General features: G+C 36.3%; 9 protein-coding genes across 16 annotated transcripts; 6 read left to right on the plus strand and 3 right to left on the minus strand.

Moving 5' to 3' along the window:
- Nucleotides 1-2,832: 2,832 nt before the first annotated feature.
- Nucleotides 2,833-3,671, minus strand: nupr1b (nuclear protein 1b). Its single transcript, XM_073833362.1, has 3 exons — nt 3,537-3,671; nt 3,247-3,384; nt 2,833-3,164 (listed from the first exon to the last, which is right to left on the minus strand). Exons 1-2 carry the CDS (start codon nt 3,631-3,633, stop codon nt 3,257-3,259), a joined length of 225 nt encoding a protein of 74 aa, XP_073689463.1. The 5' UTR covers nt 3,634-3,671; the 3' UTR covers nt 2,833-3,164; nt 3,247-3,256.
- A 39-nt stretch (nt 3,672-3,710) lies between these two features.
- Nucleotides 3,711-14,462, plus strand: sgf29 (SAGA complex associated factor 29). Of its 2 annotated transcripts, none has more exons than XM_073833361.1 (10): nt 3,711-3,861; nt 8,988-9,067; nt 9,182-9,257; nt 9,434-9,506; nt 11,422-11,486; nt 11,575-11,704; nt 12,040-12,186; nt 12,276-12,311; nt 13,698-13,860; nt 14,096-14,462. In XM_073833361.1, exons 2-10 carry the CDS (start codon nt 8,993-8,995, stop codon nt 14,210-14,212), a joined length of 882 nt encoding a protein of 293 aa, XP_073689462.1. In that variant the 5' UTR covers nt 3,711-3,861; nt 8,988-8,992; the 3' UTR covers nt 14,213-14,462. The 2 variants fall into 2 exon arrangements, with proteins under 2 accessions (XP_073689462.1, XP_073689461.1); XM_073833360.1 differs by lacking the exon at nt 3,711-3,861 and adding an exon at nt 8,524-8,702.
- Nucleotides 14,463-15,436: 974 nt separating this feature from the next.
- nfatc2ip (nuclear factor of activated T cells 2 interacting protein) lies at nt 15,437-22,383 on the plus strand. Its single transcript, XM_073833364.1, has 9 exons — nt 15,437-15,485; nt 16,153-16,266; nt 17,278-17,332; nt 18,363-18,474; nt 19,456-19,539; nt 19,753-20,020; nt 21,310-21,454; nt 21,674-21,783; nt 21,874-22,383. The coding sequence occupies exons 1-9, from the start codon at nt 15,453-15,455 to the stop codon at nt 22,033-22,035; spliced, it is 1,083 nt and encodes a 360-aa protein (XP_073689465.1). The 5' UTR covers nt 15,437-15,452; the 3' UTR covers nt 22,036-22,383.
- A 1,650-nt stretch (nt 22,384-24,033) lies between these two features.
- spns1 (SPNS lysolipid transporter 1, lysophospholipid) lies at nt 24,034-37,291 on the plus strand. Of its 2 annotated transcripts, none has more exons than XM_073841826.1 (13): nt 24,034-24,250; nt 25,639-25,851; nt 27,556-27,621; nt 27,709-27,845; nt 29,589-29,740; nt 30,608-30,674; nt 30,878-31,020; nt 32,488-32,640; nt 32,793-32,982; nt 33,138-33,203; nt 34,257-34,355; nt 34,451-34,619; nt 36,322-37,291. In XM_073841826.1, exons 2-13 carry the CDS (start codon nt 25,644-25,646, stop codon nt 36,390-36,392), a joined length of 1,521 nt encoding a protein of 506 aa, XP_073697927.1. In that variant the 5' UTR covers nt 24,034-24,250; nt 25,639-25,643; the 3' UTR covers nt 36,393-37,291. The 2 variants fall into 2 exon arrangements, with proteins under 2 accessions (XP_073697927.1, XP_073697933.1); XM_073841832.1 differs by having other exon boundaries at nt 25,642-25,851.
- A 144-nt stretch (nt 37,292-37,435) lies between these two features.
- On the plus strand, nt 37,436-52,179 carry lat (linker for activation of T cells). 2 transcript variants are annotated; one of them, XM_073841843.1, is made up of 13 exons: nt 37,436-38,631; nt 42,189-42,293; nt 44,786-44,828; nt 44,928-44,962; nt 45,068-45,116; nt 45,199-45,251; nt 46,781-46,849; nt 46,986-47,028; nt 47,149-47,222; nt 47,331-47,375; nt 47,447-47,503; nt 51,620-51,701; nt 51,827-52,179. In XM_073841843.1, the coding sequence occupies exons 2-12, from the start codon at nt 42,191-42,193 to the stop codon at nt 51,694-51,696; spliced, it is 648 nt and encodes a 215-aa protein (XP_073697944.1). In that variant the 5' UTR covers nt 37,436-38,631; nt 42,189-42,190; the 3' UTR covers nt 51,697-51,701; nt 51,827-52,179. The 2 variants fall into 2 exon arrangements, with proteins under 2 accessions (XP_073697944.1, XP_073697952.1); XM_073841851.1 differs by having other exon boundaries at nt 46,781-46,813.
- Nucleotides 52,180-54,558: 2,379 nt separating this feature from the next.
- Nucleotides 54,559-72,253, minus strand: atxn2l (ataxin 2-like). Of its 4 annotated transcripts, none has more exons than XM_073833366.1 (24): nt 71,975-72,253; nt 71,640-71,737; nt 70,156-70,195; nt 69,967-70,023; nt 68,602-68,673; nt 67,810-67,987; nt 67,598-67,716; nt 67,396-67,487; nt 62,660-62,887; nt 62,213-62,571; nt 62,042-62,128; nt 61,657-61,809; nt 61,502-61,570; nt 61,344-61,405; nt 59,735-60,096; nt 59,568-59,637; nt 59,066-59,215; nt 58,870-58,933; nt 57,869-58,029; nt 57,631-57,760; nt 57,417-57,526; nt 56,779-56,961; nt 55,148-55,307; nt 54,559-55,013 (listed from the first exon to the last, which is right to left on the minus strand). In XM_073833366.1, exons 1-24 carry the CDS (start codon nt 71,993-71,995, stop codon nt 54,964-54,966), a joined length of 3,075 nt encoding a protein of 1,024 aa, XP_073689467.1. In that variant the 5' UTR covers nt 71,996-72,253; the 3' UTR covers nt 54,559-54,963. The 4 variants fall into 4 exon arrangements, with proteins under 4 accessions (XP_073689467.1, XP_073689468.1, XP_073689469.1 ...); XM_073833367.1 differs by having other exon boundaries at nt 54,559-55,018; XM_073833368.1 differs by lacking the exons at nt 71,640-71,737; nt 71,975-72,253 and adding an exon at nt 71,185-71,262.
- Nucleotides 72,254-73,279: 1,026 nt separating this feature from the next.
- On the minus strand, nt 73,280-92,470 carry sh2b1 (SH2B adaptor protein 1). 2 transcript variants are annotated; one of them, XM_073841872.1, is made up of 11 exons: nt 92,133-92,470; nt 91,825-91,865; nt 88,348-90,394; nt 86,477-86,578; nt 86,022-86,113; nt 85,795-85,880; nt 84,563-84,715; nt 81,442-81,653; nt 80,805-80,979; nt 77,542-77,632; nt 75,074-75,229 (listed from the first exon to the last, which is right to left on the minus strand). In XM_073841872.1, exons 3-11 carry the CDS (start codon nt 90,016-90,018, stop codon nt 75,208-75,210), a joined length of 2,604 nt encoding a protein of 867 aa, XP_073697973.1. In that variant the 5' UTR covers nt 90,019-90,394; nt 91,825-91,865; nt 92,133-92,470; the 3' UTR covers nt 75,074-75,207. The 2 variants fall into 2 exon arrangements, with proteins under 2 accessions (XP_073697965.1, XP_073697973.1); XM_073841864.1 differs by lacking the exon at nt 77,542-77,632 and having other exon boundaries at nt 73,280-75,229.
- Nucleotides 92,471-97,752: 5,282 nt separating this feature from the next.
- On the plus strand, nt 97,753-100,700 carry LOC141321412 (heat shock 70 kDa protein-like). The gene is made up of 2 exons (XM_073833372.1): nt 97,753-98,029; nt 98,329-100,700. The coding sequence occupies exon 2, from the start codon at nt 98,355-98,357 to the stop codon at nt 100,284-100,286; it is 1,932 nt and encodes a 643-aa protein (XP_073689473.1). The 5' UTR covers nt 97,753-98,029; nt 98,329-98,354; the 3' UTR covers nt 100,287-100,700.
- Nucleotides 100,701-103,512: 2,812 nt separating this feature from the next.
- pitpnbl (phosphatidylinositol transfer protein, beta, like) lies at nt 103,513-114,008 on the plus strand. Its single transcript, XM_073833373.1, has 11 exons — nt 103,513-103,614; nt 104,036-104,066; nt 104,275-104,420; nt 107,178-107,269; nt 107,468-107,475; nt 107,641-107,715; nt 107,912-107,995; nt 108,246-108,323; nt 109,153-109,260; nt 112,153-112,275; nt 113,107-114,008. The coding sequence occupies exons 1-11, from the start codon at nt 103,526-103,528 to the stop codon at nt 113,152-113,154; spliced, it is 882 nt and encodes a 293-aa protein (XP_073689474.1). The 5' UTR covers nt 103,513-103,525; the 3' UTR covers nt 113,155-114,008.
- Nucleotides 114,009-120,553: the final 6,545 nt, after the last annotated feature.

Raw genomic sequence — 120,553 nt, forward strand, 5'->3', positions numbered from 1 at the left:
GTATTGTCCTGCAAAAAAAAAAAAATTATGACAGTCCACCACATGAATAGCTGATCCAGTGGTATTCCTTTGAAATATGATTGCGCCCACTTCGTCCTGCACCCCAGTCAGAGAGGATGCCGACAGTGACATAATTCTAGGTCATTATTATGAAAAACTTTCTCAATATTATGAGATGAAGTCATTATTACCAGAAAGTTTCTCATTATTGCGAGAAAGTTTCTCGTTAATGCAAGATTTATTTTTTATGAATATTATTACTTTTTAACTCATTATTACAAGAAAGTTTCTCAATATAATGAGATACTAAGTCATAATTGTGAGAAAGTTTGTCATTATTATGACTCACGGAATCTTTTTTATTTTTCTCGACTGGGGCGGAACGGGCTTCCATAACTTTCTACTCAGCTGTTTGCAACATAATCAGTGCTGGGCTAGTTACTCAAAGAACGTAATATATTACTCATTACTAGTTACTCCTTTAAAAAGTAATATTGTTAATTACGCATACTTTCTGGCAACAGTTACATTACTTTTACTAAGTTGTTACTATTTATCTTTGATGTAAATTTCTACTATGTTACGACATATTTCTGCCTCATCATTTGACCAAAATCCACATTTGATCGCAATCAGAAGTCATTACAAACACTGAATAGTGACTAATAGTGGCATTTAAGTAGAAGTGTTGTATTATTCTCATTAATTGTCATGTGTAGCTTGATTGTAATTTATCCAAATCACATAAGTTTTTTTAATTATAGTAATGTAATGTACCACATGCTGATCAGAAGAATGTAAGTGGGATGTGATGCCAGAGTAAAGTACAGCTACAACTTACACAACAGTGTTCAGATCATCTGTTTTTCCTGACAAAAACAATATAATGCAATATTTCTATCTACTGAATGTAAGTTTTTCCACATTCCAAGCTTGCCTGTGCACTGGGACATTGAATGCATGTGCCAGTAATGACAATTATGAAAATAAATCTTGGAATTATTTAATTGTTGGATTTTTATCAGCTGGGTTGAGGCATCATTAACTAAGCTATTTCATGGATGGTAACTGTAATATTATTACTGAAATCTTGTTAGTAATTAGTTACACTCCTAGTTACTGCAAAAAGTAATATTATTACAGTAACTAAATTACTAACTAGTTACTGCTCAACACTGAACATACAGGTATGTGCCAAAAAAATTGAATATCGAGGGAAAGTCCATTCATTTCAATAATTTGTTTCAAATAGTGAAACTTGTATGTTATATTAGTTCACTACACACAAAGTGAAATATTTCAAGCCTTTATTTGTTTCAATTTTGATGATTATGGCTTAAAGACAAAAACAACCAAATCCAGTATTTCACAAAATGAGAATATTTCATGTGACCAATTAAAAAGGATCTTAAACAAAAAAAGTGTGTTAATGTACTTTATAAATGTACTCCTCAGTACTTTGTTGGGCCTCCTTTTGCACTAATTCCAGCATCAAGGCAGCGTGGCATGGAGGCGATCAGCCTTTGACACAGTTGAGGTGTTATGGTAGCCCAAGTTGCTTTGATATTGGCCTTCAGCTCGTCTGCATTTCGGGGTCTCTGTTCCCTCATCTTCCTTTTGACAATACCCCACAGATTTTCAATGGGGTTTATGTCAGGCAAGTTTGCCAGCCAATCAAGTACAGTTATTCCTTGGCTATTCAACCAGGTAGTGCTAGTTTTGGCTTTGTGGGCAGGTTTGCCTTCTGAGGCTTCTCCTCCTCATGGAGGGTGTCAATGATAGTCCTCTGCACATCCTTCAAGTCAGCAGTCTTCCCCGTGATTCTGAAGCCTACTAAGCCAGACTGAGACAATTTAAAGGCTGAATAAACCTTTGCAAGTGTTTTGTGTTAATTAGCTGACTAGATAGGGACTAGAGTGCGGATCGGGCCGCATTTTTCTGTCCGAGCCCGGCCCGAGTCCGACAGAGCAGTAACCGAACCCGACCCGAGCCCGACAAGCATTAAGATATTTATGTCCGAGCCCGATCCCAGCCCGACACAGTTAAAATCTCTTTTTTACTCATACTAATGACACATGCACTTTTTTGTGTGGAAAGCCCGCTTTTATTAAGCCACTGTAAAAAAAGCGTTCGGAAATGTCAACAGATGAGAGCATCAGTGCACACTGGGCAAAAAGCGCCGTTATAACACAGGCGCACTATCGCGCTGATGTGACCGAGCCCGACCCGAACCCGAGCATCCTTTCTAAATATCTGTCCGAACCCGGCCCGACCCGTCGGGTTCTGTCGGGTACCGTCGGGCTCGGCTCGGGTATCCATCCTCTAATAGGGACACAAGGAGTTGAACTTAGTCATAATATTCTACTGGATTTGTTTTTTTTATCTTTAATCCATAATCATTAAAATTTAAACAAATAAAGGCTTGAAATATTTCTCTTTGTGTGAAGTGAACTAATATAAACATACAAGTTTCACTTTTTGAAACAAATTACTGAAATAAATGGACTTTCCCTTGATATTCTAATTTTTTGGCACAAACCTGTAATGTTTTTTTTGAGCAACAAATTATTTATGAAGGATCATGTGACTGGAGTAATGATGCTAGAAATCATAGAAATAATTAACATTTTAAAATATTCAAATAGAAAACAGTTAATTTCAATAGTAAAAATATTTCAGTATTTTGCCATTTTTTCTGTACTTTGGACCAAATAAATACAGGTTTGGTGAGCAGAAGAGACTTATTTAAAAACTTTTGACTGATAGTGTAGTCTGAAAAAGCTTTATGATGTAATTGTGATTTATTAGTGTATACAGAGTGCATCAAACAAATTTTGATGGAAAAAGTGGTCTTTATTAAAAGAACTTTAGCTAAAAGAACTTTTCATACCAAAACACCAAACATGGTCACAGCTACCATTTAACACGTACATTCAACATCACAAGCATATCGGTTCCTCTGAAGAGGTGCTCGTTCTGCAGGCTCCACCACATTCACGAGAGCGGTGTGCGCCTCACAAAACTCTCCACTTCACGAGTCACTGGAGCCCGCGCATCTCATCCTGAGGCGGAGGTTCACGAGAAGCCTCTCCTGCCGCAGCTCAGCGCCCGTTTCCCGCAGAGACACCTGTGGTCGGTTGCCAGTAATAGCCGTCCGATTGAATCTAGAAGACAAACATGATTGTTCAATTCACATTTTTTTCCCCCGCTCAGTGTTAATCTTTAAAGAGTAGATGTTTCACACACCTGTTCTGCGTCACTCTTTGGCTTTCTTCTCAGCATTCTGGAGTTTCTCCACTATTTTCCGCTCGTGTCCCGCAGGGTTTGGTCTGTTCGTGTTTCCACTCGCCTCCTTCTTCGTCCTGCCCTTGCGACTAGCGCACTCTGTAGTCAACAAAGAAAACAAGTCAGTTAAAAGTACGAGTTTAAACTAAGGATTAATAACAGACATTATGAAGAACGTCGATAATGAACGAAAGCTCTTTAAAAAGTTACTCGTGGAAAGAGTAGCATAATAAAGCGTTTTAAAAACTTACCGGTATAACGGTCTGTTAAGTTATAATATTCATATTCATCGTAGTAGCGGTCTTCAAAAGTGGTCGGTTCGATGTTTTTCACGTCAACGTGGCTCATTTTGTCAGCTGCTAGCGAAACTTCTGGAGCGACTGTGGAAAACGCAAGCTGGAAAATATGCTTTGTTCAGTACAGATGTGTGTCTAAATGTCTTCTTCCTTGTGGTCGGTTCAGGGTTGTTTACAAGCCTCTAGGTTGCCGTCTTTTAAAGGAGTCGCTCCGCCTTAAGTTCCTTCAGCTCCCCGCCTAGGCTGGGTCAACATGACCAGAAGAAAAGTTGCATCAGATGTGAGTTAATGTTTTATCAGCACGCCTCACTGCCAGACAGGATGTCCTTCAGAGCAGATGACATTGTTTTTGTTTTGACTTATACTTTTGTTTTATGTTTTTACTTTTCTAAGCCGAAAAAACTTGTTCAATGTCTGTTCACGGTGTTCTTTTTCATTTCAGGAAGACAAAATAACAAATTCTAAACATTTCAGTTACTCTAATATTAACTCAATTTCTCTTTCAGTCTTTTCACTCTTTGAGTGTGTTTGTTTATCTCTGATAAAGATCAGATTAATTTAGTTAATGTTTGTCTCTCTGTGCTTACACCTGACTTTATGCTTAGACTTCTCACGTCCCTCTGTGGACTGTGACCCACTAACCTTCTCTATAATATATTATAAAGAAACTATTGTACACATTTGTCTTTAGAGAGTACGAGACTCAAGCCATTTGTGAGAATGTCTTGAGACTAAAAGGTTTACCTATTCACTGTTGAAGATCTACTCCAGATGATTAGTTTGTCAAAACAGGGTACTGTGTTATATAATTTGACTGACTATTATAGGAGATTGTCTTCGAATTGCGCCTGCTGGGAAACAAAAAAGTGACTTTTGCAACATTCACAATGTCTTATCCTCTCTATTTCAGTTTACTCTGTGTCAGAATGTGTGTGTAACCAAGTATGCAAAATGCATGACAGTGGATTCTGTCATCAGCATAGGGAATCGTACAATGCAATCTGCCACAACTGGCAAAGTGAAGCCCAATCCATCATTGAAATTTCACTGCAGTCCGGCCACAAGCTGTTTTGTTCCTTGCCGTCGGGCAGTCGTTATTGCACCATCAAAGCAAAGACCAGCAGACTAAAGCTTCCACCCTATTGCAGCTTGTAGACTAAATAACATTTTTATAGGACATGTTCAAGATTTTTTGCTAGTGAGCATGGACCAGTTAGTCCCTGCAGATGGCATATACATGATTCTGAGGGCAAAAAGCATCTTTTGGATAATTATTCAAAAGGAATTAATATTTTGAAATGTTATATTCATCAAAGAATCCTGAATAATAGCTGATGAAAATTCAGCTTAACCATCACAGGAATAGATTCAATTTTGAAAAGCGTTAATGCGTAAATAGTTATTTTAGATAATCCCCCAAAAATCCCAAATTCACCTATATATATTACAAGATTGACTGTTTTAGTCATTTTACTTCAGAAAGTTTAATTCAGTGTGTTTTGCTGTTTCTTTGTACCTAAATTACTAGCAATTTTGTGGGATTGTTTTAAATCCTACACCATTTTTTATACTTCTATACATCGTGTTTAGAAGTTGTATACTTCTATACAACTGTTCAAACGTGTTTGAACAGTTTTTTTTAAATGTTTTGTGCTCACCAAGCCTGCATTTATTTGATCCAAGGTACAGCAAACACTGTAAAAAAAAATTAATATTTTTACTATTTAAATTAACTGTTTTCTATTTGAACATATTTTAAAATTTAATTTATTCCTGTGATTTCAAAGCTGAATTTTTAGCCATCACTCCAGTCACATGATCCTTCAGAAATCATTCTAATATTCTGATTTGCTGCTCAAAAAACATTTATTATTATTATTATTATTATTATTATTATTATATAGAACTTCTTCAGGTTTCTTTGATGAATAGAAAGTTCAGAAGAACAGCATTTATCTGAAAAAGACATTATTTGTAACATTAGAACTGTCTTTATTATCCATTTAAAGCATCCTGGCTAAAATAAAAAATGTATTAGTTTCTATCATTTCTTTCTCCAAAAAAATAAATAAATAAAATTATACTGACTCCAAATGGTTACTTTTAAATGGTATAGTATATAATGTTACAAAAGTTTTTTTTTTTTATTTCAGATGAATGCCGATCTTTGGATCTTTATATTCAAAGAATCCTGAAAAAATACTCAACTGTTTTAAATATAGATAATAATAACAAATAAAAATAAAAAAAAATGTTTTTTTAGCAGCAAATCAGCATATTAGAATAATTTCTAAGGATCATGTGACACTAAATTTAGCTTTATCACAGAAATAAATAACATTTTTAAATATATTCAAATAGAAAATAGTTATTTTAAATAGTAAAAATATTTCAAAATGTTACTGTTTTTGCTGAATTTTGGATCAAATTGTCAAAAACTGGTAGTGTATGTTTTTAGAATCTCTATTATTACGCAGTTTTGTTTTAGTTTTTTCCAGCATGTTCCCATTTTGCACTCCATTGTGTAAGCACATATGGCATAAAAGTTCTCTACTCATTACAATGGAATTTGGCAGAGGTCTTTATGATGACTGGTGTGGATATTTTGGGTGATGCAGTTTACAGTAAGACTCTTGTGGTTCTGCGCTGTTGTAATGACAGAGTAAAAGCGCAAAAGATTCAGTTTTTCTACTGCACTCAAATATTCCACGACGCAGTCTTGTGTATGTGAGCGCATGAGCTACGTGAGAAATGAGGGAGGCTAGAGATTACATAATTTATTTCTTCTTCCAGAGCCATAAACAATACTACAGTAGCGCATTTGTAGAACACACTGTGCTACAGTGTGTTTTTCTAACAATAACACTCTGTGGGTTCTTTATCTGAGTTGATTCTATGTTGTCTCTCATAAAATAAAACCTTTCTTCTCTCTAATCGCTTTAATTTTATGCTTTTTTTTTTGTACAAATTCTTCTCTTTTCCCTTCCCTCGTTTGCCTTGACTGTTTGCTTTGGCTCTCAAACTGATATCATGTGAGAGTGAGGTGTTCTGTACTGTAAATATTTGCAAAGTTATTGGCTGAGCCAATATGCATTCAGCTATGAAAACATAACAAATCTCTCTGCTTTTCGCCATCCTTCTTGCCCAGATCAGGAGTTCTCTGCTAGATAAACCGCAGCTTATCGCCGTCTGTCTGTTTTGTTTTTCATCATGCCCTCACCAGTGTCTCTGTTGAAAATTAACTCCATATTTTATCTCATCATTCACAGCCTTTGGACACAGTAAAGTTCAGGTCAAAGATATGAGGGCTTATCACTATCTGAATGATTTACAGTCTCTTTCATTTCATCTTCGATAGTTTCTTTTTTTCCCCTCATATGTTCTTTTTATGTGTCCTGCATTTAAACTTTGATGGTAAGAACCAAAAACTTTAATCCTGTACCAAACCATTTTACAAATAAATGATTCTTGAAATAAACACTGGAAAAAAGCATCTAAATGCACAATCACATGACAATAATAGATAGTTGATAGTTCAATTTATGAAAAGAAATGACCCCGTTCAAAAGTTTACATACGCTTGATTCCTAATAACTTTTTGTTAAGTGATAGTTGTCCCTTGTTTGCCCTGAACAGATAAACTATCTTATGTTCTTCAGAAAAATCATTCAGGTCCCACAAATTCTTTGGTTTTCATCATTTTGTGTATTTGAACCCTTTCCAACAATGACTGTATGATTTTGAGATCCATCTTTTCACACTGAGGACAACTGACAACTCATATGCAACTATTACAGAAGGTTCAAACACTCACTGATACTTCAGAAGGAAACACAATGCATTAAGAGACAGGGGTGAAAACTTTTGAACATATTAAATTTGTGTACATTTGTCTGATTTTACCTAAATGTCGTATTTTTTTTCATTTAGTGCTGCCCCTCAGAAGCCCATGTTTCCCAGAAGACAAAATAAGATAAATTTACCCTGATCTAAAAGTTTTCAATCTCTTAATGCATTGTTTTTCTTTCAGGAGCATCAGTGAGCGTTTGAACCTTCTGTAATAGTTGCATATGAGTCCCTCAGTTGTCCTCTGTGTGAAAAGATGGATCTCAAAATCATACAGTCATTGTCGGAAAGGGATCAAATGCACAAAAAATTCTGAAAAAACAAAGAATTTGTGGGTCCTGAAGGACTTTTCTGAAGAACAGAAGGCAGTTTAACAGTTCAGGACAAACAAGGGACTCATGAACAACTATCACTAAACAAAAACACACAGCTGTGAATCATTCAGGTAACAACACAGTATTAAGAATCAAGTATATGTGAAGTTTTGAACAGGGCCATTTTTATAAATTGAGCTATTATATCTATGTAAACGTCTTTTATGTAAAATATCTTATTCAGTACTAAATAAAAAATATGCATTTTGTATGATCCCTCTTATTCGGGTAAAATAATTAACATTTTGCAGATTCTGCGAGGTGTATGTAAACTTTTGACTTCAACTTAATGTGGGTGTGTATATATATATATATATATATATATATATATATATATATATATATATATATGAACATTTTATTAGCCTATAAAAATAAAGCAACATTTAAAAATCAAAAACAATTCTAAAAACGAAACTTACGTATCTAAACCTAACCCTGTGTAAACCTAACTAGCCAAATATGTAGGTTAACTGTGGTGATAATGACAGTTATGCTGTAGATAACTCATGATGATCCTATCTTTTGTGGCACACATATCATTATCTTTTGATTATATAATGTGCCCTAAATATCATACGTTGCAGTTGTATTAGATTTAGAAATAAATGCATCGTTTAAACCATGTGTCTTGGTGATTTATCTCTCTAAAACACAATTAAGGAAGTCCACCACAGTTCCTCAATCAGGCGTTTTGAAAACATGCCGTGTGAAGTTTGTCCCTTCGCTGCGTCCGTACAAGGCCTAGCTAGAAAGATAGCCAATCAATGCAAAGGCAAAACAAATCCTAACATTCGTTAAGGAAAGGCGAAACTGTAATAAATACATATTTTTCGTTCATAGCTCGTGTATTGATGCACGAGGTGAATCTGGAGAGCATCGCGGAATTGTGTGTTTAAAGGTGAGATTCACGCTTTTCTTGCTTATCTGTGCACGCGCCGAGGGTGTGATCTGAGCTCTATCCAGTCAATGTCGCTTTATTGTGTATGTGCATTTGAGCTAGGAAAAAAACTAAATGCATTACTGTTAGAATAATTTAATTATGGACATATTACTTTAGTTTTGTGTAATGTTGGTGGTGTCTTTAGGTTTTATTATTTCAATATTTATGTATTTTTGAAGGTTGTTTTACATTTTATTTTGAGTCTTTTTGGTTAAAACTAACCGAAATCATTTTTTCTTGCAGATACAATGGCTTTAGTGTCAGCAGACACCAAAATCGCAGAGTTGCTGAATGAGCTGCATCAGCTCATAAAGCAAACTCAGGTGAGCACTAGGCTGCTGTCCCATGCTCGATCACTATAGTTTGAGTTTACCTAATTTTTTGTACACTTAATCCCTACCCAGTGGTCATACCTTAATATTTCTTAAAATACACAGGAGGAGAGATCAAGAAGTGAACACAACCTTCTCAACATCCAGAAAACACATGAAAGGATGCAGACAGAAAATAAGAGTAAGACATGAATTCCTATTGTATTGTTTACAATGACAATGAGTCACGTTAACAGTTAATAATTGTAACAATAAATCACATTAGGAAAATAATTAATGTTCAGTATTTGCATTTATGAATTGAATTTCTTATCTTATATCTCTGTTCCACATTTAATCTGCTTATATCTTCCTCAGCTTCGCCATATTATCGAACAAAACTGAGGGGTCTTTACACCACAGCTAAAGCTGATGCTGAGGCTGAATGTGGGTAAGTTGATGTACAAGTTACTGCATTTGGCTTCTCTTTGCACCACTTTACAGTGTACATCAATGCAAAATATGCAGCTTCACTTTAAGAAATACTTATTACATAAGATGATTTACAAAACGATCTGTTCTTAACATTATACTTTTCAGTGTTAATTATTTGGGTTTCATGTTAACTAGAAGCATCTGGAAGATCTTGGTTGCATAGCCCCATCTTGTGGAGCTTTTGCCTGAGGCTCTCAGATGTGTGCTGACTGGAAAGACAGACTTGTTGTCCTATAAAGCCTATTTGACCCTGGACCACAAAACCTAGTCATAAGGGTCTTTTTTTGAGATTTATACATTATATGAATAAGCTTTTCGTTGAAGTATGGTTTGTTAGGATAGGACAATATTTGGCTGAGATACAACTTGAAAATCTGTAATCTGAGGGTGCAAAAAAATCTAAATATTGAGAAAATTGCTTTTAAAGTTGTCAAAATGAAGCTCTTAGCAATGCATATTACTAATCAAAATTGAGTTCTGATATATTTACGGTAGGAGATTTACAAAATGGAACACAATCTTTTCTTAATATCCTTATGATTTTTGGCATAAAAGAAAAATCAGTAATTTTAAAATGTATTTTTATCTATTGCTACAGTTATACCTGTGCTACTTAAGACTGGTTTTGTGGTCCAGGGTTACATATTTGATACAAATTTCTAAACATCGAAAGGATCAAAACTTTTAGCAAGTAAAGTCTTTTATTATAAATCCATAAATGTCCACCTTCATGTCATGGTACACATGTCTTTTTGCTGTGAAATCTTTACTGATTTTTATGAAACAAACTCAAGAATAACTGTTATATTGTTAGTAATATTTCAAGATGAACAAATACTGGACTAAAGCAACTTAGGTTACTTGATTTTCCATACAGTGCATAATTTTTAAGAAAAATCAGGTTAAAATGTGGGTATCAAATATGATCCATCAGGTTTTGAGGAAGGATTATTTGTACATATCCCAATCATTATTGTATTGCATTGCAATACATTGTTGTCCTCCACAATAAAAACTAAGCATTTAAATGTCATCCTACAAAGACGTATTAGTGGTAGATGTAGAGTGACCGCTAATAATTATATGCATTTTATGAAAGCAGTCTGCTATACTGTCATAAAAATGTGACCCTGAACCACAAAACCAGTCATAAGGGTCAATTTTTTGAAATTGACATTTATACATCATCTCAAAGCTGAATAAATAATCGTTTCATTGATTTATGGTTTGTTAGGATAGAACAATATTTGGCTGAGACACAACTGTTTGAAAATCTGGAATCTGAGAGTGCAAAAATTTTTTTGAGAAAATTGCCTTTAAAGTTGTCCAAATGAAGTTCTTAGCAATGTATATTACTAATCAAAATTTAAGTTTTGATATATTTACAGTAGGAAATTTACAAAATATCTTCATGGAACATGATCTTTTCTTAATATGCTAATGATTTTTGGCATAAAAGAAAAATCAATCATTTTGACCCATACAATGTATTTTGGTCTATTTCTGCAAATATACCTGTGCTACATAAGACTGATTTGTGGTTCAGGGTCACAAATCTCATTGATTTATATTACAAGCTATCAGAATTTCATCTTACGTTTTGGGTATAGAAATATCAACAGCATAAAATTGCATGTATTTGCTCTTGTTGTTGTTGTTGTTTTTTTACTCTTCGAGTATGAGCTTCTATAATATTCTCCTATTTTATACTTAATGAGCCATAAAAGCTTGATATATCAAACGTGATACTCAAAATGTGTTTTCCCCCAACAGTTCCATTTAAAAACTAATAATAATAATTTTTGACCATTATTTTATAAGTCAGGCTTTACAGCTGTAACTGAACAGATTTCTATGCCTCCCTCCCACAGTATACTTCGCCGGGCACTGGACAAGATTGCAGAAATTAAATCCCTTTTGGAAGAGAGACGGATTGGTAAATCTTGGATATTAGTTTGTAAACATGTGCGTCTGCATGTATTTGAACAAATGGCGAGGCTAATCAAACCCTTACCTTTCTCCAGCCGCCAGGATGGCAGGAGTGTACAGTGACACCGACCCACCCAGAAAGACCATGCGCAGAGGTGTCCTGATGACCCTTCTACAGCAGTCGGCCATGACACTTCCTCTCTGGATCGGCAAACCTGGCGAGAGGTAACAATTCAGAGTCTCAATCGTTATGCTTTCTACATTTTTGAAATGCTTACCCACCTTATTTTTATGCATAGTTGTGATCAATTGGTGAATGTTATAGGTCTGCCTTCTGCTCTCACATGCATCCAGCTATTCTTAGCTGTACAAAACAGCTTGTTTTGCTGCTTGATATTGCAAATTGGTCTTACAATACCGTTTACTGCACGTTGTCATTCTCCGTTTTTTTCTTCTTATACCAAACAGCTGGAAGTTTCCCCCAGAAGGTGGAATTAGTCAGTGAATAATGAGTCAAAATTGTTACATTTCACTAATCTAAATCTGTCTTACTCCTTCAGTCCACCACCACTGTGTGGCGCTATACCAGCAAGCAGTGACTATGTGGCTAAACAGGGTGACAAAGTGGCGGCACGAGTGAAGGCCGTGGATGGTGATGAACAGTGGATCCTTGCAGAAGTTGTCAGCTACAATCACTCCACCAACAAGTAATCATCTACCAGTTATTCATTTCCTTTTAGCTTTTAAACCTGATTGTGTGACATGATAATGTAACCATGATATTCTGTTTTATCAGGTATGAAGTGGATGACATTGATGAAGAGGGTAAAGAGTAAGTACAATTTCATTATTCATGATTTTCACCCACATATGAATTAATACACTACTGTTCAAAAACGTTTGGGGTCAGTAATGTTAAAGAAATGAAATATTTAGCATGGCAGCACTAAATAATGGAAGCCTGCTTCTGCCACTGAATCAAAAATTTAAAAGGTTATTGCAACTTTTCATCTCACAATTCTGACTTTCTTTCTAATAATTGCACAATATATACTCACAATTGCGAGTTATAACGTCAGAATTGCAAGATGTAAACTCACAATTCTGACTTTATTTGCAATTGCGAGTTTATATCTCAATAATGACTGACTTTTTTTGCACAATTCTTTGCTCTTTAAGTTATAAAGTTATACTTTTTTTTTCTTGAGTTTATATCTTGCAATTCTGATTTATAGAAACTTACAAGGTATAAAGTTTATATTTCAATTCTGGCTGACTTTTTCGCACAATTCTGACTTTTACTTTTAAAAAAATTAAGTCAGTTATATCTTACAATTCTGACATTAACTAGTAATTGAGTTTATATCACACAATTCTGACTATACCTCGCAGTTGCGAGTATATAATTGTGTAAAAAGTCACAATTGTGTAAAAGAAAATTCTGAATTGCTAGATATAAACTCTTAATTGCAAGAAAGTTAGAACTGCGAGTTTATATCTCGCAATTCTGCGAGAGTTTATGTCTCGCAATTCTGACTTTTTTCTTAGAATTGCATGATATAAACTTGCTATTGCGAGTTATAAAGTCCAATTTTGAATTTGAAAAAAGACTGATATGTTCTCAGAATTGCGAGTATATCACGCAATTTTATAACTCACAATTCTGAGAAAAAAGTCAGAATTGCAAGACATACTCACAACTCTTAACTTTTTCTTGCGATTGCAAGTTTACATCTCACAGTTCAGAATTTTCTTTTACGCAATTATAAACTCGCTACTGCGAGTTATAAAGTCAGAATTGTGTGATATAAACTCAATTATGAGTTATAAACCGTTTTTTTGCAATTTCAAGTTTATATCTTGAAGTTCTGAATTTTTCATGCAGTTCTGACTTTTTCTTGCAGTTGTGAGTTTATAATGCAATTCTGACTTTTTTTCTTTTCTTTTTTTTTACTGTTTGCAACATTGCTAATAAAGAAGGTTTTTGAGCATCAAATCAGCATATTAGAATAATTTCTGAAAGATCACGTGACACTGAAGTCTGGAGTAATGATGCTACTAAATTTTTCATCCAAGGAAATAAATAACATTTTAAAATAGAAAACATTTTAAATTGTAACAATATTTCACAATGTTACTTTTTTACTTAGTGACTCTGACCAGTAGTGTAATTCCAGAACTGCTGTTCTCAAATGATCTAATATTCTCTTTTATTCAGGAGACACACATTGAGTCGGAGAAGAATAATTCCTCTTCCACAGTGGAAAGCAAACCCAGAAACAGACCCAGAGGCTCTGTTCAGTAAAGATCAGCTGGTGCTGGCCCTCTATCCACAGACCACGTGCTTTTACAGAGCTCTGATCCACACGCCGCCACATAGGGTGAGCCAAACAAGAATGAGTTAAAAGACTGATTAAAGTGTAGGATCGGAGGCTGCAGAGATACTTGAAGTGTTGATGATTTATTATCACTCTTAATGATGTTAGAGAGTTTTTTTTTAATTCTTGTTAGTCTGTTAAAATATTTCTTTATGAGTTTTGTGAATTCACTAGATGAGGTATTTAAAAACAGAAGAATAATTTCCCTATAATTTGACACATCTTACTGCTTTTCCAGCCCCAGGATGACTACTCTGTTCTGTTTGAGGATACATCTTATGCCGACGGCTATTCTCCACCTCTCAACGTCGCTCAGCGATATGTAGTGGCCTGCAAAGAGAACAAAAAGAAGTGACAGAAATGTACTATATGGGACATTGTTTGCAAAAAGACCTTGCATGATAATTGTTGTGATTGAAAACAGGATATTGAGCATTGATTCTCTTTTTATGTGCTTTTTTTTTTTTCATTTCTGTTACCGTGTATATAGTATTGGTATATTTTATACTGCATCTTTTGTATGAGGTTTTGTGGATCTGGATGCAACAAGACCAACTGCAAGTGAATTGGGCTTAAGTAATAAACCCTTTACATGTGAATGAAAGATCTCAACACAAATCTATTGTCTGTACTTTATAAAGCCAAACGTGCATATTTTAAATGTTAAATGGATCTTGTAAAGGGCTTGTGACCACCACAGATATTCAGGACAACATGTTCAACTAATATACTTTTTTTAATGCCAGATTATTTCAAGGTTTTATTTGTATGTGAACCTGGACCGTAAAACCAGTCATAAGGGTCAATTTTATGAAATTGAGATTTATACAACAGAAAGCTCATGTATGTTTTTTTTTGGGATGGGACGATATTTGGCCGAGATACAACTATTTGAAAATCTGTAATATTGAGAAAATCGCCTTTAAAGTTGTCCAAATTAAGTTCTTAGCCATGCATATTACTAATCAAAAGGTTTTGATATATTTACGGTAGGACATTTACAAAATATCTTCATGGAACATAATCTCCAATTAACATCCTAATGATTTTTGGCATAAAAAAATAGATAATTTTGATCCATTCAATCTATTTTTGGTTATTTCTGCAAATATACCCGTGCTACTTAAGACTAGTTTTGTGTTCCAGGGTCACATATTCGTCTTGAATATTTACATCCTTCATATTGAGATTACATTTTTGAAGATGAACAATACTCCATTCCTTCAAGACCTTTTTTTTAGCATTGTACTCTAGAATGAAGCTGCTATTAGTAATTTATCTTCTGTTTTCTGTATAAAATAGTTATATTAATCATCCATACTAAATGTTCACTGTCCCCTAAAAACATTAGCCTCATGAAAATAACAATCAGTAGAATAGAGTTTTTTGAAAGAACATACAAAAAACAATGGCAGTTTTAAGGGCTTCAGATCTGCTGCATGTAAAAAAAAAGGTTGGATTTAAGCTACAGAAAACAGAACTATAGGGCTTAGCATCTTGAAACTTACATTTGTGTAAAAAATTGGAATAAAGTATTCAGTGAGCGAGCCTTTGTTACGTGACGTCACGACGACTTACCGGGAGCGCGCACGGGAATGAGCGCGCTGAAACGAACCATGGCTGAAACGGTGAGATCTCGTTTATAACAGTTATTCAGTGTTAGCTTTAAACAGTTGTTGCTACTCTAATTCTGTGTGTTATACATGGACACAATGTTTGACTAGTTATCGCCAGAAAACAACCCTGAATATCTAATATCTATAACTGTCCTGTTGTGTAATAGCACGCTGGCTAATCAGTTGTCATATTGATTAATGAACGACAACAACACAGAAAAAGTAAAGTACTTCAAGTGGTAGTAACTATTAGTTAAAGTGACTACGGTTACGTAAGTGTGCAGTGTCACCCTCAAGTTTGCTGTGCGTTAACTGTTAACGTTACTCAAAGATCAGCAGTTTAAAATTGGACATGCTTGAGCATGTGTTTACATCGGTTAATGCGCTTTTGAAAACCTAACGTTAAATTCATTTTCTCCGTATCATTTTTAGTTATTAATAACTGTTATCATTTAAATATCGCATTAGCCGTTTACCGAACAATTTCGATTTCTCTTGTGATCTAACGTTATCCCCGTGCGGCCAGATACAGTCTGTAAACAAATGTGTAAATCTGACAGTTTGTCACGATTGACAGGCTATTAGCTGAATTAGCTAACTGTATTTTACAAATATAACTTATGTTTTCCCGCAAAATCGAAGTAATATAATAAATATGTGGGCTTTTTCTTTTTTCCAGGTATCAGACAGTGATGTGGGTGTTCCTGTATCAGACCCTCCAAAACAACCTCCCAAACGCCGACGCATCCTCGACGCCTCCTCCATCACCACAGTACCTTTTTACTCCAACAAGGTGACTAGGTCTTGCATACTTAACTTCAAAGTCCTTCCTGACTGGAAAGAATACACTTGATGACCTTTGACATGTTTGAAAATACAGTACTGTGCAAAAGTCTTAGTCCACTAGTATTTTCACTAACAAAAAATGGTTTTAAATCAGTTATTTCTATCTTTCGCTGTAGTGTGTCAGTTTGCATTTCCAAACATTCATTTTGCCATTAATTGTAATAACCCAGAGAGATTTTTGTTTGCACAAGGAGTCTGACAACAGCCAGTGCTCCACACAGAGATCAGATCTCATCATTATCCAGTCTGTCTGATATCACATGAAGAAACTGAGACAGACTTAATCCAGAAGAACTGTGGCAACGTCTCTAAGATGCTTCAAGAAACCTATCTACAAGGCTACAGTACTGTTAAAAGTTTTAGCCTTTTGTGTAAAAATGCTATAAAATGCGGATGCTGTCAAAAATAATGTCATAAATAGAGTTTCTTTATCAGTTAACTTCTATTAACTAAATTAAATCAACATTTGCTGTGTCCATCCTTTGAGTTTAAAGCAGCTTTCACCCTAGGTAAACTCGCACATAGTTTTTCAGGTAGCTTTGTAGATAGGTCTCTTGAAGCATCTCGGAGACATTGCCACAGTTCTTCTGGATTTAGTCTGTCTCAGTTTGTTGTGTTTCTTCATGTGATTCCAGACAGACTGGGTGATGATGAGATCTGATCTCTGTGTGGAGCACTGGCTGTTGTCAAACTCCTTGTGCAAACAAAAATCTCACTGGATTTTTACAATTAATGGCAAAATTAATATTTGGAAATGCAAACTGATATTTCCTACTGACACACTACAGCAAAAGATAGAAATTACTGACTTAACCATTTTTAGCTGCTGAAAATTCTTGTGGCCTAAGACTTTTGCACAGTACTGTATGTCTGTAATCCAAATGCATTGGGATTGATGTGTTGCAAGGAGCAAACAAATGCTAAAAGGTGATTCAGATGTACAATTTTTGTGTTTCAGGTTAACAGCTCCTTAAATCTAAAGCCAATAACCTTCAAACACACCAGTCTCACAGGTATCAAACGTTTTTTTTAATTATATACATACTAATGTTTTATTCTTATACATCTATTTATTAAATGAGGTTACCATGAAGACATTTCTAGTGTAAAAAGGTCTTTGAGCAAGGTTCAGAAGTATTGTCACTACCAAAACATTTGTTAAAGTTTTTTCTTAGGGTGTTATCCCATAAAATTGTCTCTACTGCAACAGAAGTTCCTACCAAACATGTCATTATTGTTACAGTAGTGACAAATGGGAACACATAATCCTTTATTTGAAGGAAATAAACACATTTTTAGTACAGTTATGCATTTTTTTTTTGTATTTTAGTATGTTTTAGTAGTGTTTTATTATGCAAGTTAAAATTCTGTCATGTGATGTGTTTGCTACCAAAGCTTTATTGCCACTACCGAAAATGTGCAGGCATGACCAAAACATGGGATGTTTTGTCCAAAATAAAGTATACTGAATTATTAACTAAGATGTTATAAAAGTGTATAATATCCTTAACTTTGAAATCAGTATGATCAACTTTTTGTATTGGATTCAAAATACATCAAATCTCATAAATCACACTTGAAATATTGTTAAAATTGTAATTGTTATTGATGTGCCTCTTAAAATGTTTTAATAAAATAGAAAAAAAAAACATTTACAAGAAAGATGCAAGCAGAATCTTAATAGGTCAATATAACCCTTCTCATTAAATTATATACTACTGTGATTTACACAAATTTGGGGAGAGGACAAATGCTCCAAAACTGTCTGAAAATACAATATGAGAATTAACTGCACAATTATTAGAAATGTGTACCTTGGATATTTACAATTCGCATTCCCATTTGAGGAATTTTTTTTTTTTTTTTTTTTCTCAAGACATTTCCAACTCTGACTTGAAACCAATTCTGTATAATGGCCCAAATCTGTCCTTTATGTAATACTTGCTTCCTGTGAGCGAGGGTTTCTCATCACTCCTCAGTATTTACCATTTTGTAAGTGAGATCAATCTACGCCATCCTCACTGTTTTCATTTACTTTATCAGATGAGGAAAAGGTTGCTCCTCTGTGGTCTCCTTCCCCACCTCGTCCAGAGAAACGGCCAATCAGCATTGATCTGAGTGGCTCTGAGGAGGAGCCAGAACAGACTGAAGCTCAGTAAGTACACAGACTGACTTTGCTTCATTTGCCCTATAGAATATATAGTAGAAAACCTATGAAAGATTTAAATATTTTTTTAAAATCCACATAATTTTATACATATTTTGCTAAAGGAGGGGGCGCCATTATTTCGATGATGTCAAATGGCTGCTCGTGCTACCTGTATGTATTTTTAATAGCAACACAACTCAGAATAAGCAACTCGGAAAATAAAATATTGATACAATGCCACAACGTGAGGCATTTTGGTTGTAATTTTCAGTCAACAACAAGAGAAGTTATGCAAGTGTTCACTGCTTTCTTAGCAATAAGAAGAGGAGAAAGGAATGGGAAGATTTCCTAAACTTCCTAAAGACCCGCGTCTTTGTTCTCTCCACTTTAGCCCTGATGCCTTTGAGGCTTTTAGTGGAGCATAGCTACTAAAAGAGCTTGCAAATGATGTAAACATGCCAACGCTTGTCATGATGCTACAGCCACTGAAGGAGTTTCTCAGCATAGATTTCACTCGATACCCAGGGTTTCTGAGCTGCGGTAAAAATAGCACCCTTTTGCATAATCAAAATCATGGCGCCCACATAGTCCAAAGTATGTAGAAAACGATGTGGATATTTTTTAAATAACATATATATTTAAGGTTTTCTACTACATATTTCAGTAAGAGCCATCATTCATGTTATATTAAGTCATACAAGTCTTAACACCTAGGATTCCATTTAAAATGAATCATAGCTTGGCCAATTAATCATCTGATGGTTGATTAGTCTACCCTAAGCTTCTTTCATTTAAACCAGGGATGCCCAACCCTGATTCTGGAGATCTACCATCCTACAAAGTTCAGCTCCAGCCCTAAACAAACATACCTGAACCAGCTAATTAATCTCTTAGGCAGCATTTGATAATTACAGCTGTGTTGAAGCAGGGCTAGAACTAAAGTCTGCAGGCAGGTATCTAAACTATCATTTTTCCTCACCTTCCTAGGGAAGTCCTTCGTTCACCCTCTCCACCCCCTCCACCGTGTAGCCCACCAGTGAAACGAAGCAGACAGGCAACCCAAAAAATACGGTGAGTGGCATCTTCAGTAAAGAAATAAGGCATTTTGTGATCACTCTTTTAGATTGAACTTATTTTCCCAGGCAGTTTTTAGTGTTTTTAGTGCTCTTGTGACAAAATTAGCTTTCTTCAAAGAGGATTCAGTAAGTAATGAAGTAATGAAATGAGCAGCTATTAAAGCAGAAATAAATCTGACATTTTATTATTCTCTCATCTCTATCCTAGAGAAATCAACAGGAAATTGAATGAGATTGGCTCTCTGGTGTGTTTCTCGCCTGAGCCTAAGGAGCCTGCGGTTGATTACAGAAACTCTCCATCTCCTGTGAATGATGGTGATGATGATGATGATGATGACGACGACGACATCATCATAATTTCCTCTGACAGCAAAAAGAAATCACGTTCCCGAAATACTGAGGACAGAGGCTCTGGGCGAGAAATTTCACTGAAGTTTCGCTGTCGAACAGAGTTGTACAGAATCCCAATACTGTCTGTAAGTGGAATAAACATATGCTTTATATGTGGCATATTTGAGACCTTGGACCACAAAACCAATCATAAGGGTTAGGGCTGTGCAATTAATCAAAATTTAGATTTCTGCTTCAAACGATCATAAAAATGCAGTAATCTAGATGACCTCCTTTCCAGTGGTGCGTTCTCGCTTCTCCATAAAAGCCTAATTTCACATGCAAATCAGCAAAATCATGTAATGTGACTTTCATAAAACAGGACATGCTTGATTTATTATATTTCTTTGATGTTGTGTATATTTTAGCTCAAGGTGTGCCTAAACGGTCAAATACATGCAAAAATATTTCAAAATGAGGCACTTGGTGATTTTGTAAACTCTTGTCAGTTATGTCATAAATGACCTTGAACAGTTGATCCGTGTGGTTAAAGCGGCAACACATAATATTCCTTCTGCAGTCTCTGTGCCTAATATGAATAAATCATAAAAGTCACTCACTGCTCTTGGACGAAGGACATCTGAAGTCTTAATAAGAAACAAAGCATGTTTAATTATTACAGTCAGGACACTGTTTTATTTCACACTCAAATAATTACATTTAATTTTTGCAGTATTGTTAGACTACTTTAGACTTGCTTAAAAGTATTCAGTATTTTTTTTAAGCACTGTTTTGTTTTGTTTTTCTGTTGTATTGCTATCTTTAAATTAATCACTATATAAAGTTTTGGACCCTGTCATAATCATGTTAAATAATCATGATTACAATATTGACCAAAATAATCGTGATTATGATTTTTGCCAAAATCGAGCAGCCCTAATAAGGGTACATTTTTTTGAAAATGGATACATACAAGCTGAATAAACAAGCTTTCCACTGATATATGGTTTGTTATGATATGACTATATTTGGCGAGATGGAACTATTTGAAAATCTGAGGGTGCAAAAAAATCTAAATGTTGAGAAAGTTGCCTTTAAAATTGTCCAAATAATGTTCCTAGCAATGCACATTACTAATCAAATATTAGGTTTTGATATATTTACGGCAGAAGTTTTCAAAATATCTTCATGGAACATGATCTTTACTTAATATCCTAATGATTTTAGCATTAAAATGAAAAATCAATCATTTTGACTCATACAATGTATTGTTAGCTATTGCTACAAATATACCTGTGCTACTTACAACTGGTTTTGTGGTTCAGGGTCACATTTGTTTTGTAGAAAAAAGTATATGAAGTATATGAGACTTTTTTACTTAAACAGGAAAATGAATGTTTGACTTTCATTATATGTTTGTGCCTTTTGATTGCAGACGGCTCCTTTGAGTAAAGCTGTGGAACAGCTGGCCATCAAGCTTAATGTTCGACCCAGCCACATTCTGTTATTAAACAAAGACGTTGATCTCCCTATTCACTCGTCCATCAGTGAGCTGGGTCTCGGCATAGCTGACATTATAGGTAATAGAAAGCATTAGCAATTTTGAGCTGAATTCATTAGCATGCATCACAGTGCACTTACAGAGTGCACCAGTTGGCTTGTGAAGATGTAAAACTCCACTCATTTCCTCCAATAGGGAAATTGGGTTTTGATGCTAAAAGTCAGACGTTCTATAAATAACACATACAAAATTCTACAGCCTTCATGCAAGTCTTTTCCCTCTCTGCTTTCTTTTCCAGATTGTGTAGTAACAGAGAATAAACAAGAAGAGAGCGACAAAAGTAATGCCGTTACTGTGCGACTGCAAGGCAAAGAGAAAGAATCTGTGCAGGAGTATTCCATACAAAAGGTCTGTACTGTATGTCTTTTTGGATGTTGTTCTTGTGTTTATGTAAAATTAGTACTAAATTGTCATTGTTTTTGTTTTTTGTTTTTAAAGAATGCTCCTCTAGGGTCCATCCTGTCTCAGTATGTGTCTGGTTTGAGTGCCACTGCTAAAAGGAGAGCCAAATTTCTTTTTGATGGGTCAAGGATCTCATATAATCAGACTCCAGCTGAACTAGACATGGAGGACGGTGACATCATTGAAGTCTATGACTAATCGCCTACAACTATTTATGTTGAAAGTTCTGTACTTTTTCGGAACCATATTCTCTATGCAGTGTAACGTGTGAAATGGTATGGTTTCAGTGGTTGGCAAAGATGGAGGAAAAAGATTTGTATAGGAGGTCAGAGGTCTATTTAGACCTTCTTATCACTTAAAACAGATTTTTTTTAAGGTTTATTGAACAATACACATTTAACTTGTGTTTGAGGACATACAAAAACAATATAAAATCAGTTTTACATTGTGTATATACACCTGATTTATTTAAGAATTGTAATTTTTTTTAAATGTAAAGAATTTACTTGATTCAAAGAAATATAATAAAATGACAAATTTGTAAGATATTTTTTGTTGCCTGTAGTACTTTGTCAGTATTTGCTTCCCAGAGTTGGTTTTCCTTCTGAGAGCATACTATTTTCTTATGTTAGAAAGCACAACATTACACCCATTTACACTACCAGTTAAGTTTTTGAACAGTAAGAATTGTAATGTTTTTTTTAAAGAAGTCTCTAATGCTCACAAAGCCTGCATTTATTTGATCCAAAATACAGCAAAAGCAGTAATATTGTGAAATATTTTAAATAATTGCTTTCTATTTTAATATATTTTAAAATGTAATTCATTCCTGTGGTCAAAGTTGAATTTTCAGCATTACTCCAGTCTTGAGTGTCAAATGATCCTCCAAAAATCATTCTAATATGCTAATTTGCTGCTCAAGAAACATTTTTTTATTATTATTATTATTATCAATATTTATTTATATTTATAGATTCTTTGATGAATAGAAAGATTGGCATTTAACTGGATTTTGTTTTTTTAACATTATACACTATACCATTCAAAAGCTTGGAGTCAGTATATTTTTTGGAGGAAAGAAATTATAGAAATGAATACTTTTATTTAGCAAGGATGCTTTAAATTGGTCAAAAGTGATGTTAAAGATATTTTATAATGTTAGGGAAGATTTCTATTTCAGATAAATGCTGTTCTTCTGAACTTTCTATTCATCAAAGAAACCTGAACAAAATCTACTCAGCTGTTTTCAACATAATAATAGATGTTTTAGAGCAGCAAATCAGAATAGTAGAATGATTTCTGAAGGATCATGTGACTGGAGTAATGATGCTAAAAAATCTGCTTAAAAATCACAGGAATAAAATAAAAAATAGTTATTTTAAAAGCAGTTATTTTAACTAGTAAAATATTATTGTACTTTGGATCAAATAAAAGCAGGATTGGTGAGCAGAAGAGACTTATTTAAAAAAAAAAACATTAAAAATGTACAGTTCAAAAACTTTTGACTGGTAGTGTATATCAAGGCAATCAACTAAAATAAATTACCAACTGGGACAATTCTAATTGTAAAGTACCTGTAAATCAACATTTGCCCCTCAGGGTGTAAATACTGTGATGTAAACCTGAGATAGGCCTAATATTTGATAAGGAAAATGAGGATAAGTGTGGTATTTTGTCACTTAGAGAGGCCCAGGGTGATTTCTGACCCAGCTGCAAGCTAAATTAAATGCCGCAAATGTTAACTTCACACTCACGTGAACTTATGTTATCACAGGTTATTGATCGGATCAGTTCAGACTATTAATCACTGCTTTACAATTAGTTTGTGCTGATAAAGCACCAGCATTCCTCAAACGTAGAAACGAATAAAAGGAGATTCACTTGTAATCCTGTTTGTATCTTTTGTCTTATTAAATTTGCATAATTCCCTGGAGAGTTAGCTAAGACCATCTAAATCTAAATAAATATAGAATTGCAATTCCATTCACAGTCACTGAATTACAAGTATATGCAAAAATAAGTAAAAAATATTAATATAATGCTAGTTAGGTGCACAAATCAAAATATAATTTTCTCTCATGGTTTCTAATTATGTGTATCCTTCAAAACAACGCAGTGAGGTGAAAATCACATGTTGACCGCTATCTGAGGAGTGGGGAGCGTTCACATGACTGAGGAACGGAAGTACTGCGTCAGTCCAATATGGCGTTGTGCTGAGCTTGTAGATCTGCAACAAAACTAAGTCGGTCGGCTGCACAGTTCGCTTCGAGACCCTCCACCACAATTAAAAATGTCCACACATGAGGTAAGGTAAAGATAGCACCCTGACACTTCTTGACAACCCAGAGGGAGCCCAGCAGCGTCCAGAAGAAGAGCTTTGAGGACGGGTCTGACTTCGCTTTGCATTTTCCAGGTAAACAACAGTAAAAGGTACGAGGAGTGTAATGGAACAGTAAACAAAGTCGGGAGATCATATCTCTCTTTTCTATAGGTTCCGTGATGTGCATGTCTCCGTAAACAATGTTAAATGAAAGGCTCTATTGTAACGTTAGTTGTGATTGAATGTTTTGCTTTTCCACTGGGCGTGTTTTAAACAAATACACCATCTTTAGAGTTTTCCATGCCTTTTCCATAGTAACCGCATCTAAAAAAAGAGAAATACAGCTTTTTCTTGTGTTTTTTTTTTTTTTTTTTTTTTGTTGACACCAGTGTCAGTGGAATATGTTGTTTAACCAGCTCCATGTCTGAACATAGACTAGTATTGGTCAACATCAAGCATCACATGTCATCATAAGTCAGCAAAAACCGGTTCTTTAGTTGGATCTGAGCAAAAGTTAAAGGAAATAGATTTGGCTGTTTAAATTAATTTACTGAATAATTCTTAATGACAGTTTGAATCAAATAAATCTGAACGTTACATTTATATTGTATTTATAAAATTGTGCATGCATGCACAGCTTTCTGAGCCCGTAGTGTAATTTCTCTTTCAATATTTTTTTCATCACTGTATTCACATGACATTGTGGCGAGATTATTTCATATCACAAGCACATGCCTACTTCCCTCTCTGTGTCTTTCTTAGGCGTCTAAACTCCAGAGAAACTAGATTATAAATGTAATTCATTCAATTTGTCTTGGAGTCTAATTCTAGAAAAAATGGTCTCAATGCTTTAGAACAAAAAACTCTTTGACAGTATTCCTCATCTTTAAATGAATTATCTCACAAAAATAAATCCAAAGTTTGATTTCACATTTAATGTCCAGGTGACAAATTAAAAATAAATAAACAACAAAAGAAAAAGAAAAAATGTTATGACAAAATTTAGATTCTGCATTATTTTGTGGTCAAATTAGCACTTTTAAAATAAGCAACTTCTCTTTAAAATCAATATAAAATACTAATAACAATTATAATAGTTTATGGAAAAGCTTTTTCATTTTAAAAATGCAAATAAGCAGCATTTTACTAGGTTTCTAAAGACTTTTAAACCCCACTGTACATCCTCATGTGAGGATGAGATTAGCATGTGATCAATAGTCTGTGTAATCAGTGATAGACTTTGGTCCTTTTTTTTCATTTAATGTTGTACTGGCCGAAACTCTGCGTCAGTCTTTGGTTTTGCTTCCCATTAGGAGTCTTTGATTGTGGTAGAGCAAACCAAACACGTTTCATATCTGTATACATGCAATTTTCTTTTCCTGTAGTGTAAAGAAAAAAAGGTCATTTTTTGCTACTGTCAATATGAATTCTACACTGGGATTTTTTTGTCCTTTATCAACTTTATTCTTTTTTTTCTGCAGCAGTGATGTCACGGCCGGATGTTTCTGCAGACACCACACCCTTCTTCTCAGATGATAATGAGGGGGAGGGGCATATTGACAATGGGGTGGGATCACCTCAGTCTGAGGAGGAGGAGCCTGTCAGTGGAGTGTCTGATACGAGAGCTAAAGTGACTGTGGCTGTGCTTTGCTTCATCAACCTACTCAACTATATGGACCGATTCACTGTGGCAGGTAAAGGGTGCTATTAGATTTCAGTGCATCAGTGTTACTAAACAATGCTGGGTCCCTTTTGATCCAGATCAAATGCACAAGACAAAGACACACAGCAGTAACACCCATATACAGTATGATAATGTGGTTTATGTTCACGATATCAGATTATGCTTGCCTGGATTGTTCTTTTTGAATTTGAATCCCATCATGAATTTTCAAAAATACCTGTTGATTTAGTTTCTTCATGCATTGTTGTTTGTGTTATTTTAGTATTATTTACACTACCAGTCAAAAGTTTTTGAACAGTAAGTCTCTTCTGCTCACCAAGCCTGCATTCATTTGATCCAAAGTACAGCAAAAGCAGTAATATTGTGAAATATTTTTACTATTTAAAATAACTGCTTTCTATTTGAATGTATTTAAAAAATAATTTAGTCCTGTGATTTAAAAGCTGATTTTTTAGCATCATTACTCCAGTCACATGATCCTTCAGAAATCACTCTAATATTCTGATTTGATGCTCAAAAAACATTTATCATTATTATTATCATTATTATTTTGAAAACAGCCAAGTAGATTTTTTTTTGATGAATAGAAAGTTCAGAAGGACAGCATTTATCTGAAATAGAAATCTTTTGTAACATTATAAATGTCTATACCATCACATTTGATCAAGTTAAAGAATCCTAATTTCTAATTATAAATTTCTAATTTATAATATAAGTTATACTGACTCCATTTGAATGGTGTAGTGTATGATTTTACAAAAGCTTTTTAGTTTAGACAAAGGCTGATCTTTGGATCTTTTTATTTATATCCTGAAAAAAATACTCACCTGTTTTAAATATTGTTAATAATAACAAAAAAATGTTTCTTTAGCAGCAAATCAGCATATTAGAATGATTTCTAAAGGATCATGACAGTAAATTTAGATTTTATCACGGGAATAAATTGCATTTTAAAATATATTCAAATAGAAACAGTTATTTTAAATAGTGAAAATATTTCCAAAAGGTACTGTTTTTGCTGTACTTTGGATCAAATAAATACAGGCTTGGTGAGCAAAAGAGAATTCTTTAATAAACATTGAAAATCTAGTATATATACTGGTATATATTATGGTAATGCTTTTTTTTTAAATTGTTAACATTAATTAATCATATTAGTTAACATGAACAATAATTATATAGTATTTATAATGTTAGTTAATATCAAGTTCAAAACTCCCTAATACATTATTAAAATGTAAAGTAGTATCTGTTTACATTAATATACTGTGAATTAACACGAACGCAAACATTTGAATTAACTAACATTAAAAAAAGATGAAAAAATGCTATAAAAATATAATGTTCATTGCTAGTGCCTGTTAGTTAATGCATTAACTAATGTTAACAAATGAGACCTTATTGTAAAGTGTAACCACTATTATAGTATTTAGAAAAATATTTTGTATTATGTATTAGTTTTTGTTTTGTTGTAATATTTCTAGTTACCTTAAATTTGAATTTATCTAACATTTGCATTTTATTTTTATAAATTTTTCATTTGGCTAATTTTAAATTATTTTTAATAGTTTTAATTAACATGAGCAACACCAGTCTGATGAGGTTAATATGCATACTTTTGCTATTAGTAGTAGAAACTGTTGTCTTTTTTTCTGTTGTTGTTTTAATTGGTCAGTAATAAAGTTGCGATAACAGTAAACGTCCTGTCTTGCAGGTGTACTTCCAGACATTGAACGTTACTTCAGCATTAGTGATGGAAAATCAGGGCTGCTTCAGACAGGTGAGCAGATTCATACCATATGAAGTCCATTTGATTATGATTAATATTTAAATTTTTCATTCACTTTGCCTCTTTGTTCCTCTTCAGTTTTCATCTGCAGCTACATGATCTTGGCTCCTCTGTTTGGATACCTGGGTGACAGGTATAACAGGAAGTTGATCATGTGTGTGGGAATTTTTTTCTGGTCTCTAGTGACATTAGCCAGCTCCTTCGTTGGTAAAGACGTAAGTCCTACATTAAACCTTTTAGACTTTGCAAATGCACACAGGTTTAAAGAATTAGTTCACTTCCAGAATGAAAATTTCCTGATAATTTTCTTTACCCCCATGTCATCCAAGATGTTAATGTCTTTCGTTCTTCAGTTGAAAAGAAATTAAGGTTTTTGAGGAAAACATTCCAGGATTTTTCTCCATATACTTCAGTGGTGTGGGCTGAAGGATCAAATTGCAGTATCAATGCAGCTTTAAAGGGCTTTACATGATCCCAGCTGAGGAATAAGTGTCTTATCTAGTAAAACAATAAGTCATTTTCTAAAAAAATAAAAACGTATATAATTTTTTAACCACAAATGCTCATCTTGCACTAGCACTGCAATAGGCATTGCGTGTCTTCACTAGGGTTGGGTATTAAGATTTCCAGTCACCAGTTATTCATTAAGACATGTGCATTTTAATTCCACCTAACGGATCCCGCGTTCGCTGTTTAATGTGAAATTTTTCAACTATTGAAGTGCAGGAAGGAAAACAGATCCGTGCATTTCCACTTAGAAAAAGTTGTTCCGGGCCAGAACTGACTTCTCTTTCACATTTATTGACCAGTATGCACGAAATACTTCAATATAATCATAAACGCAGCATTTTTTGTCTTAAGTGAACGTAAACAGATAAGAAAGAAAACGCACGTGTAACAGTATTTTTAGATCTGTGTTCGGTGTTAAAGAGACAGCAGTCTAATAAACGTGCCGCCTGCCATTAATGTTAATCCAAGAACAAAAGAAAATCATTAACTGACTGAATATCTTTCATAATTGTAATGAGGATTAATCAGTATTTTATTTATGAAAAGAAAACTATGCAGTGTTTTTACATTTCTGTACCTGACATTTGTTCAGTTTTATTTATTCATGCTATTGCTAATTGATCAGTTTGCTCCAATTACTTGTCTTTAACAATTTAATGTTTGAAATTTATATTTGTCTAGTTGTTTTTTTCTGTGGTATTTTTTGGTAAAAGCATAAATAAATATGTTCGACTTAACTTTTCAATGGATTTTTTCGGAATCGGAAACGATAAAATTCACGATACCCAACCCTAGTCTTCACACATTACATAATCGCGTTGGAAAGGTCTTGCTGGGTTAGTTCTTCATCTGTGTACTTCTGTTCAAAACGGCAGAGTAGGACAAAAAATTGCATCTCATTTTCTCCTCCAACTTCGAAATCATCCAACATTGTTGTAAAGCGTGTTTGACTTCCTTTGGGCGTTCGCTCACGTCACACGTGTGGTTACGTAAATGTTCGAGGTCGAGCTAGTGTACGATGAGCATTTGTGGTTAAAAAGTATATACTTTTTTTTTTTTTTTTTAATCGTTTTGCTAGATAAGACCCTTATTTCTTGGCTGGGATTGTGTAGAGCCCTTTGAAGCTGCATTGAAACTGCAATTCGGACCTTCAACCTGTTGGTTCCTATTAAAGTCCGCTATACTGAGAGAAAAAAACCTTTTCTTTTTGACTGAAGAAAAAAAGGCATTAACTTCTTGGATGACATAGGGGTGAGTAAATTATAAGAAATCTGTATTCTGGAAGTGAACAAATCCTTTTTAACCTTCCTTTTAAAATTTAGTACAATTTTACTCAAATACTTCCTTTATATTTCAAAGTAACAGCTTTCAGTCTCTGTGTTTTCTATAATGAAGTGTGTTTTTAAGGTTAGATTTGGAAAGTAAACTAGGATCAAATCTTTTCTCAGCATTTCTGGGCGCTGTTGTTGACACGAGGGCTGGTGGGTGTTGGGGAGGCCAGTTACTCCACAATTGCTCCCACTATCATCGCTGACCTGTTCATCAAAGAGACGAGGACCAACATGCTGTCTATTTTCTACTTTGCAATCCCAGTGGGCAGGTGGGACAATGCACGCACACACACACTCAAACACTGAGTGGAAATACTAGTGTTCAGGTTATTCACACTTTAGCTCTTTGCACATTCACACCATGGTGACATTCTCACACTCCGCCACACGCAGTTACATTATCAGTTTGTTTTTTCTTCACACTGAACAAAGTTGCATTTACATGTTTCCAGGCTGTTACAGTTTAGCTCTTCCGAGAAAGAACTAGTCACTGGATATTTAACATTTTATGAGAATAATTAAATAGATTGATAAATTGATATATGTTTTCAAAATCTACAGACAGCCTTGTTAAACAGACCACATTTTCATTTTTTATTTTTCTCATGTAAATGCATAAATGTATATTCATTTAAATTCAGCAATTATTCAACATTTTCCTATTTGTCAAATTATAGTTACACTACTGTCCAAATGTTTAGGGTCAGTAAGATTTTTGAACGTTTTGAGTCAGTAAAACAAAGTAATATTGTGAAATATTATTACAATTTAAAACAACTATTTTCTGTTTTCATCTATTTGAATTTATTCCTGTGATGGTAAAGTTTAATTTTCAGTAGTCATTTGTGCAACAAAACAGTTGTGCTGATTAATGTTTTTGTATAAACCATGATATATATATTTTTTTCATTTAAACAGCATTTTGTAATTAAAATATAAATCGTTTGTAACATTTAAAATGCTTTACTGTCAATTAAATGCATTATTTAGTTTTGAACATTAGTTTGTGCCCCTGAAACATCATTTTAAAAAGCTAACTGTATTTGATCACTTTATATGTCAATCAGACGTTCACTTTCTGTTTAAATGGACAGCATAAGCATCTCATTCAAATCTCCTGGCCTTTCTTTCCTCAGTGGTCTGGGTTATATCGTGGGGTCAGAGGTGAATGACGTGGCTAAAGATTGGCACTGGGCTCTCCGGGTATGTCTGAAGCACCAAACCTCTCACTGTTTATCTGTTTGTGGGTGGATTACACAATACATGTTTATTGCTTTCCCCACAAAATCACACAGGGAGATGAAATATGCTGATAACAGTTCTCTGTAATTTTCCCACACTTATTCTCACTTTCATTCTCTCTCTGCCTTTTTGTTTGCTCTTTTTGTTTGTTTCTCTTTTTATAGGTGACCCCTAGTCTGGGGCTGCTGGCCGTGATCCTTTTGTTTTTTGTAGTTCAGGAGCCGAAGCGCGGTGCGATCGAAGCTCGTCCAGAGCACACGCTGCACAGAACCAGCTGGCTGGCGGACATCAAAGCGCTCTGCAGGAAGTGAGTCACTGAGAGCACTGAGAGCCTTAAAAGCATCATTTAGATGTCAAGGCCTTTGTTTTAGATATCACGCAGGGAATTTTTTAATATCTGATAATGCTGCTTGATTTACCTGAGGGTTTTTCCCCAGTTATTAGGTAATTAATTTTGACATCACTGCAGCCTTTAACTCAGATATTCAAGGAAATTATCAAATATCTAAGCTCGCAATCAAGGGATTTTTTTTTAAGATATAAGGCTAACAACCATTGCCCTTGATGGCTGCTGTTGTATTATATTTTTTGAAAAATGTTTAAGCAAGTTTTACTCGTGTATTGGTAGTCAATAGGGTTAAAAACAACATTGGATCCTATTGATGCATTTTCCAAAACCAGTTCTTCAGAAAAAAAGACATTATAAAAGTCATATGTGACCCTGGATCCCAAAACCAGTCAAGAGATTTCAAAAAATGTACCTTTATGACTGGTTTTGTGGTCCAGGGTCACTATAAATTATATATAGTACCAGTCAGAAGTTTGTAATAATTAAAATGGTTTTAATATTTTTTGAAATGGGTCATTTATGCTCACCCTTTAAATCGATAAAAAATACAGTAAAAAAACGGTAATACTGTGAATTATCACTAAAACTTTAACTGCCATTCTTCTACATTATTATATATTTAAAATGTAATTTATTCGTGTGATGCAAAGCTGAATTTAGAGCATCATTACTCCAGTTGTTAGTGTCACATGATCCTTCAGAAATCACTCTAATATGCTGATTTGCTGCTCGAGTATTAATGATTCTCATTATGAATTTTGGATGCACTTGGCCGAAACCAAAACTGACATGGAAAGTGCTGTTATAATTAGCTGTTATAATTATTTATTATTTTTCTTTAAATAATATAAAGTAATTTTGTAAGACTTTTTAACTTAATTTAATCATTTTAATCTAAATTTTAATAACACAAGGGAATAAAATAACTACAGTTTTATTAAAAATAATACAATAAAACTTGACAGAAAACATACTAATATTAATTATCCATTTAATTTTTTATTCAGTTCTATGGAACAGAATCAGATATAACTTGCCATATATTTTCGGTCTCATGTTTTCTGATCATTTTCGTTGGCTAAAAATTTGCTGCGCCCTAAAAAAATGAAATTGACTGGTTTCAGCTGTTTTCAAAAAACTAATAAGAAATATTTTTTGAGCAGCAAGTCAGCCATGTTAGAATGATTTCTGAAGGATCATGTTACACTGAAGACTGGAGTAACGATGCTGAAAATTCAGGAATAAAACATTTTACAATATTAAATCATAATTATTTCACACTTTTGACCAGAAGTGAACAGTAAATGTAATAAAACAAGAAGTAATATATATGCTTCTTAAACTTGTGTGATTATTTGCAATGGCTGAATGTTTCTTTTCTGAACTAAATGTCTCTCTCCGTCTGCCTCTTCATTTCTGTTTCAGTCCAAGTTTTGTTCTGTCCACGTTTGGCTTCACGACTGTGGCCTTTGTGACAGGATCACTGGCCCTCTGGGCCCCTGCCTTCTTATTCAGAGCAGGCGTCTTCACTGGAGAGAAGCAGCCATGTTTGAAATCCCCCTGTGACAACACTGACAGGTATCGGCCCCTCATACACACCAGCTTACTCTCTCAATATACACACCATGACTTTGGCCCACACTTTGGGTACATAATGGTACTATTATGATGTTACAATGATGTTAAGAACATGCACTAATAATGTTCTTCTAATCTGCTCTTCCCTGCAGTTTGATTTTTGGCGTCGTCACAGTTGTGTCGGGCATCCTGGGCGTAGCGAGTGGAGTGCAGGTCAGCAAGAAGCTGAGGACCAGAACCGCTCGAGCTGATCCGTTAGTCTGTGCTGCAGGACTCCTCCTCGCTGCTCCCTTTCTCTATCTGTCCGTCATGTTTGCTGAGGATAGCACTGTGGCCACATATGTAAGTCACTCACTTGACTTCTCCTTTGACCCGGTTTTATCTAAAAGCTGATTTCTTTTCCAGTAATTGTTTTCAGTTTTATATTGACCACAGTGTTAAATGTAGGGTAGTTTTATGCTGACCGCAGTGATGGTTGAATATTTTGTTCCCATCAGTTCTTTATCTTCCTGGGTGAGACATTCCTGTCTATGAATTGGGCCATTGTTGCTGATATCCTACTGGTGAGTTTGCCTTGATTTTCATGTTTTTGCCAACTTGTATGCTGTTTTTTTTCCGTAAAACACAAAAAGAGACTGGTTTGAAGAATTGTTATAGTTATAGCCATTAAACCACATAGTGTTCAGTGTCCACAGATTGTCAAACTCTAAAAAGGATAAGAAAGCACCATAAAAGTAATTAATATGAATGGCACACTATTATCAAAGTCTTCCAAGGGGGTCACAGAATGACTTAAAATGATCTTAATAATATGTATTTTTAATTAATTAAAACAATTAAGCAGCTACAAACACAAAAAAATCTAAGTGTAAAAGGAATTATCTATTTTTCTTCCTCAATAACTTTTTTTTTTAAAACATACAATTCAAAATCTTACAGAATCCCTAAATAAATCATGTTTAATTAATTTAATTTCAACTTTCTCAATTTCTGTTAATAAAAAAGTATTCTGTAATTACAACAGAAATACCTGAGGAAATGTCCTGGCTAATATGTGACCCTGGACCACAAAACCAGTGATAAGGGTCAAGAGATGAGATCTGAATAAATAAGCTTTCCATTAATGTAATGGCTCGTTGGGATAGGAAAATCGGGAATGCAAAAAAAATCTAAATATTAAGAAAATCGTCAAATTAAGTTCTTAGCAGTGGATATTACTAATCAAAAATGGAGTTTTGATATATTTATGGTAGGAAATTTACGAAATATCTTCATGGAACATGGTCTTGATATCCTTATGTTTTTTGGCATAAAAGAAAAACCAATATCAATTACATTGTATCACCCATACAGTGTATTTTTGGCTATTGCAACAAATATACCTATGCTACTTAAGACTAGTTTTGTGGTCCAGGGTCACATATTGTCTTTGAATATTATGTTTGACACTGGGGTCAAAAAGGTCGAGAAACGCTGTTCTAAAGCCATTTGATATCTTTACAATGCTTTAAAAATGTCTTCTTTTGTGTTCCAGTGAAATAACAACAGCATATTTGTTTGGAGCAACATGAGGTCTCTTTCTTAATGTTCTCATTTGTCTCTCTCTCTTCTCCCAGTATGTTGTCATCCCCACGCGGCGCTCCACAGCGGAAGCCTTTCAGATTGTACTCTCGCACTTGCTGGGCGACGCCATTAGCCCTTACCTCATAGGAGTGGTACGTCAATCTCACAATTGCACACAAAATGTCTTTCACAGTTCTTTTTAAAAGATGCTTTAGGTTGCATATTGTGTTCTTCTTCCCCTGTTAAGGTGTCAGACTCAATAAAGAAGTCAGACTCGTACATGTGGGAGTTTCGTTCACTTCAGATGTCACTCCTGCTGTGCTCCTTTGTGGCCGTGGTGGGCGGAGCTTTTTTCCTGGCCACAGCCACCTTCATCGAGAAAGACCGACAGCTGGCAGAGAACTATGTGCCCTCTGGTGAGTGAAATCACTGATGACTAGGGATGTAATGATATTAGCAGTATCTTGATATTACTGTAGAAACGATACAGGTATTCCGGGCGTGTAGATTTTTAAAACATTCTAACATAAAAGGTCTTTAAAATCATGTTTTGGGCCATTATGCTTGGGCACAGTGTCTGTCAAACAAAATTGGCTTAATCCCTTCAATGTGTTGCAAAGTGAAGCACACACATCGTTCAGGCGATCAGCTCATGATCCAAATGTTTTCTGCTCCTCAGAACGGCTCTGTTCACAGTGAATGCAGTACATTTGTTTATTTAGCATGTGTTTGGAAAAGCAACGGCCACCAGTTATGCTTTGTTTTCATGGCAGATTATAACAGAATTTCACTAGATTTGTAGTGGGATGCATTTTTGTAAGCCTGTTTTCACTGAAGCTGGAGTTTTCCTTCTAAATAAAAGCTCTACTGCCATTTCCGTCCAAATAAAAGCTTAAAAGTGCAGTATGAATTGCTGACAGCTAGCGATTTAAATGGGTAACGTTACTGCAGTCCCAATTCAAAATCTCTCTTTCAAGTGTAGAAATTAGAAAATAAATATTGCAATTTCCTTACTGTAGTGTAAAGCAAAAATAATATACCTATAAAACACCAGTGTGAATGTAATTTAGACTGAGACAGTATATCACAAAAAGAGGGTTGAGTCCCCTCTAAAGTTCAGGTACAAGTCAATTTACTGTCTTTTTCTGACTTAAGTTTTCTTATTTAAGAACATGGGTTGGAGCTCTTCATTTTGAACTCTCAAAGTGCATTAGATGGAATAATTTCAATTTTTTTTATATCACAATAAATATCATAGTTTTTGATATTGTTACATCCCTAGTTTTTAGAAGTGTCTCTAATAAGGGTTTTATTAGTTTGTGTTTTTTTAATTTTATTAAAATATTAATTTCTATTTAGCTTTAATTTTATTTTTTTGTTTTAGCAATTTTTGTACTTCAGCTTATTTTTTATTTAGTTGTCAGTGCAACTTTTCTAAAACTTGAGTTTTTTGTTTTGTTTTTTTTTTTAAGTTTATTATGTAATATTTTAAAGGACAAGTTCACTTCCAGAATTAAAATTTCCTGAAAATGTACTCACCCCCATTTCGTCCAAGATGTACATGTCTTTTTTTTTTTTTCTTCAGTTGAAAAGAAATGTAGGTTTTTGAGAAAAAAAAATTCCAGAGTTTTTCTACAAATAGTGGACTTCAATGGTGATCCGCTGGTTCAAATTGCAGTTTCAATGCAGCATCGAAGGGCTCTTATCTAGTGAAAAGATCTGTCATTTTCTTAAAGTGTTTGTCTTGCACTAGCTTGGCTTCACACATTTTGTAATCGTGTTGGAAAGGTCAAGTGTGATGTAGGTGGAAGTACCGACCCAGTGTTTACAAAGCGAACGTGCAAAGAATAAACTTCCTTTAAAAAAGAGGTAAAATAACAGTGTCCAACGATTTTAAAGTTGGAGGAAGAAAATGTTTTTGCCCTACCCTACCTTTTTGAAGCGGCTGATTACGCAATGCATTTTCTTTTTAAATGACAGATCGTTTCGCTACATAAGACTCTTATTCCTCGGAAACTGCAATTTCTACCTTTATATGTAGTTCTCAGTCAATTAATTGTTTAGGGTGATTACAGGTATTTCAGAAATCTAATTTACTGACATGTCTTTATTTTTCAGACGATGCGCCAATTGTTGTTCCAAAGAGAGGGAGGTCCACTAAAGTTCCCGTGTCGAGTGTTTTAATTTGAGATGACGCGAGGATTTGGATGGTTCTCAACACGGGGAACAACACTCTGATTGGCCCTAGGCAGATAGAGCCAGTGTCATCAGCAGCCAATCCTGGAGCAGGACTATCCCCACAATAGGGAGTTTTAAAGTAATTTATTATGCTTATGTTTTCGTTTATATCCTTAACACCAATACTGATTTGGGAACATTCTGAACTAACTAAACTATCAGGAACATCTTACCTGGAAATCCTGTGTGCCGTTGACAAGTCTGCCATCCCCCCGGAAGAGTCCTGTGGGAGCGAACAGAGGCACACTGAGAATGAACGTTTCATGAACATTTCTTTACCTTTAGTTGAGACTCATTGAACTGTTTTAGAAGTCTTGTAAATTATATTTTAGATGTTTTTATTGAAGGGGATCTCAACTGATTTTTTTTAGATTGCTGCAACCAAGTTCAGTAGCTAAAACCAAGGTACTCTCAAACAGCGATTGCATTTGTTTTCATCAAACAAGGACTATGACTGAAAACTAGCAGAATCAGATTGAGCTTGAGTAGCACAACTTCAGTCTTTCCTTCTGTTTTTAACGTTTTTCTTCCATACTAACATGTAAGCTTTTACGGTTTTTTAGAAAGTACACCGAAAAAACAAACACTAATGCTACCATAACATGATTTCAGATATTAATTTTTAAATAACATTGTTACATATACTTGTTGCAAGGGCCTGGTTTGTGGCATTTCTTAATATGCCCTTTTAACTGTATTTGTTTTTCTTTTTGTCTTAAATTAAGGCAGTTTCTTGTCCATTCCCTCTGCTGCGGTTGTTTTCCAGGCAATTCATTTGGGATAATTCGCTTGCTAATCTTGTTTTGTAAATGTTTTTTAAATATTAAATAAGAAATTTTTATTCACCTCATTCATCCCTACTGCGTATTGAAATATTTTGGCAAGTATTTTACATCTTGCTCTCTGTCTCTTGTGTTTGCGTTCTCTCTCTGCAAGTGGCAAGAACGATGATCATAAGGTTTTTCAGTTGCTGTGGTTTCCTGTTTGTAGGTGGGATATAGAGATGCAAGCTTGTTTGGTAAATTCGCTGTGAAAAATTAGTCTCGTGAATGAATTATGAAAACTGAAGCGTCTGAACCGAAACATGCATTGTCTTTGCAGTGGAACATTCGGTGGACGATGTTGTTCTTGTGAGAATACAATGAACCAATATGCCATTCCTGTAATTAGTGTTTGTGTAGGTTACAAGAACACCGCAAAATGCCACAAGAGTGGGAGGCAAGACTGAGAAATTATGACTCATTGTCCGCCAAAACGAAGCGACGAGTTAACGCTTACACTTTGAATCATGCAATGTTTTTAACATACATTTTTCAACCCCTTCCCATTAATTTCTTATGAAACCGCAGGGAAACACCTGTGTTCTGTGACACTTCAGTGAGGAACATTATAAAGAATAAATTATAACTAATTGTTAATCTTTGTTTAAAAAAAAATAACATTTGACATTTAATCTTGCAATGTGACACCTCAAAAGTATGATCTACTAACGTGGCCTAACTCTCACCCTTATGTCAATTTAACACCGGTTTTACAGAAAATCATGCCTTAATGACTTTATCTTCTAAGTCTAACATCCGAGGAATGATAAAACTAGGAAAATTAACAAATCTGCATGGCGACAGAAAACCAAGCAAGAAACCAAACCTTCAGATATAAGAGATGAGACGAGGAGGGAGGTGAAAAGAGCAAGAGAGCAGCCAGTTACATAGATGAGGAGAGGAAAAAAAGATGCTGACTGGTGCAAGTGACTGAACGACGTTTTCTATGAGCCTATGAGGAGGCAGAGAGCAAGTGCAGCGAGGACAGAAACCTACAAGTAAAGTTCTTTGCGGCAAAGGCCCTGTAGATCAGGACACACCTCAGCGGCTCGTATGAAATAATATAACTTAAGGACTTCACTTTAGCAGACATGAGCGTATTAGGCAACTGACTATTGGGATTGCTTAAGCTAGGGTAAGGAGGTGAAATAAAGGGAAGAATTTGAGGAACAAGGAGTGAGCCTTGAGGGACGAAGAATAAAAATGGTGGCACCTTCAGTGTGAGCTGTGAGTTAGGTGTGATTTGTACAGTCTGAAGCGTGTGTGTGTGTGTGTGTGTGTGTGTCAACTGGTCGACAGTTTGGTTGCAGGTTTCTGCTGAGCAGAACGTGTGCTGTCTTGATTGACTTGATTGCTGCTACTGATACTGGTAAGCTTTTTACTTTACTTTCATTTTTTCTTCAAGTAGAACTTGACAACTTTTTGTGCTTTTCTGTGTTTTTTTCCAAATCACCCTTTTAAATTCTACAAACTATAAAGAAATCCCACAGTAAATGATCTGTCGCTTTCAATAAGTGGAGATGACCTTGCAAATATCATGTCAACTTGGTTGACAAAAGGTTTCAAATTGCCGAAATGTAATGACATTAGCAAATGTTTCGAAACACATGATATGGCTGTAGTTTGATAAAGATCAGAGGGTCAAGAGGTCTTTAACCACAAATGAAACCTGATTATCACATGTACTGTCCGGCGTCCGGCCATTTACATTAACATTAACACTCACACTGATTTTTTTTTCGTCTCATGCCTTGAATTCTGACTAAAGTATCTTGTGGTATTACGTGAGATCATTGCATGTAAATGAGTTTTGTTTTCTTGAATGTATAATAAAAGTGCAAGATAAAGTGTACTGTAATACTGAAAAGATTTGATTTTTCAGTTAGCTGCGCAAGGAAACTTTACTTGTACTTAAGATTAAGAAAATGTAGGTGAGGCTGCCATTTGCCCTGTTTTTTGGGGGTGGTTCTGGGTTGTAGTTCTCTATAACCTGACAGATCTGGGATTAGGAGAGGCCCAAACCTCTCATAATGTGTCGTTTTTTTTCTCATCTAACTGCAAAATACAGGAAATCCGTTTCCTGGCACTGAATGCAACCACAGACAGCCACACGCTAGCATATATAGTGGTGTGTAAAAACTTGCAAGGCAGGTGATGCTGAGTGAAATTTCGCAGATTGAGAATTTGCCTAGTTAAACCTGGCAAATGTTTCATTTGAGAAGCGCTGACCACTAAGAGATTATTGTATCTGTTAAAATGCACACAGTGATCCATGCTGAGGTAATCATGAGTTTTGTTTTATCTTTGAGTTTTATACATAATAGTGTTAATATAGCAGGCAGTGTTTATCTAAAGCAAGTGAATAATGCATTGCGAAAATGACTATTAGGAAAGAAATTGATAATAAATATACTGTGATGTTTATACTTGAATAAAACAAAAACTTGCTACAAATCTGATGAAATACCCTTAAGGGTGTTTCTCCAACTTCTGTGCGTTGATGCCCCAAATTTCTGATAAAACACAACTTTTTTTTTTGCTTTTTGTTGCATTAAATTTGTTATTTGTGACCCTGGACCACAAAACCAGTCATAAGGTTAAATTTATATGAATAAATTTAAATAAATACTGAGAAAATCACCTTTAAAGTTGTCCAAATTAAGTTCTTAACAATGCATATAACTAATCAAAAATTACTTTGATATATTAACAGTAGGCATTTTACAAAAAATCTTCATGGAACATGATTTTTACATAATTTCCTAATGATTTTTGGCATAAAAGAAAAATCAATCATTTTGACCCATGCAATGTATTTTTGGCTATTGCTACAAATATACCCCAGCGACTTAAGACTGGTTTTGTGGTCCAGGGTCACATTTATGTTTTATTTTGTCACATTAAAACGCTCTTGAAAAGTTTTTAGTAATCATACTCTCATATTTGCTGCTTTTCAAATACTTTTGTGTATAGATTACATTTTTTTTTTTACCCTTGTCTAAACCCAAACTTTAGGCATTAAAATTTGAAAATACATCATTAAATTTGAGGATTACATATGTAAAACTATAATACTATAAAAAAGAATGTTTTTATATAATTTGACATGTGATGTGTGAATAAAGAGAAATCAAAGTAACTAATGTTATTCAAATATTTTAATTATGTGTTATTTCCAGTTGAGCTTAAAATTTTGCTTAATTTTGCAAAGTGTGACTATATTTTATTGTGCGCATTTAGGATGCACAAAATGCACGCTAAGAACTTATCCTTAGCACTGGAGTCCATTATTTTATTGTAAAATGTTTAAAATGTAATTTCCACCACAAAGCACTATCAAAAACTGAGAATTTAGTATAAAGTATTTGATATTATTATGAGACCAATTAAACTAGTCAGAGAGTTCATTTTCTGAAACAGAGGCTGTGTATAGATTTTGAGTTATAGCTGAAGAAACACCTTTAATATTCAATATATGTGACCCTGGACCACAAAACAAGGGTATATTTGTTGCAATTGCCAAAAATACATTGTATGTTTTTTTTTTTATGCCAAAAATCATTAGGATATTAAGTAAAGATCATGTTCCATTAAGATATTTAGTAAATTTCTTACTGTAAACTTAATTTTTGATTAGTAATATGCATTGCTAAGAACTTAATGTGGACAACTTTAAAGGCGATTTTCTGAATATTTAGATTTTTTTGCACCCTCAGATTGCAGATTTTCAAATAGTTGTATCCTGGCCAAATATTTTTCTGTCCTAACAAACCATACATAATGGCCCGGTTTCACAGACAGGGCTTAGACTAAGCCAGGATTAGGCCATAGTTCAATTAGGACATTTAAGTCAGTTTTATAAACATGCTTGGAAAAAAACATTACTGGTGTGCATCTTGAGACAAAACAAAGGCACTGATATATTTTAAGATCAATCAGTGCAATTTTGTTTCAGTTAAAACAGCTCAGACTTACGTTTTAGTCTAGGACTAGGCTTAAGCCTTGTCTGTGAAACCGGGGGCAAGTGTTTTTCAGCTTTCAGATATAATAAATCTCATTTTCAAAAAATCGACCCTTATAACGGGTTTGCTGGTCCAGGGTTACATATGTATTCTCTAAAAACAAGTCCTTATGCGTCACTTCTCTGGCTTCTCGGTTTAATGTGTCCTGTTTTATAAATGTTAGATGTTTTTACTGGAAAACAAGATGGTACTGATTAAGAATAGGATTTTAAATGATGATTACACATTCTAGTCATCAACACCAAGTTCTGCAAGACAACGATACAAAGTAACCGGAAAGCTGCAAGCTAGTTAAGCGATCTAAATGTCTGTGGGGGAGATCAGAGCAGCTCTTCGGTTTTAAGAACAGTGCATAGTTACAAGGAATAAATAATCATGATTAATGTAAAGAGCTTATGCACTCTTAAAAATAAAGCCTCTAAAGGGGTGTTTTTGCAGTGATGCCATAGAAGAACCATTTTTGGTTCCTGAAAGAACCTTTCAGTGAACAGTTCTTAAAAGAACCATTTTGAAACTATAAAGAACCTTTTCTGTATTTGAAAGGTGTTCAAGGTTCTTCGTGGAACCATCAATGCTAGTAAAGAACCTTTATTTTTAAGAGTGTGGATGAAAGATCTGTGCTTCTTAAAGACTGTGAGAGACCGGTACTTATTTTTACCTTTAAAATCAAGAGCAGCTCAGTACTGTTGTTTCCTTTGTATGGCTAAAACAGGTCAGCTTCATAAAAAAAACAAACGAAATGAGTTCACCTGACTTTTCTTATGCAGTTTCATCATTTATACAAAATGAGCAATCCCTGGTTTAGTCACACTAACCTAAAACCACAGATTCAGAAGAATGATGTTGCTCTCTCCGCTGTGGCCTAATACTGTCATAAATCGATGTTCTGGCCTTGTCTTCTCAGTTATGGACTCCACTGCACTGCTGTCTGTGGTAGGCGGGGCTTTCCTCCTGTCAATCATCATTGTAGCCAGCCTTTGTACATACTGCTGGGGGTATAAACAACCAAGTAAGACCTATTAACTCTTATCCGTGATAAAAATTGTTTTTGTCTCATCAAAGTTTTATGTCAAAAACTCTTTGTGGTATATTTTAATTCAAATAAACGTAAAAACTCACTGTACATAAAGCACAACTATAACAATAATTCTGAGAAAGAGTTGCATGATAGTGATGAGTATTAGTATCCACCTAATTTTTTTTTAACGTGGAAGTAACACGGGTTTTTTTGTGAATGTGCGAGACTTCGCTTCATTATACGCTATAGGGAAATTACGAGAAGAATAACAAATTGCAGTAAACGGTAAAACTTTGCGACTCTGTAAGACACACCAGTTTGCAACAACAAGCAACAAACAAGCTGTTTTGCTAAAAAATAGCTGCACGCTATAACACCAGAAGCCAGACACATTAAATTTACAAATGGCCGCGCCCACTCTAAGGGAAAATGAGGCGGGTAGTAGAGTGTAATTAGTACATTTACACGCACATTTATAATCGAGCTACAATCACCATCTTTCTGTCCACGCAAACATGACGCACTGCATAATATTTCAAGGAATGAATGAGCGTCTTGATTCGCCCGCGTCTTTTACGGAGCATGCGCAGTACTCCGAGGCCAGTTAAGTAAAGATGGCATTTTTTCTGCGCACCTCAGGAAAGACGCATTCTCGAAATATTGATACGTTATCTAGATCTGTTAGCCCGACTTCGTAAAAGCCAATCAAACTTATAAAGTGCATGTAAACGTACTTAATAATTACAATCCATTGTAAAGGATCCTGACAAACCCCACGGCAAAAAAATCTATTATAGAAATATACTGCTCAAAAAAAATCAAGGGAACACTTAAACAACACAACTTAACTCCAAGTGTTCCCTTTATTTTTTTGAGCAGTATATATTTTGAAATATAAAAATAATGGCCAAAAATCTATTTGTTAAAATACGTTTCAAAATATGTGACCATGGAGCTTGGACCACAAAACCTTAAGTAGCACAGGTAGCTATAATTGTAGCAGTAGCCAAAAATACATTGTATGGGTCAAAGTGATAAAAAAAATGCCAAAAATTATTAGGATATTAAGTAAAAATCATGTTCCATTCAGTTATTTTGTACATTTCCTACCATAAATATATGAAAACGTAATTTTTGATTAGCAAAATGCTTTGCTAACAAACCATACATCAGTTTATTCAGCTTTCAGGTGATGTATAAGTTGTGACTGGTTTCGTGGTCCAGGGTCACTATGTAAATAGTATATATAATCTAATATATAAATGCTATATTCACCTTTTTCTCAAGTACCTCTCCTTTTTCTTACCATTAGAGTGGGCGCGTATGGCAAGCCATTTTATCCTAAAATATACTATGCATTACTAGTCATAATTGCATTTTTACTAGTAAGAATTCAATTAGGGAGCTCTATAATTCAGTTCTTACTAGTAACAATTATAATTAGAGAGCTCTACAAATGATTTTTTACTAGTCATATGTCTCCATTGACTTCCATTCATTTTTAATTAGAGAGCTCTACAATTAAATTATTACTAGTAAAAATTACAATTAGAGAGCTCTCTAATCCAGTTGTTACTAGTAAGAACTGAATTAGAAATCTCTTTAATTCAATTACGGAGCTCTGCAATTAAAGATATCTTTAATGTGAGTTTTTACTAGTAAAAATTAAATTGTAGAGCTCTGTAATTAAAAATGAATGGAAGTCAATCGAGACACATGACTAGTGAAAATTCATTTGTAGAGCTCTGTATTTGGAATTGTTACTAGTACAAATTGATTTAGAGAGCTTTCTAATTGGCATTGGTACTAGTAGGAATTGAATTATAGAGCTCTCTAATTGAATTGTTACTAGTAAAAAATGCAATTACGACGAGTAAAACATAGTATATTTTAGGATAAAACGGCTTGCCATAGGCACGGACATTTGTAAATGTTATGGGTTTGGCTTCCAGTCTCATCTGCATCCAGCTATTTTTAGCTGTACAAAATAGCTCTTTTTGATGCTTGCTATTGCAAACTGGTGTCTTACCATATTATTTTAATGTATTATATTGATTATGAGCACACTGGTTTGTAATGCAAACAGTTTACTGCATGGTGTTAAGTCTCACTCACAGGCTTACTTCTGTGTTAAATGAAAAGGTGGATAGGCTATATTTTTGGATATTTTTGAAAATATATTTTAAAATAAATAAAAAGGCACATTTTAAAAGTATTTAATTGATAATTTATTCAAGTATAAATCAATATATTTTGTCTAGTTGATCTAGTTTTGATTGATGGGCTATACTGTAATAATTTAAATGTATTTTCTTGCTTCGGAAATACATTTCGAAATATATTTTGGTGTATAAAAGTTGAAACCAAATAAACTTGAAACTGTAATGTTTACAGCATATATTTAGCATATGTTTTGGCCAGAAAAATAATTTGTTTTATGGGATTTAGTTTGTTTATTGGCAATATTTTAAATTATTTTACAGCATCCATCCCCCAGAGACCCAGCGACTCAGAATACCACTCAGCGTAAGAAATCAGCCTTCATAATTTTAATGCGCATTTACACTCTATAATTGGTGTTTGTTTTATACGCGTGACGGCTCAACATTGTCTCTCTTCATACAGATCAGGTTTTGGGCTTCGGCATCCCGTGTCGACATGTAAATAAATGTTCCTCTCTGCTAACACACAATAAAACTCACAAATTGTTTAACCTGCATAGTTCATAGACATAAATATTGCTTGTCTCATCTCTTATTATTCAGATGCGCCCCATACGGACCATATCAGAATTGGACCTTACTCACAACCCAAGTGAGTTTACACACAAACACAGATATACAGTACACATGGACTGTGTTGTGCTTTAGTGTGTTAATTATCACTCTTTTCCCAGTTTACCCAATTCACCATCCATCCATAAGGTGCCCTCCTGTCCTCCCTCAGAAAGTGAGTAACATACAGTCATTGTGGAAATGTAATAATATCAATTCTCAATTGCAATGGAAAAAAAAATTCTGTCAGTGGTTATTTCTCCATTATTACAATTCAAACCTGTACAACACAAGCTTTTGAATACAGTGCCTTGCAAAAGTATTCATACCCTTACTTTTTTTCACGTTTTGTTGCAGCATTATGTGAAATTGCTTTAAATTACTTTTTTTTCCCACATCAATCTACATCTCATACACCATAATGACAAAGCACAAAACAGGTTTGTAACAACTTTGCAAATTTATTAGAAATAAAAAACTGATCCCGTTGCATAAGTATTCATACCCTTTTCTGGGACACTCGAAATTTAGCTCAGGAGCATTTATATTGCTTCTAGATGTTACTACACTTCGAGTGGAGTTAAACTGTGGCAAACTCATTTGAATGAGTATGATTGAGAAAGGCACACACCTCTCAGAAAAGGTCTAACAGCTGAAAATGCATATCAGAGCAAAAACCAAGTCCTGAGGTCAAGATAACTGCCTGTAGAGCTCAGTGACAGATTTGCGTTAAGGCAATGATCTAGAGAAGAGTTCAGAAACAAATCTGCTGCATAGAAGGTTCACAGAAGCATTATCCATAACGGAAGACGATTGGAACAACTAGGACTCTAGAAAATGTCTGCCAGCCCCCATCCAAGCTGACAGAGCTTGAGAGGTGAAAAGGTGAGGCAAAGAATGGCAGATAATCGCCAAATGCAGATGTGCAAAGCTTGTCACATCATACCCAAAAAGACTTGAGGCTGTAAAGGTGCTTCAACTATGTACTGAGATAAGGGTATGAATACTTATGCAATGTAGTGTACTTATTTCAGTGTTTTATTTTTAATATATTTGTAAAATTAGCAAATCTGTGTAAATTGATATGGGGAAAAACTCATTTAAAGCAGTTCAAAATAATGCTGCAACAAAACAAAATGTGAATAAAATGAAGAGGTATGAATACTTTTGCAAGGCACTTTATATATTTTAAAGGTAACTGATTTGCTTATTTCTTTTTATTTTATTTTAATGTATTTCATTGTTTTTATTTTTATTTTGTAACTATTTTTTTTTATTGTGACCTGTGAATCACTTTGAGCTACACTTTAGGTATAAAAGGTGCTATGTAAGTCACGAGCCACAGGGTGTAATTTGGATTTGTCTGTGTGTGTTTTTCTTTCCTCTAAAGACTTGGTAACCATTGACTGCCATTATTTGACTGACAGACTGCACCAGTTTTCGTTAAAAATCTTCTGTAGAGCAGTTTGTCCGTTTAGGGCTACTGTAGAAACAACAGCGTCTTCCATTTGAGGGGACCCGCGGTGTGTGTAGATATAAACTGATAATTCTAAGTTAATAAAAACATAATGGTTCATTAAGTAAGGTCTTTATACACCCCTGAAAACATAGTTATTTATATTATATTGCACCTTTGTCTAGAGATCACCTTAAATATTACACAGTGCACCTTTAAAGCACACATTTCTGGTTTTGTCTCTCTAGCTGGAAGTCAAGCCAGCTATGTGAACCAAAAGGGTGAGGAGGAAATCAACATTCATGTCAATGATCATGGTCAGAAATTAAATGATTTACTTTTGTACCTTAATTATAAATCACTTGCAAATTCTTAACTAAACATGGGTTAAATGTAAGCTCTTTGTGAGTAAACGTGTGTGCATGACAGACTGATTATGTGACTCTTCTCTAGAGAGTGACAACGGGCAAGATGTTCAACATCCAAGTGAATACATGTAAGAGCGCGCCTGCCTGATCCTGAATCTCCACAAATTGTTCTAAACTAGACTATTTGTCAGCTTAAAGCTGAATCATTACCCATTTAAAAAAAGATAACAAATCTTTCTTTTCTCTAGAACCGTTCTTCCAGATTCTCCGATACCACAGCCTCACAGTCAGGCACCCAGCAGAGCTTCATCACTGAGCTCAGGTAGTAGATGAAAGATAAACAATGTTTTTTTTATTTATTCATAAATATATTGGTCATAAAATGCCCAAGTCATAAAATCCTCTGACAATGTTGATGCTAACTTTGTAGGAGAACAATACATAAATGTACAAGAGATGGATGAATCAGACCCAGGTACTTCATGCTGAAAATAAATAATGACCACATAGCAATGCATATCCCAACTTAATCCTGTGTTTTTACAGACATTCCTGATTATGAAAATTTAGAAAATTCTCCAAGCCACAAAAAAGAAAACTATAGTAAGTGTTTTTTTTATTAATAGCATATATTTCTTTCATTAACTATCATTAATTTCATTAAACTTTTTCCCTTCCTTTGCCTTTCTCTCCTCTCTAAACAAACTAAAAATGATAAAATGATGTTTTGAAAAATATTGAGTCAAAAATATCTCTGTTTATGTGAATTTAATTTAGTTGGTATTACAAAAATATTAAAATCATTAAATGTACTACACTGTAAAAAAAATAAAAAAAATTTAAAAAAAAAGAAACGTAAAAAAACGGTAATTTTCTGGCAGCAGGGACGCCAGAAAATGTCTGTTAAAAAACTGAAAAATACTGTCAGGGAAAAAAACAGTAAAAAGCAGTAAAAAAAATGGTAATTTCTTATCCTATAATTATGGTTTATTACTGATATTCTACATGGTTTTCACTTAAATGTACAGGTAAATACCGTAGTTTCTGAATTTTCTAACTGATATGTACCAACATTTTGAAGTACTGAAATCTGTTTTGTACCTTTGTAATACACTGATATCCTCCAAAAGCAGGTGGTGATGACAACATCACATGATGAACCAAAGCCCATCACAAGAAGGTTTTAAATAATAATATATTTATATAGAAGGTGCACCGTGTCATTCACACCAACAGTAAACACCATCATGGTAACACACATAAAACTGAAATAATGCAAAAAAACATTAATTTAACAACATTAGATGTAACATACAACCCTAATGTACAGAACTGCCAAGAAAAATCTAAGAAGAAAAAGTAATTTCAACAAAAAAACATTCAATTAAAAAAATTAAACACAGGGAATTCTGGGAATTCAATTTACGGTTATTCACTGTACATTTTACGTTCTTTTTCACTTCAAAAAAATGGTATACTACCGTAAAATTACATGCAATGTCCAACACAGTTTAGAAGGGGAACTTACCGTTAACCATTTCACAGGTTTTTACCGTATCATTTTTACAGTTTTTTACCATTAAATTCACAGTCATTTTTTACAGTGTATGATTTATAATTTATCAATCAATAATTGCATAAAAAGTATTACATTTTTTACATTTTAATTTAATTTTCATTAAAAAAAAAGGTGAAGTCAGATTAAAAAATGGGCCTCCTGCTTTAATGTAAGATGTAGTTATAGAGAAAAATTATTTGATCCCCTACTGATTTTGTACATTTGAACACTGACAAAGAAATGATCAGTCTATAATTTCAAAGTTATTTGAAGGTTTATTTGAACAGTGAGAGAGAGAATAAGAAAAAATATGCTGAAAAATCCATTCAAAAAAGTTATAAATTGATTTGCATTTTAATGAGTGAAATATTAAGTGAAATATTTAACCCCTTCACAAAACATGACATAGAAAAATCCTTGTTGGCAATCACAGAGGTCAGACGTTTCTTGTAGTTAGCCAACAGGTTTGCACACAACTCAGGAGGGATTTTATCCCACTCCTCTTTGCAGATCCTCTCCAAGTCATTAAGGTTTCAAAACTGATGAACCGTCAGCTCTCTCCACAGATTTTCTATGGGTTTAAGGTCTGGAGACTGGCTAGGCCACTCCAGGAACTTCATGTGCTTCTTCTTGAGCCACTCCTTTGTTGCATTGGCTGTGTGTTTTGGGTCACTGTCATACTGGAAGACCCAGCCACGACCAATCTTCAATGCCCTGGCTGAGAGAAGGAGGTTCTCACCCAAGATTTGATGGTACAAGACCCCGTCCATTGTCCATTTGATGCGGTACTATATAGAACGCGAAAAACAGTATGTGAGGCGAGTAGTATGTCCGAATTCACTTCAGGCTCCAGGAGAGGAGTCGTTATTCGAAAAATGGCGGAAAGTGGAGACGCGGCGGTTGTAGTACGTCCGAATTCCATTCATACTACCCATATTCATACTATATAGAACGTACTGTTTTAACGGTCATGAAGTACGTTTGAATTTAAATGTAGTACCTACTGAAGCAGTATGCGATTTCGGACGCAGCAACTGAGTTGCGACACGCTTTGATCTCGCCGCCGCGCGGTCACGTGGTTCATGGAGCTCTCAATAAAACAACTCCGCGCTGTCAATGTGTTTGAATGGGTTTAAGTAGGATAGACAGCAGTTTTACTATATTTGCAGCAATTTCGACTAATTATTAACACATAATGTGCATTGATAACTACTCTGAATACGCTTTACAATCGCATTTTATTCTGGGCAGTGATAAAGAGACATAATTACTATGTTCTCATACTCTTTGGCAGTCAAATGTGACTTAAGTACCGTAGTGTAACTTTTATTCAATTAAATAATTGTAATATATAGTTCAGTTCTATTTAGTAAATATTTTGAGGAGTTTTTTGTACTAAATAATATGTGCAATAATGATCCTGACCATTAAAAAGATAACTTTTTCTAATACAGTATTTATATTACAGTTAGTGTGATATTTAAGGTTAAATACATCTGCATGTGTATTTGGACATGATCAAACGCTCTTTTTTTCGATTTAATGTTAAATTAAAAAAAGTAATTTACTCGTGTTATTTTATGATATTCAAATATACAACATAAGTGAATATTATAAAAGGCAAGCAAAATGGCATTTAACACAATAGAAAAGATGAAAATAGTGTTTAAAAAACACAAGGTAACGAATTGCATTCAGCATACATTTTTATCGTGTTTCTTGAATGCAGTCTTTACTGAAACTCATTCAACCTCCTACAGGGAGAGAAAGATTGCAGAAAGACTAAAATCGTAAAAATATGACAACTAGTATCTGGTTATGGTCGCTATTACGGTGTTTCTCACGTTATCTAACTGTATTTACAGTTTATCTGTTTATTTTTTAACGATAACACGCTTCATAAAATACCACTATTGGCCAGTTTTTCGAGAGGTCAACTGATGCGTTAAAATGTAAAGAAATGCAGTAATTTCTTCAATTTACCGGCGACTGTGCTTGAGAAGCGCTGAAATGAATGGGCTTCTATCGAGGAGCTATTGGTTGTTTGGAACTATTGGCCGCTCCATGACACGCTTTATTTCCGCATTCCTCAGTTCCTATGGAAGCCTATGGAAGTGTCGTAAACCTCTTTCTATATGGCTCTGGACGCGCTGACTTTACTGTTCAACGATTGGCTCTTTCACTAAGAAGGCGGGGCTTCGCGGCCATAATGAGCGTTGCATTTTTCCCCATTCAAAACTATAGAGTGACAAGTCTTGGGTATTCTATAGTCTTTGGGTCATAGGCAGCATTCCTCCAAACACTGTGATTTGACTTGATGCCGAAGAGCTGGATTTTTGATCTCATCTGACCACAACACTTTCACCCAGTTCTCCTCTGAATCATTCAGATGTTCGTTGGCAAACTTCAGATGGGCCAGTACATGTGCTTTCTTGAGCAAGGGGACCTTGCAGGCACTGCAGGATTCCTTCATGGTGTAGTGTGTTACCAATTCCCAGCTATCTTGAGTTCATTGACAAGATCCTCCCGTGAAGTTCTGGGCTGATTCCTCACCGTTCTCATGATCATTGAAACTCCACGAGGTCAGATTTTGCATGGAGCCCCAGACCGAGGGAAATTGACAGTTATTTTGTTTCTTCCATTTGCGAATAATCGCACCAACTGCTGTCCCCTTCTCACCAAGCTGCTTGGCGATGGTCTTGTAGCCCATTCCAGCCTGGTGTAGGTCTACAATCTTGTCCCTGATATCATTGGACGGCTCTTTGGTCTTGGCCATGGTGGAGAGTTTGCAATCTGATTGATTGATTGCTTCTGTGGACAGGTGTCTTTTATACTAGTAACAAAATGAGATTAGGAGCACTCCCTTTAAGAGAGTGCTCCTAATCTCAGCCCCGTTACCTGTATAAAAGACACCTCAGAGCCAGAAATCTTGCTGAACGATAGAGGATCAAACACTTATTTCACTCAATGTCAAATCAATGTATAACTTTTGTTTTGTTACTTTTTGTTGTTATTCTGTTTCTCACTGTTCATATAAACCTACCATTGAAATGATAGACTAATCATTTCTTGATGATGAGCAGGGGATCAAACAGTTTTTCCCTCACTGTATCAATGAAAGAGAATGGTGTTTATTTTTTTATGTTCCTCCCCCTCAACAGGTCTGTCCCGTGGAAGTCAAAGCAGTGATGAACGGGACAGCTGTGATTACGTCAACACAGACCCTAATTTACAATAATCAAGGTATTATGTAGTTCTCTAATTTTACTATATGTCAGTACCTTGATACATTTCGGATTGTTCATTGAATGGAAGAGAAGACGAAATATTTCTAAACTTTTTTTTCTGTATAATTTGGCATTTATCAGACTTTCTGAATCATCCTGACTGCCAGAGGAGTTTCCAGATTTACCCATGCTTTGAATGAAGTGCTGCATCATCAAGAAAGCATCGAACCAGCGTCACCTCGGAGAACTTCCTCTTTCAGTTCTTATGACAGATTTGCTGACAATACCTGAGAATGTTTTTATTAGTTGTTTTTTTATTATTAACATTTGCTGCTTACAGTGTAATGCATCCAGGCTTTTACTTCTGACTATATGAGCACAACCTCTTTTGACTTTGCCATGTAATATATAGCTTTTTGTCATACAAATTCATAAACATGATAGCTAGGCCTATTGCTTTGTAAATGGGCAAATAAAAGTTTTACTAATTCAAATGGTGTATGGTGCTATATACGAATAGAAATTAAGGGTGGGGGAAAAATCGATTCACTTCATCTTTTAGAGATTCGCATCGATTAGCAAAAGAAAAAAAATAATTAAAACTTTTCTAGTAATATAATAATAACAATAATAAAACCAACAGGAGGAAAAACAAACATATCATGACATATTCAGCAAAGGCAAGTGTTTAGAAAAATATTGTATTAGTCATTAATTAGGGCTGTCAAACGATTAATCACGATTCATCGCATCCAAAATAAAAGTTTATGTTTACATACTAAATGTGTGTTTACTGTGTGTATATATTATGTATATATAAATACACACACATACATGTATAGATTAAAAAATATATTTATATGTATGAATAGTTATACTTGTATTTAATTTAGATTATATATCGAATTATAAATATTTCATATATAAACATCCCAAAGGTGATGTTCATACAGTATAATAAATTCTAAATAGAAGAACAATGGGCATTTTACAGCACCAAAATGGCAATTTGAGGATGCCCAAGAGATTCGCGCTGTGATCGGCTAAGTGTTAGTTCACTCAAATCTAAGTAACAAATCAGAGAACATGGGCGGTAATATTGGCGCTAGGTCAAAAAAGTGCAGGGGACAGAATCACCTTTTTCTAAAAGTGCCCGGTTGCTACGCCCCTGGCAGTAGCCTGTTACATTACAGAACATAAAAGTTCACTTACCACATAAAGTAAGGAGAGCTGACTAATAGGATGATGGTGATTGATTTGCAGATCCTGGACACCACTGACAAACATCTAATCTTGTAAAATGTGTGGTAAAAACTGCCGCTATGTAGTATAAACAGTCTCTGTCAAAAATGAAAGCAAAAAGCAAGCACGCATTCAAAACAAACTTTAAAAATATGGACGTAGTGTCCGTGACGTCACCCGTAGGTTTCTGAAGAGTGTTTTTGAAGCTCATAGTGGGCGGGAGTTGGTTGTCGTCATCTTGGAATCGCGCGTCACTCCCTGATAATCGAAAATGGGCAAAGAGGCGGGACGTGGGTGGAGCTGGTTGCTGAAACCACGCCCACCCCAAGCCACTTAGCACAACAGTGATGACAGCAGCGGCAATCCACCTGTCACTCAAATGGCCACGCCCTTAATTAAGCAGACCTTTAAGGCTAAATATAAATTAAACGGATGAGTTATAAAAAGATTCACCTCCTCACAGTTGACATGAAGGGCAAAACTACCTATATAAACCAAAAATATAAACACTTTTTTTTTTTGCTGTAAAAAAAAAGCCGGGGCAGCCGTGGCCTAATGGTTAGAGAGTCGGACTTGTAACCTAAAGGCTGCAGGTTCGAATCTCAGGTCCAGCAGGGATTGTAGGTGGGGAGAGTGAATTATCAGTGCTCTCTCCACCCACAATACCACAACTGAGGTGAGTCCCTTGAGCAAGGCACCGAACCCCCAACTGGTTCGGGCGCTGCAGCAATGGCTGCCCACTGCTCCGGGTGTGTGTGCACTTGGATGGGTTAAATGCAGAGCACAAATTCCAAGTATGGGTCACCTCACGTCACCTCCCCTAAAGTTAAAAAAAAGTTTCTGCTGGCAGTCTCTAGCGACCAGTCGATTAATTGCAGTTTAAGTCATTTTCTTATTGGTTTCAATAGAGAGAGCTGGAGGTTGCCGCTTGATTCAAAAGCAACGTCAATGACCCGCTTATTAATAGCGCCTCCCAATATAATTGCAAGAGAAAACATTTAAATATATTTTTCCTCCCATCTCGTATTTATTTATTATAATACTTTAGGGGTTCCGTAGTATAAGTCATTTCCTTTCGGAACAAGGTATTCGGATTCAGGCACCTTCCTAACGGTAATTTTGGATTTATAAGTTAGTTAAGAGGAAACACAGATTTTTTGAGTTAGGACTACCCATACTATAGACTTTTTTTTAAAAATCAAAATACTGGTGCGTTTGGTGTCCAGTGTGCCAAAATAGTCAATTTTTTAAATTGAATTGTGACCCCAAGAATTGAATCATGAGATGAAAAGATTCCCACCTCTAACAGAAATTCTAAATACGGTCAAGAAATTTAGTGAATGTCAGCAATAACCCAGCTAACAATTTTTGGTTCCCAGAACATTCTGGGAAGGTTCTTTTTAGGTTATAAAATTAAACCAAAAAAATAACCTGCAGAGAACGTTCTTTATAGGTAATTAAATAGATAACCTACAGGGAATGTTCTCAAAACATTCTCATTTGGTTCCCCCCCAAAAAAATAACCAAATAGGAACCATATGGGAACGTTAGGGAAACATTCTGTTTGCTGGGAAGGATCAACTCGGCATGTAACAATAAGACTCTGAACAAATCAAGACAAAACACATAAGGAGAGTTTAAAAATTTATTTTTATACACTTTTTTTGAATTTTTTTGTTCTTTTTTTAACCATTTATTATTTGCTTATTTAATAAGGGGGTTGAGGACAAAGGGAGAGGTCATTGTATTTTTATAAAAATGTCCCTCATTCTTTCCATTTTTGTTTCGTCTTACACGCTCACTCGTTCCCTCTTTCTGCTTTAGACACTATGTGTCCCTGTCCGCTCAAATTAAAAATAACAAAAAGGAAAAACAAAACCCAAAAAAATAAAACAAGCACATTCAGTCTTGCCAGAGGTATCTAAAACAAAATCTGTTCAGGTGGATATTATGTACAAACGAATATGCGATCACACAGGAGATCCAGGTGGGGGCGCTCTGTCACGCTGTGGTGATCCACACAGGTTCAGTCTCAGTCACTCTGTCAGTTTCCAGGAGTGTGGAATGAAATCTGCTGGGAATGAGCCTGCACTGATGGGAGCAGAGAAAATCTAATCAATTATTTTGGTCAATTTGTACATAGCCGTTTATTAAATGTCTGTTAGATCTAAATGAACAACAAAATGGTTTGGTTTTTTGGTTTGCTTGCAAGGAACTCACCCTGAGGTGGTCCAATGTAGGTGTAGTGCTGGGGGGGTCCCTGCTGGGGTGGAGGAGGTCCGTGCTGGGGGCCAGAACCCTGCTGAGGGGTGGCATGAAGCAACATCATAGGCGGTGGGCCGTGACCTCCTGAGTGGTGAGGACCCGAGAGAGCATGGGTCTGAAAGAACAAGCAATAGGTTAGTCAGCAAAACAAACAAACGGAAGACAAATGTTCAGGAAAATGGTTGCCTTTTAAGCCTGACTCTATTGGGTTCTCTGGGACACCAAACAGTAATGTACATGTAAAAATATTGTATACATTGTTTTTAAACCCAGACACATTTCTGAAGTGCACTGAACTGCTGCTTTTTTCATTTGAACTGCACTGTTCAGAAATGTTTGGAAGCCTCTTTCCATTACTGAATAAATATAGTTAGTTAATGAAGTTATTGCGATATTTTCTCTCACTCTCAATTCTAACTTTTCTAAGAATTGCATGATACAAACTCAATTTTGTGACTTTTGTCTAGAAACCTGCGAAACTGTGAATTATAAATTCATAATTGCGAGATAACTTGCACATCTGACTTCTCGCAAATGCAAGTTGTTTTTTTTTTACTCGCAATCCAACTTTTTTTCTCCAAATTTTAACTTTCTCCCTCAGAATTAAGATTACAAACCTGCAATTCTGACTTTCCACCTCAGAATTGAGATTACCCACAATTCTGACTTCACTCGTAATTGACTTTCCCCCTCAGAATTGAGAGAAAACCCCACAATTCGATTTTTTTTAACTTGCATTTCTGACGTTTTGCTCAGAATTGTGGGGTTTTATCTTTCAAAGCTGAGGGGTTAAGTCAGTTGCGAGTGAAGTCAAAATAGTGGCTTATCTCAGTTCTGAGGGTAAAGTCAATTGCGAGTAATGTCAGAATTGAGAGATAAAACCCCACCATTCTGACTTTTTTTACTCGTGCAAATGTTTACATCTCACAATTCTGACTTTTTTTTTTTACTTGCAATTCTGTCTTTTTCACACAGACTGTAAAAATTTTTGGACATAGTATCCGTGGAGTCAGCCGTAAGTTTCTGAAGAGCATTTTTGAAGCTCACAGTGGGCGAGACTTGGTCGTCACCATCTTGGAATTGCGTCACTCCCAGATAATCGAAAATGGGCAATAAGGTGGGACGTGGGTGAAGCTGGTTGCTGAAACCAATGGGATTGACTCCCTTTTGGAGCCAGTTGAGGAACTGCAGTTTAAGTAATTTCCGTGTTGGTTTCAATAAAGAGAGCAGGAGGTTGCCGCTTGCTTTTTCCACAAAATTGTGGGATTAAAACTTGCAATTCCGATTTTTTTTTACTGCCAATTCTGACTTCATCAGAACTGAGAGATTAAAACCCGCAATTCTGACTTTTTTTTAGTGGCAATTTTGACTTCATCAGAACTGAGATAAAAACACAGAAAAACAGAGTGATATGTTCTCAGAATTGTGAGTTTGTATCAAGTAACCAAAAAAAAATAAATAAATATTGTGTGAGAAAGTCACAATTACCTTTTTTTTTATTTATTATTTATTAAGTGGCAAAACAGGCTTCCATAGAAATGTGACTGCCAATGTGGAGGTGTTTTGTGTGTAGTTATGGTTATCACCTGTGTCAGCTGTCCTAGAGAGGAGTAGTGATGAGGCAGGGGCTGGTGTCCCGGCAAGCCGTAACCCTGAAGGGAGTAGGAGGCTTGTGGAGAGCTGTGTCCTGGGGGCAGATTAGGGGGCGTGGGGGCTGACAGTGGCCCAGAGTGATACAAAGACTGAGGCTGAGGACCAGACTGACCAGACTATAAAAAAGAAGTCAATAAAGCACATATTTACTATAATTACTTGTACAAGAGATCCCATCAATTTCTCAGTTAGGGCTGCACGATTAATCGCACGATGTTGTGAGGCGCGTTTAGTCAATGAAGCCGGTACTTTGATTAGTAGTAAATCTCCATCACGTGCGTTCAGCTGGAGCGGCAATTAACACACAGAGACGCATTCGATTTTGAGCGTGATTTGGCGTAGCTTGTCAGTGATTTACGCCTCTGAACGCTCCAGCTAAACGCATGTGATGGAGATTTACTACTAATCAAAGTACCGGCTTCATTGACTAAACGCGCCTCACAACATTGCGCGATTAATCGTGCAGCCCTATTCTCAGTATTTAAAGAAAGTTCTTCGAGTAGGAGCTAATAAAATAGATGTGAAACAAATATAGTTTTGGGTGGATTGGTTGACTGGCAGGCAGATGTACCTGTCCTGGACTAGGGGCGGGGTGCTGAGGGGGCGGCTGGCTGCCTGTGGGGGTGCTGGAGGGCTGAGGAGGATGGATGGAACCAGAGTGATGAGAGAATGACTGCGGAGCTAAGGAAAGAATAAAAGAAAGCGTAGTTCATTACACTGTAAAAGCATTTATATACACACACAATGAACTAAATCCAATCTACGAAAACAAAAACAAACCTTACCATACATCCCCTGCTGAGGGGCTGGCGGTCCTTCATTCTGACCAGGGTACTGGGGGCCTGGGGGACCCAGGGTCTGTGGGTGCCCTCCCGATCCAAGCATTCGTGGTCCACCCTGAAGCATAGAGTACACCTGAAACAAATAAGAGGATGAGACAATGAACTTAATTAAAAAAAAAAAAAAAAAAGGTTTGATAACAAACTAGAAGAATTTGTTCTGCTGAAAATGTTTGGCTGGTACCTGTCCAGGGTAGTGGGGCATTGCTGATATGACCTGGTTGTACTGCAGATACGAGGGAGGGTAAGGAGACGCCACCAGAGGAGGTCCTGCTGCTGATGCCGCAGCCTGGATCATAGGGGGCGCTGAAGAGCTGTGGTCTGGACGAGGAGTCACCACAGAACCTGAGACAGGTAAAGAAAGCAATAAAAGTATAGTAGTGTCTCCAAGAGTTGTGAATTTAACCACTGCATATAATAACTTTCATACATTACTTGTGCCTCAGAGCGAGCAGATGAAATAAACGCGAAATAAATTGCTTTTGGAAAAGGATGCCTGCTTTTTGGTAACGCAATTGTGTGAAACTTTGATACCATCTCTCATTTTTCACTAAAACTTAAATTAAGGGATTTTCTTTTGAAATTGGCCATTTCCATCGGTTGTTTCTTATGTGGTACTTCAAAATGCACATAAAAACAGGGTGATGGAAACATGAGACTATAAGTAGGATACAAAACAGGGCCTGGCACTCTTATTTTTAACATTTTATTTTATATACATTATTTTTATATTAGGAACAACAACAACAGTATATGATTAAAATTAAATTTTATTAAATTAAAATTAAAGTATTTAAAAGTTTTGAGCCTTATTGCTGTTAAAATAAAATTAATAATAATAATAAACAACAACATTAAAAATAGTTTAAAAAAATAAAAAAACATCAAGCTTTAATTTTACTACTACTAATAATTAGTATTTAAAAGAGTATTGTGCCCCATTGTTATTAAAATATTACTACTAATAAAAATGAATGCTTTTAGTAGAATTAAATGCTTTTAAGTTATAGAACATGTTGTTGCTAGCAATAATAATGAATTCACAATAAGAGTTTCAGCCCCTATTATTAATATTTATACAACAACATAACATAGAAAAGGAAAAAGTTAAGTTTATGTAAATATCAATTAACAGCAAATCAACTTTTGCACAACTAGTAATGAAGCATAAAATGTAAGCATCACCTTTTGTTCTTGGGTACTTTCCTTGGTTTACAGTTGTCATGGGATATGGGTACATCTGGGGTGCCTACAAAAAAAAAAGTGACAGAATTAAAAAAACAAAAACACAACAGTAAATACATAACATCCATGTTGCAGATCACTCTATAAAAGTCAGGATTTTTGTCCAAAATTGTTCATGAGCAGCAGAGATAGAGACCTGTACAGAGTGGCCCTGTATCTGGATGGGTGAGACGTAGCTCAGGTACTGAGTGTTGTAAATGGCTCCCTGGCCTGGCGGGGGCTGCAACACCACTGTGGGGCTGGGTGGAGTTGGCCGTGGTGGGGTGGGAGTGGCTGAGGGCTTCACCTGCAAAGACCATATGACATTTAACTTTTTAACAGCCATGTGCACCTTTTTCCCCCCATAAGAGCGGACACACCCACAAAATTTACAAATGGCTGTGGCTTTCAGTCTCATCTACATCCAGCTATTTTTAGCTGTCCAAAACAGCTTGTTTTGCTGCTTGATATTGCAAATTGGTGCGTCTTACCATGTTGATGTATTATCTTAATTATTTGTAGTGCAAACAGATTTACCATTTATTCTTTTCGTTTTCTTCCCTATAGCGACTACTAAACCCGAAGTCTTGCCCATAGGCTAACTTACGCATTGAAGAAAAAGGTGGATAGAGGAAACATAATATAGAAAATTAACTCACCATGCTGAGAGGAGCCTTGGTGGGGTTGAACTCTTTGGCGTTGGGATTGAGTGTAGATTTCTTCACTTGACTGCATCGGAAAACATTATGAAATGTGTTAATTGCCAACAGACTTAACACCTGTAGCTGTCAGATGTGACTGATTTACTAACTAATGTTGTACTCACTCAGCCATGCCCTCTGATCTCTCAGAGGCCTCTGGTTTGCCCTCCTCACTGCCTGGGGTCCTTGCAGGTTGGGGTGTCCCTGATGTTTGCCCTTCTGCAGCTGGATTTTGCATGGCAGGGCCAGACAGGGCAGAGGGTGCAGAGATGTTTGTGGATGGCGGAGGGGTGGTGGTCGCCACCCCCTCTGCATTTGTCTCTCTACTTCTGTCCTCTGCTGGAGGCTCTGTAGTCAGGGTTGTGGGCTGGGCTGCTTTAGCTTCTGATAGAGGGGCCGGGTCTGTTTGTGTGTTATGGGCAGGGTTTGCTTGAACAGAGTCAGCGGTTGAAGTTTTGGAGCTGGAATGGGTGGAGCTAGAGGGAAGCTAAAATCAGAAAAGAAAAAAAAAAAAACATTTCTAATTGTTTAAGACACCAAATGCTTAAATCGCAAACGTTTTACACTCATTCGAGGTGGGTTTTGACAAAAAAAAAAAGGAAAAAAAAGAGGAAAGAAAAGGAAAAAAAAAAAAGAAAGAACAAAACAAGGAAGGGCAGAAAAAGAAAGCAAGCAAGAAAAGAAAATGAAAGAAAAAAAAAGAACAAGGAAGAAAAGAGGGAAAGAGAAAGGAGGAAACAAATCAAGGGAAAAAAAGAAAGAAAGAAAGAAAGAAAGAAAGAAAGAAAGAAAGAAAAAGGAAGACAGACAATAAAAAGGAAAAAAATAAGGAAACGAAAGAAAAGGATACAAAGAAGGAAAGAAAGATGAAAAAGAAACCAAGAAAGAAAGAAAAAAGAAAAAGGAAGAAATAGATGAAAAGAAAGAAAAAGATAGAAAGGCGAAAGAAAACAAGGAAGAAAGAGAGAAAGGAAAGTGAAAGAAAAAGAAAAAAAGAAGAAAACAAGGAAGAAAAAGACAGACAGACAAAAAAGAAAAAAAAGGAAAGAAAACAAGAAAAGGGAGAGAAAGGAGGAAGGAAAACAAGAAAGAAAGGAAGAAAAAGAGAGAAAGAAAATGAGAAAAAGAACAGAAAAAAGAGAGGGAAAAAACACTTTGCCCTGACTTTAAAATGTTAAAACAAGAAAACGCAACTTCAATATTTATTAGGTGAAAATCAAGATTGTATCTTACTAGCAGCAAGATACATTGATGCCTGTCACAAAAAGAGGGAGGAGTCAACAAATCAGTGATGCACGCACACACACACACCACATTGAATTTCGAATTGTTCATAGAATTCTAAAATGTTGATTTGTTCTACTTTTTAAATGTATACACATGCATGTTTTGTTGCATATATCTGTTCTACATTCAATGTAAACGATATGCTTTGGCAATACATTGCATCAACTGTCATGCCAATAAAAGCACATATTAAAGAAAGAAAGAAAGAAAGAAAGAAAGAAAAAAAGAACAAAGAAAGAAAGCAAGATGATGAATATTTAAATATCCAGACTGTTGCGCTGCATGATGTTCTGGGTTGTTCCCAGCGCGTTGCTAGGTGCTTGGCAGGCCGTTGTTAGGGTGTTCTGAGTGATTAAGGCATTACTAGTGGTTGCTTACAGGCTAAAGTCAAATGCGATCACCCATTTCCAAACATCTATTATTTAAACGTAGGATTACGACACTCACCCTAAAATCATTACAAAACTTGCGAAGCTCCTCAAGGTGTTGTCTCTGCTGGACTGAAGAGACTATGGGGAAAAAAAGAGAGAATAATATATTTTAGGTTAATGATGTGTGCATGTAGTGAAAATACTGAGAGACTAATACAACTTTAACAGGATTACCTTTGCCGCTCTTGCCCTCCTGAGGACTAGCTGGACTCTCTGTCCTTTCCTTCGCCAGGATTTCATTCACTGAAGTGACAGGAAGAGAGTCAGATTGTTGGACGCATGTACAACTAAAGCGCGCGTAACCGCTCAAATTTGTAATGTCATCTCACCATCTACAGGGAACAGAGGGGTGGGGCCAGTGGGGTTCACCATAGTACCCGAAGCTTTGGGGTTCACCATAGTAACCGAAGAGGTATCCAAGTAGGTAGGATTAGCCAGAGGAGGGTCCTGGGAAGGAGCATCTGGTTTAGGGGAACGAGAGACTGGAGAGAAAAAGAGAGAAAGGTAATCATGTTACTTTAAGAAAAAAAAAAGGGGAACAGAGGTTGGAAATGCACACTTCTTTCAATCTTTTAAACTTTTTTTTATTCAGTAAGGATGCATTTACAATTACAATGTTACAAAAGATTTCATATTTAAAGGTTTTCACAAAAATATTAAGACCACAAAGCTTGGTTGAACACGTGTATATTGTGTGCATATGTGTATTTATACCTGTAGGGGAGGAGTGAGAGTTTGGGGTACGCAGGTTTCTGTTGGTCTGTCCAGGCCTTTGAGATTTAGGTGACATTCTGGATGACACTATAAGAGATTGATACAATGTTCATAAACACACAGGGTGGCAACCATCAAAAGCAACAGGTCTCTCACACAAACAAAACTCACCTCCATTGACAGGCCGGGCCGAGTCTGAGAGAGACTGTGGGTGTGAGAGCGAATGTGGGAGAGTGTGTGGGGAAGGAGGGCTAGAGTGACCTGGCTCTGAGGGGCGGGGCTGTGTAGGCGGGCTGCTCTGTGATTGGTGTGTGGAGTATCCTCCTCTGATGGACAGAGGGCTGCTCCTATCAGTGGGAAGAATGGACTGGCCACTTCCAGAGGGGAGGGGTCTAGGTGAAGAGCTCGAGGGGCCAGGTCTATTTGTTCGATTAGGCAGGGTGGATACTGCTCCTCCTCTTTCGCCCCTTCCAGAAACTCCCATCTCTCGCTCCCTTGCCCTCTGGGGTAGAGGAATGTACTTGGCCTCCCTAAAACAAACAAACAAACAGCAACGATCATCAGGGTACTAAGGACTGGATGAGATGGTGATGAAAAGACAGAAAGACTGTTTCGAACCTGCTGCCAGCACTGGAGAACCCAGGACTGTCTCTTCCTCTTTCTCCTCCATCACGGTCTCTGTCCCTAGCCACAGCACTGAATTTGTCTTCCTCGGTTCGACCCTCATCATTCTCCAGTGCCACCCTGCTGCGATACTGCGAACTGGCCTCGATCTCATTGGCCAATCGGGCGGCTCGAGCTTCTCGCTGTCTGAAGCCCTCAGTGCTGCCCCGCTCCAGAGGAACCCTAAAAGAGAAAGGCAACAGAGCTTGATGTTTACTTGATTTCTTTGAACACAATTTCAGCTATTTTTTTATAATTTAAGATTTTTTTTTATTTATTTAAAAGGTTGTATCAGCGATTTCTAGCCTGAAACATAAAGTGTAAAATTCAGCTGATCTTTCATCACGATCCGCTCGCTGCCTGCCCCATAAATTGTCTGTGAAAAAACCGCGTCTCTCTGGTCAGCCTAGAGTCCGAGATATGCCAAAAAAAACAATCGGCACTACCAACCATTCCACAGCAAAAACAAACATTGTTCCAACCAATCAGCGTCAGGGGTTTGGTGTTGTGGACTTTCGCTCCGCCTCCCTCACATCCCTGCACCAGTAGGAAAGTCCACAACACGAACCCCCTGACGCTGATTGGTTGGAACACTGTTTGTTTATCTGTGGAATAGTTGGTAGTGCCGATTGTTTTTTTGGCATATCTCGGACCCTAGGCTGACCAGAGAGACGCGGTTTTTTCACAGACAATTTATGGGGCAGGCAGCGAGCGGATCGTGAATAAAGGTCAGCTGAATTTGACACTTTATGTTTTAGGCTAGAAATCGCTGATACAACCTTTAAATTTAAGACTAAAGCATACTGCAACTTCAGTAAATGAGGCTTTGTTAGATCATAACAATTTTAAAATGTCAATGGTTCACCACTAAGGGGCGATCTGTGACTCAAACCAGTGTCTAAATTAAAGATATCAAAAAAAAGAAGCCCTTTAAAGCTGCAATTTGGACCCTCAACCTGTTGATCCCCATCGAAGTCCACTATACATAGCAAAATCCTGGAATGTTTTCCTCAAAAACCTTAATTTTAATTTCAACTGAAGAATGAAAGACATGAACATCTTGGATGACACGGGGGTGAGTGAATACGGAAATTCAAATTCTGGAAGTGAACTAATTCTTTTAGGGAGAAGTTCCACTTCCAGAATAAAAATTTACAGATAATTTACTCACCCCCTTGTCCTCCAAGAAGCACATGTCTTTCTTTCTCCAGTCATAAAAAAAATTATGTTTTTTGAGGAAAATGTTTCAGGAAATGTCTACATATAGTGGACTTCAATGGTGCCCCTAAATCTGAACTTCCAAAATGCAGTTGAAATGCAGCTTCAAGGGGCCCTAAACGATCCCAGCCGAGGAAGTGGGGTCATTTTCTAATGCTTTAACCTCAAAATGCTCATCTATTCTCTGCAAAGCGTATGTGAACTGTGTAATCCAGGTCAATACAGTTAGGGTGGGTTAAAAACTCCCATCTTTGATCTTCTGCATGTTCAATTTGTAAACACTGGGGGCTAGTTGCATAAAAGATTTAGGCTAGTCATCATTTTTTTTTTCTAGACAAACTAGTCATACATTTTAAAATTCGGTTACATGGAAACATTGATAAGTCCAAGTTGATTCCAGAAAGTAAGAGTGAGTACACCTTGCCTAATTATTAGTTGGTCAAACTAGTTCTTAAGACACTGCCCTAACATAGAGGCTAGGTTTATGCAACTGGCCCTGGGTCGGTACTTCTGCAGCAATGTAGGATGATTTTGACGTTGACAAATGAGATGAGAGTTTTTCAACACACCCTAACTGTATTGACCCGAATTACACACAGTTTGCATGCACATCGCAGAGAATAGACGAGCGTTTGAAGTTAAAAAGTATATACATTGACAATTTGTTTAGAAAATGACCGATCGTTTCGCTACACAAGACCCCACTTCCTCGGCCATTTAGAGTCCTTTGAAGCTACATTTAAACAGCATTTTGGAATTTCAAACTCACAAGGACCATTAAAGTCCATTTTATGGAGATAATACCGCAAATATTTTCCTCAAAAAAATATTTCTTTACGACTGAAGAAAGAAAGTCATGAGCATCTTGGATGACAAGGGCGTGAGTAAATTATCTGTAAATTTTTGTTCTGAAGTGAACGTCTCCTTTAAAGGATTCACTTCCAAAATTTCAATTTCCAGATTCACTCACCCCCATGTCATCCAAGATGTTCACGTCTGTCTTTCTTCAGTTGAAATGAAATTAAGGTTTTTGAGGAAAACAATCCAGGATTTTTCTACATATAGTATACTTCGATGGGGATCAACAGGTTGAAGATCCAAACTGCAGTTTTAATGCCGCTTTAAAGGGCTCTACATGACCTCAGCTGAGGAATAAGTGTCTTATATAGTAAAATGATCAGCCATTTTCTTAAATAAATAATGTATATACTTTAACCACAAATGCTCCTCTTGCACTAGCTCTGCATTATGCATCTATGACTTCATGCATTACGCAATCATGTTGGAAAAAAATAAAAATAAATCACACACGGTTAGTTCTGTGTACTCTGGTTCAAAACGGTAGGGTAGGATGAAAAACTCAATCTCACTCTCTCCTACTTCAAAACCATCCAACATCATTTTACCTTTTTTGTAAAGGGCGTTTGACTTTCTTTGCATGTTCGCTTTGTTAACACTAGGTCAGTACTTCCACTTGTCACACGTGACCTTTCCAATGTGACTACATAATGCGTGAAGATGAGCATTTGTGTTAAAAAGTATATAATTTTAGAAATCGACAGAACGTTTCACTAGATAAGACCCTTATTCCTTGGCTGGGATTGAGTAGAGCCCTTTGAAGCTGCACTGAAACTGCAATTTGGTCCTTCAACCCGTTGATCCCAATTGAAGTCAACTATGTGGAGAAAAAAACCTGGATTTGTTTTGCTCAAAAACCTTAATTTTTTTTTTGGGATTGAAAAAACAAAGACATGAACATCTTCGGTAACATGGGGTGAGTAAATTAACAGGAAATTTTAATTCTAGAGATAAACTAATCCTTTAAGGAACCAGTGGGAATTAGGGCTGCACGATAGATCGTTTCAGCATCATCATCGCGATGTACGCATGCGCGATAGTCACATCGTGGCAGTCACGATGCAGGGCAAAAAAAAAAAAAAAAGTATGTGTGTCTGATTTAAAAATGTACTTTCTATATTTCTAAACTTTCTAGTCACGGATCTATATTTGTCTAAAATAAAGTAATTAACTCATGTATAAGGGTTCTTTAAAAACTACAATGCACACGTTGCTTCACCTACTTCATGCATGCAGTCTCTGCGTGCGCATGGCGAAATGAGCGCGGGACGGGAGAAAAGCGCCGAAATGGAAGATTTGGTCGCAAAAAGAAACACAACGTCGGTCATATGGAAGTATTTTGGATACAAAAGGATGCTGCTGACCAAAAACAGGTGCTTTGTCGGGAGTGCCTGGCAGTTGTTGCCACAACTCGCGGAAACACTACGAATTTAAGGGACCGTTCACATGTCGCGCCTAAAAACGCGTGGAAAACGCTAGGCGCGCCGCTTTCTCCTTTCCAAAGCGCTCTGTAACTTGAGTGGCAGAGTGGCGTCTGCCGTTGCAAAGCAACCATGACCCGCGCTCTCCTACAGACGCGGAAGTTTCAGCAAAGATAAATAAACAAAGATAAATGGATTTCCAAAACTAAAAATTGCTTGCAGTAGCTCTGCTGCTAAAAAATGTTATCCCTGTAACAGCTATGATCAGCTGTTCCTCCATCTTGGCTAAGCTTTTAATGTTTTTCGTGAAAGGAAGAAGCTGATTTCCCTTTCATTAGGGTAAAAGACAACATTCATTATTAATTTCATATTAGAACCTTGATTTGCCTGAATTGACAGTGAATAAGGCGAGTCAAACTGTTTATGAAACTACCCAAAATGTGACCCTGGACCACAAAACCAGTCTTAAGAAGCTGGGGTATATTTGTAGCAATAGCCAAAAATACATTGCATGGGTCAAAATTTTGGATTTTTATTTTATGCCAAAAATCATTAAGAAATTAAGTAAAGTTCATGTTCCATGAAGATTTTTTGTAAAATTCCTACTATAAACATATCAAAATGTAGTTTTTGATTTGTAATATGCATTAAGAACCTAATTTGGACAACTTTCAAGGTGATTTTCTCAGTATTTTTGATTTTTTTTTTTGCATCCTCAGATTTCCGATTTCAAATAGATGTATCTCAGTCAAATATTGTCCTATCCTAACAAACCATACATCAATAGAAAGCTTATTTATTGAGCTTATGATGTATAAATCTCAGTTTTGACAAATTTAACCTTATGACTGGTTTTGTGGTCCAGGGTCACAAATAAGCTTTAAAAAGTATTTTATTTCAGGTTATACTGTACTTTTACCCTTTTTTATTCTTTGAAAATGCTTACAAAATTACCCCAATTATTCTTGAATTATTATTTGATTTTTAAGCAGTTCAAAACAATCTGATGAACATAAATGAATTTGTACACATCGCAATATATATCGCAAGAAAAAAAATATATATATCGCAATGTAATTTTTTCCCAATATCGTGCAGCCCTAGTGGGAACCAAACGACTTTTCCACATCTAACATTCAAAGGTCAGTCTCTGAGAGAAAAAGAAAGTCTTAAAGTGACAGAACATCAACGTACGTGTACATGGAGAGACTGGAGTCATAGGTGGACTTCACCCCATAGGTCTCCTCATTAAAGCGGAACATCTCGCTGGCATCCCAACCATTAGACTGCACAACAGAAAAGGTTAAAGCATGTTCAACCTTTATTATTTACTCCAAGAATAAACTAAATTGTGATCGCATGTGGTTGGATACACAAGCATGTTAGTGGAACTCACTGCGTCTGCATCAAGGTCAAAATTTTCTCCATTGCTATCGCCTCCATCCCACCTTTGAAGGACCTTCTCTCTGTGGTCACCATTTATTCTTGACCCGATCGCAGAGTCTGTGAAAGTGTCTGCAAACAGGAGCACACAAAGCCTTATAATTCCATATTTTACAATGCCAAACATTTATACTACTTCCGTCAGAGACGGAGTCATGTACACACCTCGGGTAGCGTAATTGAGGTCCACATCTTTGCAGATCATAGTGACGAGATCATTAGGGCCAAAGATCATGGTGTCTGTGATCTCTTCTCTCCTGGGATGGACTGGTGTGCCTCCGCCACCGCCTCCATCACCTTCTTCATTTTTCACTTTGTGCACTGCGTCCACTGCCAGCTCACACTAAATATACAAAGATACTGAGTTAGACTTAATCATACATTAAACTTCATGAGGCTTTGTTTAGAGCCTTCATGTCATTCCAAACCCCTTTCCATAGAAAGCAAGGGTCATTTTATTTATTTTTTTGCGCACAAAGAATCTCGTAGCTACATAAATTTACGGTTGAAGCACTAATGTCACATGGACTATTTTAACAATGTCCTTACTACCTTTCTGGGCCTTGAACATGTCAGTTGTGTTGCTGTCAATGCAGGGTCATAAAGCTCTCAGATTTCTTCCAAAGATAACTTAACTTAATTTGTGTTCCAAAGATAAACGAAGGACTTACAGGTTTGGAACAACATGGAGTGCAATTAATCACAGGATTTTCATTTTTGAGTGAACTATTCCTTTACGTAATTAATAAAAAATATTAAACAAAATAAATGAATAAAAATTAGTCAGCATCAAAGACCAACTATGAATAAATCTGAACTTGGTTCAGTGTGAACGAAGCTCATGATTCTAGATTAAGTATTTAAATATTGTTAAGATCATCAATTTCAAGTGTAAGATTCAGAAAGCAAATCCAATGCAGATGTATCTTGTCAGTAAATTTGGAAAGAAAGACTTACACGTGAGCTTAACGTCTTGAAGATTCCCTCATATACACTGCCATTCTTCACCATAACATCGCATCTGGAGCCCTGAGGGAAAGATTGCATGTGTGTCAAGTATCTTAATGCTCAAAACAAATTAGAGAAGCGATGGCGTAAATCACATAAAATGTAAAGTAATCCAAAACAAGCATCACAATAAGCCAAAACCACTAGAAATCAAGATTAGTGCCATCAAGCAATTAAATTAATTGCAATTTTTCTCTGAAATTAACCACGATTAATCCCACCTAATATTAAAGTTTTTTAATATACTGTTATACTGCATTTTAAATGAATGATTATTTCTTTTGTTCTTAGATTAAAAGACATCACAGCCGCTGGGTTTTTAGGTTATTTGGTTGCCATTTGTTTAAGAGCTGCCACAGCTGAACGTGTCGCAGATCTGACATGCATGCGCAATGTTTCATTCATGCTTTAATATGAAATGATAAAGGCTGAGAGCACAACATATTGGCTGACAGGACAGGTAAATTCATTTTTACTGACATATGACCTGACAACATCTCATCTGACTGCAGTTCATTGATGTTATACTGAAGCTTCCTTGTCACTTGTACCTTTCCCACACTCGTTTGAAGTGAAGTTGTAGTGCACGTCTGAAAAGTCCTGTTTGATGTGGTCATAAAGACATTCTGAGACTAAATAAATGCACTTCTTGTCAAGAAAGAAGAAGAAAAAAAAAAAAAAAAAAAGAGAGACAGAAGCAGCATTTGTGAGCAGAGTGGCCAACCTTAGCTCCACCCCCACGTTGCATTAATCATGCTCATTTTGACAGCACTAATCAAGATTTTTCTTACTTAAATTAATTTCTATTGTTTACAGTCAAACCAAAAACACTTTGACCTGACAATGTTTTGTTACATACCTTTCTATCAAAGTTATCTGACATTATCAAGAAGTGTTTGTTCTGACAGTTTATCTTCGAGTCCTTGTCATATTTTATTACCATTTTCTAAACTGTGAAAATGTGAGAAATTATGAAGGTGTCTGAATAAATTTAGGTTTGACTGTATATGGTAGCCTATGTTAAAAGCATAGTTTCCAGACATGTGTCATGTAAATTAATAAAATATGAAAAAAAAAAAAAAAAAAAGTTTTGGAAAGCCCTAAAATATCAGGTAAAAACTGGAAAAACTTCTTATCCAGTAAGTCACTAACAAACGTAGAAGTCATGGACCCTTCAACCTTCAAATACTCCTGTGTGCCTTGGAGTCAAAAAGGCTGAAAATCACTAAATTAAAGTTATGAAAGAAGGGTGTCTTTAACCGCCATCAAAAAATAAACAGAAAGGTGAACAATTTATTTAATGCCAAAACTCACCACCACGGCTGTGAGAAAATGGAGCATCCGGGAGTTGTTGTACACACCCTCAAACACCTAAGAAAACACATACAAATATCTTTAAGCATTTGGAGGTCCGAAAATGCAGTCAAATATTTAGAGGATACTGTCTAAGACATTTAATAGTTATAAAATGCAAAGTGTAAAAATGTATAAGCTTTTACGTACAGGTGGTGACTGTGAGGGAGTCTTCACAGAGTTTCTGTTTCTTCATGGAAAAAAAGGAAAAGAAAATCATTAGTAAAAAAAAAAAAAAAAGAAATCACACAAAACCAGTCTTAAGTAGCACAGGTATATTTGTAGCAATAGCCAAAAATACACTACAAGGGTCAAAATGATATTTTATTCTTTTATGCCAAAAATCATTAGGATATTAAGTAAAAATCATGTTCCATGAAGATATTTTGTAAATTTCCTACCGTAAACATATCAAAAGTTAATTTTGATTAGTAATATGCATTGCTAAGAACTTCATTTGGGCAACTTCAAAGGCGATTTTCTCAATATTTAGATTTTTTCGCAAACTCAGATCAGATTTTCAAATAGTTGTATCTCAGCCAAATATTGTCCTAACAAACCATACATAAATAGAAACCTTATTTATTCAGCTTTCATTTAAAAAACCCTTATGACTGGTTTTGTGGTCCAGGGTCACATTTACGTATGTGTGTGTGTTTATTGCATCATGCAAATAATCAGGAACGCAAAAACCGCACAAACATAACAATAACAGATTTTTGTATATTAAGCATTTTCATATTCATGACCTAAATCAAATATTCGGAAACGCGGACAATTTGTGTCTATGCGTGCAACTAACTAGAAAGTGAAACACAGCCCCGGTGTTGCATGCATTGCTCTACTGTTCCATGTGCGGACAACAATTACAGCACCGCGAAGCTCGTGGTAAAACAAAAGGACAATCTCATACGAATAACAAAATAGCGATCGGATTGAATCCGATTGCGCATCGTGACAAAATATAATTATGCAATGTCAATGTGTAAACAAAGACAACCAGGCGCGTGTTTTAATTACGTCAGAGCGCAAAGCGGGTTATCGGAGCTGGCGAACAACACAAGCAAATGCCGTGCCGAAGACAAGACAAACAGCTTGACATGAACGTGCGCAAACGTACACATTCCGTGCCCCTCGCTTCAATCGATCAAATCGATTAGAAAATACGAATGTTTGTACTTTTTTGTCACATGCATCCCGGCTCTTCTTTGACGGCGTCTGTCTAAAATGTCTCAAGTTGAAAGTCGAGCACAATACTGAATCATATGGGATCGGAAAACAACAACAAAACACTGCTGATCCCTTCCCCACGACCCGCCCCCGAGAGCAGTCATAAGCTAAAAAACATGCCAATCAATTAATCTATAAATTCCATTGGTTGACAATATTACTTCTGGGCGGATGTGTAACGCGTATGCGAATGTTTTCAATCATTGGCCTAAAATTGTGTCACTCAAACATTCTTCCCAACGATTGGCTAGTGCTCCTGCCAATTCAACAAGGCTCGAAACTATTGGTGCTCTACGAAGCAGATTAAGAATGCGCTATGGACACGCCCACTTTGACCGGTAGGCCTCGTGTTAAAATGACAATCCGCGGACTTTCTGAGCGGCGCAGCCCAACTTGTGCTTTACCTTCCCGCGGCGGGTCTGTTAGAGTTACTCCCCGGAACTGATGAAGCCATTGACCCTGAAGTTCCATTGGATGTTTTGCGGCCACCGGGTCCAGGTTGCTGTCAGAAAGCATAACGATTAATAAAAGCCGACAAAAATTAAGTATTGAATAAATTTACGTATATTTAACACTCTAGCCGAAGGTTGATGGCTAGCAGGTTTACTAGCACGTTACGTTAAATAATAAAAGTAGAAGCTTAATAGAGAACGACAATATTCACACCACAAAATCTATTATGAGTTTCAATATTCTCGATTGTAAAAACCAAGTGCATTTTTTTAGATGTGGTACTTACATTCTGTCGGCGAAAAGACATAACTAGCCGCTAACTGAGTTGCCCGCTAAATTCCCCTTGTTGTCTATGACAAGCTAGGAGTCGGACTAGCCTGCCTGCGGTGTTATTTTTCTCGATTTTCCGCAGCGTTCTATGATCCGCACGACCGCGATCTCCGTTACAGGCCGAAGTCCAGTTCAGTCCGATATTCTGTCACGACCAGAACACGAAGAGATAATGAGCCTTATTTTTCTATTAAATATTACCGGCACCACGTCTCGCGATTTAGCCAGCGATAAACGCGAAGGCTGTTTTTTTCAATAACCCTCGATTGCCATTGGACGACGGCGTAAAACGTAGAGTGATGACGCAATGGCGTACAGGACCCGTATCACGTCCACAGCCACACGTTAACCATGTCTTGCAAAAAATCGTCTATACTAATAAGAAAAGTGCAATTAAGTCAACTATCTCAGTTCATTATCTATCTATCTATCTATCTATCTATCTATCTATCTATCTATCTATCTATCTATCTATCTATCTATCGTGTTATGGAAAGCTGCTTTTAAAAGTAATGCATTACAATATTACGTTACTCATGAAAAAGTAACAAATAGCGTTACTTTTTGTTATCTGGTATTTTTTAACAACAACAAAAAAAAACCTGTAAAGGCTCTTTAAAGGAATAGTTCACTTTCAGAACAAAAATTTACAGATAATGTTCTCACCCCCTTGTCATCCAAGATGTTCATGTCTGTCTTTCTTCAGTTGTAAGGAAATTATGTTTTTTAAGTAAAATGTGTCAGGATTTCTCGCTATATAATGGACTTCTATGGTGCCCCAGAATTTGAACTTCCAAAATGCAGCTTCAAAGGGCTTTAAACAATCACAGCCGAAGAAACAAGGGTCTTATCTAGCGAAACAATGGGTTACTTTCTAAAAAAAAAAAAACTTTTATAAAAGACAATTTATATAATTTTTAACCTCAAATGCTTGTCTTGTCTAGCTCAGCAAAAGTACATAAGTTGTAACCAATCGTTTCGCTAGATAAGACTCTTCTTCATCGGGTGGGATCATTTAGAGCCCTTGCATAGAAAACTGCATTTTGGAAGTTCAAACTCTGGGGCACCATAGAAGTCCACTATATGGAGAGAAATCCTGAACTGTTTTCCTCAAAAAACACCATTTCTTTATGACTGAAGAAAGAATCTATCTATACATCTATCATGCATCCACTATATATCTATCCATCTATCAATTTCCGTGCATCCACTATATGTCTGTCTATCCATCTATACATATTACACAAACACAACTCAGACATATTGTTTCAGTATAATTATATTATATCATATCATCATCATCATCATCATCATCATCATTTAATTCAATGTAGTACCTGAAACTCTAATTACACAGAGTGGGCAACAATGTCCACCTTAACACACGGTCCCAGCACAGACAGACAGAGAGAGAAGAGAAATGAGAGAGAAGGCACAATAAGAGGTTTAAATAAAGGGTAAAAGGGAGGAGCACAGGGCAAATGGAGAGAGAAATCATACCAAATGATCTGTAGGATCGAGAACAACTGAAAAGCCGAGACAGAAGGAGAGAAACGAAACGGGAAAATACAGATGCAGGCACTGAACTGGATGGCAGACTGACTGAGGCACAAAATCAAGAATAACTGGCACAAAACAGGAGGGAATGACAATTAACAACACGAAAAGGCACAAGAAGAAAGGGGCTCTTTATCTCTTTTTTTTCCTTTTCAAAATTTTTCCTGAAATCTGTGGAACCGAAGCATAGACAGCAGTGGGACAGAGTGAGATTAGAAGAGATATAAAAAGGCACAAAAAATTAGAGACAGAAAACAGATTTTGGAGAACAAATATTATGTGTTCATATAGTAAAGAACAAAAATAAAGGCATTTTGAAACAAACAAAAAAATAATACTATTATTTGGACAGTTATTAAATTCATAAGTATTATTATCATCATCAGTTATTACTTTCATATTTAATAACAATTTCTTTTTCTTTTTTTAAATGAAGGACATTCTCTCTCCCTCCTCTGGACTCTAGCTTAGAAATGAACGCACCGATAAAAACCAAAGACTGTAAAGCTAAAAGGAAGGGTAGGATATAAAGACAGAGAGGGAGAAAGAGAGGGAGAGCAGAGGAGCTGGGCGACAGATCAGGACTCTGAGGTAATAATGGAGTCTATGGAGATGTTTAATATGGTAATTAACCTTAAGATGTAATACTACCGGACTTCAGAGGACTGGGCTTGCTTGATTTTGGCAAAACTGGACGTCGTTAAGCCCGCTACCGAACGAGAAAAATCAGCACAATCGAAATGAACAGGATAAAAAGTTATTACTTTGTGACATTCGTAGTTTGTCAGTGGCTGAACAAAAAGACAACAACTTAAAAAGCTCCAGTAATAATAATAATAATAATAATAATAATAACAAGAGTGCTGGTGGGTAACAATCTCCGCTCACCTGAGGGGAAAAAGAAACTCCTTTTATATAAGTGCGAAGGGTTAAAGAATACTAGACATCTGAATCAATAATTGAGTCCGACACTGTAACGACTTGACATTGCGATGACGTGAAGGACTCTTCAAGAAATAAGTTGCTAAAAACACGACACCAGCTCAGTGGCGGCGCTGACACTGTCGTACCTTCCTATGCAGCAGCAGCAGCAGCACCAGAGGAGGAACGAATTAGTTAAAGCCGACCAACATTTTCACAATGCACCTCCAATTTAGTGTAGTACCGTTATTTAGTGTTTAAAAAAAAAAAGTACCGTCAGTATCATATATGCTTATGTGTTTGGGTGTCTCTCTCTCTTTCTCTCCATCTCTCTCTCGCACCACAAAAGCTCATGTTTAATAGTGTTAATAACTCGGTCGTGTGACCCACGGGTCAGTTCTTCCGCTGGAGAATACTGAAAATACTGATTGTGAAGGGCTCTTCCTCCTCTATCCCACCTCGTCGCTTTCCCCGTTTCAGAAGAAGGAGTACTGGTTGTCGATGGCTCTCGCTCTCCCTCCTTCCCGCTCCTCGCCCTCCACCCCTTCCAGCTGGAGGAGAGGCGGCTCCCGCTCCCGTTCCTCGCACTCTTCCGCCCCGCTGCTTGCTCCGCCTCCTCCGGCGGCCTCCGTTTCGCTCCCTCGTTCCTGCGGCGGGGTTGGGGGCGGAGGGCGTCCGGGAGGCAGCGGGGGGGGAGGTGGCTGAGGAGGACTACGGGGTCTGCTGGTCAAGTCTGAGAACAGCGACAGAGAGGAGAACCAGTACAGGGATGGTTCACAACAAAAACAATCAGGTGCACAAAAGAAAGTTACACAAACTTTGAGAAAATCTCAGCTATGACACATGCTAGTAATGGAATTGGTCAACACATTGCACACAGACTGTTTACACCCTGCCTCCACTAAACAGCTGTAAGGAGTCATCGACTGATTGCTGATTGCATTCGTTAAGTATGGACACATCCTGAATCACGTTTATATGGAGACAGAGCTCGCTGTCTACAAATGTGTGACATTTAATCAAGATTACGAATAACGCAAGCTATAGTGAGCACATGTTCGATGAATGCATTACCCTGCGACACACATTTCAGGATGGATGTGTGCAACTGAAACCCAGCTGTGAATGAGGAAGTTAAGCAGACAAATGTGCACTGAAGTGAACGGATGACCTGGCGCTACTCTTTTTCTGGCTTATTCGAACAAGCTTCCTCTTCCTCCTGTATTCCTTAAGATTGGACTCTTTCATCTAGTACAGTTGCCATGAAATTACAATGGATGCTATTTACATTCTTAAAACTGTATCCTCACCTTATTATGCAAATGTGTAAAAACTGAATGTTATATTTGCATAATTTGGGGAAATGTAGTTGCTCTGTACATTGGAAATGACTGATTTGCATGATGATACCCAATTTGATGACACCAACCCCACATTTTCCTCATTAAATATTATTTCACTAGGGGACAGTAAGTTTTTCAAATGATGTTTCTATTCACAAAAGAAATTTAAAAAAAAGTTTCCAGAAAATACGAAGTAGCACAGATGTATAACAAAATGTGACCCTGGACCACAAAACCAGTCTTAATTAGGATGGGTATATTTGGAGCAATAGCTAACAATACGCTGTATGGGTCAAATTTATAGATTTTTCTTTTATGACAAAAATCAAAAGTAAAGATCATGTTCCATGAAGATATTTTGCAAATTTCCTACCGTAAATATATCAAAAGTTATTTTTTGATTTGTAATAGGCATTGCTATGAAGTTCATTTGGATAACATTTGGAATCAATGAAGGCTTATTTATTCAGCTTTCGGATGACATATTAATCTTCAAATTGACCCTTATGACTGGTTTTGTGGTCCAGGGTCACAAATGTTTATTGAGTAGCAAATCAGTACACTAGAATGATTTCTGAAGGATCATGTGACACTGAAGACTGGAGTAATAGCAGCTGAAAATTCCGTTTTGCTATCAGAAGAATAAAATACATTTTTAAACATTAAAATAGAAAACAGTTATTTGAATAATAACAATATTAATTAATAATAATTCACAATATTACTGTTTTATTGACGAAAACATTTCGGGATTTCTCTCCATATAATGGACTTCTATGGTGCCCCCGGAGTTTGAACTTCCAAAATGCAGTTTAAATGCAGCTTTAAAGAGCTCTAAATGATCCCAGCCGAGAAAGAATTATTTAGCAAAACGATCAGTTATTTTCTAAACATAAAATAAAATAAATAAATACTAATTATATTTTTTAACCCTTAAATGCTTGTATGTCAAAAAACTCCCATCTCATTTTTGTCCTCCAACTTCAAAATCCCCCTACATGGCTGTTTTACCTTTTTTTGTAAAGGGCGTTCGACCTACTTTGCAGGTTGGTGCTTCTGCAGCGATGTAGGATGATTCTGAAGTTGAAGGAGAAAATGAGATGGTAGTTTTTCTACCTACCCTAACTGTCATGAACCGGAATATACAGAGATCACGCAGAGCTAGACAAAACAAGCGTTTGAAGTTAAAAAGTGTATAAATTATGAATTCTTTAGAAAATAACCAATCCTTTCGCTAGATAAGACAATTCTTCCAAGGCTGGGATCGTTTAGAGCCTTCTAAAGCTGCATTTTGGAAGTTCAAACTTGCGGGCGCCATTGAAGTCCACTATATGGAGAAAAATCCTGAAATGTTTTCCTCAAAAAACATAAGTTCTTCACGACTGAAGAAAGAAAGAAAGACATGAATATCTTGGATGACAAGGGGGTGATGAGTACATTATGTGTACATTTTTGCTCTGGAAGTGAACTACTTCTTTAATGCAGTTTTGGTAAGTATAGGACTTGCTGATCCCACAATTTTTAACAGTAGTGCTATTCACATGACCATTTGCTTCCCTTATTCCTTTATCTGTTTTCGGCGCTGTACCTTTAATATTTTCTATGTGTTTAATTTGCTAACTGCCATGTACCATCATGATTTTATTTCATTCTTTCGGACCTTCTCTGTCTATCTCTCTCTGTTGAATCTGGTCTCACTTACACACAGTCAGAGATGGGGGTTGATGGAGAGTCGGGGTGGCGCGTGGTGATGACATCACAGACTGTGGGGCGGCTGCCTGCCCTTTCCCGGCCTGCGAAGATGACCCAACGACAAACAACAACAGAAACAGCCAATCAGAGCTCTGATATGCACTATGGAGAAAGCCAGAGGCTGAAGCGGGACGAGACGAGGGAGAAGAGCTGAGGTGCGCTATGAATTAGTGTGTGATCAAAAATTCATGTTAGAATGAAAGATAGTAGAAGAAGAAACAGAAGAAAAGATGCAGTGAAAGTATAGATGTATAGCGTTTAGCGTATAAAGTGATGAAAAGGAGATGATGAGAAGTAGTAGGTAAGTTGATGTAGTGGGGTAATATGTCAGGTCAAGCACACAAAAATCTAATTATGAAACGATCATTGTCAAAAAGCAAAAGCAAAGCCATGCACAGCCAGCCAACGCCAGACTCTGGCAGCAGCGATGGATCCGTGTGTGTGTGTGTGTGAACGAGTAGTCGTAGCAGATGCTTGCACAAAGTGTCCTTTCAAAAGCATGCCGTGTCAGGAAGTGATCTCACACACGGGGTGATCCCACAATTAGTCATATCTCTGTGACAGGTGCGAACAACTCATGCAGTGGCCATGTTGTTTAAGAATACACACACATACACAAATACACATATGATCACTCTCCAGATTCATCCCACTCACATGACACACACAAGCTCGGTGCCAAAGACCGTGTGCGTCGCTAAAATCTTCCCAGGCTTCAAGACAATCAAACTGACGGATGATGAACGCCTCTTTTATTTTTTCCTTTCATGGGCCCTCTAGGATCTCCCCCAAAACAGCTGTTTAATTTAACATTTAGGTCTTTATTAGGGCTGCCAAATGATTACAATTATGTGATTATTACATCACTTTGTCATAGTTAATGCAGTCACACTACTTTCACTCATAGGCAGGGCTGGACAATAATTCAATGTCAAAATATATTGCAACATAATTTTTTTTCAATAACGATATTTAGATTTTTAAAGACATTTCCGATCATTTGATATACATTACCAGTGTTTCCCATACAATGATTTATTTGTGGCAGTTGACTTTGTTGAATAAACATGAGCACTGCATGTTTCAAAATCAAAACATGGCATTGGTGTTTCATATGAACCTATCTTTAAAGGGAACCAACTGTCTTCAGAAAAGTTATGGCATTTTCATTTTATCTAATAAAGTGGCATGCATGAGCTGAGCTGTACTATGTGTTTAGCCATTACCAGGGAAACCACTGTTTCTGACGTTCCAAAAGCGCCTCCTGCTGGTAAAGAATGCATTTGCATTTTTAATAAGCCCATCCAGCAACGTGTTTTTGTTGTTGCACTTTTTTCTGTAGCAACTCTGAGCACTTTTCATATTCTTTATCCTGGCTGAAGCACGTTTGTGAAGAATCAGCCTATGTTATAGTTTAAAGTTAAAGATATTAATATTATTAAGGTGAGTCTGAGATCTTATGTTTATTTGACAGTGATTTCACATTTCTTGTATAAATGCCAAATACAAATAAAAGGTGAACATGTATTTATTTGTACTGTTTTTATTTCTAAAATATTATATAGTTATATAGAAGAAGGTTTCATAGACTTGGCAAATTCATTTTCAGACGTTTGTAGGTACAGTCGTTCGTGGCAGTTTTCCTAAGGTTTTTTTTAAAAATATCGTTTATATCAATATCGGAATTATATCATATCGACAGAAATTAAGAAATGTATTGTGATATAAATTTTGGCCATATTATCCAGCCCTACTCACAGGAACAAGTCAATATTTCTAAAATCATATCAAAATGCACATAACATGATATAATAATTCAATAGTAAAAACTTGAGTCGTAGTTTACAGATATTATGTCACATGTGGTGTGAAGGTGCTGACTTGTGTACGCATTAACATTACAATGAATGGTAGTCATTCACTAGTGTGTGATATTTCACTCAATGAGTATCAATAATAACTGAACTTCACCATACTAAGAATGCAAATGACTTTACCTTTGCATAATATATAATCTGGGTTTCATTTATAAGTAAATAATCTAAAAAAAGGTCTTTCTGGGTCATTTTAAAATGGCTGCTCTGCTAAAAACTCACATCAGTATCTCAAATCAGTTTCATCTAGCTTTAAGAATTTCTGAGCAGTTTTTAAAATCACTTAGAACAGAATTATTAAACTGTCAGATTATTTAAATGCTAACTACAATTGCTTAAACTTAGTTAAATTAAAAAAAAAAACTTGTTATAATTCAGTGTATAAAATACCAATTCATCAAATAAACCAACGAACAATGTGTTACTATTTCCTGTATTTGTTTAAAAGGAGACAAGTTTACCAGCAGTGTGGATACTCTAGTCAATAAAACATGTTAACATTAGGATGACAACCTTTCCACTGTGGTTTTATTCCACAAACACAACGCTTTAAAAATATGAAGGAAAATGAAAATTAGATTGGCTCCCATTTTTGCATTACAGCTGTTGTAATATAACTATGATTAAGTATTTTTAACATTTTAGTTAGGGTTAGTTCACCCAAAAATGAAAAGTCAGTCTTTAATAACCAACCCTTATGTTGCTCTGAACCCATAAGGCCTCCGTTCATCTTCGGAACACAAATTTACAGCAACACAACTTAAACATTTAAGGCCTAGAAAGGTAGTAAGGACATAGATAAATTAGTCCATGTGACACCAGTGGTTCAACCCTAATGTTATGAAGCTACAAGAATACTTTTTATGCACAAAGAAAACAAAATTACAGCTAACTCAACGTATTCTCATAGCTTCATAAAATTACAGTTGAACCACTGATGGACAATTTTATCAATGTCCTTACTACGTTTATGGGTCTTGAACGTGTCAGTTGCGTTGCTGTCTATGCAGGGTCAGAAAGCTCTTGGATTTCACTAAAAATATCTTAATTTGTGTTCTGAAGATAAATAGAGGTCTCACGTGTTTGGAACGACACAAGGGTGAGTAATTTTCATTTTTGTGTGGACTATACTTTTAACAACTCCTGGATATTTAGTCAGTGTATTTATATCCATTTTTTACCCATTCAGCTGTTCTGAGGGAGATGCAAGTGGCACCTGTGATCACTTACCTGCCTGTGCACTCACAAATGATCTGTCAACTAAAAATGCAGCAGTTCCCTGTTATCTATGCTCTGTTGTAAACCCTCACACCTCAAAGTTGAGCCCAGCCTTCCATACCTGGTTGCCGGACATTCGTAGCCCCCACAAAGCTGATGAGGGTGACATCAGAGGCGCCCCCAGACTCCAGGGGAATGGGGTGCACACGGAAATGCTCCAGCATGTCAAAAATGGACTGGAACCAGAGATGCTGCACACGACACTGTCCATCCTCATTCAGGGAGAGACGCAAGTGCTGAAAGGAAGATACCAGAGCAGAAGGAAAAGGTATTTACATATACTGATAATCACCATCATATGTATGCTACCGCTCAAAAGTTTGAACTTAACAATCTTGTTCAGAAAGAATGCATTAAATTGTAGATATGGACTGGCGGATTTTACTGACAATGAAAACTGACAGAAAACATCAATTGATAAAAGTGTCAGTCAGTAAATTTGAATTTTCTATTCAAATCCTGAAAAAAGGTAAAAATATTAAGCAGTTTAATTGATCAAGCAAGCTTTTTTAACTCTTAAGATTTTTTTCCAAACAAGGATATTAGAATGATTTCTGAAGGATCATGTATCTGGAGAATTTGCTGCTGAAAATTCAGCTTAGCCATCACATAAGTTAATTAAATTCTTACATTTTAAAACTTACTGACTTTAAACGTTTAAACTGTAGTGTAAATAAACAACGCCCATTCACATTTACCTTTGCTTTGCCCTGGAAGTTGAAGGTGAGGACATACTCCCCACGCCGTGTCTCACTCTGCCGCACAAGGAACACTCCATGGCTGGCCATACCGCCCGCCAGCACAAGCTGAGCCGCCTTAAGACGGGAGAGTGTGCCGTGGAACCACTGACACTCACTCAGAGGATGTTCCACTGTCTCTGAAACAGAGACTTCAGAGAACAGGAATGACCCTGTGGAAAACAAGAAACAAACTGAATACCTCCAATCTTGTTCTATGATAAGGTAAGAGCTACTGTTAATAGCTGGGATTCAATATGTGTACACTATATGGACAAAAGTATTGGGGGATCTGACCATTACACCAACAGGGACTTAAATGCATAGACATTTATATAGAGTTGTTCCTCCCTTTGCAGCTATAACAGCTTTTTGTCCATTCATCCAGTAGAGCATTTGTGAGGTCAGGTGCTGATGTTGGATGAGAAGGCCTGGCTCGAAACTCTGTTCTAGTTCATCTCAAAGGTGTTTGATGGGGTTGAGGTCATGGGCCTGTGTAGGGGCCTAGCCTAATTCCTCAAAAACTGCTTATATTGCTTGACCAAACTTTACAGTGGGCACAATGCAGTCAGGCATGTAGCGTTTTCCTGATATCTGGCAAACCCAGACTTGCCCATTAGACAGCCAAACAGAGTGGCATGAATTGTCATGTCCCCATCCTGTCCATGGAACATGTTTCCACTGCCCAGAGTCCAGTGACAGCATGTTTAACCCCACTCCATCTAACTCTTGGAATTGTACTGGGTGTACTGGCTTTCATGCAGCTGCTCGGCCATGGAAACTCATTCCATGAAGCTCCCGCTGCACAGTTTTTGTGCTGATATTAATGCCAGTGGAAGTTTGGAACTCTTCAGTTATGGAATCAACAGAATGTTGGCGACTTTTACGCATCATGTGCCTCAGCACTCAGTGACCAGTCTGTGACTGTATGTGGTCTGCAGCTTCGTGGCTGCTGCTGTTCCTAAATGTGTAAACTTTCCAATAATAACACATACAGCTGACCAAGGAATATATAGCAGGGATGACATTGTACAAACTAATATATTGCAAAGGTGGCATTTAACGACACCACACTTGAATTCACTATTGAGTTCTTCAGAATGACTCAAATGGTTGTGCAAACTGCAGACTGCATGGCTATGTACTTGATTTTACACATCTGTGGTAATGGGTCTAAATGAAACTTAACTTTTTGTCTGTAAAGTAACTAAATAATTTGCTCAGAGAAGACGGTGTTGGACCAATATCATTGCATAACACCTGTACTTACTTAAAAGGATAGTTTACCTAAAAATGAAAATTCGGTCATTAATTACTCAGCCTCATGTTGTTCTAAACCAGGAGTTCTCAACTCTGGCCCTCGAGGTCCATTTTCCTGCTGAGTTTAGCTCCAACCCTAATCAAACACACCTGAAAAAGCTAATCAAGCTCTTCATCATTACTAGAAAGTTGAGAACCTCTGTTCTAAACCCATACAACGCAACTACTATGTTCAAGGCCCAGAAAGGTAGTGAGGACATTGTTAAAATTGTTCATGTGACATTATTTGTTAAACCTTAATCTTACAAAGCTACGTGAATACTTTCTGTGCGCAAAGAAAACAAAAATAATGACTTTATTTAACAATTTCTTCTCTTATGCATCAGTCTTTGATATGCATTCACGAGAGGCAGGAGTACTACCTTTCTGGGTCTTGAACATGTCAGTAAGTTGCTGTCTAAGCAGGGTCAGAAAGCTCTCGTATTTCATCAAAACTATCTTAATTTATGTTCCGAAGATGAATGATGGTCTTATGGGTTTGGAACGACATGAGGGTGACTAATTAAAGGAACACTTCACTTTTTTTGGAAATAGGCTCATTCTCCAACTCCCCCCGAGTTAATAAGTTGATTTTTACCGTTTTGAAATCCATTCAGCCGTTCTCCTGTTCTGGCGATATCACTTTTAGCATAGCTTAGCATAGATCATTGAATCCTATTAGACCAATAGCATCACGTTCAAAAATGACCAACGAGTTTCCATATTTGTTGTATTTAAAACTTGACTCTTCTGTAGTTATATCGTGTACTAAGACCGGTGGAAATGCAAAGCTTCAATTTTCTAGGCTGATAAGATTAGGACTAAACTTCCATTCCGGTGTAATAGTCAAGGAAGTTTGCTGCTGTAATATGGCCGAAGCAGGCGGAGTATTATCAGAAATGAGTTCCCAGCTAGTTTAGCATTTGCACATGTGCTGCGTGATATTACTGCGCCTGCTTCAGCCTTATTACGGCAGCAAACTTCCTTGACTATTACGCCGGAATGGGAGTGTAGTTCCTAATCTTATCAGCCTAGAAAATTGAAGCTTTGCATTTCCACCGGTCTTAGTACACGGTATAACTACAGAAGAGTCAAGTTTTAAATACAACAAATATCGAAACTTGTTGGTCATTTTTGAATGCGATGCTATTGGTCTAATATGATTCAATGGTCTATGCTAAGCTATGCTAAAAGTGATATCGCCAGAACAGGAGAACGGCTGAATGGATTTCAAAACGGTAAAAATCAACTTATTAACTCGGGGGGAGGTGGAGAATGAGCCTATTTCCAAAAAAAGTGGAGTGTTCCTTTAATGACACAATTTCCAATGATCCAGTTATATTGATTAAAAATGACAAGGTCATATACTTATTAAAAACAGAAAAGATAAGTTAGATGAAAAAAGACAAAATTAGAAAATAAATAGGTGAACTTTTATTTCAGGCTGACTTATCAGCAATGAAATACCAACAATGTCTTTCCCCGTGGTAAAAACTTCCATATCTTTTTTCAATTTTGAGCAAACCATGTAAGTGATGATTTTGTTTAACATGTGGGACGAGATTTGGCTTTATTTGCAAATTGTTCTCTTAATATTCCTGTTTTTCACATAATTTTTTTTTTTTCATGAAATAATAATAAAATTAAAATTGGATTACAACACTGACTTCTGTAATGTACTTAACCATTAAATGTTTAGCAATGTATTAAAATATTAATAGGATTAGGCTAACATAGATGTCATCGTGGTCTCTACAAAAGTGTGTTTCGTGTAGTACAGCACCTGTGGCATCAGGAGTTTCAGCAAAAGGTGTGCCAAGACCAGTTCCGCCCCCACCAAGCAGTCGACTGTCCGATTCATCAAGAGGGGCACGGGGTGGCAACTCAGGAGGTAGAGGCTCCAGCTGAGGAGAACCACCAACTCCACCATAGCACACTATAGTAAAAACACATCAAATAACTCATATCGCCATCTGTTAGGGATGTAACGGTATTATCAATATTATGGTATCGCCATAGAAAAACTGTCTGGATATCATTGTGGTCACATGACTATATGAAACGATTGGGCTTCCGGGCAAAAAGTGTAGTTTTTAAAATATACTTAAACTTCTTATTCTAACATTAAATGTCTTTAAAGTTGTGTTTTGGGCCTTATGCACTGGCACAGTATCTATCAACAAAACTAAAACCGAAAGCACAATATGGCTTAATCCCTTCATCAAGTTTGTCGCCACGCATTTCAAAGCGAAGCACGCACTTGATTCAGGCGATCAGCTTTTGACCTGGTGTTTTCCATGCCTCAGAACGGCTCAGTTCACAGTGAATGCAGCAAACTCTATTACTGCATGTGCTGTCAGTTTAGTGCACATTTGGAAACTCAACGGCCACCAGGTATACTTTATTTTCGCAGCAGATGACAAAATATCTCTTTCAAGTGTAGAAATTAGGAAAGAGGTATTGTAATTTCCTTACTGTAGTGTAAAGCAAAAATGATAAACTTACAAAATATTCATTTTCATTTACTTTACAGTGCAATTGTTTTACACCAGTGTGACAAATAAAAAGAGGGTTGAGTCCTGTTTAAACTTAAGGTACAAGTCAATTCACTGACTTTTTTATTTAAGTTTTCTTAGTTAAGAACATGGGTTTAAACTCTCAAAGTGTATTAGACTGTAGAATTTAACTTTAAAATGTACAAAATTTCCATTCTCAAGTCTTCATTTGTCTTTTTTTTTAAAATATTGCAATAAATATTGTCTCATAAACTTCATATTGCGATATTATCGTATCGTGAGATTTTGATATTGTTACATCCGTAGTTACTAACAAATGTTTGTATTCATTTTTTCCTGCTTAATATAAATATTTCAAATTGCTCCTCTCTATTTAAGCAGTTTGAGTTTGTGAGCTGATTTTTTCACTGGCAAACATGACGTAAGCACATGTCCCATTACACATGCTGTCCTGAATGCAGCTGACCACATCGTGGTGACATCATCTCCATACGCTTACCTTGAGACAGGCGGTCGTTGAATTCTGGCGTACTGCTGAGCTCGGTGAGAGCGCTGCCACACACTCCCTCAACATCCTCTTGCTCACTGATGAGGGTCAAGGAGTACATTTGAGATCTGAGTTTTGATTGTCATGCATGCAAGCCAGCTACTGAGTATTATCTCTTTATAACCTTTCAATATACATTGTGGTTCCACTTTTTAATGATTCAAAACATGAAGACTTACCTCAAACAAATGGCATTTCTGATGTCACTAAGCCAAGCTCTCATCTGAACCGCATCTCTGGTCTCGATCACGTACTGCACCTGACCTTCCAACTGAGAAAAACACAAACAGATCAAGTGTGCTGATATGCGACGAGTTCAGTTTTTCATGATTTAGATATTTAAGAAGGATGTTACCACACAGGATGCAAAAGTAAAATGTTTAAAGTTCACTAGATTTTTATTAGATTAAATTTGTATAAGAATTTATTTTGTGGGTTTTAACCACCAAAAAAAGTTTCAGTTCTAAAGCAAGAGTTTTGAATTTTTTTCTCATGTAATTTATCTATACATCAAATCTAGAAGTGATATTTAACTTGTAAGGTAAAAGTTAATTATTAACAAAGCTCAACATTTAAGGTAAGGTTTTCACATCATTATGGAAGATTTGACAAAAATAGAGGTGTGCTGACGTACCTGTAGAAGGAAGGTGTTCTCTTTGTCTGGCACCTCTATAGCTGTAGTGCTCCTCACATCAACAATAGAGCAGCATGAGACAGTCAGTCTGGGCTTGGAGGCCTACAATCAAATAATGTAAATTATGTAACTTAAGCTATAATACAAATAACTAAATAAATATACATAAACTACTGTCCAAAAGTTTGGGATCAGTAATATTTTATGCAAGACATTAATCCGTTTATTCATCAGGTATGCATTAAAATGCTCAAAAGTGCCACTACAGGTATTTATAATATTAGAAAAAATCTCAAAGAACTGCTTTTCATTTGAACTTTCTATTCCATAATGAATCCAGAAGAATACTAGCATAGTTTCAACAAAAATATTAAGCAACAAGTTTTTTTTTTAAAAAGTTGTTTTTTTAATGTTTTTTATTAGCACTAAATCTAATATGCTGAATATTAGAATGATTTCTGAAGGATACTGTGACACTGAAGACTAGAGTAATTGCTAAAGTTTAAATCAATAATAAAGTTCCCACTGAAGGAATATATTAGATTTTAAAACGTATACAAAAGAAAACAGTCCCTTCAAATATAATAGGGTCAATCTGTGTGAAATCGTCCAAATTTCAGAAATGTCCCAGAGTTTAATTTTTGATTTTTTTTTTTTTTGATTTTTTTTTCTGAAGAAAGACAAACATATATGGGGATGAAATTCTAAATATTCTTCAGATATTCCTCTTTAAAATAAAAAAGTTTCTGCTGTATGCAAAGTGACCCACATTTGGTTTTTGACCACAGAAATGTGAACAATTTACCAATTTACTCAAGGAGCTCCATTAAGATCTCCAACCTCTGAGATTTGAATAATCTAAGATGAATAATATTAAGATACCAAAGGAAAGTTTGTTAAGAACCAGGATCTATAAGGATATTAAGATATCTGTAATACTTCTTAAATTACAGGCATACAAACTTGAAGCAAAAAAACATAAGTGTTTTTTGCCATTTTTGGCACCCTTGTCATTTAATGAAATGAATGTTAAAGTCAACAGATTTTATGAACAGACCTACCAATCTCTGTGTAGAAATAAAATAATGAGGCTGCCAGCTTTCTAAAGTCATTTTTACACCCCTTCAAACCTCAGGTGAAACTTGTCATTTTGACCCCCCTCTACAAAATATTGGATTACTCAGTAAATACACATCTGTGACATTTAAAATTTTGTCTTTCATTACTATGTGTGACCATGGGCCACAAAACCATTCATAGGAGTCAATTTTTATATTTTTTTAAATTAATAAGCTAAATAAATAAGCTTTCCATTGATGTATGGTTTGTTAGAATAGGACAATATTTGGCAGAGTAACAACTATTTGAAAATCTGGAATCTGAGGGTGCAAAAAAAATCTAAATATTAAGAAAATAGCCTTTAAAGTTGTTCAAATGAAGTTCTTAGCCATGCATATTTTACCTACCTGTTTCTAAAAACAGATCATTTTGACCCATGCATTGTCGGCTATTGCTACAAACATACCTATGCTACTTATGACTGGTTTTGTGGTCCAGGGTCACATATATGTTTGTCTTCCTACAGAAAAAAATATGAACAAAATCTGAGCTGGGGACTGAGTTGACATGGAATGACCCAATAATGTATCACAACATTAATGTTTAACTGTATTTTTGACCAAATAAAATGCAGCCTTGGTTAGCCTAAGACACTTCTATGAAAAAAACATTAAAACATCACACCGACCTCAAACTTATGAACGGTGGTGGTGCATATGCAAAATGTCTAAATATTGTCAATTAAGTACTGTGTACTATGTAAATACACATTTCCACACAATTTACATAACAGCAGAAATCATCTCACTCACCTTCGGTGGGATGTAAAACTCCAGGAAATACTCCAGCCCTCCATCCCCTCCATCCTTATCTCGTTCTTTCAGAACCAGACGGCACTTGTGCCAACGCATACCCCTTCCGCCCACAGCTCCTCCAATGGCAGAGGGATGTCCCGACGCTGTGCTGTCCGTGCCGTGGTGCAGCAGTCCAAAGGAAAACCCCGGGAAACCATGAGTGCTGGCAAACTCGTCCGAAGACGAACACACGGTCACGCCTCCCTCCCGCACCAGCCTGCCCATCTTCCTCGGGGCACCGATGCTGCTTGGTGGTAGCGCCGAGGGTGACACGGCCGAGGAAGCTGAGGTGGATAGAGTCGGCGGTGGTGAGCGAGACAGTCGCAGTTTCTCCAACCGGTGACTCCATTTCTCCTTCTCCCCATCGCCGTTGCTTCTCCGCCAGTCACGGGCCTCAGACAGCGAGAGGGAGGTGGCGCTGCTAGACGACGATGGGGGCAATGAAGAGGACGACGAGTGAGGGAGAGAGAGGGGAAGGGAGAGAGAGACAGGGAGAGAAGTGGGAACACCCTGCGAGCTGGAGTTCCTCTTGCCGTCTTGCAGGCCTGTAGTGTAGCTGTAACTGGAAGGAAGCGGGGCAGAATTACCCGAGCTGCAGTTCTGAGGGGAGTCACTGGAGGAGCTGCGCCAGTGCAAGATGCCTCGCACGCTCCCTCTGACGCTGCGGCCCACGCTGCGCAAAGAGAACCGCTTTTTCAGTTTATTCTTGGAGTGACCTCCAATGGGTGTCCCATTGCCTTTTGACCCAGAGTTTGCTGGTGTGCCAGAGGGATTGAGGTCAGTCGGAGTCTGGCTGAGATCGGCTCTTTCCGAGGTCGAATCATCCTCGCCCTCATTGTCCCGTCCTACTACGTCTGTGTCCACCTCCTCTCCGGCGGGAGGCCCAGCCCAGCTGTCTTCCTCTTCTTCCAGGTCTTTGTATCCAAGTTGGTTATGTCTGACCGCTATTCCCCTCTCCTCCCTCCGCCCGTTATTCCCGCCCATAGAGGAAGAGCATGACGAAGAGGAGGACGGTGGGAGAATCTGAGTATGAGCATACGAGTCCTGAAATGTTCCAGCGCTCTGGAATCGCTCCGTACCACGACTTTCCTGGGTCAAGACTGGTTTGGGCACAGCACGCGTGTGAGTAGGCGGGCATGGGGTGGAGGCCTCAGGAGGCAGAAGGGACGGAGACGCTGCGTCCTCCTCCAGCGACGTAGCGTCGGATTGGCCGACCCAGCCCACCGTTCCTTCCCTACCGATACCAGTCCCCTCGAGCTCGCTCTCGAAATGTCGCACAAATCTGTCAGTGAAGCGCCGGCAGAAAGCAGCTGCCGAATCAGGGGAGTAATGCGGGTTCTCCTGCAAAAAGGCCCGGAAATGCCGGGCAAAGTCACCGGCGGCTACTCGGGCATGGAGCTCACAGAACTCGGTCCAGCTAAGACAGGGAGACGGAGATGGTGTAGGTGTGTCGGATAACGACGACAAGGGCTGACTGGCAGGAGTTGGAGGAGGCAAGGGTGGGGGTCTTGTGGAAAGGGGCAACAGTGATGGAGATGGAGGAGAAGGTGATGGAGACGGGGAGGGTGGAAGGGGAGACGAATTGGCCACAGCCCGTGGACTGGGCGGGGTTAAGAGGGAGCCGTTCATGACTGACTAATAAGTGATCAATTTAAGACTGACAGATCATTAAAGACGTCAGGATCGTTGCGATCTACGTGAGCATGGGGGGCGCGCAATCTGCTCATCAGGCTATGGTTTTACAATAGACATGAATTTGGAAAACCTGACCGAAAAATGTGGCCTGGAAATGACTGATATTTGTTTTCCCCCATTTAAAGGAAACTATCTGACTCTGTCAACGTCTGGTGCTCTGAAATAGTTCACATTCTACACTAAATGTGTTAATGCTTGTATGGGGAGTAACACTACAACATGTCACGAGCAGCAGGCTCAGCTGATGGTAGTTCTCAGGTGATCTCCGGTTTTAAGGCTCTGCGAGGATCCTGTGATATGGATTTGTGACCTAAATGTCAAATAAAGAGAAAAAATAGATAAATTAAGAGAGTGCTTTTACAACATGTCATCAATCGGCCATATTGGTGGCCCTGAGCGTAAACAACGCCACTGAACAGAACGAAACTCGCATATTTCGCTTATTATTGTTGCTGAAAATGATCAATTATTGTCATGTTTTGGGGCTGTACTAATCGGTCGCACCGGGAAAAACATTTGCCCCCGGTTTTACAGGCGAGGCTTAAGCCTAGTCCCAGACTAAAAAAGTTAAACTGATTGATTTTGAAATCTGTCAGTGCCCTTGTTTTGTCTCACACCAGTAATGTTTTTTTTTTTCTAAGGCATGTTTATAATAATTACTTCAATGTCCTAATTGAACTATGGCCTACTCCTGGCTTAGTCTAAGCCCTGTCAGTGAACCAGCCCTTGGAGTACTATAGACTGCCAAAAGTTCAAAACAAATCAAGGAAAAGAGTGAAAAAAACTGTCTGAGGAACAGGAACAAAAAGCATTTGTGGTTGGCCAAACTGAACCAGGGCCGAGAATCTTGACTACATTCATGTTTGTTCTTACCACTTCTGGTCAGAAAGGTGAAATATTGGGCTAGTATCTGATTTATATACTGCTCGTACATATCTTTACCACCTATTAATGTTAGTTTGTCAAAATATTGTGCCCTTTCCTTGCTTACTAAGTCCTTCTCTAAATGATTCAGGAGCTTCCACATGTTTTTTTCATGGTTATACAGCAAAAATTAGCAGAACATATTCAGTAGTACAACATGCTGTTGTTTACATCCAAGTATCTCCAATATGGCCGTGCATCTGGGTACCTGACCAAATTGTTATTTTTGGAAAACATACATTAATAATGAATAACAATGTGGTTATCTGTACAAGTTTTCTATAATAACTTCACAGTGCATCTCTCTTGACCCAATGTGACTCCTGTCACGTAAACAAATGAAATGCACTCATTTATATTCTGCAGAAATTAACATTTCAATGCTGTTTATAATCAAATAGGAAGTTTAAGTCTAGATTCTGTTTTGTTTTGACCAAAGGTTTCATAAAAAAGGTAAAAGACACATAAGGAAAACTCCCACTAAGCATCTCAGAAATAGTATTAGTCTAAGCACAAGCACTTCCAATGGTGCAAATGTGAAATGTATACGTTTTAACTGTCATGCATGAGGGATGTTGATGAAAGCGTTGTTTTGCTATGAGTTGTGAGACTCAATACACCTGATATCTGAAAAACTTGCTGAGCGCTAATTTCTGATTTATATTATTAAACAGCCACATACAACCATCAACTGGAGCTTCTTGATCATTGAACCAAAACTAATCGAAACCGAGACTTTGATATGAAACCCATGAGGACGATTTACATAAGCGGAAGATGCTGAAATGATGCTCATAAGCTCCGGTGATAACTCACCATCTTCAGGCCAGTGTGTAACGCGAGGCCGGTGCAGTTAGCTGTAAAGAAAAACACATTTAAGTTGAAAAGCCTGCAAATTGTAGTTAGAATAAAATTAAGAGATATGGGAAATCATACTGGACCTAACAACACGCTTCGCCTTACTAGCTGACTGAAAGAAGTTTAATTGTCATAATACGCTCTCACGCTGATAATGTCAACACACCAAGCTAACACGGGCTAGCCAGTTAACTTTAGCTCATGAAACCGCTGGCTAGTTTGCTAACGATCTCATGCAGTATAAACAAAATGTCAGATTAACTCACCCTTTTGCACAAAAGACGCAATTTGTTCGCTGGCGTGAGTGAAATCCGAAAAAGTTGAAGTGCAAATCTATATTGAACTAGCCTGGTGCTAACTAGCTAACCCAGCACTGCTAATAAATGATCAAGTTTGAGCTGCTGGTCAGCTAGCTGGCTGTATTGCTAAGCAGGCAGTGTGTCTGCCAGTATTTAGATTAATATTCATTCCTCTCCGTCTAGCTGTACCCCGCTGATGCCAAATTTATTGATGAATCATATGGTATCCATTTATTCATAAGGGCTTTGCAACTGCTCTTGTTGCAGGTATATGAATATTTCTCTGCCTGCTGTCCCAATCAGTCTCTCGCGATACAGTGGGAGAGGGTGTAGGTTGGGGGACAGGGAGTGTTGGAGAAGGGGGATTTTCAATGGGAGAAAAAAAAAATCTGAGGAAGAGGGATGTGCACTTTTTGGAGGAGCCACATTGGACAGTTGTGTAAAAAAAAGTAAAAAAGGATGGATGTTGCTCAGCCTTATGGCTGAGTCATATATGAAAGCTGGGATACACTGAACACTGAGATTGCTTCTTGATTATTCCAATAAGAGAAGCTGTTCTCACTGAAAGCTATTCAGAAAAAAATACTAAATAAAATATGTAGAAAATAATAATAATAATAATAATAATGTTTAACCTGTAAAATTTTAGTATTGTTTTTTTGTGTATCTAAGATTTTTTTTTTTTAATTCACTCCAAAAACTGTAACTGTCCTGCAACAGACTTTTTGGTGCTTTTTTGCACCCCTATGGTGCTCCCACTCCCCCTTTTACGTCCTGTATATTCAGAGCGTGTGTTTCTGTGTACCCACGGAAAATTCACAGGGAAACGTCAATAGAATATTCTGTTTATTTTTGTTTACATCAAAGAGGTAAGGAATTTGAGCTTTAAAGCGCAATAAAGCACAAATAAACATTCATTAGACTTAAGTACGCCGACTCAGCTTAAAGAACACTTTCTTCTCCTCACACAGTAAACATTGCAGTCTCCCAGCAGAGTAGAAGACAAAAAAGCCCACTATTTTCCCACAGAATACACTATTCTTTACATATAGCTTATGATGATGAGCTTGTATTGTCATTAGAGATCAGCAGGACTCTGAATGAGTTTAATGTGAAGGGCATTCACTGTTTAATATAAAGATAAAATAATATTTCTGTAGCAAAATACTAATTTATGACCATAGCATCTTTTTTGTAAGACCATACATATTTTCTTTAAATATGTGAATGTATTATTGTTTCAACCCCTAAGTAGTCTCAGTGAGAAAACTATATAAATACATTGGTAATAAAATATGATGATAATGATGATTATTCAGAATCAGAAAGAGCTTTATTGCCAAGTGTGTTTACACACTTAGGAATGTGTCTGGGTGTCAGGAGCATCAAAATATGAAAAAATATCAAAATATTGAGAAAATCACCTATAACGTTGCATATTACTAAGCAAAAATTAGGTGTTGATATATTTATGGTGGGAAATGTACAAAATATCTTCATGGAACATGATTTTTACTTAATATCCTAATGGTTTTTGGCAATAAAGAAAATTTATAATTTTGACCCATACAATGTATTGCTACAAATTTACCTGTGCTACTGATGACTGGTTTTGTGGTCCAGGGTCACATATAATTATAATTAATTATTATATAATCATTATATTATTATTAAATATAATTATAATTAATATTAATTGCTATTATTATTATTATTTACCAATCACTTTTGATTATTTCGGAAAATGTGTAGCTGGTTGCTTACTATCACTGTTCATACATATGCTGTCTGTAGGCAGTAAATGTGCCTTTCACTCATAATGACCAGACCAAGAAAGATCCAGAATGGTCAAGTACAGTGAAAAAGCATTTACATGCAACAAATGTCTTGTCATTCTTGATAAATACAACAGGAGATAGCAACTGGTTACTGAACAGTTTTAAAGGCTGTTTGTATAAATATTTATCACACCAATTTGAAATATCTTAGAAAAAACTTTTTTACTATCACTAATATTAATAAATCACTAATTATCACTAATATTGTTAATAATAAGGTGTGTATGTATGCAATTAGAAGTTGTGAAATTACAAGAGATCATATTTTTTAATGGATAAATAATGGCTTGCGGTTTCATCATGAGAGAATTTTCCCTCAGACAGGTGTATATGTGACAAAAGAAACCATTGTCTTTTGTTCCCGTGCATTAGGCATTTAGTGCCCTCTATTGACTATAGCTTAACAAAACAAGCTATTCAGCGTTTAAGAATAAAATGACAAGCCAAACAATAGCTTTCATGACAACATTTGATCTCAGTTTATTTTTCTTGTAATCGCGTTTGACACACGTCGAGAATGTGATTTGATCTGATGAATGTCAGTTATTCCTGGTATTCATCATTGATCGTATGCTCTGGATTATTAGGACATCATATGCAAATGAATTATGCCTGCAAAATTATTTATGCTGGAAATCCAAAGCAGGGGAAAGGCAATCAAAATCATCAAATATTATACTAGGTTTTATTGTGTTTAAAATATCCTTTAAAAAGCGTCGTACGATTGACCGTCAGAAATAAATCAAATCTGGGTTTTAGTTACAGATTAAGTGTATGACTTAATTTAAATGATGATGATGATGATATATAGACCATTTCAAGCGCTATTCGGCGGCTTAAGGAAGTGACGTCGTTGGTCCCAGGACGTTTCCGGTTAGTGATCCAGCGCATTCAAAACAATGGCGAGAAGCGCTTTATGAACAGTGGGGTTGCGGTCATATATATATATACAAACATCCTGCTTAAATGTCTAAATTAAAATTAGATCCTTGTCGTTCGGTGGTTGTGTGCTCCCTCTGGGGCGGTACTAACATTCTGAGACGTGTTTAACGGTAGATTTCCGCGAAACGTACCCGTGTTGCGGCAGTGAAGGAGAAGGCTGGATAACAAGCAACTCTAGGATATACAGCGCACATTTCGATTCAGGCAAGTAAATATCGTTTTTAATTAATCGGTTTATTTGTATATCTTTACGTTAACTCTTCAAGTATGATGCTGCATAATTTAAAGTAGCATTTTGTCATTGTTTACATATGCATCTAGCTTTCGTGTGTAACGTTAATGAAAAAAGGCAAGTTTTTTATTTCTGTTTTATTGCTAAGTGTTATGTGGGTTAAATTCATATTAGTCGTCTAGTTATTTTGTCAGTTGACAAATGCAGTGAGTAACATGAAAGTACGTGAATGTCGTATTGTGTAACAGTTAACGGCAGTAGTTTACAAAACGTAATGTTTATGGTAAATATTATTTTCCATCACATAAGCTTTGGTAATGTTAATTCCAAGATGTACTTACGTATTAAGCAATAATAGCATTATTATTTTTTTATATTGTGCATTATATTAAATAATTGTTTTTCTACTTTTATCCTTATATAATGTAAACAAAATTTATACAGGTGATTTCTAATATCATTTGTTTCTTAATCTAGGAAGCATTTTGATGTAAGCAGTTGTAAATATGCAGCAGGGTCACTAAATCTGACAATACAGTGTAATACTGAAATTTGTTAGCTCCCTGTAATTCCCATAGAATTGGTTAAATGTTATATACATTTTCATAATGATGGCTAATATCCTTTGTTTTGTTTTCTAGAAAGTATTCTAAACTGATGTAAACAGTTGCAGAAATACAGAAGGGTCACCAAATCTGAGAAGGCAGTGTAAGGAGAGCCATCATCTGTAGACACCCAACGACAGTTGATCATCCTGCAGTGACAAACCACATCTGACCATATCAACACCCAGATGTGATTGAGAACTTGAGTGTAGTATTCAGTAATTTAGTGTAGTACTTAAAGCGACTGATGACCAGGCCAGATACAGACTGCTGCTTTTGATATTTGTTCCCCCTTTGTACTCCATTTCAGTTCAAATGTTGTTTCAGTTGTTGTTTCATTTGTTGAAGCATTTTATGTTCATACAAATATTTACATATCAATACATGTGCTGGAAATAAAAACAGTTGAAAGTGAGAGAATGCTTTTTGTTTATATACAGTACTGGTCAAAAGTTTGGACAAAGTAGTTTTTTTATGTTTTTGAAATAAGTATTTTATGTTTATTAACATGATTAATTATTTAAATGATTTCTATTATAAAAAATATGTTGTGCAAAGCTGAATTAGCATCAGCCTTTACATTACACCAGTATTCATTTTCACATGAATATATATATATAAAATTTGTGTGGGTGTGAACAGTAAATACGTGCATAAAAACATATATGAATGCTTTATGTGTGTTTGTGTGTGCGTTTATTATGCTGCCTTCATGTGCTATCGTAATTATGGTAAATACCAAAATCCGACATCGAAATTGCACATGAACACCCACTCACGTTGTAATTTCCACTGGAAAGCTCGAAATTTTTTATGATACCCGAGATGGGATAAACTTTGACCTTTCAACATGGCGGACAGCTACGAAACTATACTGAATGGTAAACATTGCATGATGTTAAAAGTTAAAAAACTTATATAGGCTATATAAAATATATATACTTATATAAAAACTTATATAGGCTAGCTAAAACAGAACCATTAGTTAGTATTGTCTTTAAAAAAACTATACTATTCATGATCAATAAGATATACAGCCTATCATTTTATCGTTTGCGTTTTGATGCATCCTCTTCTTCCTGTAGCAGATGCATTAGGGAGTTTATAACCGTTTTAAAACTTTTACCCAAACAGCATGTGAGGACAAATTCCGAGTCCGCCATGTTTCTCTTCACTATGACAACAAAAGCACCTGAACACGACACACTGGTAATTTCCACTTCACAAGTGGAAAGCATCATCTTTCCCATATCACATGAAGGCAGCATTAATCTGCAGATATACAGGTTTATGTAAAACACGTTAGCCAGCATTGAATTGCGACGATCTTGTTTATTTGTGATCACATGATGACTCGGAGCATTCATACCCTCCACTTGCACTGTTCCACAGCAACAAACTTGACCAAACTAACGTTGAACACATGTTGAAATGAATTCAACACGTAATAATAGCATCGAGCGCTTAGTTTAATAGCATACATTTAGCGTTGTTTGGAACGATATGTATTGTGAAAAGTAATGTACTAATGAAAACAAATATTTAAACAGAAATACAGACTGACCACGCAATGCAAGTAAATTAATCACGAACAACCTCCGGATATCTTGGGAACAAAACATGAAGTAAGTTGCACTGCTTGCTTCAGACTGATGACATCCATTGTACGAATAAATGTTCACAATATTTCCGTTCATGTGATATGCTTTTAGCAATCTCCCGTGTACACGCACGCAGCATCGATTAGTTAATGAGCAGCTTTTTTACCTTAACTAGCTTTTTCGCTAGATTTTAAAAGAATGTGTTCGTATTGACAGATCGGAGAAATAGCGCTACCGGAAATGTTTCAGGACCGGACATGCGCAGTAACGTTCCAACGCGCTTGTTATTGTTTACATCCTTGAAATGGTCTATACAAACATCTTTTTCTTTTTTTTATGAGTAGAATCTTAGCGAAAGCTCCAGAAAATGCAGGAAGGTTCCTATAGGCTCTTATAGAAACCAAGGGCGGGACTTTCTGTGTTTTCATACTTTCATTGGTCCGTTCAGCATGAGCTTTCGAGAACTGTTCAGAACATGTAAGGAGACCGACTTCTGTATATAAACAGCAGAGCATGTTGCGGGGATCAGTGTATTTTCAGGACCAACTACAATTACGGCGAACAAACGACTTTCTCCGAGGAAATAAAAATAAATATCAAATCTGTTGAGGAAGTTTCGGTACTTCTACTATTACAGCATTTTAAGGTAAGTATATTTTGTTACTATTGTTTAGTTTCTTTTTATTATTTCACTAACTTTTAAAATGCTATCTGCTGTTTGTGTCTCAAAGATCAATTAAATCTGTATCCAACTTCAATACTGGTTCTCTAACACTAAACTTCAGTTTTATTTATACGTCCAGGTATTTAATTAGTTAGCCTCTGTCTAGAACCTTCCTTAGACCATGTTTCGGTGTAATTATTTTCGCCTACTGCTTTTTTTGTACAGTGTGTAAATGTTTTATGTAATAATAAATATTTACCTGATTTTCTATTTTCTTATAGTTGGTTGTTAACTACCTGTGAAAAAGATGTCAGCTGCAAAAGGAGTTGCTGTTGGGATTGACCTGGGCACCACCTACTCCTGTGTGGGGGTGTTTCAGCATGGAAAAGTGGAGATCATCGCCAATGACCAGGGAAACAGAACAACACCCAGCTATGTTGCCTTCACAGACACTGAGAGGCTCATTGGAGACGCAGCTAAAAACCAGGTGGCCATGAACCCCAACAACACTGTGTTTGATGCAAAGAGGCTGATCGGCAGGAAGTTTGATGACCCGGTTGTGCAGTCTGACATGAAGCACTGGTCTTTCCAAGTCGTCAGTGATGGAGGAAAACCAAAAGTTCAAGTTGAATACAAAGGAGAGAACAAGACATTTAATCCTGAAGAGATTTCCTCTATGGTCCTGGTGAAGATGAAGGAGATTGCCGAAGCTTATCTTGGGCAGAAGGTGACGAATGCAGTTATCACAGTTCCTGCCTATTTCAATGACTCCCAGAGGCAAGCGACTAAAGACGCTGGAGTAATCGCCGGACTGAATGTCCTCAGAATCATCAACGAGCCCACAGCTGCAGCCATTGCCTACGGCCTTGACAAAGGAAAAGCTTCAGAGTGCAACGTCTTGATCTTTGACCTGGGCGGAGGCACCTTTGATGTGTCCATCCTGACCATTGAAGATGGCATCTTTGAGGTGAAGGCCACAGCTGGAGACACTCATCTGGGTGGAGAGGACTTTGACAACCGCATGGTGAATCACTTTGTTGAAGAATTCAAGAGGAAGCACAAGAAGGACATCAGTCAGAACAAGAGGGCCCTGAGGAGGCTGCGTACAGCATGTGAGCGAGCCAAGAGAACCCTCTCCTCCAGCTCTCAGGCCAGCATTGAGATCGACTCACTGTACGAGGGCATCGACTTCTACACGTCCATCACCAGAGCTCGCTTTGAAGAGATGTGCTCAGACCTCTTCAGAGGAACACTTGAGCCGGTGGAAAAAGCCCTGAGAGATGCCAAGATGGACAAGTCCCAGATCAATGACATTGTGTTGGTTGGTGGATCAACAAGAATTCCAAAGATCCAGAAGCTTCTGCAGGATTTCTTCAACGGCAGAGAGTTGAACAAGAGTATCAACCCAGATGAGGCAGTGGCTTATGGTGCAGCGGTTCAAGCTGCGATCCTAATGGGTGACACATCTGGAAATGTCCAAGACTTGTTGCTTCTGGATGTTGCACCACTATCGTTGGGCATCGAGACGGCCGGTGGAGTCATGACGGCCCTCATCAAACGCAACACCACCATCCCCACCAAACAGACCCAGACCTTCACCACCTACTCAGACAATCAGCCTGGTGTCCTGATCCAGGTCTATGAGGGAGAGAGGGCCATGACAAAAGACAACAACCTGCTGGGTAAATTTGAGCTGACAGGAATTCCTCCTGCACCACGTGGAGTCCCACAGATTGAAGTGACCTTTGACATCGATGCCAACGGAATCCTAAACGTGTCAGCGGTGGACAAAAGCACTGGAAAAGAGAACAAGATCACCATCACCAATGATAAGGGCAGACTGAGTAAAGAGGAGATTGAGAGAATGGTGCAAGAAGCAGATAAGTACAAAGCAGAAGATGATCTGCAAAGAGAGAAGATTGCTGCTAAAAACGTCCTGGAGTCTTATGCCTTCAACATGAAGAGCAGTGTGGAGGATGAGAACCTGAAAGGCAAGATCAGTGAGGATGACAAGAAGAAAGTTATTGAGAAATGTAACGAGGCTGTCAGCTGGCTCGAGAACAACCAGCTGGCTGAAAAGGAAGAGTACGATCATAAGCTGAAGGAGCTGGAGAAGATCTGCAACCCAATCATCACCAAGCTATACCAGGGAGGGATGCCAGCTGGAGGCTGTGGAGCTCAGACACGTGGCAGCTCAGGGGCCAGTTCTCAGGGGCCCACTATTGAGGAGGTGGATTAAGTATGAGATGGACAGTGGTTTTGGTTTGGTTTCTTTATAATTACATTTACATAATTTATTGTTTAAGAATATTTGGACTATTTGTTTGGATGCTGTTGTGGACCACTGCTGCTGATTTTCTGTTGCACTGTATGCTGCATTAGATGCATTAGATTTTTTGCAGTTGAACATTTAAAAAATTGCATATAAAATGTATTTTTGTTAGGTATATCTGTTCTGCTACATATTATAAGAAATGCTAATGCACACATGTATAAGACTGTTAATGGTATTAAATGTGTTATGTACATGTTAAGAAATACATAGAAAGCATGCTGATTGTTAAAATGTGTAGTTTTCTGTGTGTATATTCCAGTTATAGGCATAAATGTTGTGCCATATTCCAAATAAAAGTGTTTTTTTTTTTTTTTTTGGTTCAAGGCTCAATAAACTATTAAAACTGTAAACAACATGTTACAAAAGACTGTTTTTTAGATGTTTTTTTACTTAATGTTCTTAAATGTATATACATGTCTAAAATTGATTGCCTCTAAAACATATTACAGTTGTAATACAGTAGGCCTAAGCTAACTCTATTATCAATTATATCAATGATTATTTAGGCTTACTTACCTAATTATTACTTAACAGTGAGATGCATAAAGGCTTTATCTAACAAATGAATTAGATAACATGAAAATAAAATAATTGTACTGATGCCAAAGTGTGGTTATAGCAGTCTGGGTTAAAGAGACTACTAAAAACAAATCAAATTCAAACAAATAAAATTAACTAAACACAGTGAAGTTGGTAGCTTTTTAAACAGACTCAGTTTATGTTTTTAATTTATCTTAAAGGGATATGTCACTCTGTGACCATTTATTCATCCTCATGTCATTCCAAACCTGTATGACTTTCTTTTTTTTGTTGGAACATAACCAAACTTTTTGAGAAATGTCTGTTTTTGGAAGTCACCAAAACTGTTTGGTTACCGACATTCTTCAAAATATAGATTTGGGCTGCGTAAATGAACAGAATTTTCATTTTCAGCTGGACTTGCTTGTTTGTTTTTAATATACAAAAGTTATTTTTGGCAAATGTAAAAGCACTGTCACACCAAAAGTGATACAAACAAACCTCAGGCTTAATGAAATGTAAATTTATGTTTGTACAGTAGAGGGTGCAGCACAAACACACCTTTCAGCTGTGCTGTCATCCTGGATTGCATGTAAAGTAAGATGCAGGAAAAGAATGTTAAGCGCTCTTCAGCAATAAAACACAAATGTTATGTTTATCTTAAGTCATTTTTGCTTATTGGTTTGGTTGAACTATAACAACAAAGACATTGGTTAATAAAAAATAATTAAATACATGAAGGATATTTGTGTTATTTGACATCTTTAATTATTGCAGGTTTGTGTCATATTTTGAGTTGGCATTTCACTGTTTTTATTCATTTGAGAAATAGGGAATCTGTTTTTGTGCAAGTGTGATGAGTAAAGGCGTTATCTATCTATCTATCTATCTATCTATCTATCTATCTATCTATCTATCTATCTATCTATCTATCTATCTATCTATCTATCTATCTATCTATCTATCCATCTATCTATCTATCTATTGCATAAAGATATGAAAAGCCATTTGTCAGGTTTTGCGGACCATCCTGGCCTGCTAAAAAAAACAAAACAATAGAAAGCATCACAGAAATTCTAATGGTTTCCACTACAAATACCATTACAAACATAACAAACCATCAACTTTTAACCAGTAAAATCATTCAAAACGGTTTACTGTAGTGTGTTTTGGGACATATTTCATTAGGATTTAGTGGTTTTAAGCCACCAATAGAAGGCGAACAATTATCACTAGAGACCAACAGGCACCATTACAGTTTCCAAAAAAACTTTAGGGTACAACAGGGCTTGAGGCCCACCCAAAGAAAAAAATGTGTTTTTCACTGTGCCCATAGTGTATATTTGCAGAAAAATATATACGTTTGTATTGAACATTTATAGAGCAACAGGTTTTGTGTTAAAATAAATCATACAAGTCGTTTATTTTGTTCCAAAAATCTTATGAGGTGGCAAGGGGGGCCACATGTGGTAAAAGGCACACAGTATTGATACAAATACTTTAGCTAAAATAATTTTTTTTTTACTTGTTCAAAACAATCACTTTAGCAAAGTTTGTACTATTTTCTGCTTACTTTGATTATTTTTTGTTCAATGAATATACTGTCTTTAAAATATGTTAAAATAACTCATATATTTTAAAATACAGAAACAAAATCATTTTAAAATGTAAAGATTCTGAAAGCATTGCAGTAGATCCCATAAATATGTAATATAGATTTACAGTAGTAACAACAAATGATATTTTATTATACGATATGATTAATAGCACATTTTTAAATATGATGGCTAATTCTAAAAATGGTGATTATCTTTAAAATGGACACCCAACCTAATGTATGATATTTACCATCTGAATCATGTCAACAAATAGAAAAGTCAGCCTTCTATTAATTACCATGTTAATTATTGTGCCTTTTAGACCCCAAATACCATACTTTTACATATTCTTTTGTTATTTAAAAACGGTTGCTTTAATTATCCTAAACAAAACTGAAAATCATTAAGAAGATCTCAAGATATATTCAAGAATTTTAGTGATTCTCATTTGCGACTTAAATCTACAACATTTTTAAAAACATGAAATATTAGATCAAGTAAGCACAGAATCTACTTTGCGCTGCTTCCCGCCATTGCGTCAAGGATCAAACAAAGTTTTGCAAAGTGCTAGGGAACATTGAATGGGTCAAAATTATCATTTTTTTTTTCTTTTATACCAAAAATCATTAGGATATTAAGTAAAGATCATGTTCCATGAAGACATTCTGTCAATTTTCTACCGTAAATATATCAAAACTTAATTTTATATTAATAATATGCATTGCTAAGAACTTCAATTGAATAAGGCAATTTTGTCAATATTTAGATTTTTTTGGCACCCTCAGGTGCCAGATTTTTTTTTAAATAGTTGTATCTCGGCCAAATATTGTCCTATGCTGTTTTTTCCATCTAGGGTAGAAGTAAGTGAAGAAAGATTGAGCATTACTAGGGAAACCGAAGAATACTTTCTAGTTTAATTTACGACAGAAAACACTGATAGTCCCAAGACTATCCCAGGAAATTCCCTTCCCATCATGGGCTCTCTTCTCAAACCCCTGCGTGTCCTCTTCACGCCCCTCTCCACTGATGACGCGAGTGGTTCATTTCCGGCGACCGCAATCTGTTGTTGAATGTACCGTTCTGTCCAGATTCGGGATGGTACTCGTCAAGCAATAGTGAGTGCGTTTTATCCTATACATTAAACGGATTCCGTTACGCTATATTTTACAGTCTGTGACTGGCGTATTTCAAACAATTTCCCATATGGCATAGTAAACAGATCATTTTAAGCCGTGATTTGGATGTGCTGGACGGGCGCTAGCCGCTTAGCCTGCCTGATACAGCATTATAGTGTGTTTACAGACCGCGTCCCCACCAACGCCTCTGTTCATCAACGCATGATAGGATGAGTATTGAATAAGAGTAATATATTGAGTTCAGACTCCGCTGTGTGTTAAAATGCCGGTTTATCGCAAAACAAAGCGGGGCCAGCTAACGACACGCCCGTTATACAGGCGCGGCGTGATGCAGTGTCCATGATATGAGAGAATAAATGATTCAGAGCTGTTTTTAACCTCTGCTCACTTCTCATTTCAGCCAGGTGCTGTTGCCATGTTCAGTAGAAGAGGTAAGAGTCCATGCTTTTACAGTAACCGGCTCCTGTGCCTTCTGTGATCAATGGGGATCTGTGTTTCTGCTTAAGCAAATATTTAGACAGCTCCCTTCACCTTTAATGGAGTCAGAGCAGCACCTCTTCGTTTGTCTCTATTGTGCTGTGAACTGGTGGACAGTTGACACTAGTTATTTATGTAACACCCCCTTTGCGCCCCTCTCAGTACCAGGTCGGCCAACTGTACTCGGTTGCAGAGGCCAGTAAGAACAACACAGGGGGAGGAGAAGGGATCGAGGTCCTTCGAAATGAACCTTACGAGAAGGAAGGCGAGAAGGGCCAGTACACTCACAAGATCTACCACATACACAGGTGAGAGCATGTGTACAGGCTTTGATCATGTTGACAGCCATGCTGGTTTCACTTATCAGTAAGATAAGATAAGACTGTGATCACAGAATTGTTGTAGAAACCTCTGGCAGTGATATCTACTGTTTAGCAGCTACACTTATTATTCTAGTTATATGTGACTGACGCTGAACCACAAAACCTAAAGTCTTAAGTAACATGGGTATATTTGTAGCAGTAGCCAAAAATACATTGAATGGGCCAAAATGATCAATTTTTTCTTTTATACCAAAAATCATTAGGATATTAAGTAAAGCTCATGTACTATGAAGATATTTTGTCAATTTGCTACTGCAAATGTATCAAAACGTAATTTTTGATTAGTAATATGCATTTGTAAGAACTTAATTTGGACAACTTTAAAGGCAGTTTTCTTAATATTTAGATTTTTTTTTGCACCCTAAGATTACAGATATTCAAATAGTTGTATCTCGGCCATATATTGTCCAATCTTAACAAACCATACATCAATGGAAATATTTAATTGAATTATGCAAAACTAACATTAAAGGTGTCTACATTGTTACAAAAGTTAATTCTGTTTTTTTTTTTTTTTACTTTCTGTTCATCAAAGAATCCTGAAAACACACTTTCCACAGAAATATTAAGCAGCACAACTGTTTCAACACTGATAATAGTAAGACATTTTCATTGAGCTCCAAATCAGAATATTGGAATGATTTTTCTGTAAGATCATGTGACAGTTCAGCACAGGAATAAATCACATTTCAAAATATATTCTGATAAAAACAGCTATTATAAATACAGTAATAAATAACATTATTTCGCAATATTCCAGGTTTAATTGTGTTTTTGATCAAATAAATGCAGCCTTGATGAGCATAAGATCCTTCTTTCAAAATTATTGAAAAATATTAAAAGAACAGTAGTGTATAGGGAAGACTGGGGCAAGTTTCACACTTTTTTACTTTGTCTTGGCTAAAATGGCCAAGTTAAAGTTTATTTGACTGAATCATCACACATTACATGGTTTTAGTCACAATAATAGTCATTTTAGCAAAATGTAAGCAATAACAATTATGAATCACAAAATGTTCATGAATCAGCAAAGATGTTGTGCTGTACAACATTATTAGAACATAAATTGTGGGATGTACATTTATTAACACATTTAAGAATTCTAATACAAATGTGACATCTTGTCCCTGCCTATATGCATATAAAGTACTCTCGTCCCTCTCGACCCTTGCGTAAATGCTTTATTGTGTTTGCTTGTTTAATCAAACAAATATTTGAAGGATAATATTCATAAAATTATTGAATTTATGGCTTTGTTTAAACAAATATGGGCCGTTTGGTACAGTTGGTCCAAACTGCTGTCCCACAACCAAAAAACACATTTAAAAAGCAATTAGAGTAGTATTCAAATCTTAAAAGTTTACTAAGACCCTTCTTTTATCTATTGAAACTTACAATAATATTTAAAATATTAGTAAGCTTAATATAAAATCATCATTTATTGGGTACTTTCAGTTGGAAGGTGGCTGTGCTGAACTCTAAACCCTAAATCTCCACTTATGAAGATTATATTAAAAAAAAAAAAATTCCAATGTTGTTCCAAAGTCTATTTTTGATTCATTTCTTATTTTAGATTTTCTTTGTAAATTATGAAACTTAATTAAAAAAATGTGTCCTGCATTTTCATGTCACTATTAAACCACTTTATGTTTTAGTCCATTGGCTGATTTTAACTACACCCCTACATTTATGATCAGAAAATATTCCTGTGCCCCCCTCTTTCATAGCTACAAGGTGTGAGTAGATAGTTCTCATCATTTTGAGGTAATTGTGTTAAGAAGTCTGAAAAATCTGTCTAACTTTAAGAAACGTCACAGCCGAGTACCTTTTTTCTGCAAGTAAAGCACACTTTTTTGTGAGTTATTCCATAACATTTAGTTTTAATATGTGTACCGCTTTTCTAGCTAACACTGTGGTGAATAGCATCTTTGAGCTAGGTTCAGTAGGTTTTATTAGCGTTTAAGTATGCAAGTTAAAATTCTGTAATTTGATGTAGTCGCTGCCAAAGCATTACTACCGAAAATGCGCAGTCACCACCAAAACATGGGATGTTTTGTCAAAAATGAAGTATACTGAATTATCAGCTAAGATGTTATGATAGTTTTTGCTTCAGTGTATATTCAAACCAATGAATCCTTAACTTTGAAATCAGTATGATCAACTTTTTGCCTTTTGCAAAGACAAATAGGATTCAAAATACAACAAATCTCATAAATTAGATTAGAATGTAATTTGGAATGTAAATGTAATTGTTATTGATTTACCTCTGAAAAAGTTTAATTTATAAAATTTATATTTACAAGTAAGCTGTTAGCAAAATCTTAATAGGGCAATATAACTCTTCTAATTAAATTATTATTACTGTGTTTTTTGTAGTGACATTTGGGGAGAGGACAAATATTCCAGAACTTTCTGAAAATACAATATGAGAATTAACTGCACAGTTATTAAAAATGTGTTCCTGGGATATTACAATTTGCATATATACACATTTTTTGAAAAAAGACAAATTATTTTCAAGATGTTTCCAACTCTGACTGGACCAATTCCGTAGAATGGCCCATATACTGTTAGAAAAGACAAGAATTTGTGTATTTGGTCGTCTTACTCTTCCAAGACGTGCAGCCTTTTTTGATGCCGTTTGTTTTACAACTATATGAATATTTATTTTGTCTTTTACAGCAAGGTTCCTGGTTTTATTCAGATGTTTGCCCCTGAAGGAGCCCTGGTTTTTCATGAGAAAGCCTGGAACGCCTACCCATACTGTCGCACTAGTTAGTAAAAACTAATTATTTTGCTCATGAGTGAATAAGTGATTAATTATGAATGAGAGTATGATTCTACCCACTTCTTTTGCTTTTGCATTTAATGCATTGATAAATTACTCAGCTATGCAAAAAAATCTATTTTCTCATTGTCAATGTCGTTGTTCTCTTCACTCCCACAACTAAATCGATTATGGAACACCGCAGTCGTTACAGTAAGTGTATTTTTGAAATCATCACGCTCTGAGATTGCTCTAGACTGTTCACAGTTGTTTTTGCTGAATCAGAGTTTAGTCAGCATGTCTCACCATTTTGATCTGAACACTCTATTAAAGATGGATTACGTTTGTAAAGCTCTCTTTATGCTTTTTCCTTTTCAGAATGAATACATGAAGGATGATTTTTTCATTAAGATTGAAACCTGGCACAAACCAGACATGGGAACAACTGAGAATGTGAGTGTTAATACACAGTTCATCAGCACATTTACATGATGCCAGATAATCTTAATAATCACAATGCCACAATCGTTAATTACCGATTTTAGCCATTGTCACTATGGTTACAGGCTGTATTCCGAGTTGATGCAAGAATAGATAAGAGGTCTGACTTAAGTTATGTCTTCATTTCAATGTTTTATTTTATGTTTAGCCTCATGGTCTTCCTCCTGAGGAGTGGGAGGACATTGAAATTGTGCCGATCGATATAGCTGATCGCTCTCAGGTGGATGATGTGGTGAGTTAAATACGAAAAGTGCTTTTTTTTGTCTTTCTGTGAAATTGTGAATCCATAGTTTGTGTCAGTGCTAAAGATGCTCTACAGTCTTTTTCTTATTCTGATTCAGGTGGAGTTCATTAAAAATCTGCAGATTTAAATCAGATCCATACATTAGCACAGAATCCTGTGTTGACCTGCTATTTTGCTTTTATGTTTCTCCTCTTCCTCATTCGCTCATCTCTCCATCTCCGTTTCATTTGTCTCTCAGGACTATAAAGCAGAAGAGGACCCTGCCATCTACCACTCAGAGAAAACTGGGAGAGGACCTCTGGGACCTGAATGGAAGGTACACAAACAAGCCATATTCACATATATATGCTTTTTGAAACACAACAGCTCTTTTCTTAACGCCTTTATGAATACTGCCTATATAAAAATTTTTTTACAGGTGTCTTCACAAAAAAATGTTAAAAAAAAATCACTTTCAAACCAAATCCATGTTCGTCCTTGTGCAGAATTTCGCATTGTGTTGATTTCTATGGAAATAACTGGAATTTGCCAATGAAAATTTGATGAACAACACTAAAACGTGACAAAATCCTATGACTTTTTGTTAGTGGGTGAACTCTTATGCCAGCGTCCATTATCTCGGAAGCATATTTCTGATGTCTTGAATTTCTCTAAGTGTCTTTACTTGTAGTTTATTTGTATTTACTTGTATTTTATATGATTTAGTTAGTTTTTTGTATCAAAGATAAAAAATGTGTACAGTTTTGTTTTAAATTGATTCTCGCCATAAATATATCTGTGGTGGCTGGCATGATGCTTAATGATAAACAATTACCTCATTGTTGACTCATTAGGAAGCAACTCATGAACATGTGAAGAGCACAAAACTCAGCTGATTAGATTTGAACAGTTTTCCATTTTAATTACAGTAAGCTACTTTTTTATTGATACTGTTAAATACTGAAAGAAGTTTATTTGAAATCAATATTCCTCTTGCCTTGTCTGCCGTCTTGGATTAAATTAGAACAGAGCTAATGTTGTAATTGATCTCATTCTTGATCATGTATGCACAGTTTCTGTTAACATTAATTGTATTGAACTTTTCAAATGAGTGATTATCTATAATATTTGTTCTTGATGTGCCCACCTATCTCTGTCTGTTGCAGAAAGAGCTTCATAATGGTAACTGTCCCTATATGACAGCGTACAAGCTGGTGACGGTTCATTTTCGCTGGTGGGGTCTGCAGGGACGTGTGGAGAGCTTCATTCATAAGGTGATCCTTCAGCACTTAAGAGTTCTGTATGGCACCAGCACCAAAAGGCTCAACTTACTCTTTTATACTGTGCTGGTTAAATTTAATCAACATCAGAGATATGTTTCCATCACATCCCTATATATTCTGATGGATCCAAATCTGAGGACCATGTATCATCTTCAACAGCTACATTTTGACAGCAGAAACAAATGCTATCATCTTGGCACTGGATTCTTGGTATCTTTGCATCACACCTGAGGAACCATTTCATAGTTCCTAGAACTATTGGCAGAAGTACCCACTTTTTAGCATGTTTGCACCACAGGAACTAGGAGCGTATTTAGTTCTAGGAACTCTATTTGGCGAAACTAAATTAGCTGCTACTTCAAAGTAGGGTCGAAAACAGTTCTGTAGTAACTACCAGTGATGTAAGTGTATGCTGACTGGCCAAATGCATAAGAAACACCAGTTTTTTAAAAGCTGTGTAAACGTATTTACTCCACGAACATGGAATTGTAAATGACATTTGTAAATGACGAGCATAAAGACGTCGCTGTTTGCCGCTTTAGAGTTCCTGCTGCCGGTGCGAATGGAGTAATTGCTTCTCTAGGAACCACCATGCTGGCTAGTTCCTAGAACTACACTGTGTGAAAGCCCTTACTGATTGGCCAAATGCATATGAAACATTGGCTACCCAGCATTTAAAAAAAAACATGTAAATATATTTACTCCACGAACATGGAAAACAGCGTTAGTGGCATTTAGCTACTTGTTTTCTGCAGTGTTGTTCTTTTCTCCGCCTTGATGATATGTAACACTGTGAGTTGTTGCAGGAGATTTAGTCAGTTGCATAAATTGAGCATTTACATTTCATCTGTGTTATCATGAAACCCACTGATTATGGCGTCCTCCATTCACTGGCTGTTGACGTTTGTAAATACTGCGAATAAAGACGTCACTGTTGAACGCTGCCAATACGAATGCATCCAGGAAAACAGCCACAGGGGGAAAACGTTTTTCTAGGAAACACCATGCTGGCTAGTTCCTAGAGCTATGTGTTGCAAGAGCCCCTAAAGACTATGCAGCAGAGAAATTTTCTTATAATTGAAGACACAAAGTCCTGTCTTCAAGCAATATGATTCAATAAAAATGATCACCCAGCACTTTTTACACACTGCTGAAACTAGAGGGTAAAAAATTGAATATGTGATTTTGTTGGGTACCTGGGCACTGTGCAAACGAGGAAGCAGAAACTGCTGCAGAAGGGAAGATCTGAAAATGTGGAACTAAAGCCAATAATTTATTGCAATATTAATAACAGTGTGGAATCTATAAGTGAGCCTGGACCATGGTCTTAAAGGATTCTACTTTCAATATATTTCCTGCCAATTTACTTACCCCCATGTCATCCAAGATTGTCTTTTCTTTCTTCAATACATTTTTTTGAGGAAATTTGTTTTAGGGTTTTTCTCCATATAGTGGACTTCAATGGTGCTCAACAGATTGAAGGTTAAAATGCAGTTTAAATGCAGCTTCAAAGGGCTCTAAATGATCCCAGTCAGAGAATAAAGGTCTTGTCTGGCGCAAGTGGTCAGTCATTTTCTTAAAAAAGAAATATTTATACACTTTTTAACCACAAATGCTGGTCTCGTCTAGCTCTGCGATGCGCATGTGTATTCTGTGCACTCCAGTTCAAGACAGTTCAGATATGTCAAATCTCATTTTCTCCTCCAACTTCAAAATAATACTACATCACTGCTTTACCTTATTTTTTGTAAAGGGTGTTTGACCCTCCTTGCACGTGGCCTTTGTAAACACTGAGTTGGTACTTCTGAAGCAATGTAGGATGATTTTGAAGTTAGAGAAAAAAATGAGGTAGAACTTTTGAACAGGAGTGGAGAATAAGCATCGCAGAGCTAGACAAGATGAGTATGTGAGGTTAAAAAGTATATAAATTGTAATTTTTTTTTTTAGAAAATAACAGATTGTTTTGCTAGATAAGACCCTTATTCCTCGCCTGGGATTGTGTAGAGCCCTTTGAAGCTGCACTGAAACTGCATTTTTAACCTTCAATCTGTTGAACACCATTGAAGTCCACTATATGGAGAAAATTCCTGTAATGTATTCCTCAAACTTAATTTCTTTGCCACTGAAATAAAAAAGACATGAACATCTTGGATGATATGGGAGTGAGTAAATGTTCAGGAAATGTTTTATTTTGGAAGTAGAGTAATCCTTTAAGTAGCACAGGTATATTTGTAGCAATAGCCAAAAATACGTTGAATGGGTCAAAATTATTGTTATTTATTTATTTTTCTTTTATGCCAAAAATAATTTAGTAAATTTCCCACCGTAAATATATTGGACCTTAATGTTTTGTTATTTTATTAGTAATTTGCATTGCTAAGAATTTAATTTGGACAACTTTAATGGCGATTTTCTCAATATTTTGGAAAAAAAAAAAATTTGTTCCCTTCACATTCCAGATTTTCAAATAGTTGGATTTTGGCCAAATATTGTCATATCCTAACAAACCATACATCATGAAGTCTCAATTTAAAAAAAAAAAGACCTTTATGACTGGTTTTGTGGTCCAGGGTCACGTATACTATGAAGTATGAGCAAACCAAAAACCAGTTGTTTCTATAAGACATTAATATGTGCTTTTAAGAACGAATATGCTAGTATTATGCATGCTAATAAGCAACAAGTTAATAGTGAGAACTGTCCCCTAAACCTGAAATGTTCTCACCATGAAAAAGCTGACATGGTGTTAAAAAACAAACAAACTAACAATGCTCTACTAGTTTGATATATTTTTGGTGATTTGACAGCTCTTGTCAGGTGTTAAAAGTCGTTTGTCATGCTGTTGGACTAATATCAACCCCATTTCTCTCTGTGTTTGAGTAGCAGGAGAAAAGGCTTTTCACTAATTTCCATCGGCAGCTCTTTTGTTGGCTGGACCGCTGGGTGGACCTCACTATGGATGACATTCGTAGGATGGAGGAAGAGACACAGAGGGAGCTGGACCAGGTATGCATTTCTGTAGAAACCATGCAACGTAGTTCTTTGTTTTTAACAAAATGACTGCAGGACATTATAAATTATTAAGATTAATGAAGATGATTTATACATTGCAATTACAGTCTTACCAGTTTTGTGTTACATAAAGCTAGACTTGGGTCGTTTTGATGTTTCTAAAGTCTCTTATGCTCACTAAGGCTTGATTTATTTGATCAAATATACAGTAATAACAATTTCTCAATTCCTCTATTTATACTACTAATAATTTATTCTTTTTAAATGTTAAAAAGTTTGCTTTTTAACATTTTATAATAACATGTATTATTTAACTTTAGATGACTACATTAGAAGTGTTTTAAATTGCTAGTTCATGTTAACTAAACTAAATTTTTTCCATTTACTAATACATTATTCAAATCAAAAGTTGAATGTTAATATTTAATATCCCCTAAGATAACATGAACTGACAATGAATGGTTGTATTCTTATTAGCTTGGTTTATTTATAAATATTTCAACAAATTGCTTATTCTTAAGTTTAGTTAATGCATTAACTAACATCATTGACTAATGAGACCTTACTGTGAAGTGTTACCGAAGCTTTTCTTCTTATTATTAATGTTGAAAACAGGTGTGCTGATTAATTTGTGGGAAAATCGTGATACATTTTTTCTTTGATGAATAGAAATGTTGTAGCATTATAAATGTCTAATTAATGACACTTTTGAATAATGTGTTCTTGCTGAATAAAAGTATTGATTTCTGGCTTTAAAAAAAATCTTACCACAAACTTAGGAATGGTAGACGGATTATTATTAAATCTGTTTATTTTGATTTTCAGATGCGCAGCCAAGGCTCTGTGCGAGGGATGAAAGCGGGGGAGGACTAGGAAGAGCCAAAAGAATGGAAGAAACAAAATAGGGGCTACTTTTTATTTTACCTCCTCCAGTCCTCATGGCCAATCACAACGTGCCACATCATCAAGCCCTTCCAAACAGGAAACTGTCATCCCTTTCCCAGGACATGTCCATTACCATGAGTGTGAATGCGTTTAAGCGAATGTGCACAGTATGCATGTGTATCTGTGGTTTGTGCAGTCTGACTTTAAACCTCATCATTTGCTGCCAAATTCTTTTGGATTCACTTACGATATGTTAAGTGATACCGGCATTTCTTTTTATAATTAAGTATTATAACTGTTTAATGGTTTTTGGTTCATTTTGCAACCATCAGCTTTTTACTGAGTGCGCCGGTGGAGTAACGAATCCCAAACCTGTTCCGCAGAGAGTCTGAGGATATCATTCACTACATGTATTTTGACCATAAATAAATGACTAAGTAATTTACTTCTTAATTCTGTTAAATTTGTCATGTTGTTCAGGAAATATCGGTGGAACTTGTATACGCCTCAAGAGGTAGGATCATTGACGTCAGATGAACGAGTAATTGAGATTAAAGGGAAACAGAAGGCTTGTTCAACTGCATAACGGTTTTCTGGTTTAGTTCCGGTGGTCTTTCGCTTTGGTTCTGCACTGATTCCAGTGTGGATGTCATTGAGAGCAGTGGATGGATATGGTTTCATTTTTAAACTGAGTGTAAGAGCCTTGAAACCCCTCCCACCTTTGACTGACATGCCACAGGCCACGCCCCTCCGTTCGGGTGGGATGGTCTGAATTTTTGGAGAGTGAAGTACAATTTACAATACTGTAACAACAAATAAAAGAAAACATCATTGACTACCAAGAGCTGTGTGCATCCTTTGATTCTTCTGCGCTGTTGTTTTTATTTGAATCAAGATTATGCCTTTTTAAATGACATTTTCTAAATAAAAAAAAATTGCCTTGTATGTTTTTCTGTAGACCATGCATTTAAGAAGCATAATTTACATCCTGACTTAAATCAAACCACCTTTGTTATTATGCGACCAAATTTATGTGCTATTTATGTGATTTTATTTTAGATTAAATCATCAGTTTGCGTACATAATCTGTTGTTTGGTATGGTATGCACCTGTATGATGGTACTTGCTGTATATGGCCTCGTTCTCTCCTCAGTGATCGACAACGTCCTCTAGTGGTTTGAATTTGTGCGGAATTATTTTGGGTTTGTGTAGTTCGTGTACAATTTCACATTTTTCAATCCCAGACAGTGTAAAAAAAATTATACATGTTAGGTCGTCGACCGTGTTAGCACAGAATAATTTATCAGATAAAGCTTACAAACTCCGTGCCACAAAATTATGTGAAACTTTTCAGTATGTGAATTAGCCTTTCAACCAGGTGTCAATGACAGTTCTGTAGAATTAAATACAAAACAAAAGTAAGTTTTAAATGTTATATAGCAACTTTTTAAATGAACTCTGGCGGATTTGTTTGCTCGTAAACCCATTATTAAATCTAAATATCTCTCTGTCAGACAACATTTTGACGCAACGAACACGGCTAAGGAAGGATGTGAAGGTAACCCTGGCGAAAAAAACAGCTAAAACCAGCCTAGGCTGGTTGGCTGGTTTCAGCTGGTCAACCAGACTGGTTTTAGCTGGTCATAGCTGGAAGGCAGGCTGGTTTTAGAGGGGTTTTGGCCACTTTTCCAGCCTAGTCAGGCTGGGAAACCACCAGCTAAGACCAGCCAACCAGTCTAGGCTGGTTTTAGCTGTTTTTTTTCAGCAGGGAAGCTATAGCTGACTTGTAATCATGTTTGTTAATGTAAAATACGAAAATAAAAGAGGGCTAGGGAGAGAACAAAATGGGCAAGTCACAGATTTAGCTTTAATGTTTGTTAGTTTTATTATAGAACGTGTTAGCAAGGAAATCAAGAATTCCTCAAGAGTTTCTTGGGTGACAAAAAGCAGATGTGAGGGGGTCTAGGATTGATTTTAGATGGCAATCACAGCCTTTTGTGCTGGAAAAGGTTCACAGACCAAAGGTTACATCACGATTTGGTCAGTTACCTGGATGCGTGGCCATTTTGGAGATACTTAGATGTAAACAGCAGCATGGATCGCACAGTTATTGAACTACTGAATACGTTGTGCTGCTAGTTTATGCTATCTAAACTAGGGCTGCAACTAACGATTATTTTGATAATCGATTAGTTGGTCGATTATTTTTTCGATTAATCGGTTAATTGGCTTAAATCTCAATTTTTTTTTATTTTATTGGCAAAAATCACAATATTCCACATTCTGCCCAATGTCCTTCAAACAAATGTGTCAACTGAATGTTATGAACAGTGCTTAATTTATTAGACCACCGGTTGTAATAAAGAGAAAAGACAAATATATAAGGAAAAACACTATAAAACGTTTGACTATTTTTTTTCATAGATAACCGCAATAAAAACAGCATTACAAATAGCCTACTGTTACTAAAAAGCTTATTGCATATTGCATATTGGAAGACTAACCAATACAGAAAGCTAAGAAATGATTTTGGTAATCACCAATACTGTTAGTTTGGAGCAGCTGTGGCACAAACCTTACATAATTTGTTAAACACCTTATATTTATGTGTTTTATTAGATTTGTTAAGCACTGTATGAAGTGAACAAAGTTTAAATCTCTACATTAAAAATGAAAAGAATAGCCTAATACAGATAATAAAGATGAATAAAAACAAACTCAGTGTTAACCAACAGGTGAGAAGAATGTTCTGCAGGAACACGCGTTCACTTTGATCGAAGTCACATTTACTGTCATTTCTTTATATATGAAGCGTCTGATATTTATATATCAGATACACGCTGTTATCCCTTTACAGTTCCTACTCTTCATAAATATGTGCACTACATGTTTTCTTTTAAACCTAAATATAACATTCAACGACATATTTCAGCACAATTAATGTTTGAGTATTGTCTCCCTCTCTGTGTTCCGGCTGTTCCGATTTAAACTTAACACAGACTGTCAGGATCAGTACCGCCGCTCCCTATACGCAGAGTACGCAGTCTGCGTCGGGCACCAACTCCCAGGGGGGCATCATCCCAGCTGCTAAAAAAAAAAAAAAATCGTTTTTATATATTATAATAATATATTAATATTAATAATATACATATACAAATAAACAAAAATATAAATGTATATATTGCATTTTACGGTTAACGCAGAGTAGGCTGGTATTCTAGTCTTTGCTAATAAGCACACGTGATGACGCGCAGCATCTGCGCCGCGACGCGCCCTCACCACTGTTTACGGCTGCCAGTGCCTATTTGGCCACAAATGATGATAATAATTGATGAACAATATGCCTGGTCCTGGAAAGAGACATCAACAGTCCGGCGCCGAGAAACGAAAGAAAAAAGAGCTTAAGGTGAAGCCCGTGCATCACTTTCAGGTGCATTCATAATCCTGTGAAACTTTATTTTATTCTGTCGACGTTAATAATGTGTTGTAATGTCGGTAATAATTTCACGACTAACGCATCTTTTTTAATATGAATACAAGCAGATCTAAGTAAACAAAATTACTTCAAATTCATTATATTAAAACACAGAGGCAATTATGATTATTGATTAATAATGACCATATGGTGTCATTAAATAAAATTAAAATTAAAGTACATAATTAAAATACATAATCTAACACAAAATTAGCAGTTTACATTACAATTTTAATAGAAATGCCTGAAAAGGGCACCAAAGGCCTGGTAAATGCAGTTGTTACACTTACATGATGATCGAATTCCTTGTTTAACATTGACCAAATATTTAATTAAAATAGCCACATAATCTTTCCTATATTTTCCTCAACAAAAATATGTGGACATCATAACCCTTGTCTGTTTTATTGTCAAAGTCTGCCACATGTACAGTGCATACAAGAGTTTTGAAGTTTCGTTTCTCTCACACCCTTGGTGCAAACAGGTAAAAACACAGAATAAAAATATATTTAAAAAATGCAGACAAATACAATATTATATATTCTATAAAACACAATTTACAAGCATATGATAGAAAGATAGATAAAAAGGCAGATAACCATGGTTTTATCATAGTAAAACTGCTTAATTTCCTTTTGTATGATTCTGATACTATTAAATCAATCAGACAACTGTATTAATTAAATCATAGCCATTGGAGGTAACTCTTTGTTGTTGATAAAACTGTTTTATTACACCGATCTTGCTATTTCGCTCTTTATTTACCTTTTTGACCAAAAATAACTGTTTATTTCAAAGTGCGCTCAGTGTTGATTTTAATTCAGTTTATTATTGTTTATTTTATTAAGATTTCATATTTTTAAATGTTTTATTTGAAGTGTAATTTTAGTTTGTATTTTTTGCTGTAGAGCTACAATTGTAATTTATAAATGATACAATTTATTTATGTATTTACTTTTATTTGAATAAAGTTCTATTTTGGCCCATAGTAGGTGTTTTTTTAATTATTTTATTTTTTACTTCCGTAATATTTGGGGGAGGGGGCACAAAAGTAAATTTCTGCTTAGGGCACCCATTTGGCCAGCAGCGGCCCTGGTCAGGATGGACTTTTATGCAAAAATGGAAATGCTTTTGTGACATTTACAGATAAGGATATGACTGTAAACTGAAAGTTTTCATGCTGAGGATGCAAACGAATCTGTCAAAGCGCCTCACAGGTTGCTTTTTACACTATTAGCTATAAAGTATTCTCATGTTTTGGGCATCTCATTCCTCCACTATTTTTAGATGCGTTTTGTCCATAGAAATTCGTCATTCATTGCTGTAATTTGACATGACCCTCTGAAGTTGTACGTGCACTGTGGTCGGACCCGATTAATCGATAATGAGAATAGTTGTTGATGATTTTCATTATCGATAATAATCGATTTTATTGATTAGTTGTTGCAGCCCTAGTCTAAACCATGGAAAAATGTGTGGAAGGCAAGCTGCTAAATCATATAGAGAAGGACATAGTAAGCAGGAAAGGGCACACTATTTTAACAAACTAAAGTTACTTATGTAAAGATACATACAAGCAGACAGTATTAATTAAGATATTAGCCTAATATTTCATCTACGGGAAATGATAAGAACAATGTTGTCATTTGTTGACTAATGTTGATTTTTGCCCTGGAAATCCTGGTTCAACAAACGCCTTTAGTTCCTCAGACAGTTTTTTGCACTCTTCTCCTTAATTTGTTATAACTTTTTGCAGTCTGTAGTACTCCAAAGGATGGAAAAAAAGTTCGATTTTTTTTTAGAAACAACTTTATTCATCAAATTGTGACTAAAGTCCTCCCACACACCGCACATGCTGTAATGTCAACAGGTGACGAGACTGAGCAGAACACAAAACCTGTTATATCATAAAGATTGTAAGCATTTTTAGAACAGAAAACATCCTGATTTAAAAACATTGAATTAAATGCACACAATGAGTGGAAGGCAGAAGGAGAGTGTGATGGATAAATGAGAGATTATGTAGCATCAGAGGGAGAAAAAAATGCCTATATGGGATTAAATACCAAAAATAAATAAATAAATAGGTCAGCATTATGTCATTTATCCTTACGAAATTCCCTCAGACATGCTCTAACTCCATGTCTGTCATTTCCTCTGCCCCAGCCAGGACGACCCTGTAATATTCGTTATATGTTATCATAGGACCAAGTTTTTTTATTTTGGACATATTTGATATGGCTTCAATGCAGTGACTTGCTCTGATATCATACATGCTATAGTTTTAAGTTCTGGTGTTTCCTAAAAAAAACCCATCTTGGACTATGCAAGGTGAAAATCTTATAATAAGGAAAAATCTTTAAAAATGCGGTTTCTATATCAAATTTAATATTTAATGCCAAATTGAATTCAGTATGATAAATATTAAGTTCTAACCCTTTAATGCGGTTTTAAAAAAGCTGATCATAATGACTACGAATGTCAAGTTTTAATAATTTAATAAGGTTTACCTTTTTTTAAACAGCTGACCTGAGGCGCAGTGTTCTCTGTAGATCACACACACAAAAAATGATTAAAATATGAAATACAGATAAAAATAAAAATTAGAATGAGCTAGTGAAATTATTTTATTTGCATAGTTTCTGCAGTTTTATGCATTATTTTCCAATTTAATTGATTACGCATTACACATTATATTACATTAAATCATATGTATATTAAATATGCTTATGCTTATTTGATTAGTGACCTATAGTGACCTATTAGTGCAGAATATTTGGAATTTATTTCATGTCAGTTGATAACATTAGGGCTATAATCTACTGACTCCATAGGTACTACATCCATACGTAATCCTAAATACCCTTTTCATAAACATTTAAATAATCACATCAGTGCAAATAAGCCTTCTAAGCTATATGATTTACTAGGAACCCTGGAACAAACGCACTGGTTATGATGTAATATTGTGTAAGTCTGTGCATGTGTATTCATTTCTACCAGTCGCATTTCAAGAGAAACAGATCGGTGACAGACTGGATGTCATTAATGGCTTAGCGAGGTCATTCAGCACATCTGGCACAGAGGTTTATCTGGGCTCCTGCCTGTCCAGGTCAGGAACTATAGTTTAATTAGGAACAATAGTGTTTAATTACAGGTCACAATGTATTTGTCATTCACTATATTTAAAGAGTGCAAGGTTTTGGATATTAGATATAAAGTATATAGTCAGCATGCACACTATAATACAGAGGTTTATTATGGAGCAGATGTTTCTTAGCAGCAGAGGCTTAGCAGATCAGCTGGAGAAGCGTGAGTTGAGCAGATTTACCATCGAGTTCGTGGAAATGCGTGATCAGCTGAGAAGGTTAAAGGGATTAGTGGACTGCAGGATTTGATTATATTTATTATTATATATTGTTTCCCAGCGGTCTATACCTTTAATGCCATTTTCAGGCCATAGTGCAATGTACAAGCGCCAATGATCTGTCAATGTTGAGATTATTGGTTTAGTGCAGAATGTCCTTTTGTGTAGAAGTCACTTATTTTATACTTTACACTTTGTATCAAACTGAAAATCTCATCTCAGTGCCTTGCGAAAGTATTCATAATGTCTTATTTTCTAAACTGCGTTTGCTTAAATATTCACACCCTTAACTCTGTGCTTAGTTGAAGCACATTAACAGCCTCAAGTCTTTTTGGGCAAGATGTGACAACCTTTGCACATCTGCATTTGACAATTGTCTGCCATTCTTCTCCTGGGGGCGACAGACATTTTCAGGCTTCTCCAGAAATATTTGATTGGATTTAAGCCCAGTTCTGTGGCTGGGCCACTCAAGGATATTCACATAGTTGTTTATAAGCCACTCTTACTGTGTGTTTAGGGTCATTGTCCTGCTTGAAAGTGAACCT

The sequence above is a fragment of the Garra rufa genome, chromosome 1 (assembly GCF_049309525.1).
Source record: "Garra rufa chromosome 1, GarRuf1.0, whole genome shotgun sequence".
Lineage (NCBI taxonomy): Eukaryota > Metazoa > Chordata > Actinopteri > Cypriniformes > Cyprinidae > Garra > Garra rufa.

Coding starts and splice junctions, on each gene's coding strand:
- nupr1b (XM_073833362.1), bottom strand. CDS start 3,633: ATGAGCCACGTTGACGTGAAAAACATCGAACCGACCACTTTTGAAGAC. Junction 3,385..3,536: donor CTTAACAGACCGTTATACCG/GTAAGTTTTTAA, acceptor TGTTGACTACAG/AGTGCGCTAGTCGCAAGGGC.
- sgf29 (XM_073833361.1), top strand. CDS start 8,993: ATGGCTTTAGTGTCAGCAGACACCAAAATCGCAGAGTTGCTGAATGAG. Junction 9,507..11,421: donor GATGCTGAGGCTGAATGTGG/GTAAGTTGATGT, acceptor TCCCTCCCACAG/TATACTTCGCCGGGCACTGG. Junction 13,861..14,095: donor TCCACACGCCGCCACATAGG/GTGAGCCAAACA, acceptor CTGCTTTTCCAG/CCCCAGGATGACTACTCTGT.
- nfatc2ip (XM_073833364.1), top strand. CDS start 15,453: ATGAGCGCGCTGAAACGAACCATGGCTGAAACG. Junction 16,267..17,277: donor TACCTTTTTACTCCAACAAG/GTGACTAGGTCT, acceptor TTTGTGTTTCAG/GTTAACAGCTCCTTAAATCT. Junction 21,784..21,873: donor AGGAGTATTCCATACAAAAG/GTCTGTACTGTA, acceptor TTGTTTTTAAAG/AATGCTCCTCTAGGGTCCAT.
- spns1 (XM_073841826.1), top strand. CDS start 25,644: ATGTCACGGCCGGATGTTTCTGCAGACACCACACCCTTCTTCTCAGAT. Junction 27,846..29,588: donor GCTCCTTCGTTGGTAAAGAC/GTAAGTCCTACA, acceptor ATCTTTTCTCAG/CATTTCTGGGCGCTGTTGTT. Junction 33,204..34,256: donor TTGTTGCTGATATCCTACTG/GTGAGTTTGCCT, acceptor CTCTTCTCCCAG/TATGTTGTCATCCCCACGCG.
- lat (XM_073841843.1), top strand. CDS start 42,191: ATGGACTCCACTGCACTGCTGTCTGTGGTAGGCGGGGCTTTCCTCCTG. Junction 47,029..47,148: donor CAACATCCAAGTGAATACAT/GTAAGAGCGCGC, acceptor TCTTTTCTCTAG/AACCGTTCTTCCAGATTCTC. Junction 47,504..51,619: donor CCACAAAAAAGAAAACTATA/GTAAGTGTTTTT, acceptor CCCCCTCAACAG/GTCTGTCCCGTGGAAGTCAA.
- atxn2l (XM_073833366.1), bottom strand. CDS start 71,995: ATGTCTTTTCGCCGACAGAAT. Junction 67,988..68,601: donor TCAAGACGTTAAGCTCACGT/GTAAGTCTTTCT, acceptor TTGTATATTTAG/TGTGAGCTGGCAGTGGACGC. Junction 62,129..62,212: donor GGCCCGGCCTGTCAATGGAG/GTGAGTTTTGTT, acceptor AATCTCTTATAG/TGTCATCCAGAATGTCACCT.
- sh2b1 (XM_073841864.1), bottom strand. CDS start 90,018: ATGAACGGCTCCCTCTTAACCCCGCCCAGTCCACGGGCTGTGGCCAAT. Junction 85,881..86,021: donor AGAAATGCCATTTGTTTGAG/GTAAGTCTTCAT, acceptor GACCCTCATCAG/TGAGCAAGAGGATGTTGAGG. Junction 81,654..84,562: donor TGAAACTCCTGATGCCACAG/GTGCTGTACTAC, acceptor TGTTTTCCACAG/GGTCATTCCTGTTCTCTGAA.
- LOC141321412 (XM_073833372.1), top strand. CDS start 98,355: ATGTCAGCTGCAAAAGGAGTTGCTGTTGGGATTGACCTGGGCACCACC.
- pitpnbl (XM_073833373.1), top strand. CDS start 103,526: ATGACGCGAGTGGTTCATTTCCGGCGACCGCAATCTGTTGTTGAATGT. Junction 104,067..104,274: donor TGCCATGTTCAGTAGAAGAG/GTAAGAGTCCAT, acceptor CGCCCCTCTCAG/TACCAGGTCGGCCAACTGTA. Junction 107,716..107,911: donor ACATGGGAACAACTGAGAAT/GTGAGTGTTAAT, acceptor TTTTATGTTTAG/CCTCATGGTCTTCCTCCTGA.